This window comes from Protopterus annectens, chromosome 13.part0, assembly GCF_019279795.1.
Source record: "Protopterus annectens isolate FY-2018-M chromosome 13.part0, PAN1.0, whole genome shotgun sequence".
Lineage (NCBI taxonomy): Eukaryota > Metazoa > Chordata > Ceratodontiformes > Protopteridae > Protopterus > Protopterus annectens.
In genome coordinates, this window is record NC_056747.1 from 655,481,193 (window position 1) to 655,625,371 (window position 144,179).

The following is a 144,179-nucleotide window of genomic DNA, read 5'->3' on the forward strand; positions in this document are numbered from 1 at the left end:
GCTTAGCACCAGCTTGCACATGTGTTAAAAATAAGAGATTGCCCTGGATATCAAAAGAAACCATTAGACTTCAAAAACTAAGGGATAAAACCTAGTTTCAATACCAGAAAACAAAAGACAATAAAACTCTGTTAGCATAGCAGCAGCTCCGCAAAAAAATCAAACTAGACAAAAAACATATTTTACATGCAAAACAAATATAAAAACAATCCCAAAAAAGTTCTGGCAGGCAATTAACTCATTCCTCCACCCAGGTAAAGCCACAACCCCAGAACCAACAACCAAAGTGTGAGTATTCCCTCACAAATCAACACTTACTTTATAAACCCCATTCTCTCCTTAGTTACAGGGAACAATTTCACCCCACTGTCTCTTCCTCCTAATGTGGAAACCAACAACAGCTCTTTTGACCTCAAACCTGTCCCAACTAACATCATAAGAATGATGCTAACAAAATGAAACCTTCATTCTTAGCAGATGGACCAACTCCCCAATGAGTACCTCAAACTTTCAGCTGATGCTATAGCTCTGCCTATCTCCATTCTGGTAAATAGGTCTATAGCAGAACAATATGTCTCACAACTATGGAAAATATCAGCCCTTTACATTAAGGAGGAACATCATCAGAATTAAACAGTTACAGACCCATAGCAATCCTTTCCCCCTGTGTCAAAATTCTGGAAAAATGTATACATGCTCAATTACTACAATAACTGCTAATTCACACCCCCTTATCTCTCCCTCCCAACATGGTTTCAGACTGAAACACAGTACCACCACAGCCCTAATTAATTTCTCTAACACCATCAACCAACTCAGAAATTCAAACCAATAAGTAGCATCACTCTCCCTAGACATGACAAAAGTATTTTACATGGTCTCCCATCAGAAGCTCCTTAATACTCTTGCCTCACTTAACATATCAAGGACTTCCCTCTCCTGGTTCCTAAGCCATCTTTCTGAAAGACATTAAGCAGTACGATGAAAATCCAAACTCTCACCACTTCTGCCCGTCTCAGTCGGAGCCCCCCAAGGATCCATACTAGGGCCCCTTCTTTTCACCATCTTCTCTAATTATCTAGCCTCATCCACAACACATGCTAATGTAGTTCATACACTGATGATTCAACTTTAATTTACTCAGCAGATACCTTACCAGACCTCCAAATAGTAGCCCAACAAGCTTTCAATGATATTGAAACATCTAAGTAAATCACAACTAATCCTCAACCCCAAAAAGACACAGTTAATGCTATTGACCAGTAGCAAACAATCACCTACCACCCCTTCTTTCCCCATTCTCTCAGCAAACAACACAGTCATCCAACCGGTTGAGCATACATACGGTGTGACTATCAACAACAAACTCATATTTGACCAACACATAGCCATCACAGTTAAGAAAGTTCACATTAAACTTGGCTCACTGTACAAAAGCAAGCCATTCCTCACTGACAATACCAGACTAGCCATATCCAGAACCTTCCTCCTTTCAATGCTCCTTTATGCCCCCCCCCCCCCTTCAACTTAAAAAATCAGACTTAACCAAATTGGAAACTTGCTACAACAAAATAGCCCACTTCACAGCCAATCTTCCCCACCAAACCAACCATCATATTGTTCTACATAAATTAAATTGTCTCATGCTAACTAACCTTCTCCATCTCTACCAACTTAATTCATACACAATATCATCTTCCGTCCTGACAGTTGCCCATCCCTTGAGGAACTTGTTGTTCCTACTCGTGCCCATGAAGTCTAAGATCTGCAGACAGAAACTTGCTCACAGTAAACAAAGCTGACAGCACTTACGGTTTAGCTCTATTCTCAAATCAAACAGCCAAATTATGGAACTCTCTACCCCACACCCTCCAAAACACACCTGAATCTACCAATTTCAAACTATTATTATAACATCTTATTTATTTATTTGACATTTGTTAACCAGGTTAGTCCAAGTGGGTAGAGACTGTTTTTCAGCGTAAACCCAAGAAGAAAAGCTCCACAAAACAGTTGCATAAAATTGGAATTGATACAGGAAAACAAAATTATAACAATAACAAAGTATACAAAGAAGAAAATTCTTAAAGCATAAATCTAAAAACTGTAAAACCTTCTAAAATCTAAAAAGTGTAAAAACATCTATCCAAAAACTGACATTGCTCCTGTGCCAAACCTGACTGACAAGATATCTACAATTCTCTCACTATACTGTCCACTCCTTACCTCATTTTCTCCCTCTCCTCAGTGTTAACTACTGCTTATAAAAATATAAAGGAAATCTTATTTGTTCATAACTATTATTTAATATGAACACAGTACTAATTTTATTCCCACTGTGATCTTTACTGAAATGCTGGTGTCATTTTCTTTTTTGAACTTTTATCTACTAGAAAACAGTATTGAATACTTTGTTGTATAGACTAACTGGATGATGTGTATTCTGCATCTTACTATATGTATACTATTGTACTATCTAATTATTGTATTTTGCTTATATTTCTGTCAAACTTTTCTCCCTGGGGCTCTGCTGAAAATGGGCTTCTGGCCCAGTTGGACTTTCCCGGTAAACAAATGTAAATCAATAAATTAATTAAATAAATAATACCAGATCCTTAGTAGATGGGAAGGAGTAGGGGAGAGTCACTTAAATAAGCAGGACTGTTTAGTAGTATACTATAAGATGACCTGCAGTGGTACTGCCCTCTCTATATAAACTAGCAGCTCATCAAACAGAAGTATGAACAGTGGAGACTACAGAGAGTCTTTCCCTCAGAAGATTTTAAACTGGAGAGTTTGCTATATACAAGGCATGTATAACTATGCTTGCATGATTCACAAATGTGGGGCTTTTATACCAGGAGGATAAAAGACTTTTACACAGTTATGACCTCATACCAATCAGATAAGCATACAATAAGCCTTCCACCAGCAGTTCCTAACTCAGATAGGTTGAATCAGCCCTCTGCTCTCACCAGAGTGTAGAATAAAACCCTCTTAATGTAAAACAAACTGGTTTTGAGCTCAAGTGCAGTAACAAATGGTTTACAACAAAAGACAGAACTCCTGCAGTATCAGAAATCCTTGGTAACAAGTTCACAAACCCTGAGAAATGTTCCCAAATACAGAAAAATGTTTGCAAAAGCAGGAGAGGTTCTACAAACACAGAAAAACTTTGCAAAACTTAAGAAATATTTTGGCAAACTCAGAACAGCTTTTGCAGTATCAGAGGAGGTTAGGAAATATCAGAATGCTGTTAAAACGACCCAGGAGCAGTACAATAACAAACATATGGTGTTTCTTTTACAAGTGCAGGCTGAAAACAGTGATACATTCAATAAAATCAATACTTGCAGCACAGAACTGTTAAACAGCAACCTACAATGCCTAAAGGTTACCAAATATGAATAATTATGCTTTCACCTAATTTACAGTTTGCATAAGTAAGGACAAAATGTACCACAGGAAAATATAGAAAATAAGAGATGTAGCACTACTACCCCAAATGACAGACATTAATCCATGTTTGATATGCCAGCATATCTGAAAAGCAGCTTTGTAGTACCTAATCTGCTGGTGAAGGGGCTACCACACCAAAGACTACATATACTTCTTCCAACAGTGATGAACATAACATGCAATGCTATTAAAGGGGCTATCGTTCTGAGACTTTGACAGTCTCATAGGTATTTACTAGGTTATTGTTCTATAAGGATTTTTAGCAGGCTAGCCAGGCATTCCCCACCAAGTTTCTAGACTTAGTTTACTAGCATGGCCCCTGTATTTTACAGAAGTGTTGCATAACCCCAGGTGAGATAATCCTTTCAAATTGTGTGAAAGTCTTTTGTATGGTAAGTATGAATAACCATAACCCTGAATCAGGTATTCACATTTTCTCCTTGTCCATAAGAGGCAAGGTACCAAACCAAGGCTGAACTTACAGTTCCCTATCCACGCATCCAGGTTATACAGGATTAAAGTAAAAGATGTATTTCACATGTAGAGGAAGGAAGTTCTAGAGAAGTTGCATTCTGTTAGACATATCTATCCCTCCAGCATGATATATTTAAGTTGCAATAAAGATTGAGGTGTCTATTGCATGGGTGTTTCTGCCACTACTAGACTTACGGATGTGTAGAAGGTCTGAATGGACAGTTTCAGTACAGGGTCTTTATGTGATGCAGATATCTTCCCTTAGCAGTCTGTAGAATACTGAGAAGAGGGACATGGCTTTGAGGCAGTCAAAGTAGCTTTTGTGATTGAGTCCCTTGATTTTCTTGGTGAGAAAACATTGTTGTCACTCAAACCAAGTTAGGCGCTTGTACAGATACATGCTGAATGGGACACGATATTTAATGATTGGCCTAATGAGCAAATTGTAGAGTGGAATGATCACCTCTCTAAACTTGACTGCCATACATTTGCTATTAAAGAAAGACTTCCTAACAATAATCAACATCTGGTGGTCAAACAACAGCATTGTCTACATACGTTTCCAGCTCCCTCACTCATGGGTCAATTTTCAGGGGAGTATTGTTGATGTGATAGATGCAGGGGACATCTTGCTTGCTAAAGGATACAATTATGCATTTTTTGATGTTTAATTTTAGGTCAAGGTTGTTACAGCTATTTGTTTATGACAGGTCTTCCTGAAAAATCTTGGCGTCTTCAAAAGAGCTTATGATGTCACAGTATTTTGTCATCAGAAAACTCTGTCAGCCATAAGCCCTCAACATTTGCCTATATCTCTGAGAAGTAAATGCCAGAAAAAGTGTATCATGAGAACCAAGCACTGGGGTCTCTGGTTAATGACATGTCTTCTGGTGGAGGTAAATCCTTCCACTCCAATTTTTTTGTTTCTATTTCTGAGCCAGTTTGCTATCCAATGAGTTGCATAGGTATTTACATTTAACTAGGTGATTAACTATACCTGAAAGGGGGATGGTGTGGAATGCCTTTGTGAGGTATAGATATGTGATCTGAACATTTTTCCCTTATCCATTCCTTTGGTGACCTTCTTGAAGAAGTCAACCAGGATGAGTAGGCAGGATCTTGCCTTTGACAAAACTGAACAGGCTTGGGTCAATATTTTGTAGGTTACCTATGTCTTTGTTTATTAATTCCACAATGGTTCTTTTCATGGCCATACAGATGAGGCTAGTTAGGCTTATAGGTTTAGAGTTGACTGGATCAGCTGACACCCCACCTTTGTGAAGAGGGATGACTGTTGCAGTCCTCCATTCTTTGGTACAAACCCTGTTCGGACAATAATACTGAAAAGCCTCTGTGGGTCTTTTGAAAGGTTATGCTTCAGGCTGACCAATAAGAATCCTGGCATGTATTATGGCCCCACAAAAGCAGTGCTTTTGTCCCTGGATAGTCCATTGAGGACTTATTCCTGGGAGTCTTAAGAAAGAGGTGGACACTGATAAGAGGTCTGGGCAGGAGGGGAAAGGGGCGGTAAAGTTAGAGCTAAATTTACCTGCTAGTAGATTGGCTATGTCCTCAGGCTGCGTACATGTTACTCTTTACTATTAGCTCAGTCCAGTTTTGAACATTGTTTCTGAGATTTCTGACATAGTTAAAAAAGGCTTTCTGATTGCCTTTTGCCTAGAAGGCTATGTTTACCTCATACCTAGGTTTGGTTGATTTAATCAGGATCCAAAGCTCTCTGTTAACCTTAGCAAGAGCATTTTTGCCATTTACAGAAATGGACTTGGTTTTACATATAATGAGTTTTCTCCTTTTATTGTAGAGCCTGTTTATAATAGGGTTCTGCCACAAGCATTTAATTTTAAACTTGGCATTGTGTTTATTTTGGGAGGGGCAGATGCTTCTATGCAGCTGTTTACATATTCATAGAACTTGGCATCTAAGGATTCCACATTTGCAGCGGGGTCCTTGGTGGAAGGTAAAATTGAATTTTGCCAGGTCATCACTCAGCTGTAATAGAACAGCTGTGGCATAATCTCTGAATAGTGAATTATTGGATACTTTAAAAGGTGTTAAAGTGTTGCACAATATTATAAAAAATAATAAAGAAATTAAATTAAAAATGAAAAATATAACACAGTTTGAAGGTGGTTTTATAAATTCGTTACTCTGTATAGGGAAAGCATTTCTAATCAGCCTTGTAAAACCTAAATGAGTAAATCTGGCATATGTAGAAAAGATGCAATTTTGTGAAACCACAACAGCTGGACTTCTTAAGGAATGACAATCTGTGGAATCACCACAGAAAATTCTTGAACAATGTATGGGCACAGAAATGCAGGTAGTTCTCTGAAGGACTGAGCTCCCTGACTTTAAGAAAGCCTAAGTATGCAGAACTATTTGCAAAGTTGCCTTGCACATGCAATACTGCTCCAAACTTGCATTACAAGAGAATAAGATGTTGCAAAAATAATCTCTGAGATGACGAGAAACACTGTCATATCCACACCCTGTGCCAATAACACCTCCAAGCACTGAAAACATTTTCACAGTGATACTAGAAGTATATCAACACAGTCAGAAAAGCACATGGAGATCCTGCTGGGCAAAAGTCAAAGGGCTACTGGCATAAACTGGAATAAATGGTAAATGTATATACCATGTTAACCATAATGGAAGTCTCACTGATATGACTTTATCAGAGCAGGTCACATCACCAAGATTACTAGTTTCATTTCCTTGCAAGATTAAGTGAACACTGCTGCCTTACTATGGAGAGGGACAAGTCTATGCCTATAACAGTCACAGGCACATTAACTTAAATACATTAACCTTTTATAGGTTCATAGATTAATAGGTTTTTAGTTGGCTAATGACCACTACATCCCTTACAAGCCTAACCACACACTCCAAACCATTTGGCACCCAAGTATCATAAGGGGTTTATATTGCGGGTATGTTAGGGAGGTAACTAAGGATTTGTGGGGGGAGTTAGTTAGGATAATACTCTTTTTATTGACAGCTTCTGTCCATAAGGGACATGGGGATCAGACCATGGGTAAATTTATGATTTCCCATCCATTTGTCAAGGTTTTGTTTGAATAGGGTCAGGGTTAATCTCTGTTTAACATGGATGGGGGCCTATTCCATAGTGTGCAGATTTTGGGTACACATATCCGTCTCTCCAGCATGTTCTGTTTAGGTGAAATGCGAAATTCAGATCCCTGTTTGTTTTATGCATGTTGTCTGAGAAAGCCCTGTAAGCCAGGCAAAGATTCTCTTTCAGCAGTATGTAGGAAATCGAATACAGAGACAAAGCCTTTAGGCAATCAGTGTAGGGCAGGTTATTCATGCACTAATTTCTGCTGGTGAGAAACTTTTGTGGGTGTTCCAACTGTTGCAAGTATCTGGTTAGATTCTTGCCAAAGGGGGCATTATGTTCAATGATAGGACTGATAAGGACAGAATAGAGTAGTACTATAAGTAGTCCTAAAAACAGAGGTGGCTAACTCCACGGCACCCATATCAATGGAAAATAGATGCATGACTGCCGAATCATACACCAATGCACTGTACAAATACATACATAAATGCATGGAACTAGCCATACCGAACAGGAACAAGATGCTCTCCTCCAAAAAAGGAAGCCAATCTGGTGTTTCTCTGCCATTAATAAACTCTACAAGAGAAGGACAAAATTGTTGCAGAAAAAGGTGATGTCCCAAGACTGGAAAAACACCCTTATTAGCCTCAACAAAAAGTTAAGATCCCTCATCAAAACCTCTAAAGCCAGCTATGAAGGCAGAATTGCGGCAGACAATAAAAACAACCACAAAGCCTTCTATACTTATATCAAGAATCCCCACGGCAATACCCAGGTTTGCTCTGAGTTACTGCACAATGGTACCTCCTATACTGAGTCAACAGATATTGCCAACATACTGGCCAACCGATTCAGTGCCAACTTTACCCCCCCCCCTCCAAGGATCGATCAAAATACGGGAGGAATGCCAGGCACCTGGTATTACTGCAGCACAGGTTAAAGCTGCATTGTCTAAGGCCAAGAATACAGCTTCCACGGGACCCAAAAATATCCCTGGATGTGTTCTACATGAGCTACAAAGTGAACTGGCTTCACATCTGTGTGCCTGTTCAATCATAGCCTCACCTCAGGCTTTGTCCCTACCGAATAGCGCACTGCTACAGTCATCCCTCCCCATAAAGGGGGAGTGAATACAGGCCCTGGGAATTATTGCCCTATTAGCCTGACAATTCTGATATGCAAGGCTATGGAGCGCATCATCATGGACCTACTTAACAAGGATATAGGGAATCTCCAAACTCTAGATCCCAAGCAATTTGGTTTTGTGAAAGGTAGAATATGCCTGCTCAACCTGGTTGACTTCTTTGAGTCAGTCACTAGAGCTGTGGATGAGGGCAAGGCAGTTCATACAGCCTACCTTGATCTGGCCAAAGCCTTTGATACCATTCCCCACTCAGGGATTATTGATAAACTCACCAAACTAGACATCAACCCCCTAGATCACTAGGTGGGTTGCAAACTGGCTCACAGATAGAACCCAGAGTGTGAAAGTAGTGGACTGCTGGTCACACTGATAACCAGTCACAACTGGAGTCCCACAGGGATCAGTCCTGGGTCCTGTTCTGTTTGGCATCTACTTCTCAGAAATCCAGGCCAACATGGAGGGACTCTGGCTGACCAAGTTCGCAGATGACTGCAAACTGGGAGCCATTATTAACTCTCCAAGTGATGTAGACATCCTATACAAATGTCTCACTGAGACCAATGACTGGTGTCGAAATCATGGCCTTAAGCTTAATGCCAAAAAATGTGTTGTCATCCCCTTTGAGAAAAACTCAGTTCCCACTAATTACCACATCGATGGGAGTCCACTGAACACTGAAGGTGTTATAAAAGAGATCTGGGGACACAGGTTGACAGCAACCGCCACATTGCCACTGTGGTCAGAAAGTCCTTCTATGTGGCATACTTCATTACCAAGGGTTTTGTATCCAGGAAGAAAGAGGTCATCACCTCTCTCTACTCTTCTCTCATTAGGCCAATCATCAAGTATAATGCCCCATTTGGCATGTACCTCACGAGACACATGCAACAGCTGGAAAGGCCACAAAAGTACCTCACAAAGAGGATCCTAGGCCTTAAACACATGTCTTATATGGACAGACTCAAAAAACTTCAGCTATTCATTGTCTATCATCTACAAAGAGGTGATCTCTGCTTGACTTACAAAGCTATGTCTGACCCAGCTGTTAGAAGTGCTACATCTAAAGTAATCCCAATCCCTCTGCACCACATGCTCCAGAGACCTCAACCTCATTACCACAATCAACAAAACATGCTAGAGGGACAGGTTCATAACCCAGAGACTGCCCATGCTCTGGAATACACTACCCATACATGTCAAGCAGAGCACCTAACTGTCCCTCTTCAAGAGAAATCTTGATGAGTGGATGGGAAATAGAAAGTTCACCCCGAGGGATGTCAGGCAGCACGATGCCAGGGCACTTCTATGGGCTAGGCATGTAAAGGCTCCAGGGCCATTAGCCTAGTATACACCTAAGAACCTATAAACTATAACTTCCTTGGACCTGGATGCCATGCCCTTACATAAAAGCTGGGCAACATAGAAGGATTTTCTCACTGTCTTTGCTACATGTTAGTCAAAGGCCAGATTGCTGCCTACATATGTTCCCAGATCCTTTATTACTGGTTGACTCTTAGGGGTGTTTTATCAATGGAGTAATTAACTTGCATTGACAGTTTCCCAAAGGGCATTATAATGTATTTTGGCACTTAGTTTTAGGCCATGGTTTTGGCACCAGTCATTTTCCTGTGTTAAACTACATTTCAGAAAGTATCTAACTTTGTCTCAAAGGCTAGCAATTACTTTTTATCTCTATCATCTTAGATCTGCTGATCAAGGTATTTAACTTTGGGCACCCATCTTTAAATGTGACTGTGGGAAAAAGAGTCTTAAAGAAACCACTTTCAGTTCATGGGGTTTCTTCTCTGTCTTCCTTACAGTTGCTAAAGGTGAAATTGCTCAAGTGTCAGTAGTACATTGGGATATAAAAGATGAATGTTATAATGCTGTATGCTGTTTCAAATAGGATATCACTGTCAATGCAATATCCAAGTCTGTACTAGTAATGATTCACTTGTTTTTGGAGATTTCTCCCTTTTTGAGTTGGTGTGACTGTGGAGTTGCTATATATAAGTTTTAGGCAGGGAGAGACTTGCCCCCCCCCCCATTAGGTGCACCGCTGCAAAAAAATGACAAATTTTTTAGCTTTTCTGTATTCTGCTCATTTTTTTCATCTTTTCAGCTTATGATTTTTCAAGAAGTTGGCATTTTGTAGTAGTACCTTTTCTTCCAGTTCATTTTGGAAATTAAGCAAAACTAATACAATTTAAGTGAAATGTGAGAATATAAATTGCTGATTACTACAGGTTCAAAATATTTATGAATAATGAATGACATATAGAGAGGATATAAAAGGTTTACACACCCCTGTTGAAAGGTCAGTTTTTCGTGATATAAAAAACTGAGACCACTGTGATGCCCGTGCAATGGCCCAGTAATCAAAGACCCTCAATCCTCACCACTAGCAACAGTGAGGGACATGCTCATTGGGAAGAATAACAAGTACACACACAGTAAAGTACACAGTAAAGTACAATTTCCCTTAACAGCACACAGAGATCAGTCAGTCAGTCTGGGGCTGGTTTCTCCCTTTCACTCCAGATCCCCAAAAAAAGACTCCCCACTGGCACAGCTTTATGGTTCAGATCCCAACGAGTAGTCAAGCCAAAACCTCCAGTACCCTCTCTATCTGACCAGTACTTCATGTCCCTGCCCAAGTAGCTGACACACACACACACACACACACACACACTTTGAGATTTTATATACAAATGCATAGACACACCTGGAGAAGGCTGGCACAGGTTCTCCAGCAATGCCCCCTCCTGCCAGGCTATAAGGTAGTAATCACTGCCACCACCTACTCTTATCAGCTGCTAATCAGGCCCTTCCCATATGGTGACCATTTTCACTCTGTAATATTACTGTTATGCAAATTGTAAGTGTGACCTAGGGCTAAAGCTATTGGAGTGGCTTGGACAGTATCATCGAATACATGCAATGACTCTAAGAGCTTAAATTACCTTTACACAAAACAGCCACAGTTGGAAGGTTAAAACACAAGACAAATCTCATTACTGCAACACAATGACATTACAGAGTTCATAGATCACAGGAAACTTTTAAAATAATATTGTAGGGTAGTCTGACATAAGTATAAAAAAGAGCTAGTCCAATCTTACTATTTCTATAATCCCTAAGAGAAATACTAAAGTCTAAGATCCTACTTGCATAAAAAGCAAGCAAGTGCTAGTGAGTGATGTTCTTCAGACAAAAACCAAAATGCTCTATTCTCTCTCTGAGAAAGTTTTAAATTGATAACACTTTACTGCTGAGTCATTTCAAATTACATCATTCTTAACAGTTCTGATTTAGTTTTCCAGACTAACAGAAACTCAGAATTTACATTTCTTAGTAAGCTGCACCTGGCCATGAAGCCACAGCAATAAAATACATTATACATGTAAAATCTTAGTAATTATCTCTTACATCAAGACAACATAAAGAATTTCCTGGTCCAGACATCTTGTCTCCAAGCTTGAGATCAGTCATATGATGCTTTACTTATCTGCTTTCTTCCAGCAGAGTGCACTGTGGTTACATTTTTGAAGCTCAGTACAACATATAGTTTAACCATAACATATAGTTCCCTTCGCATTTGTAAACCAAGCTGTGGATTATATTAATATTTACAAATGACATAGAATTATCTACAAAATTCTATCTAGCTAGGCTGGCAGCCTTCACATATATCTCCCCCCTGGGAACTCAGGCTAGTTTTTCAAGTGACCCTTGAGAAACGTTGCTTGAGAAGGTTAGGTCTATCTGAGTATACCTTACCCCATTCCATGTCTTGAGAGCCCATCTGTGTTGGCATTGCTAATCCCACTGCAGTGCTGCACTGACATATCATATGCTTGCAACCTTAGGCTCCATCTTAGCAACTTGACACTTTGCTGGCTGGCTCAGTGTAACCATGTTAGGGGATTGTGATCTGTAACTTCAGAGAATTTTCTTCCATACAATTAAGGCTGAACTTTCTGCAGTGCCCACACTATGTCTAGACATTCCTTTTCTACAGCTGCATAGCATTCCTCCCTGAGTTTGAGCCTACAATGGAGATAAACCACTGGGTGCTCTTCTTCCTCTGAACAAATCTGGCTAAGTACAGCCCCACCCCATGGTTTGAAGCATCCATCTGCACAACAAATTATTTGCTGTAATCTGGACTAGCTAACACAGGGGCTCCTCACAAAGCTTTTTTAATCTTCTGGAATGCCTGCTCACATGTTGTGGTCCACACTACCTTATCTTGTCTGTTTTTCCTTGTCAGGACTATGAGGGGAGCAGCTATGGTACTATAACTGGGGACAAACTTTCTGTAGTACCCTGCTGTACCTAAGAATGTCCTCACCTGCTTTTTGGTAACAGGTGCAGGCCATGCCTGAATGGCTTCCACTTTGGCAAGTTCTGGTCTGATCTTACCACTCCCCACTCTATGTCCCAGGTAGGAGACATCTGCCATACCCACCTGACATTTGCTGGGCTTAATGTTCAACCCTGGCCTCTGTAGTCTGCCCAGCACCTCCCTGACATGTTGAAGGTGCTCTTGCCAGGAATGGCTGTAGATAGCAGTATTATTTGGGTAAGCAAGGGCAAAACCTCATGTGCCTGCTAGGATATGCTCTACCAACCTCTGGAAATTCATTGGGGCATTTTTCATCCCAAAGGGCATCTTTGTGAACTCATACATGACAAAAGGAGTCACAAAGTCTGACCTTTCTCTAGCACTGGCAGTCAGGGCCACCTGCCAGTAACCCTTGGTAAGATCGATGGTAGTAAGATACGTAGCCCCACCCAGCTGCTCTAGGGTTTCATCCGACCTAAGCATGGGGTAAGCATCTGACTCTGTGTGACTAATTTCCTGTAGTCTACACAGAACCTGGTGCTGCCATCCTTCTTTGGCACCAGCACCACTGGGGAGGCCCAGGGATTGTTGGACTCTTGAATTAACCCTAGTTCCAACATTTCCTATATCTCCTCCCTCAGAGTCTGTTTGACTCTCTCAGGCACCCTATAAGGGGCCTTCCTAATAGGCCATCAAGGTCCTGCATCCACTTGGTGGCGCACCAGTTGGGTGCACCCTGGTTTCCCAGTGAACATGTCCCCAAACTGTTGTAATATTGCTCAGATTTCTCAAACCTGGGTAGGAGATAGCTGCTGGGACATTGCTACCCCTTCCACTGAGATGTCAGTCAGACCCTCACTGAGGAGATCAGTCACGAGATCTCTCTCAGACTCCTCATACAATCCACTGCAAATACTCAGCACAAAGGCCTCCCTATCATGGTAAAGTTTAATCATGTTAACATGGTACAATCTGTGCCATTGCCTCCTGCCTATCAGTACTACCATGTAGTTAATGTCACTGACCTTCCTTACCACGTTGTAGAGTCCGTCCCAAGCTGCTTCCAGCTTCTTGTGTCTGGCAGGAATGAGAAATATTACCTGCTGCCCAACAGCATACTCTCTAGCTTGAGCATTCCTGTCATACCAGACCTTTCTCTGTTGTTGGGCTTCTGCCAGGTTCTCCTTGACCAAGCCCATGAGTTCCCTGAGACTTGTCGTGAGGTTTAGGACATATGTCACAACAGACTCCTTGTGAGATTCACACTCAACCTCCCACTAATCAAATTAAATCTAGCGGTCCTGTCACCCTATGTCCATACATCAAATAAAAGGGTGAAAAACCTGTGGATTCCTAGGGCACCTCTCTGTAAGCAAACAGCAGATGGGGCAAATATGTGTTCCAATCCCTCATAAACTGGTCTGCAAATGCTTGTAGCATGGACCTGCTTGTAGAGTTTAACCTCTCAACAAGACCATTAGTCTGGGGATGGTAGGGGGTAGTCTTTAGGTGCTTCACCCCACAGTACTTCCACAGACAAGCCAGCAGGTCTAACATGAAATTGGCACCTCTGTCAGTCAGTATTTCTTTTGGGAAACCTACCCTGCTGAAAATCTCTAACAAAGCATTTGCCCCCTTTTCTGTCTCAGTGGAGGACAAAGCCACTGCCTCAGAGTATATTGTAGCATAATCTACTACCACTAGGATATACATTTTCCTGTGGAACATGGGGTACTCAGAGGCCCCACAATATCCACAGCTTCCCTCTGAAATGGCTCCTTAATCACAGTCAAAGGCATTAAAGGAGCTTTCACCTGGTCTCCTGCCATGTCTACCTTTTGGCACTGCTCACAGGTCCTGCAGTACCCTGTTTTCATCTCTGGAAATTTCAGGTCAATAGACGTTCTGCATAACATGTCTCTTTGTACATTTTATGCCCATATGACCTGCAAAGGTAATATCATGGGCTATAGCTAGAAACGCCAGATGGTAGGCTTTGGGCACTACCAACTGCTGTAGTCTCTCAACTTTGGCCCTCCCTCAGGGGTCCACTTCTATACACTAACCCTTTTTTCCAGTATACAGATTCCCCCTTCCCATGAGAATCAGGCCCTTCACTAGCTACCTCTCTCAGGCCTTGTAATGTAGGGTCTGAGAGCTGAGCCTGTCTCACCTCTCTCTTTGTAACCCCTCCCAGCTCCACTTCCACAGGAAGTCTGGCATCCTCTGACAGCAGTGCCTCACTGTCAGCCTGGGTGCTACTACTCACCTCTACCCTTGCAGTCACTCTTTCGAAGGGAACATCAGTACCCACAAGCAGCTGTGGCTCACCTTCAGTCTCACTGCTACAGCGTAGTTCCCTTCCTGAAGTAACCACCTCACCAGTCCTGGATACAAGTATGCGATCTGTCTGGGTCTACCCCAGGCTACCAGACTCACATGCTTGTCTCCAAGCCTGATTGTGTGTAATTGCATGAGTACATGGTACTGCATTATCAAAATCATTCCCTATCAGGACATCTGCAGGGATATCCGCAAACACACCTACTTGCTGGCTTCCTTTTCCACTCTTTCAGTCAAGGTGAACCATAGCCAAAGGTACTTGGAATGGGGTCCCTCCTAAAGCACTGAATGCAGTAGACTGCCCAGGCAAGTAGCACTCCTCTGTAACCATTGCAGGCTTCACAATGGTTATGTCAGAGGCTGTGTCTCTCTTAGCAATGACCTCTTTGCTATTAACTATGATAGAATATAACCTCTGGTGGCAGTTTGGTAACCTGGTTGTCTCAAGGCAACCTACTATTGGCATTTTGTCTTTCCCACTTACTGGCTCCCTTACCTTTTGTTCCCCACATTTTTTCTGTGGACATCTATATGCCACATGGCCCCACTGGTTGCATTCAAAACATTTAACCCTAGGTCCTGGACATGTACCTGGACTAGTGGCTTCCCCTGCTACTGGCAGATTCTGTTGTGGCAGTCTGGGCTGCCCATTATGGGTTCCTTTAGACCCATGAGCAGCACTGGGTGTCCCTTTCTTGTGCAGTCATGTCCTGCTTGCTAGGTGTAGATCTCCCTTCTTCACCATCTCATCTGAAGTAGCACATTGTCTATCAGTTAACCAGATCCGTTTGTCCTGAGGCAAAGTACTAAGGGCTTGTTCCCTCACCAAAAGGTCTGCCAGCCCTTCAAAAGTTGTGACCTGACATCCACTCACCCACCTATGAAAATAAGTACTCAGTTCAGCAACTTACTCACACACACTCATCTGCCTTGTGTCTATGCTCATGAAACATTTTCCTGTAAGTTTCAGGTGTTAGCTTGTTATCTTACAAAATCTAGCAAACAATTATTTACAGCATTATAGTTAAAACAGTCAGCATCAGATAATTTGGAAACTACATTTACAGCTTTACCATGGAGTAAGGGGGTCAGGAACCGTACCCAGAGCCTTTGGTCAACATCATACTGTTTATATACCTTCTCAATCATATGAATGAAACTATCAACATTATCCCCCTCTGTAAACTGTGGAAGAAATTTACTGACCTTTTGTGCTTCTGGGGTCTGGTTACTCCCTTCCCCATTACCTCCATGACTCTGGCAAAGAGTCAGCATCTCATGTTCATGCTGCCTCTCCTTCTCCACAGCTTCCATTTCCAAACACCTGCTCTCCAGCTCAAGTCTCTTTAGCTCCAGATGTATTTTTAAGTCCAATGCAGAAAGGTTGAGCTGTCCATTTTCTGAGGGGTGTACATTTCCGTGGCCAGTCTGATCGTCCTCCTGATTGCTGTTTTCTGATGCAGCTGTGACCAAAGCTGCACTAATGTCTGCTTTAGTCAGGTTTCCATGCATCAGTCCTTTAGCCTGGTGCATCTTAGCCAACTGGCTCCTTTTCAGCTTACCGGACTCCTCTGCTGACATGCTTGGCTGCTTTCCCTGACTAACTAAGCTAATAAAAGAAATAAAACAATTGTGATTTGAACTCTGAATATTCACTGCATGGCTCATTTTGAGTACAAAAACACCTTCAGTGATCACTGTACACAAGATAGAGGAATTTACTATCCACACCACTACAAGCCAATTAATACGGGATATGGCTATCTGACCACTATAAAACAATTAATATTTGATGTGGATATCCCACACCACTGATAAACAATTAATATGTGGTCCCCATGCACTGGCCCAGTAATCAAGGAGCCTCAGTCCTCACCACTATCACCAGTGAGGGGCGTGTACATTGAGAGGATAACAAGTACACACACAGTAAAGTACAATTTCCCTTAAAAGCACACAGAGATCACAGTCTGGGGACGGTTTCTCCCTTTCTCTCCAGATCCCCAATAAGACTCCCCACTGGCAGAGCTATAGGGTCCAGATCTCAGCCTAGAGGTCAAGCTAAAACCTCCAGCACCCTCTCTGTGCAACCAGTGCTTTGTGTACCTGCCCAAGTAGCTGACACACACACTTTAAGATTTGATTTATATACAAACACACAGACATTCCTGGGAAAGTCTGGCACAGGTTCTCCAGTTGTGCCCCCTTTCAGTCCAGACTATAAGGTAGTACTGATTGCCACCAGCCACTAATATCAGCTACTATAAGGCCCTTCCCAAAGGGTGACCAATTCCACTGTGTAATATTACTGTTATCCAAATAGTAAGTGTGCCGAACAGCAAGACTTTTGGAGTAGATTGGACAGCATCACCAAATACATGCAATGTACTCTCAAAGCTTAAATTATCTCTACACAAAACAGCCACATTTGAATGGTTTAAAATATTTAATAATAAATAATACAAACACAAGACAAATCTCATCAGTTCAACACAATGCTAATCAAGAGTTCAGTGATCACAGGAAACTTTAAAACAACACTGTAGGATAGTCTGACATAAATATAGAAAACAGCTAGGCTAATCTGACTATATTTCTAGCTAACTCTAAGAGAAATACTAGTTCTAAATACTACTTACTGAGCAAAGCAAGTGTCTGGTGAGTTGTAGTCAGCTTTAGACAAAATCTAAAATGCCCCAAATCTTTCTCTCTGAGATGGTCTTAAATTGACATATGCATTACTGCTGAGTCATTTCACATTACATAATTTTTGACACCTCTGCTGGAGTTTCCCAGGCTCACAAAACTCAAAATTTAACATCTGTTTGTATACTTAGACATGCCAGGAAACCACAGCAATAAAGGACACTTTACATATAAAGCCTAGTAATTAACTCCTGTCCTAAGACAATAGAAATAATTTCTTATCCCAGACATCCTGTCTCCAAGCTTGAGATCAAACAGTCACAAAATACTTCACTTATCAGCTTCCTTCCAGCGGGGTGCACTGTGGTTACATTTTTGAAGCTCAGAACATACAAGACAGTTTTCTTTCATTTAGTTTTCTACCATTTGTAAAAACACGCCTGTGGATTATATTAATATTTACAATGACACAGAATTATCTAAAAAATTGTATCTGGCTGGACTGGCAGCCTTCACAGTTTCCACAAGATTGATGTTGTTATTGCTTGTGAAACATGGTTAAAGAACAATGACTGGAAACCAGTTATGTCAGGGTATAAATGTTTTTACTGTAACAAGCATTCTAACAAAAAATCAAGTGGAGGTGTTATGATAGGGAATAAAGATAATTATGAAACTTGTGATTATTACATGCTCAGTGATAACACCAATACTATACACTGTGTAACTTTGACAATAAAAACAACCCTGGAACATATAATAATTATTGGTGCATATAGACCACCTAAGTCAAGTGGAGATGACTTAGAGGAATTCATAAATTTCTTGCATGAAACACAGGAGGGAAGAATAATATTAACTGGAGACTTAAATTTACCAGAAACAGGCTGGAATAATATTGATTCAACAATGTTAGTAAGAAAATTATTCACAATGTATATTCAGGAATAACAATTGCTTCAGATTGTAAAAAAAAAAACTACCAGGGGATGGAACATACTAGTCATTGTGTTCTAAAGAAATCACTGTTACTTCAAGTCAAGTTTTACCACCATTGATGTGCAGTGATCATTGGGTTATAAAGGTTAATTTGTTGCAAGATAATTCTGCCAAACTGAAGTCTAAACCAATGCACAGAAGGTTAATTACAGATTATATGGAAGCAAAACAGTCACTATGTAAAACTAACTGGAATGAGGTGTTCAGTGGAAAGCTTTGAAAGAGAAATTGAGTACAAAAAATTAAAAGAAATGTTTAACATCAGGATCTAGGCATATAACATCAGGGGGATATATCCCCATATGAACAAGCTACCGGATTAAGATAAGAGACAAAAAACATAAGAAATGGAAGAGAGGTCAAACTACAACTTTGAAAACTGAAATAAACAACTTGGACAAACAGATTAGGTATAGTGTGAGACAAGATCAAGAAAAATTTGAAGAAAATGTATATAAAAATATTGAGCATAATAGGAAACCTTTTTTATAGATACATAAGATGCAGAAGGAGTAAAGGCACACAAATTGATAAACTGTGCAGATTCTAAAATGTATTCTCAGACACAACAGATTATAGATATATTTACAAAATTTTATGCAGAACAGTTTGGCTCCACAAAAGGGGTAATAATTTATCTTAGTGACATCCAGGTAACCTCAGATACCGAAATCAAATTAGATTATATTGAAAAAGAACTGCACAAACTGGATCCAAACAAACAAAGCACAAGGAGGAGACTAAATTAGTAACACTGACCTGAGAACACTTCAGCAAAAGCTTACAGCACCATTATAGCTAGTATTCACTATGTCATATAAATATGGAGAGATTCCTCATGACTGGAGACATGCACTTATTAAATCGGTCTTCAAGGGAAAGGGGAGTAGGACATACCTAGAGTCATATAGGCCCTTAAGTCTACTTTCATGTTGTGGAAAAATAATGGAGACAGTAATACTGGATAAGTTGTCAGAAATGGATAGGTTGGAACTTGAAACCATATATCAGCATGCATATGTTGAAAACAGATTTATTACCAGCTGTAACATGATGTTCTATAACAATATAATAACAGCTATTTATGAAAAAACTGTGATGTGATGTAATTTATATCGATTTAACTTCAGCTTTTGACAGGGTCATAGACAAAATACTGATCAATAAATTAGTACAACTAGGTATTGATGTACTCTTGATAAGATGGATAGCTGCACGGCTTACAAATAGAACATGGCAAGTACCATACAGCAACTAGACAGGTGAAATCCTTGGTTGCAGTCAGGGTGTCCCACAAGGCTCTGTCCTAGGCCCTTACTTGTTTAGGTTGTACCTTTCAGACCTAACTTCTTCATCTGAGGTGTTCTACTGTCTATATGCAGATGACCTGAAATTGGGTAAACTGATTACATGCGTTACAGATAAGGCACATCTGCAAAATAACTTGACCAAATTGACCATTTGGGCACAGGAGAATAATATACTGATAAATACATCAAAAACTAATCATATGAGATTTGGGAGACATAAACTGAAAGGTGAATATTTAATACAGCACACAGTGATTGAAACTGTAGACTCACTTAAGGACCTTCGTATATGGGTAGATTCAGCTATGAGTTTTTCTAATCATATCAACCAGTTGGTTAATGACAGTTATAGAACTATAGGTTGTATAGACAGATTTATAAAGTCTAGGAAATCAAAAATAATGACGTCATTGTTTGTTAGTTACATTAGGCCCAAACTTGAGTATGGAATAACAATATGGAAACCCTATAAGAAAATAAGCATGAGTAAACTGGAAAGAGTACAGTGGAAATATACCAAGAGCGTCCATGGATGTGAAAATTTAAGTTATTATGAAAGACTAATATATCTGAACTTGTAAAGTGTCTCTTACAGATATCCAAGAGGAAATCTTATTCAAGTGTATAGGGCATTTAGAGATAACTACCCCTGGGAATGTTTGGGGTTATCAAAAAGTACTAGAAAATCATCAGACAACCTATGCAGAAGATTCTATAGGAATGAGAAGTGTACTAATTGGTTCTCTGCCAGAGTACTTGATGCATGGAACAGACTACCAAATTACATTAAAGCAAGTACTAGTTTAGATATTTTTTTAAGAACAGCCTGGAGACTTATTATGGGAACAAGTGTTATGGTATATTGGCAAGCTAGAAGGGCATTAATGCCTGTGCTTGAAACATTTGTATGCATGTATGTATTAAGGTTCCAGACATAGTTGAAGAAAGCCTTCTGATTGTTCTTAGCCTGTGAGGCTATCCTGACCTCATAGCTGGCCTTGTTGGACTTAATTAGACCTCTTAGATTCCTGTTTAGTTGTATAAGTGAACACTTGTCTTTAAGGGAGCTGCTCTTCCTGATTTTGGCCATGAGTTTTCTACTTTTATTATATACTCTGTTTAGGTGAAGATTCTACCTGTGGGGTGTCTTTTTAGTATATGTTTTAGGTTTACTTCTGGTAGGTACAACAGCCTCTATACAGCCATTCACATGTATGTATATGGACTCTGTGAAATATTCTGCATATTTGTGGTCTTGGGTTAGAATTTTGACAAATTGTAACTTAACAGGGTGTAGTTTACCTTAGAATAGTTTCTAGCTGTTACTGGTTTAGCCATGTTTTCTGGGTTGATTTTTACTTCAAAGGGGAAAGCTTTGTGATCTAACCTCACTAGTGAGAACATGACCCCGGGGGCAGTGCTCTCCGATGTTAGTGAGTACCAGATCCAGTATGTTTGATCCTCTGGTTACAATGTGCACTATCTTTTCCAAGGTGTTTGTGTTAATAAAGTTCAGGAAGCATTGTCTATGGAGGAGTAGTTAAAGTTACCTATGAACAGGGTATTTGGTTAAATAGTGAGCACCTCTACTAAGTGTAGGTAAGAGTCATGAGACTCTAGGGGCATAGATGGTGACCTGCAAATAACCATTATATGGTGAGGGACCTTATCTATGGTGACTTCAATGTGGATGAGCTCCATGGTATTTTCCTGTTTAACCAACCTAGAAGTATGCTTGTTGCTAACTTACATCAAGACACTTCCACCTTTGACCCCAGTCTGTGATGTTGTTCATCTAAATGTGTGGAAAGCTATGTAGCCTTGCACTGCCAGAGTACTTTCTATGACTTTAAACAAAGTCTCGGTCGTGGCACAGATGTTTGCATTCTCTAGAGTGAGGATGGCTTGTAGAGTAGTTTTTTGTTTAGGCTTCTAGCATTGAGCAGTAACTCCTCAAGATTGCTTGGAGACTTTTTCAGTATGTTGGTAGTTTTGTCTTTTTTGGCATTGCCTAAAAAGGATCTAACGGTGGATAAAGTTTTAGCCAATATCTGAAAGCCTAGGAGGGTCAGCTGCAGCCCATCCTTGGCAAAGCAACATGGTCTGTTGACCATGTCCACCCATGCTGACAGATACTGAATCCCCCTAGAGTGACACCAGAAACTAAGCCAATTATTAAAATCAAGTATTTTATGTTCATATTGTGGCATTGTCCTTGGTGAGATAGAATGCTGCTCAGTGCAAGGCTCATAACTATCTGTGACATATATTCCAAGAGATCCATTATATCTGTTTTCATATAGTCCAGTGAGATATGTCTCAGTTTATTTATACCCACGTGGATTTTGTTAACATCAAATTGGTACTTGGGGTGTAGTGACTTGAGTGCGTGCTTGATATTGCAGATCCTGGCTCCAGAAAGGCAACTAACCATTATATCTTCCTTGTCTAACATGGTGAGTGGGCATCTGTGTGTCATACAATGGGTCACCAATGACAAGAGTATTAGGTAAAGTATATGCTTGCCTTATGGGACTTGCTCTTGGGGGACTGTTGGTTTTAAGTTTCTGTGAGATGCTTGATGTTGCTTTTGGTATGTGTTTTAGTGATTGCTGAGGAGCAGCATTGCCATTTGGTGGTTTTGGAAGGCTTTGACATTTGGGAAGGTTTGTTTAAATGCCTCAGAATAAGAAAATCTATGTGTGGTAAGTGATGTGTGTGAGGGATACAGTATAGGTATACCTGACAGCCTCATTTATATGAGAGATTTTTGCCACCAACAAAGTTGCGTATTTACATCTCTTGCACACTGTTCTTTAATGAATAACTGGATGTCTGAGAACATGAGACAACTGTTACATTGCTTTGGGATGCCCAAATCTAGCAAGCTGGCCACAGAGACATTTGCAAATTGAATATCCAAGTTGTCTAGTCCTGTAGTAGGGTGGACTGTTTAGAATTAATTACTGATTTTTAAAAGGAATCGCCTAGGGTAGGTTCTGGGGTTAAGGGCAAGATGTTATATAGTGCTAGGATATGATAATGCCATTCTATGTGCAAGGTAGCTGCTCTAAGCTTAAGTCTACACAATGCCACACCATTTAACAGGCTTCAGACCTAATCCTAATGTTATAGGAAAGTTTATTGTCTAAGTGATTATTACTATACAGAGCACTGCTAACTGCTGCTGCTCAGTCTGCAGCTCTGCACAAACGTGCCTGATTTATAGTGAGAAAAATAAAGACTGAAACTGACTCATGCCTTCTAGACAGTAAACAACCACACTTTGAGCTCCCTGGAGGTAAACACCTTCTGTCCCAAAATGGATGATCCGGGAATTTCTTAATACAAAAGCACGACAAAAGCAGCCCTTAAATGCAGATTAAACAAAAACAAACAACTACAAAATAACTAAGTCAGTAATGGTTACAGTTTAAAGCAAGTTCTTAGTTTGGATGGCTGTGGGTGCAGTTCAAACACTTGAAAACCATTGCAGATGTCTCTGTAAGTGAACACAGAGCCTTGCAAACTTGCCTGATTTAGCAGAGAAAAAAGCTTGAAAACTGACTCCTATGCCCTCTAGCCAATAAACAACAATACTTTGTGTTCCCTGGAGTGATTCCCAACTCAGAGAGACCAGATAAACACCTTCTGTCTCAAAATGGATGCTCCTGGAATTTCTTAATGTAAACATACAGCAAAAGCTACTCTCAAGTGCATAATAAACACAAACTACCAAATAACTAAGTCCCTAGATAATTCGCCCTTCTGCAAAGTTAACTGGAGGTAAGCAGAACTAGAAAAGCCAACAAACAAAGAAATGACTATTTTTGCACAAATTAAAAAATACTTTAAAATTGCTCAAAAACAGTAGTGATTCCTGTACAAAAGCAAGTACAAGTGCAGTAAATCAAGAAAATAGCCGAATCTTTACTTAAATGGCTCTGGATGCAGTTGAAACACTTGAAAAGTGTTGCAGAGTTTACTGTAAATGAACTACATTTCAGAAAGTATCTAACTTTGTCTCAAAGGCTAGCAACTACTTTTTATCTCTACCATCTTAGAACTGCTGATCAAGATCATTTAACCTTGGGAACCCATCTTTAAATATGACTGTGGGAAAAAGAGTCTTAAAGAAACCACTTTCAGTTCATGGAGTTTCTTCTCTGTCTTCCTTACAGTTGCTAAAGGTGAAATTGCTCAAGTGTCAGTAGCACATTGGGATATAAAAGATGCATGTTATAATCAAGGGCGGCTCATGCTATCGGTCTGCAGTTCTGCAGCCCTCCCACATAGAAATAAAAGAAATAAATAACGTGAAACATAAACTTTAAAAATAAAAATCTTTCTTTTTTAACGAGTACCGGAACTGCCGCTCATGCGCGGACACACTCAGACTGCCCCGCAGATGCCCAGGAATCTGTGCGAACTCTGACTGCCTGAGTCAGCAGTCCAGATGCAGAGAAGGTATTTCTTGCCCTGCAGATGCCCAAGATGCTGTGTGGTACATGACCGCACAGAACAGAGGAGCTCCAGTCTGCTTGAGCCGCAGACAGGACAAATCAGGAGAGAGGTAAGCAGGGATGTGAGCGCAGGACCAATCAGGAGTGAGGTAAGTTGAGTTCTAAGCTCTTGCAGGAAAGCGTTAAGTCAAGCGCGGGTTTGCTGCTTCGAGACAATGGAGTTGTACTTGGTTTACTGCTTCTGGACCCATTTACAGGTAATGGAGTGTGTGTGTGTGTGTGTGTGTGTGTGTGTGTGTGTGTGTGTGTGTGTGTGTGTGTGTGTGTGTGTGTGTGTGTGTGTAAAATGCCCTTGTTAACACATAGTGGTGGGTAGAAATACTCAGGCTTGAACCTTGTACCTTGGATGCAGGTGGCAAGGACCTGAATTCCCTACCCACCACTATTTGTAAAAAAAAATTGCAGATTTTTGCCTCATATTTGCTCTGTTCCTCATAAAATCTGTGTTTTTTGTATCTTCATATTTCCTTGCAAAGGTTTGTTTGTAGTGCAGTGGTGCACTGGTAGCATTGTTGCCTGACAGCTACATGAACTCTGGTTTGATTCTTGGCTGGGGTGCCTTCTGTGTGGAGTCTGCATGTCCTCCCATCCCTTGCAAAGATGTGTCTGGAGTGTTTCTTCCTGCTCTGCTGAAATTTGGCTTTGTTTTGTTCCAAGTCAGACTAGTTTCCTGGTTAACAAATGTTTAAAAATAACAGGCATTTGAATTTCAGACTTCATATTCTTCAGAAAGTACATGGTAAAACAAAACATTTTATTCTAGCAATTGTCTAAGTTTATAACATGGATATTTGAAATTTGCCCATATTTTTGGGACTGTATTCCCCCATTATTGGCCTCGTCCAGGTATTTTGTGCTATGGTGAGAACTGAACTCACTGAATATGTTTGGCAGCTGTATTCCCACATTATTGGCTTTTTTCAGGTGTTTTTTGCTAAGAGGTTGACAGCTATGGTGAAAACTGAATTCACTAAATAGTAGCCATTTATATTTGTCTTCCTCTGTTTCAGCTGATGTGACATAGTGGTATGTTTCTCTGACTGTTTTGCACAGGGTCCCCTGAGTTCAATTCGTGGCAGTGAAATGTATGATGGTAACACAGCATTTTATTCTAGCAACTTTCCAACATTATACAAGCAATGCTTAAAATGTGTCCCTGGTTTTTGGCCTTTTGTCCCCCCCCCCCAATAAATGTTGGCTTTTTCCAGATATCTTGTGCTGCAAAGTTCAGAGATACAGCTGAGTGTCGAGTAGATTTTACAAGGAGCTGAGAGCTGCAGGGGAACAAAAGTTTAGTGCTGCTTATGCTAAGTCTGCTTGCATTGTTAATAGCACAACAGGTAGTGTACTTCCTTTTGATGCAGAAGGCTGTGGGTTCTACTCCCACAGTAGGTAGATGCATTGCTGATACTGTACTGTGTTGTAAAGGGGGTGGATGCTGCAGTCCTTTTTGGCAAAGATACCTAGTAGCTATGAACTGGTTATCAGTTTGCTATCCATTCCCTATTACGGTATTACTAGCTTATCATTTCTTTAATGCATGCAACATAGGCAATTTATTCTTCAAGGGCAACAGGCACTTTATTTGTAGAGGAAACAATGACATATAAAGTTGTTTGCTAGCAGCAACCTCTTTATTTGTTACAGATTTCTTTAATGTGGATTTTACTGCTTCAGAGGTTGTGCATATTTACTGATACTGGTGGACTATAGAAGGTTGAGTAGACGTTTTATGATGGAAATGTTCTGAACTGGGCAGTTTTGTCATTGGTACATGCATTTTGTTTCATTGTTTACTGGAAAAATGTTCAAAACAATACATTTTAAATGCCCTCTAACAACTGTACTGTATTGTACAAGGAATATAATGTGATACAGTCACGAAGGTGTATCAAAGAGCAGAGCATGTGTATGTTTCATGTTCAAGGGGCCTATGATTTTGAAAACAGCCCAGAGTTAATCTTTATCTGCACTGACAAAATGTATTTTCTTTGAATGTGGGTTTCAATGGTGTTTCAATGCATGTGAGTTTCAAGGGCAGAAAAGTTTTAATGCTAAGTCTATTTCCATTGTGAGACTACATTGCTTTGTTTAACAGATATATATTACGGTTTGTGCAGTAAAATGCAAAATAAAACTTTCAAATGAAATCTAAATCATCACAGAAATAAAGCAGTATGCACATTACAGTGTTTATGGTAAATGGGGCCAAATAAAACACAGGGCACTGCACCGATACAATGAAGGCTGTCTTTTGGCACTCAAGGATCTGCACGGTCCAAAAAAATCAAAATCCAAGGGTAGTCTGATAAAAAACTATTTTAGTAGAAAAACATGCCACAAATGGCTACTAAAACATAAAAATAAACTGTGTATAATACATAATACATAAACGTTCACTGATTGAGCGCTTTCATCTCCATCCGGAGACTTCTTCAGAATCAATATACCAACATGAAAATCAGTCTTTATACATTATTTCAAACAAAATCATTGGCTGGCAATAACTTACTTAATTGATAATTATGATTTAAAGGTCAAGTATATAAAAAAGGAAGAAACAGTAAAACCAGTGGGTTGAAATACAGAGATTTAAAACAAGTTATTTGAAGCAACATTTTTCTGAATTGTCTTTTAAATTAAGGCATAAGTTCTCAAACCAAATATAAATATGAACCCTAAAAGGCAGTACATATGATCATTCATATTCATAAATAAATATATAATGAATATATAAATATATAAAAAATATAAATGAATATATAATGAATATATAAATATATAAAAAATATAAATAAATATATATAAATACACACACATATATATATATATATATATATATATATATATATATATATATATATAAATATAAATAAAAACTATCCAAATAGTAAAAAATATTGTATAGTGTATATGTATAAAATACGAATATGATGCAAAATAAGGTGTCTTCAAACTGAAAATTAATGCATGAAATAAATACTGAATAAAAAATGTTTATATATTTCTTACAAACATTAATTCATGGGAATATAAAAATACTCATTGAGACCACATTTCTATTACCCCGGCATTAAAACTCCTTGCAGCTGACCCAAAGAGGCATGGGAACAATAGTATTTACAAATAATTTGGTAATAATATGAGTATTTTTATATTCCCATGAATTAATGTATGTAAGAAATATATAAAAATGTTTTATTCAGTATTTATTTCATGCATTAATTTTCAATTTGAAGACACCTTATTTTGCATCATATTCGTATTTTATACATATACACTATACAATATTTTATACTATTTGGATAGTTTTTATTTATATTTATATATATATATATATATATATATATATATATATATATATATATATATATATATATATATATATAGGTATTTATATATATATTTATATTTTTTATATATTTATATATTCATTATATATTTATTTATGAAAGTGAATGATCATATGTACTGCCTTTTAGGGTTTATATTTATATTTGGTTTGAGAACTTATGCCTTAATTTAAAAGACAGTTCAGAAAAATGTTGCTTCAAATAACTTGTTTTAAATTTCTGTATTTCAACCCACTGGTTTTACTGTTTCTTCCTTTTTTGTATACTTGACCTTTAAATCATAATTATCAATTAAGTAATTTATTGCCAGCCAATGATTTTGTTTGAAATAATGTATAAAGACTGATTTTCATGTTGGTATATTGATTCTGAAGAAGTCTCCGGATGGAGATGAAAGCGCTCAATCAGTGAACGTTTATGTATTATGTATTATACACAGTTTATTTTTATGTTTTAGTAGCCATTTGTAGCATGTTTTTCTATTAAAATAGTTTTTTATCAGACTACCCTTGGACTTTGATTTTTTGGACTGTGCAGGTCCTTGAGTGCCAAAAGACAGCCTTCATTGTATCGGAGCAGTGCCCTGTGTTTTATTTGGTTTTATTTGTCTTGTTTCTGGTTACCAAATGGGGCAAAATAACCAAGGAATGGGACGTTGGAATGGCTGCAGGGGGAAGGCTCCATTCGACCATGATTTTGTGAGGGGGGGGTAGCAAACTCAGACAGCCCGGTTGAACTATACCTCTCAGTTGTCCATATTTTTGCAGAATGAATAGATATTTGCTTCTTATTTTTGGTTTGTTCCTCATAAAATCTGTGGTTTTCTAGCAAATCATTTAGGAATGAAGTTACTTAATGACAGACATTGAGTTTCAGACGTCATAACCTTCAGAAAAATGCATGCTAATGCGAGACCTGTTATTCTATCAACTGTCTTAAGTTTATACAAGAGCAATTTTTAGTAGTGTTTGTATGTTCCTCCAATATATTTGGCCTTGTCCAGATTTCCTGCATTAAGAGGTTGAGAGGTACGTGCAAATTGCTTTGTAGAATTAGGAATATCCAAACCTCTCAATTGACCCCAATTTTGGCTCAAAATGTTGCTCTCCCCTAATAATCCCTCCTCAAAATGGCAATTTTGAAAGAAAATGTGGAGGGTTTACAATTATATATAACTGTAATGATCAGAGTTGTAGATTACTTTTATTTCAGAAATGCATGTAGATGCTCTTATTTTGTTAGCTGCTCAAGTTAACAGTGTTAATATTAAAAAGGTGACCCTTTTTTGACAGGTTCCCAGCTGTATTGTGTGGCAACTTTATATTTTTGCATCACATTTTTGGTCTGTTTTTCATAAAATTGGGGTTTTCTGGCAAATTAGTGGCAAGTCATTAAAGACTGAAGTTAGACAATATTCAGATTTCATACCCTTCAGAAAATTTGTACTAATGCAAGATCTACTACTGTTCTATTATCTAAGTTAATAAGAGCAATATTTAAAAAATGTCCTTATTTTTGGGCCTGTGTCCCACTTCTAGTTCTATGTATGGCTTTGTCCAGATTTCTTGCTCTGAAGTTGAGAGGTATGAGTGTCAGAGCCATCACTGTCAGCCAGAGACATTTCAAATTATGACATACTTGTTGCACCCCACTCCCCATTGTAATGGCTCTGGATGTGTCCAAGGAAGGCAAGGAGCAGTTATGCAGTGTAAGTGTGCAGAGTATTCCCCCATCCAAGGTAGACCACAAGTACGACCGTGGCTTTTCATCTGTCCTTGATTTTGCAGAATGTTCTAGTTTTCTGTCAGATTTTTATACTGTTGATTTATGCTTCTTATTATTCAGGAAATGCATGCTGTCACAGTGACCTGTTGCTCTGTTTAAGTAGCAATGGTTTAATGAACATCAGGTAAGCTTGTCAGAGATTGTAAGATGCAAGTAAGCTTTAATAAGCATACTGTTAAGGAATTACCAGCATTGAAAGCCTTTTTGTTGTTGCCATGCAGAGAATATTTACATAACTAGATAATGTATAAGCCTTGGGTATTGAAATGCTTATAACAGTATTTGTAACAAAAGGACAGGATTACAGTATTTTCAGAAGCTCATTACATTTATTGGAGGCTTGCAGTCATCTTTTGTTGGAGACTTGCAGTCATCTTTGCAGGCTTACCCGTAAACTAAACAGAATGCCAATCTATCATGTGTGGTCCATAACTTGTGCAGGAATCCTTTAAGCAATTTATCTTGAGCTTGTTTCTTGCTTGCTGTTCATTTCTTACTTTGATCATGTCTTCCCCATGAAACAAGTAGATAGTTGTGTCAGGCAGCAGATCTTTTTTGGATAAGAAACATTTTAACAAGTGGGGGTATCACAGAGATTGCTACTTTCAGCATGTTACTTGGTAATTTTATAAAGCTGAATATAAATTATAATTAGAACTGCAGTGCAAGGAGTAGTGGTTTGAGTTGAGTGCTGCTTGTTTTTTTTATAGTTGATTTTGACTGGCATTCCAGTAATGTATTTAAAAAGTAATTTATTTTTTCATGCCTCACAACCTGTTTCCATCTGGATATTAAGTAAGTTGTCATGTAGCCAATGCATTGAAATATTTTTTTCTTCTACACTTCATTTTGTCTTGATTGGACTCTCGTAATGACTGTTTGGCACCCAGGGCAGCGTATTTAATTAAAGTTCCAGTTGTTGTGGTTTTGAGCATAGCTCCACCCCTTTCTAGTTGACCACACCCCTTCCCGTTGGTCACACCCATTCAGCTGTCTCCTGCAGCCCTCCTTTAATTTGAAGTCACCAGCCGCCACTGGTTATAATGCTGTATGCTGTTTCAAATAGGATATAATTGTCAATGCGATATCCAAATCTGTACTAGTAATGATTCACTTGTTTTGGGAGATTTCTCCCTTTTTGAATTGGTGTGACTGTGGAGTTACTATATATAAGTTTTAGGTAGGGAGAGACTTGCCCCCCACATTAGGTGGGTCACTGTAAAAAAATGACTAAATACATTTTTTAGCTTTTCTGTATTCTGGTCTTTATTTTTTTTCATCTTTTCAGCTTATGATTTTTCAGGAAGTTGGCATTTTGCAGTAGTACTTTCTCTTTCTGCTCATTTTAGAAATTAAGCAAAAATAATACAATTTAAGTCAAAGGTAAGAATATAAATTGCAGATTACTACAGATTCAAAATATTTATGAATAATGAATGACATGTACTGAGGATACAAGTTTACACACCTCTGTTAAAATGCCAGGTTTTTGTGATATAAAAAAATGAGACCGATGTGACGCCCATGCACTGGCCCAATAAGCAAAGAGCCTCAATCCTCACCACTAGCACCATTGAGGGACATGCTCATTGGGAAGGATAACAAGTACACACACAGTTAAGTACACAGTAAACAGCACACAGAGATCAGTCAGTCTGGGGCTGGTTTCTCCATTTCTCTCCAGATCCCCAATAAGACTCCCCATTGGCACAGCTATAAGGTTCAGATCCCAGCCAAGTAGTCAAGCCAAAACCTCCAGTACCCTCTCTGTCTGACCAGTGCTTCATGTCCCTGCCCAAGTAGCTGACACACACACACACACACACACACACACACACACACACACACACACACACACACACACACACTGAGATTTAGTTTATATACAAACACACATACACTCCTGGGGAAGGCTGGCAAAGGTTCTCCAGCTATGCCCCTTCCTGCCAGGCTATAAGGTAGTAATCACTCCCACCAGCTACTCTTATCAGCTACTAAGGCCCTTCCCAAAGGGTGACCAATTTCACTGTGTAATATTACTGTTATGCAAATAGTAAGTGTGACCCAGGGCTAAAGCTATTGGAGTGGCTTAGACAGTATCACCGAATACATGCAATGTACTCTAAGAGCTTAAATTACCTTTACACAAAACAGCCACAGTTGAAAGGTTTAAAAATATTTAAAAATAAATAATAAAAACACAAGACAAATCTTATTACTTCAACACAATGACATTACAGAGTTCATAGATCACAGGAAACTTTTAAAATAATATTGTAGGATAGCCTGACATAAGTATAGAAAACAGCTAGACTAATCTTACTATTTCTATCATCCCTAAGAGAAATACTGAAGTCTAAGACCCTACTTACATACAGAGAAAGCAAGTGCTGGTGAGTCATGTTCTTCAGACAAAATCCAAAATGCTCTATTCTCTGTCTGAGAAAATCTTAAACTGTTAACACAGTACTGCTGAGTCATTTCAGATTACATCATTCTTAACAGTTCTGATTTAGTTTCCCAGGCTAACAGAAACTCAGAATTTACATTTCTTAGTAAGCTGCACCTGACCTTGAAGCCACAACAATAAAAGACAATATACATGTAAAACCTTAGCAATTATCTCATAAATCAAGACAACAGAAATAATTTCCTGGCCCAAACATCCTGTCTCCGAGCTTGAGATCAAACAGTGATACAATGCTTGACTTATCAGCTTTCTTCCAGCAGAGTGCACTGTGGTTACATTTCTGAAGCTCAGTACAACATATAATTTAATCATAACATATACATTTCTTTACATTTGTAAACCAAGCCTGTGGATTATATTAATATTTACAAATGACATAGAATTATCTACAAAATTCTATCTAGCTAGGCTGGCAGCCTTAACATATATTTCCCCCCTGAGAACTCAAGCTAGTTTTCCAAGTGACCCTTGAGAAATGTTGCTTGAGAGGGTTAGGTCTACCTGAATATACATTAAACCCATTTCATGTCTTCAGAGCCCATCTGCATTGGCATTGCTAATCCAACTGCAGTGCTGCACTGACATATATGCTTGCAACCCTAGGCTCCATCTTAGCAACTTGGTATTTTGCTGGCTGGCTCAGTGCAACCATGTTAGGGGATTGTGATCTGTAACTTCAGTGAATTTTCTTCCATACAAATAAGGCTGAACTTTCTGCAATGCCCACACTATGGCTAGAAATTCCTTTTCTGCAGCTGCATAGCATTCCTCCCTGGGTTTGAGCCTACAATGGAGATAAACCACTGGGTGCTCTTCTCCCTCTGAAGAAATCTGGCTAAGTACAGCCCCCACCCTATGGTTCGAAGCATCCATCTGCACAACAAATTATTCGCTGTAATTTGGACTGGCTAACACAGGGGGTCCTCCCAAAGCTTCTTTAATCTTCTGGAATGCCTGCTCACATGTTGTGGTACACACTCCCTTATCTGGCCTATTTTTCCTTGTCAGGAGTGTGAGGGGAGCAGCTATGGTATTATAACTGGGGACGAACATTCTGTAGTACCCTGCTGTCCCTAAGAATGTTCTCACCTGTTTTTTGGTAGTAGGTGCAGGCCATGCCTGAATGGCTTCCACTTTGGCAAGTTCTGGCCTGATCTTACCACTCCCCACTCTATGTCCCAGGTAAGAGACCTCTGCCATACCCACCTGACATTTGCTGGGCTTAATGGTCAACCTGCTCTCTGTAGTCTGCCCAGCTCCTCCCTGACATGTTGAAGGTGCTCTTGCCAGGAATGACTGTAGATGGCAATATCATTTAGGTAAGCAAGGGCAAACCCTCATGCTCCTGCTAGGATATGATCTACCAGCCTCTGCAAAGCTTCTGGGGCATTTTTCATCCCAAAGGGCATCTTTGTGAACTCATAAATGCCAAAGGGAGTCACAAAGGCTGACCTCTCTCTAGCACTGGGTGTCAAAGCCACCTGTCAGTAATCCTTGATAAGGATTTTGTGTGACTAATTTCCTGTAGTCTACACAGAATCTGGTGCTGCCATCCTTGTTTGGCGCAAGCACCACTGGGGAGGCCCAGGGACTAATGGACTCTTGAATTACCCCTAGTTCCAACATTTCTTGTATCTCCTCCTTCAGAGTCTGTTTGATTCTCTCAGGCACCCTAAAGGGGCCTGCCTAATAGGCCTTTGGGGTCCTGCATTCACTTGGTGCTGCACCAGGTGGGTGCACCCTGGTTTCCCAGTGAATATGTACCCAAACTCATGTAACATTGCTTGAATTTCTCGAACATGGTTAGGAGATAGCTGCTGGGACATTGCTACCCCCTTCCACTGAGGTGTCAGTCAAAGCCTCACTAAGGAGATCTGTCACCAGATCTCCCTCAGACTCCTCATGCAGTCCAATGCAAATACTCAGCACAAGGGCCTCCCTATCATGGTAAGGTTTCATCATGTTAACACGGTACAATCTGTGCCCCTGCCTCCTGCCTAGCAGTACTACCATGTAGTTAACATCACTGACCTTCCTTACCACCTTGGAGGGTCCCTCCCAAGCTGCTTGCAGCTTGTTGTGTCTGACAGGAATGAGAAACATAACCTGTTGCCCTACAGCATACTCTCTAGCTCGAGCAGTCGTGTCATACCAGACCTTTCTCTGTTGTTGGGCTTCTGCCGGGTTCTCCTGGGCCAAGCCCATGAGTTCCCTGAGCCTTGTCCTGAGATTTAGGACATATCCCACAACAGACTCCTTGTAAGATTCACACTCACCCTCCCACTCATCTCAAATTAAATCTAGGGGACCCCTCACCCTATGTCCATACATCAACTCAAAGGGTGAAAAACCTGTGGATTCCTAGGGCACCTCTCTGTAAGCAAACAGCAGATGGGGCAAATATTTGTTCCAATCCCTCCTAAACTGGTCTGCAAATGCTTGTAGCATGGACTTGATTGTAGAGTTTAACGTCTCAACAAGACCATTAGTCTGGGGATGGTAGGGGGTTGACTTTAGGTGATTCACCCCAGAGTACTTACACAGACATGCCAGCAGGTCTGACATGAAATTGGCACCTCTGTCAGTCAGTATTTCTTTTGGGAAACCTACAATGCTGAAAATCTCTAACAAAGCATTTGCCACCTTTTCTGCCTCAGTGGAGGACAAAGCCACTGCCTCAGGATATCTTGTAGCATAATCTACTACCACTAGAATATACTTTTTCCCTGTGGAACATGGGGTACTCATAGGCCACACAATATCCATAGCTTCCCTCTGAAATGGCTCCTCAACCACAGGCAAAGGCAACAAAGGAGCTTTCACCTTGTCTCCTGCCTTGTCTACCTTTTGGCACCGCTCACAGGTCCTGCAGTACCCTGTTACATCTCTGGAAATTCCAGGCCAATAGAAGTTCTGCATAACACGTCTCTTTGTATGTTTTATGCCATATGACCAGCAAAGGTAATATAATGGGCGATGGCTAGAAGTGCCAGATGGCAGCCTATGGGGGGTTCCTATTACGTTGTCAAACTATAAAACTTCGAACACTACAAGATCAAACTTGTATGTTCGAAGGTTTATAATTTCAAACAACGGAAAAAAAAAAACAATAAACAGAAACTAACTCTTGTAAGCAGGGGGGCAAGCCCCCCGGCAACCCCCCCACACCCCCCGCTCTTTAAATATACCAATGCCGAGATCGCACTACAGTGCGGTAAAGGGAAATATTTCCTTTTCTTTCTTTTTTTTTTTTTTTACTTAATCGAAGTTCTGAAACTTCGAACATAACGTTTCGACCTTATGGTGTTCTGAGTTTCAGAACTTTGATAATGTAATATGAACCTGCCTCTGGGCACTACCAACTGTTGTAGTCTCTCACCTTCTAGCCCTCCCTCAGGGATCCACTTCTATACACTAACCCTTTGTTTCAGTATACAGGATTCCCCTTTCCCATGATAATCAGGTGCCTCACTAGCTACCTCTCTCAGGCCTTGTAATATAGGGTCTGAGAGCTGAGCCTGTCTCAGCTCTCTCTTTGTAACCCCTCCCAGCTCCCCTTCCACAGGAAGTCTGGTATCTTCTGACAGCGGTGCTTTGCTGTCAGCCTGGGTGCTACTACTCACCTCTACCCTTGCAGTCACTCTTTTGAAGGGAACATCAGTACCCACAAGCAGCTGTGGCTCACCTTCAGTCTCACTGCTACAGCGTAGTTCCCTTCCTGACTGCAGTAGACTGGCCAGGCAAGTAGTGTTCCTCTGTGACCATTGCAGGCTTCACAATGGTTATGTCAGAGGCTGTGTCTCTCTTAGCAATGGCCTCTTTGCCATTCACTATGATAGGATATAACCTCTGGTGGTAGTTTGGTACCTTGGTTGTCTCAAGACAACCTACTATTGGCATTTTGTCTTTCCCACATACTGGCTCCCTCCCGTTTTGTTCCCCACCTTGTCTCTGTGGACATCTATATGCCACATGGCCCCACTGGTTGCATTCAAAACATTTAACCCTAGGTCCTGGATGTGTACCTGAACTAGTGGCTTCCCCTGCTACTGCCAGATTCTATTGTGACAGTCTGGGCTGCCCATCATGGGTTCTTTTAGACCTATGAGCAGCACTGGGTGTCCCTTTCCTGTACAGTGATGTTCTGCTTGCTAGGTATAGGTCGCCCTTCTTCTCCAACTCATCTGAAGTAGCTATCAGCTAACCAGATCCTTTTGTCCTGAGGCAAAGTGCTAAGGACTTGTTCCCTCACCAAAAGGTCTGGCAGCCCTTCAAAAGTGGTGACCTGACATCCACTCACCCACCTATGAAAATAAGTGCTCATTCAGCAACATACTCACACACACTCACCTGCCTTGCGTCTCTGTTCACAAAACTTTTTCCTCTAAGTTTCAGGTGTTATCCTGTTAGCTTAAAGAATTCTAGCAAACAATTATTTACAGCATTATAGCTAAAAAAGTCAATGTCAAATAATTTGGAAAGTACATTTACAGCTTTACCATGGAGTAAGGGGGTCAGGAACTTTACCCAGAGCCTTTGGTCAACATCACACCGTTTACATACCCTCTCAATCATGTTAATGAAACTATCAAAATTATCCCCCTCTGTAAACTGTGGAAGAAATTTACTGACCTTTTGTGCTTCTGGGGGTCGGGTTACTCCCTTCCTCATTACCTCAATGACTCTGGTAAAGAGTCAGCATCTCCTTTTCATGCTGCTTCTGCCTCACCTTCTCCACAGCTTTCATTTCCAAATGCCTGGCCTTCAACCCAAGTCTCTTTAGCTCCAGATTGATTTTTAAGTCCTCTGCAGAAAGTTGGAGCTGTCCATTCTCTGAGTGTTGTACATCTCCATGGCCAGTCTGATCATCCTCCTGATTGCTGTTTTCTGATGCAGCTTTGACCAAAGCTGCACTTATGTTTGCCTTAGTCAGGCTTCCATGCATCAGTCCTTTAGCCTGGCATATCTCAGCCAACTGGCTCCTTGTCAGCTTGCCATACTCTTCTGCTGACATGCTTGCCTGCTCTCCCTGACTAACTAAGCTAATAAAAGCAGTAAAACAATTGTGATCAGAACTCTGAATATTCACTGCATGGCTGATTTTGAGTACAAAAACACCTTCAGTGATCCCTGTACACAAGCTACAGGAATTCATTATGCACACCACTATGAGCCAATTAGTATGTGATGTGGCTAACTCACCACTATCAAACAATTAATATTTCATGTGGATATCTCACCACTGCCAAACAATATGTGATGCCCATGCACTGGCCCAGTAATCAAGGAGCCTCAATCCTCACCACTATCACCAGTGAGGGGTGTGCACATTGAGAAGGATAACAAGTACACACACAGTACAATTTCTCTTAAGAGCACACAGAGATCACAGTTAGTCTGGGGTTGGTTTCTCTCTTTTTCTCCAGATCCCCAATAAGACTCCCCCACTGCATAGCCGAGAAGTCAAGCCAAAACCTCCAGTACCCTTCTCTGTCCAACCAGTGCTTCATATCCCTGCCCAAGTAGCTGACATACACACTTTGAGATTTGGTTTATATACAAACACACAGACACTCCTGGGGAAGGCTGGCACAGGTTCTCCAGCTATACTCCCTCCTGCCAGGCTATAAGGTAGCAGTCACTGCCACCAACTACTCTTATCAGCTACTAATAAGGCCCTTCCCAAAGAGTGACCAATTACACTGCATAATATTACTGTTATCCAAAAAGTAAGTGTGACCCAGGACTAAAGCTATTGGAGTGGCTTAGACAGTATCACCGAATACATGCAATATACTCTAACAGCTTAAATTACCTTTACACAAAACAGCCACAGTTGAAAGTTTTAAAAATATTTAATAATAAATAATAAAAACACAAGACAAATCATATTACTTCAACACAATGACATTACAGAGTTCAGACATCACAGGAAACATTTAAAATAATATTGGAGGATAGTCTGACATACACATAGAAAACAGCTAGACTAATCTTACTATTTATATCTATCCCTAAGAGAAATACTATAGTCCAAGATAATACTTACATACAGAGCAAGCAAGTGCTGGTGAGTGATGTTCTTCAGACAAAATCCAAAATGCTCTATTCTCTGTCTGAGAAAGTCTTAAACTGATAACACAGTACTGCTGAGTCATTTCAGACTACACCATTCTTAACAGTTCTGGTTTAGTTTCCCAGACTAACAGAAACTCAGAATTTACATTTTTAGTAGGAAGCCACAGCAATAAAAGACATTATACATGTAAAACCTTAGTAATTATCTCTTAAATCAAGACAATAGAAAGAATTTTCTGGCCTAGACATCCTGTCTCCGAGCTTGAGATCAGTCATACAATGCTTGACTTATCAGCTTTCTTCCAGCAGAGTGTACTGTTGTTACATTTTTGAAGCTCAGTACAACATCTAGTTTAATCATAACACATAGTTTTCTTTACATCTGTAAACCAAGCCTGTGGATTATATTAATATTTACAAATGACAGAATTATCTACAAAATTCTATCTAGCTAGGCTGGCAGACTTCATAAACACAATAAATCATTTCAAAACTTTTCCCACCTTTAACGTGAACTTATAACCTGTACAATTCAATTGAAAAAACAACAAATCTGTTAGGGGAAAAATATAAAAAATAAAAAATGTACAATAAGTTATTTGCGTGTTGACACCCTTAAACTAATTCTTTGTTGAAGCACCTTTTGATTTTATTACAGCATTTAGTCTTCTTGGATATGAGTATACCAGCATGGCACATCTTGACTTGGCAATACTTGCCCACTCTTCCTTGCAAAAGCATTCCAAATCTGTCAGATTGTGCAGGCATCTCTTGTGCACAGCCCTCTTCAGGTCACCCCAAGGATTTTCTACTGGATTTAGGTCTGGGTTCTGGCTGCGCCATTCCAAAATTTTAATTTTCTTCTGACGAAGCCATTTTTTTTTTATATGGATGTATGCTGGGGGTCATTGTCATGTTGAAAGGTGAAATTCCTCTTCATCTTCAGCTTTCTAGCAGAAGCCTGAAGGCTTTAGGCCAAATGTGACTGGTATTTAGAACGGTTCCTAATTCCTTCCACCTTGACTAAAGCCCCAGTTCCAGCTGAAGAAAATAAACCCCAAAGCATTATACTGCCACCACCATGCTTTACCATACGGATGGTGTTCTTTGGGTGATGCAAAATATTGTTTTTGTGCCAAACGTACCTTTTGGAATTTTGACCACAAAGTTCAATCTTGGTCTCATCAGACCAGAACGCATTTTCCCACATGCTTTTAGGAGACTTGATGCATTGTTTTGCAAATTTCAGCCGGGCCTTGATGTTTTTCTGTGTAAGAAAAGGCTTCTGTCATGAACTGTACCCCATAGCCCAGACATATGGAGAATACGGGAGATTGTTGTCACATGTAGTACACAACCAGTACTTGCCAGAAATTCCTGCATCTCCATCAGTGTTGCTGTAGGTCTCTTGACAGCCTCCCTTACCAGTTTTTGTCTCGTCTTTTCATCAATTTTGGGGGGACGTCCAGTTCTTTGCAACGTCACTATTGTCCCATATTTTCTTCACTTTTTGATGACTGCCTACACTGTGTTCCATGATATATCCAATGCTGTGGAAATGTTTTTGTACCCTTCTCCTAACTGATACCTTTCAACAAAGAGATCCCTTTGATGCTTTGTAAGCTCTCTGTGAACCATAGCTTTTGCTGTAACAGGCAACTGAGCAAATGTCAGGAAAATCCTACTAGGACAGCTGAACGTTATTTGGGGTTAACCCGAGTCTCTTTAGTTGATGGCGGGTGTGAACCCAAGAAGACTGAATGCTGTAATTAAGGTGCTTCAACAAAGTATTAGTTTAAGAGCATGCACACTTATGCAACCAGCTTATTGTATGTTTTTTATATTTTATCCCCGAACAAATTTGTTTTTCAATTCAAATGTACAGGTTATAGGTCACATTAAAGGTGGGAAAAGTTTTGAAATTATTTTTTGTGGTCTCATTTTATTATATCACAAATACCCGGCATTTTAATAGGGGTGTGTAAACTTTTTATATCCACTGTATGTAACAAAGAGCATTACCATCACCCTTACCTAATTTACTTATTTTATTTATTTATTTATAGTTTGTCAGGATAGTCCATTGGGTCATGGGGAGCCAGTTTTCAATGGAGTCCTGGGGAGAAAAGCTCCATAAAATTACAAATTACAGATTTAACATAAGAGTAAGTTAGAGAAATGTAATGTGCACAAATGAAGCAAAATTAAACAAAGAGAAAAACACATATTAGTAGAGTACACATATTAGTACAATGCAATAACAGTAAAATTTACAGTCAAAGTTTTTAACAGTTTAACATATTAGCATAATGCAATAACAGAAAGAGTCAAAATTTTTTAACAGTTATGCTAATTCGTGCAGTTAATTTCTAGGCTACTGAATTGTACCATTCTAGGAGTTATGCTAATTCTTAGAGTTTATTGGGGGTACAAAACAATGGGAGGCTATTGTGAATTATAGCTTATAGAGAGTAGCTATAGTGTAGGGTGATTATGTGGGTTGGAAGCAAGAGTATTCCCATAGTGAAGTTAGATGTGTGTGAAGTAAGGTTTTGAATGAAGAGTGGGTACTGGTGGTGTGGATGAGAGGTGGGAGGGAATTCCAATGGCGTGCTAGAGAGAAGGACATTAGATGTTTGCCTGGTGGATGGGCAGGTTTATGCAGTTCAATTAGATTTTGGGAATTAGATCTCAAAAGTCTATTTGGTTGGTGCCTTGTAAAGGTGGTGGCAAGAGAGGGACGGGGGGGGGGGGTGAAAATAAGTTTGTGTGCTTGGACAAGTTGAATATAGATGACGTAATTGGACAGCTCAAACAATTCAGTTGGTGTAGGGCAGTGCAGTGATGGGATGTGGATATATGGCCAGTTGCAAATTGTATTTTATTACAGCAAGAAGAGAGTTTAGTCTTGAGGGAGGATTGCAGGTTAGTAAGGATAGAGGCACCATATAGGAGGGATGGGATAAGGTAAGTGTTGGTGAGGGTGAGCCTAGTGGAGGGAGAGATGTAACTGTTGTGTCGGTAAAGCATGCCTATTTTTTGTCTGTTTTTTTTTTATATTAATTTATAGATGATTATCAAACTTTAGCTGGTCATCAATCAGGACTCCTAGTAGTTTAGCTTTGGAGACTATTTCGAGAGGAGTATTACTCTGACTGGTGACTGAGAATGAGGTTTTATCTAGGGTGGTGGTTTTGGAAGCAGTAAATATCATGAGTTTAGTTTTAGTAGCATTGAGTGCTAGATGGTTGTCCATCATCCATTGTTCAGTGGAGGAGAAGGCATCTTGGGTTAATTTAACTAGGGTGGGTATAGAAGAGGCAGAGCAGATCATTGTTGAATCATTGGCATATTGGACAAGGTTGGCATTTGGGATGGCTTGGTAGAAATCCTTTATGAATATATTGAATAGAAGGGGGCCTAAAATTGAACCCTGGGAGACACCTGTGGAAGTATTGAGAAAAGGGGAGGTGGCTTTTTTCCATCTGACTGCTTGTTGCCTGTTTGAGAGGTAACTGGTAATCCAGTTAATAGAGGAGTGGGATAGATTTAATTTGGAGAGTTTAGTGAAAAGAAGGTTATGAGAGAGAGCATTGAATGCCTTAGAAAGGTCAAGGAGGAGAGTGGACACGATGTGGCCAGTGTCACGGGCCTTATTAACTGTTTCTAGGAAGGAGAGGAGAGCTGTGGTAGTGCTGTAGGTCTGAAATCATGTTGAGTAGGGGTTAAAAGTTGGTTGTTTATGAGGTAAGGTAGAAGTTGTTGATGGATGCATTTTTCGAGAAGTTTAGAAATGGGGGATAAGACAGCGATAAGTCAACAGTTTGTGATATTATTGTTATTACCACCTTTATGGAGTGGAATAATAAAGGCCTTTTTCCAGCACTGGGGAACTTGACATTCAGCAGTAGATTGATTTATAAGAAAACAGATGGGAAGAGCTATGCCTTCTGCGGCAACTTTTAAGAAATATAAGGGTATATCATCAGGGGCATTGGAGCCAGGTTTCAATGTTAGTAGAAGTTTTTTATGGTGGCTGTAGGGATGGGGTTGAAGGAGGAGGTTGGGAGCAGGAGATGCTAGGGGAGTGAGGGATAGGTGGAAATAAGGGTGGGGAAGCCGAATGAGAAGTGAAGGATGATGTAGTTTACTTATGGAATCGATAAAAAAAGTATTAAATTGGGTGGCTAAGTCCAAGTCAGAAGCTTCTGGATCAGGGCAGGGGTTTTCTTTTTTGCCAGAGTTGAGAAGGGAGGAGATTCCATACCAGACTTTTTTGGGGTTAGTGTTATGGTTGGTTTGGAGTGGAGAGAAGTAGGCTTTGCGGTCTGAGATAATAAGTTTTTTTATTTTGTTACTAAGTGTTTTAAATTCATTAAGGGTGGTCATAATTTTATTTTTGGAGTAGAGTTTCCAGGCTTTATCCCAGAATCACATAGCTAGTAAGGTATTTTTTGGTTTGCCAAGGTACAGGATTGCTTCTTATGCATTTTGTTTTCAGAGGGGCAAAGGAGTCAAGCAAGTTGAGGAAAGTTGAGTTAAAGTAGGTAACAGCATTTTCTAAGGGAAGGTTTTTTAGTGGGTTCCAGTTCATTTTTTAGTGCATTTGAGAATGTGCTAGGATTAAAGTTTTTTAGACAGCGAGTGAAGGTGTAGGTATGAATTAGTTGTACAGAGGAGGGAAGACAGTGGGGAAGTGGTCACCTAATGGGTCGGGCAGAGTGTCATTATCAGAAATGTAATGTGGATGAGAGGCTAGAATCCAGTCCAGGGTGCTTCCAGTAAGTAATTTTCTTTCATATTTGCTAATATCTACTTCTAAAAAATAAATTAATTTATTTTATTTAAAACTACATACTTAAGTCATTCTTAATATCATGCATTTATCACATTCTGATTTCCAAATATTGATGCATACAATTACCAGATACTGGCTAAGTATGTTGTTTAATCTTCCATATATTTTAATGTTAAAGTTTCATGTTTTTTATTTAATAAAAAAGGGCACGTGTCATATGGCCCAAGCCACGGCTGAAAGGAGCCTTAGGACCAGCTCACTTACCCAGTTAACAAAAAACAAATATATTCACACCGGTCAGAGGAAAAACTAAGGGATGGGATGATTTTATGCCATTAGCAGAAACTAATACTCCTAAATACTAATGCCTGCCAATCATAAAAGGAGTCTGGTTTAAGGCGCTAAGAAAAAAAATGTTGGTGGCCAAATCACATGGCATAATAGGGCCAAAATATGAATATACAAAATATTTATCAGTAAGTAAAAATCACACCCTAGCTGCTGCTGACTTGTATGGCATGTAGTGCAATGATGTTTATCTGTTGCTCCATTTGTTTGCACAACTCCATGTTATGAGACACAGCACACATAAATATCTGGTTCCATATATCTAGATTATACTGTAATGCCCCTCCTTAAGCATCCCTTAAGTAGTTGCAATATACCCTCTACTGTGCTTTATGTTTCTATATTGGCTGCACTCTAACCCATTTCCTGCATGGTCTGAGTGATTATATAGGAGGTCCTCAACAAGGATTCTAGAGCATAGCCAGCATTGCCTGTAATATGCAATAAACAACATATTATATGTGGCTTGCAACCAGCATGCATGGAACATAGGCTGCCTTTCTTACCTGCATGTACACTTACCACCCAGCTGACCGCTAGGAAATGGGTTATTTTATAGAAGACCAACATGGTGTTAATGCTCTCCTCTGCTGTTTAAGGGAACATGTTGTAGGAATGCATTTAGGATTCACATGGCTAATACCTGCAACATCTGTAATGTGTCCCCAGTAGGTAGTATTCTTGCAGCTAAGATGGTTAACATTACACATACCTTTGTGTCTACTAAAATGAGTATACCACACATAATCTTCATTTCAACTTGTAAGCGACACAGTTTAACTATGCCCCTTGCAGCATCAATGTCCATTCAGAAGCATTCTACAATATTTTGGTCTGTGAGGTGATGTCAGTAACATCTCCACTGATGCAAATGGCCACAATGGATTAGTTAGCACAGTGGTTTAATGCTCCTGCTTTCTCTCTAAAGATTCCAAGGTTTGAAATCTTTTGGATGTGGAGGAGTGGCATAGTGATTAAGGTGTATAACTCACAAGCACGATGTACAAGGTTTGATTCTCATCTTTGTTCAATATCTAGTTATTGGCTAGATGTGTAATAGTCTTTAGACTTATTGCCTAGTATTTACATAAGAACAATGCTCAACATTTCAAGCACTGGCCCAAAACAGGAGCTTCCAATACCTGCTACTGTTGTGCTACTGTTGCAGCTATTCCTAGCATTACTTCTATCATGTACATTATGAAACTTGGCATTCAAAATGTGCAAATCCTGCTGTGCAGTACTGATTCTTTATATATTTCAGAATCTGTTGGATATTATAGCAATAACCCATGGCTGGCTATGGGTAATGCTAGATTCACCTGTGGTTGGCATGGTTTGGTTACGTGGGCAAAGCCTGCGTGACCAAACAAAGCCAACCATGGGTAAATCCAGCATTACCCACTCCAAGCCGTGGATTATTGCTATTATACAATGACATTATTTAAGAAAAAAGTTACTTACTTTTCTTAAATAATGTCCTTGTATAAGGGTGGTTTGCTGCTCTTACACATTTTTCACTGGTATCCTGAGGCTTTCTTGATATACTGTGTATGCATATGGGACTTTCATTCCCAAGCTTATGCAATACATCAGTGCTGTGTAAAGGAAGCAATGGAGAAAAGAAGATCTCCATTGCTTTTTTGTTTGTTTTTAATTAAAAAAATGAAACGGAGAGACTTTCAATGTATGGGAGAGAAGGAATACAGAAAATATAAGGATAATCAGGTACATTTCTCTAGTTTTGTATAATGTACTTGCTTATCTTTGTATTTTTTTCTGTCCCAACTGTCTCATTCTTTTAAAGTCCCCCATTTTTAAAACTTTATTAAAAAAAAAAAAAAATGGAAAAGTGGAGTTTCCATAGCATGTAAAACTTTAAAAACAATAATCCACCAACCAAATCAGACAACCAACTCCAGACAGGAAGTCGAACATGGCGATAATACAAAAAAACATCATGGAGGAACAGTTCTAATATTTATTTAAGCCCGCAAGCTTACAATAAACTTTTCATCCAATAGACTTCATCAGATGATGTTTTTTATATTATCAACAGGTTCGGCTTCCTGTCTGAAGTTGGTTGTCTGCTTCTGTTGGTGGATTATTGTTTTTAAAGCTTAAAGTGTACTTTTTTCTTTTTCTACCTTTCGTCTTGTGTATTCTCTTACTTGTTTTGGTTTCTGTAGCATATATTAATAGAAAAAGGTTCGGGTGACTGGACATTTTTCATTGGTATATGCTTGATTTACAACGGGCACGCTGGTTGGGTTGACCAATCAGAGTGCTCATTTTTGAATGTTAATGGCCAGTCACTGTATAATCTGGTTTCCTTCATTTGCATATTCCATATGGCTCACTATCTGGGGGGGGGGGGCTCCTCGTTTACATGTCACTTATGCAAGCAATAATGCCCAACAGGGGGTGTGTGTGTGTGTGTGTGTGTGTGTGTGTGTGTGTGTGTGTGTGTTAGTTACTGTGGAAATAATGCATGCTCTAGTCTGTACTGAGACCCAGTGCCACAGACAGAAGGCCTCTATACTCCTGGAATGGTGTTATTTCCACCCTGGAGGGCATTATTGTACTTAGAGAATAGGCTATCTGCAAAATTGTTTTGTATTTGTTTTTTGTTTATACATTTAAATTTTATGTACATATTTGTATACATTTCTGATGTAAAATAGCTCCTCTGTCTAATGAATTAAACATGCCTTAGTATATTTATTTTTTCAGGAAGTATTTTACATCAGAAATATAAGATATGTCTAGACAGGTCTACTGCTTTTCATCAAATGCACATTTAAGTGAATGTCAGATAATAGACACCATTTCAGTGAAAAGTCAGTATTCCAAAGCATCACTTTTCCGAACTCCAGAACAGCAAAACAAAAACCAGCTACAAATAAACTACAAAACAACACACACTCATAATAACTTTTGCAGTGGGGCTAGCCCCCCTGCATCCCCTCACACCCCGTGCAAATTAAATATACCAACTCCGAGATCACATTACAGTGACAACAAGGGTTGACTTCCTGATCCTTACTGTAGTATGATCTCCTCTAAAAAAACTCATTCAGGCTTTCGCTAAACCGACTTTTGGAAAAGTGATCCTTCGGTATAATAAGTTTTTGCTGAAATGGTATTGGTTATCTGATGTTCGCTTAAGCATAAATTCAATGAAAAGCAGTAGACCCGTCTAGACACACACAAACATTCAGAATCACAAACATATAGACTCACACAAATAAAAAAACACACACATTCAAAAACAAACATACACATATACACACACACACACACTTACACATCAATTATTAGCAACTTTTCTGTGTATGAACACCACTTCAGAAGTTTCATTTCACAACTGAATGTTTAAAAATAAATAAATTTACTGCAAGCCATTAATACTCTTCACCAGCATTCATCCATTCACTTCTATGAGAGTAGTCACAGTACAGGTAAGTATAATGGACATGTGTGGGTGTGGTTGTGTGTGTGGACATGTGCTTCTGTCTGTCTGTCGGGACATGAATGCATCAGGATGGATGTATATGTGTCTATCTATCTGGTTATTGCATTAAAGGAAGAAGGTATGTAATGCCAACTCTGTATGTATATATGTGCGTGCGTCTGTGTATATGTATGCACATCTGTGTACTGGAGTGTGTGGACAGGAGTATAGATGATTGTTTCTTTAACTGAAAATGAGTACATGGGGCTTGTTTGTGAATGCTTCAATGTGTGTGTGTATGTACATGTCTGCATGGATGTCTCCATGTGTGTATGCGTGTGTGTGTGTGTGTGTGTGTGTGTGTGTGTGTGTGTGTGTGTGTATGTGTGTGTGTGTGTGTGTGTGTGTGTGAGTAGAGCTTTACAGTGATGAGTTAGAGGGGTTGCATTTATGGCAGTTTTGCTATAGCAGCTTTCTATTTTTTTTTTCTTGTGAAGTCTGTGAGTTAGTTAGAATTGAGGCCCAAATATAACAGTGAGGGCAAGAGGTAGGTTTTGGCCAGGGTCATTTTGGTAGGTGCTGTGAGGAAGTTTTTATTCCTGTATAGCATGCCTAGTTTTTGGGGGTTTTTTATACTGTTTAGTATGTGTAGGTCAAACTTGAGATTACTGACAATTGTGACACCTAATAATTTGGTATGCTGAACCAATTCAATTTCAGTATTGTTGGCTGAAAAGATCTTGAAGTTTGTTTTGTTGGAGATGTGGGGCTTGTGGGTGAAGAGAAGGAGCTTTGTTTTGTTTTTGTTTTGGTTCAGTAGGAGTAAAACACTGGAGAGCCATGTTTCTATGGAAGAGAAACCATGTTATGTTATATGCTGTACATGAGTTAATGTGTTTGATACACAAATGATAGTGGAGTCATCTGCATATATGATTAGAGTGCCTTCACAGGAGGATGTATGTAATTTATTGTTGAAGACATTAAATAGTAATAGGCCAAGGAAGGTGGGGGTGATGTGATATGAGGAGATAAAGCCGTGCCATTTTACTGCTTGCTGCCTGTCAGGTAGCTAGAAAACCACTGAAGTGAGGAGTAGGACAGACTAATGCCGGAATGTTCTTTAAGGAGTTTGGGGTGAGATACCATGTCAAATGCTTTTGACAAATCTAGAAATACTGCAGATACTAGTTTGCCAGTGTCATGAAAGATAAGGCTGTTGAGGTACTGTGTGATGGTATAAAGCCATGTTAAGTGTAGGAAAGTAGGTTATTGGGTGTAAGATCGTGGAGAAGTTGTAAGTACACTCATTTCTCTAGAATCTTAGTCTAGGGGGACAAGATTGCAATAGGATGAAAGTTGTGATGTCAGTGGAGTTGCCTCCCTTATGTAAAGGGATAATGTGGGTGATCTTTTTCATAGATTAGGAACTTGAGATTCAGCTATAGATCTATTAAGATCCTAACAGGGAATGCTATTGCCTCTGTGGCAAGCTTTACGTATTCTGGTGGGAAGTTTTCTGCTGAGATTGAGCAAGGTTTCAGTTTTTTAGTATTTTTATTTTATTTGAGATAAAGGAATGGCCAGAAAAGTAAACTGGGGATGGTATGGTTTTGGGTGAGGGGTTGGTTGCGTGTATGTGTAATGCGTGGGGTATGTACAGATTAGCATTGGGGGTATTGGTATAAGTAGTGAGTTGGGGTGGATGAGGTGGGTTTACTTTTAGGTTAGATATGGACTCTATAAAAGTACGTGTTGAATTTGGTGGCTGTTTGAAGAGGTAGAATATTGGGGTATGGACTGGAATTATTATTTTTTTCCTGGGTTGAGTAGTGACATTACAGAAGATCGTCATTTCTTAGAGCTGTTTTTGTGGTTATCTTGAATATAAGAGCAGTACAATTTTTTGTCATGCAATATTGGTCTTTTTGTTTGATTGTGGAGTTGTCTGTATAACGGAAGATTTAGGTCATTTTTATTCTTTAGCCAGGCAGTCCATGCTTTGTCCCTGCCTTTCATTAGACTTTTACATGCTTTGGTGAGACATAGGGCATGATTATTTTTTATTATTTTTATTTGCTGAGGGGCTAGGGAGTTAAGAATGCTTAGGAAGGTGCTGTTAAAATGTTCAACTGCATCATTAAGGGGAAGTCTTTTTAGGATGTAGTAGTCTATATCTTTTAGAGATTCATTAAATACCTCTTTGCTGAATTTTTGTAGGTTGCATATAGTTTTGACCTTGTGTTGCTTTGTGAGTTGAATGATAGTCCTGTGAGTATAGGCTGGTAGGTGGTCACTTATGGAGTCAGGGAGTGTGCCTGAGGATGTAAAGTTAGAAGGGTTGAAGACTAGTCTCCAGTCCAGGGTGGAGTGTTGATGTTATTTTTGCTATATCTGGTAGGAATATTTATAAGTTGAGTAAAGCCAACAAGGTTTATACCGTTTATTGGGTGGTGTGAGGTTAGTGTGTGCCAGTGTTAACAACCCCTAGGATAACGGTTTTGTTTGGTATTGTTTTAGATATCCAGGATAGAATATTTTCTAGAATGGGAATGTTTTGCCCAGGAGGAATGTATAAAACAACTATGCAGATGTTCTCAGATGAGTTAAGTTTTAGAAATGTTACAAGGATTTTAGCTGTGCAGAATTTGGGAATATTTGAGGATGTAGAAACTATCAAGTTTTTGGGGAAAATCAGGGCTATTCCACCACCTTTTTATGTGCTCTGTCTATCTGATAATGTTGTAAACAGGGGGAAGAATTTCAGTATCTTTTATTTCTGATTTTAGCCAAGTTTCTGTAATAGCAAGAATGTCTGTGTTAGCGTATTTTAACCAGGCAAGAAAAAGTGTCAGTTTATTGCACATGCTCCTGATATTAAGAGGGATCAGTTTTAGTTTTTGTCTGTGTAGTAGGAAAGGGACCTGGGCTGGGGTGAATGTCCCTGCAGATGTTTAAGGCCATGAAAGTACATCTAGTTGTTTTAGAGTTTTAAGTTATTTGTGTATTTGTACTAATTTTAGGTTGTAGTGGTTAGTGTTGAGGACTTTAGAGTGAGAACAGTAGATTGGTATAGAGATCAGTGTTGGGGTTATTTGGGAGAAGCTTGAGATGGAGGGATTGCATGATGATGATGAGGTAATAGTTGGGGTATGATTTTGTAGTGATGTTGCTGGAGGGGTAGTTAGAGTAGAAAAGAGTAGAAGGAAGAGAAATGAAAGGCATGAGTGAAACAGCAGGATTGGTGTAGATTGAGACAACTTAAATGGAAGTAGAGGGTGAATTAGGTTTGTTAGACGTGAAGCAGTTATAGGGGTAGAGTATAAGTGAAAATACTGTGAAACAGTAGTGTAGAAAAAAAAGTGGGTGTAGTTAGAGTAATATGGGTTAGGTGTGGGAGGAGGATGTTGTGTAGTAGACTGAATGGAGTGTAGTTGGAAATGAAGGGAGTTTGCAGGAGGTGGAGCTAAAGGAAGCACAAGTTTATAAATGTGTAGCTCCCATTGTATTCCATTGTAGAAGTAATAGACTGTAGTTTTTCATTACACCACAAGGTGGATCTCTTTTCAGGAATATAAAAGGCAATTTCGAAAGCGAAAGAGGAGATCGAGATACTAGCTGAAGGGTCTATATTATATTCTTGAAAGCAGACAATGTCGAATCTAACATTGTCGACACGAGAATATTGAACGCTCAGAATCTCGAGCATGTAAACGGAAATCTCCTTAAGGCGAGATTTCCATTTACTGCAATGTAGTGCGGTCTCAAAGTTGGTATATTTAAGTAGCAGGGGTGTAGGGGTACTTTTTTCTTTTTTTGTCTTTTTATAAGGTCGATGTTTGAAGATATCGACCATATGGTGTCAACTATATGTTGTTTGATATTTTCAAACGTCGATCTTATAATATAGACCCTAGCGGAAGGAGGGAAGACAAACAGGGAGCTGAAGGGAAAAAGGGCCTTGCAGCATGACTGGATTTTCTTTTCTAATTCTTTGGGACATGGAAGTGGAGTAGCAGATTGTGTCTGCCTTTTGCTGAAATCCTGGATGATGGTATTTTATGGAATCAGGAGAGAAGTCTGAAACCAGTAGTTCCACACCTGCATATGATTCAGCAAGAAAAGGAGTCCTTTGGGCCTAGTATAGAGAAGCCATAGATGATTACCAGAGTTCTGACAGGTGATTTTTCTACTTTTCTCATCAGAGGAACCACGGTTTCTGGTCACTAGGATATTCTCAACGGAGTGGTGAGAGACTATGGTTGTCATGTTATATTTTTATAAGATTGTGGACCCCCCCCCCAAATGCTTTGTGGATTACAAATAACTGGGATCCATAGGAGCTCCAACTTGGGCCCCATCATGCCGGCAGCAAGACTGTAAGTAGTCACTGGCCAGTGAACAGGGTATAGTAGTGTGTTTCATAGTTGGTTTGTTTAGAATTGATCAAGGGGGTTGAGGGTGTTAGTACTGCTCAATGACATTGCATTTTCTCATATTTGTACTGTTGCATTATAAATCTTCATTGTTTAATGACATTGCATTTTTGCTCATGTTAGGACTGCTGCTTTCAAGAATTTTGCTGCTCAATGACATTGCATTTTCTCATATCTGTATTGTTGTATTATGACTCTTTTATTGCTTAATGACATTGCATTTTTCCCCATGTGTGTATTGCTCCATTATAAAGCTTTACTGCTCATTAATATTGCCTTCTATGTGCATGTTTGAATGTCAAGACCTTTTTCTGTTGAGTTCTGGGGAAGAGGGTGAATATATGTTTTCATTGCATGCATATCTCACTTTGCCTTATTGCTAACTGGTGCACTGTTGAAATAATTTGTTTGTGGTTGTGCTATTGCCTTTTAAATTAGATGTGCCACCTAGAATAAAATATGTCATTCTTGCCACCTTGGTGTGTCACCAGAGTCAGGTAGGAAGAAACCCATATCTACTTCAACTACAGCTGTGGCTGTGCTACATTTGGGGGCTCATCCGGGATTGCCTGTACTGCCTTGGTCTCCACCCTATTCCCCTGTATGTGTGGAAAGCAAATTCAGCAGAAACATGAACCCAGAAATAGCTGCTAAGTGGTGCAAACAGCACAAATTGCTTAGTTCTGGTGCTGCCAGGGGTCACATAGACTGAGATGCAAATACAGCAAGTCACAGGATCCTTACCAGTTGTAGGGCATAGATTTTTATTAGACAGCAGTATGGATCCTACCCAGCAGAACACATTGGCCTTATTAGAATGGAAAAGTCCTTTAGTGTATGAGTGTACAAATTTCAGGTGAGAGTGCATTCCGTGTGGTAATCCCTGAGAAGTGTACTACCTCAGCAACTGAGAAAATACCTGTGGAAGCTATCCAAGTAGGTCAGAACCCTACACCAGAAGCTGCAGCTTCACTGTCCATAAATACTATAGGACCTGAAGTTTTGAATGCTTTGGGAAGTACTGTAGAAAAATGTTTAAAGCCTACACAGCCATTCACTGGGTTTGGCTACCGCAAATTGTGTTTCTTTTCTGGCAAACAACCTGCATCTCAGGGAGAGGAAGATTTTGAATCCTGGATGGATCAGGCTTCACAAGCCCTAGAGGAGTGGGATATCTCAGAATCTCAGAAGAAACACTGGATAGCTGAAAGTCTAAAGGGATTAGCTGTGGATACCATACGTAACCTAAGGATAGGTAAAGCAAGACTGCATGCCCAAGGACTATTTAGGAGTACTGCAGGATGTGTTTGGAAGGACCGAGAGGGTTGCTGGCCTACTGTATCAGTTTGAACATACATACCAAGAAGTTGGTGAGAAACTGATTACATTAAGCAATTAGATAAAATACTCTACCAGATCATCCTAAAGAAGGGGGTGGATCCGAAAGTGGCTGACCAAGTACAGATCGGACAAATTTTCCAGGGAGCTCAAGCTATGGACCCCATTCTGTGGAAAATGAGGATGAGAAATAGGGAAAAGACTAACTTATTCTCAGTTGGTTAAAGTGGTGAGGGAAGAGGAAGCCCTGTTGGAAGCCAAATCTCAGTGTTCAACAGCAACTAAAACAGTGAGTGAACACCAGCAGGAGCCTCTAGCCAAGCTCACTACTAAAACAGGAGTTGTGGCCCAGAGTGTCCGCAATGTAGAGGTGTCACAGTTGCAGATGCAGGTGTCTTCCCTGACCGACACCATAGCTCAAGTCACCAAGACAGTTGCAGAATTGCAGAAAGACGTGGTAACTTTAGCTGAAGGGAGGAATACATCAGCAAGAACCTCCACGAAAGGACTCAGGGAAGAACAGACTCAGCCAATGTTCAGAGTTCCTACTGGATTTTGTTTTCGCTGTGGGGACACAGAGCATATAAAGTGACAGTGTCCTAATGCAGAGAACTTGAAAAAAGTGAATGAACTATTATTGGCTAGTGCAATGCAGGGAAACTTCAAAGGGCCTCAGTGAAGGAGCCAGCTGAGTGCCCAGTTACAAAGAGCTCCATAAAATCTAACATCAAGAGACAGCATCCTGGATCTCCTTTCCACACAAACCCTTATAATAGGGGAGACAAACTACCTACTATGCACACTTCTAGCTCATCTGAGGTGAACAACCAAATTGGAAAGCCATCTCAGCCAACATCTCAGCATTTGAAACTGCAAAGCATTACTAAGCAAGAGTCTTATCCATTAAAATAGTGAGGTCAACCGGTGGTACCTCAACCACATGCTGACTGCTGTACAGCTGAACAGCACTGGAAACAGAAACTACCCAATGGCCTACTGGGACTGTCCCCTGTCGTGTCAGTAAAAATAGAATGAGTGTATAGTAAAGCACTGTTGGATACTGGTGCACAAATCACCATTCTGTACAGAGACTTCTACCAAAAATACTTAAAGCATTTGCCACTTGAAAAATTAGAAGATTTGAAGATCTGGGGGCTAAGTGACATGAAGTTCTCTTATGATGGTTATGTCTCACTCAAGTTAGAATTTTCCACTTCAGTTGTTGGGTCAACAGAAATTTTGAAACATGCCCCAGGCCAAAAGGAAAGGATTCAGCATCTATTTTAGTGGGGACAAATACTGACCTCGTCAGAAGAATGCTAATGCCTCAGTTGCCCCAGGAACACCCAACACTACATCCTATCCTGAGACCAGTTTTCTGTGCCCTTCAAAGGGAGAAGGATAGTAAGAAAGATGAAATTGGTCATGTGTGGACCCTGTCTGGGAAAGGGCATATAATTCATCCTGGTCAGGTCACCTGCTTGAGAGCCAAAGTGAGTATGTGTGGACAAACAGTTTCCTCTCATCTCATGATGGAAATGGATCCACAGAGTGACTTGCCACCGGGGCTGGAACTAGTCCCAGAAGTTTGGCCTACAGACCAGTTAAAGCACCCTTATGATACTTTGCCTGTGGGGTTAAAGAATAAAGGAAATACTCCCATTGTTCTGTGTTCACAAATGCATTTGGGAAATGTTTATGCTGCCACTTCCTCACCTGCTTCTGTGTTGACAAGGAATGAGAGCAGGGCCAACAAGTTGAAGCTGGAAGATATTGATATAGGAGGTGGTCTCTTGCCCCCTGAGTGGCTAACCAGAGTTAAAGAGCTACTAATGAAAAAAATTTGTTTTTCATAGGTTCATAGATTAGTACTAGGCTAACTGCCCTTTTTAGGTCATTTGAAGTCTAGCCAGTTACCCCATGTGAGAATCAAAGCCTGCACCTTGTGTCTTTAAGGTAAACACCTTAACCATTATGTCATCCTCCCACCCCGTAACTAGATGTGGGCTGTGCAAAAAGTGCAGAACACCGAATAAGAGTAAAACAGGACTGGCCTTTCAGGGAATGTTCCAGAAGAGTAGCTCCAGGAGACCTGGAGGACTTAAGAAAACATTTGGAAGAACTAAAAACCGCAGGGATAATTCGAGAGTCAAGAAATCCATATGCCTCTCCCATTGTCAGGAAAAAGAATGGGTCAGTTTGCATGTGTGTTGACTATCGTACTCTGAATCAGCGAACCATTCCAGACCAGCACACAACTCCCCAGATTGAAGATGCTCTAAATTGCCTGGTGGGCAGTTAAGTGGTTCAGTGTGTTAGACATAAGGAGTGGATACTATCAAATCCCTATGTACCCAGAAGATAAAGAGAAGACTGCCTTCATCACCCCTTTGGGATTTTTTGAGTTTGATCGCCTACCTCAAGGTTTATCAAATGCAACGGCAACTTTCCAGAGAATCATGGAAAGAACAGCTGGGGACATGCATCTCCTGGACGTCTTAGTCTACCTGGATGACATCATTGTCTCTGGAATGACCCTAGAGGAGCATGAAGAAAGACTGGTGAAGGTATTGGACAGGACTGAAAAGGAAGGCCTGAAGTTGTCATTGGACAAATGCAAGTTCTTCCAACCTTCAGTGACCTATGTGGGACATGTTGTGTCTGCAAATGGAATATCCACAGATCCCAGCAAAGTCAAAGCAGTGACATCTTCGCCCAGACCCAAAACTATCACAGAGCTGCAGTCTTTCCTGGGATTCTGCAGTTACTATAGAATGTTTGTGGAAGGATTTTCAAAGATAGCAAGACCCCTCAACCATTTGCTCCGAAATGATGAGAAAGCAGATGAAACAGATGAAGATATCCTTGTGAAAAAACCTAAGGGACCGAGAGGGTCTAAAGAACTCATCAAGAGTCGTTGGGCTCTTGAGTGCGAAGAATCATTTAACAGGTTAAGTATTGCCTCACACATGCACCTGTGCTGGTATATGCTAACTCAACAAAGCCATACACTTTACATGTGGCTTAGGAGGAGTCCTTTACCAGGAGTATAACAAGAAGCTGAGACCTGTGGCTTTTATCAATCTGAGCTTATCCCCCAAAGAAAGAAACTACCCTGCACACAAGTTGGAATTCCTTGCCTTAAAGTGGGCGGTAGTGGACAAGCTGCATGACTATCTCTATGAGGCTGAATTTGAAGTGCAGACTGACAACAATCCTCTGACATACATCCAGACCACTGCAAAGCTAGATGCTACTGGACACAGATGGATGGCAGCTCTATGCAACTATAATTTCAGTTTGAAATATCGCCCAGGACATGAAAATGGAGATGCTGATGGTCTGTCCAGAAGACCTCAGGGAGAGTTACACCCCGACGATGAATGGGTGGAAATTAAAGTGCCAGGGGTGAGTGCTATGTGTCAGATTGCAACCTGCTATCAACACACTGAATGTTGGGCCCAGAAGTTGAGTCTGTCTGCAGCAAGCATACCCCAAGCTTACTGTAATCTGGTCACTTTACAGGCTTCATCGCTACCAGCTTTGAGTAACACTGACCTCAGGAGGGATCAAAGAAAAGACCCCTTAGGTCAGCTGGTGGTAGCTGCTTTAGAGAAGAAACAAGTTAATATGCTTTGCATGGATATTCATCCTCTGGCAAGACTTTTGGCCAAAGAATGGGACAGACTCCATATACAAAATGGACTAGTGCATAGGAGATCTCCAAGTGCACTCCGGTCATTGCATGATGAACATGGTCATCTTGGTTGACAGAACTATGGGTCTGGTATGAGACAGGTTCTACTGGCCATGCATGAAGCAAGATGTTGAGGATTATTGTTGTACTTGTCTTCATTGCATTCAGAGAAAGACTCTGCCAATAAGAGCTGCCTCATTGGGTCAAATGGAAAGTAGTGGACCCATGGAACTGGTCTGTATAGATTTTCTGTACATTGAACCAGATGAAGGCAGGATCAGTAATGTGCTGGTCATCACAGACCAGATACGCTCAAGCATTTCCCACTTGTGATCAGAAAGCTATTACAGTGACAAAACTACTAGTGGAGAAGTTCTTTGTACACTATGTCCTGCCAAAAGGATACACTCTGATCAAGGACGTGATTTTGAGAGCAAGCTTGTCCATGAACTACTCGCTCTGTTGGGAGCCTAAAAAAGATGCACCACTCCTTATCATCCTCAAGGGTATCCTCAACCTAAGCATTTCAACAGAACTTTTAGACATGTTGGGGACACTATCTGCTGAGAAGAAGAGTCAATGGAGAAGACATGTAGCCACAGTGATGCATGCTTACAACAGTACTAAAAATGATGCTACAGGATTCTTGCCTTACTTCCTAATGTTTGGAAGAGAAGCCTGTCTTCCCGTTGACGTCACCTTTGGAGTCACAGCTGATGATACACCAGTGCAATCTCATGGCAGTTATGTGGAGAGACTCGAGAAGAATTTCAGACAGGCTTATGAGCTTGCTGAAAAATCAGCAGGACAAAGACATCAGCAAAACAAGGCTCACTATGACAAAAAAGAAAAGATGCATGATTTGCAGCCAGGGGACAGAGTTCTTTTGAGAAATTTGGGACTACAAGGAAAGCATAAACTAGCTGACCACTGGGGATCTGAGATTTACATAATTTGTTCTGAGCTACCTAATATCCCTGTCTACCAAGTTTGCCCTGAGGGGGAAAGAAGGACCCATTAAAACCTGGCACCACAAGAACTTAATGTCTTTGGCAAAATCAGTGGGACTAATGAATCCAGAATCCAGAACCCAGAATGGCTCAGCAGAAGCCTAACTCAAGGCAATCCAGAAGGCTAAGGCAGAGAGGAACTATCCTCTCCAATGTTCAAGATCCTATGCTTCCTCCTGCTGAAGGAGAGGAGGACAGTGATGATGACTGGGGTTTCAGTGGGCTTTTTTATGAGAATGCTCAAGACCCCATGGGCTGTAATCTCAATGTAAATGCACCGGAATTTGTTCCTTGTCATTTTGAGCAGCCCAGACCTAACAATAGGCTAAGCAATGTTTCTGTGCCTCTTATAGAACCTGATACTGACGGAGGTCCTGCTATGCAAACTTCAGAAAATAGTGCTGAGAACAGTGATACTGTTATGGAAAAAGAAAGTGAAGTTATACAAGAGGAGATATTAGAAGTAGACAATATGCCTACTGAAGAACTGGACACTGAATGTGATGTGAATGACAAACCTTCCGAACAAAATTCCTTAGCTGTCTTTTCCTTACCAAAACTGCAGAGACTGAATCAGCCCCCACAGAGATTTACATATAACAGTTTGGGACGTAGTGCACAGGAACCTGTGACCACAGCTCATCGGAGAGTCAGCGTCCATAATCCCTATGCCTCCTACTCCAGTGGTGACACCCCTTCCCATGTTACGCATAAGGCTGATTACCCTTGGTGGAATGTACGTTTTGAATGCAAAAATATTGTTCAGTTGATGGTGCATTAGTGCATGTAAATATTTTGCTGCTAATCTACCTTTGACTTGGGGGGACCCAAGATTTTCAAGTGGGGGGAGAGTGTAGCTCCCACTGTATTTCATTGTAGAAGTAATAGACTGTAGTGTTTCATTACACCACAAAGTGGAGCTCTTTTCAGGAATATAAAAGGCAATTTTGAAAGTGAAAGAGTAGATTGAGATACTAGCTGAAGGAGGAAAGACTAAAACAGGGAGCTGAAGGGAAAAAGGGCCTTACAACATGACTGGATTTTCTTTTCTAATACTTTGGGACAGGGAAGTGGAGTAGCAGATTGTGTCTGTCTTTTGCTGAAATCCTGGATGATGGTATTTTGTGGAATCAGGTGAAAAGTCTGAAACCAGCAGTTCCATGCCTGCATATGATTCAGCAAGAAAAGGAGTTCCTTTGGGCCTAATCCAGAGAAGCCATAGATGATTACCAGAGTTCTGGCAGGTGATTTTTCTACTTTTCTCATCAGAGGAACCATGGTGCCTGGTCACTAGGATATTCTCGATGGAGTGGTGAGAGGCTCTGACAATCATTTTATATTTTTGTAAGATTGTGGACTCCCCCCCCCCCCAAATGCTTTGTGGATTACAAATAACTGGGATCCATATGAGCTCCAACTTGGGCCCCATCATACCGGCAGCAAGACTGTAAGTAGTCACTGGCCAGTGAACAGGGTATAGTAGAGTGTTTCATAGTTGGTTTGTTTAGAATTGATCAAGGGGGTTGAGGGTGTTAGTATTGCTCAATGACATTGTTGTATTATAACTCTTTTATTGCTTAATGACATTGCATTTTCCCCGTGTGTGTATTGCTGCATTATAAAGCTTTACTGCTCATTAATTTTGCCTTCTTTGTGCATGTTTGAATATCAAGACCTTTTTCTGTTGAATTCTGGGGAAGAGGGTGAATATATGTTTTCATTGCATGCATATCTCACTTTGCCTTATTGCTAACTGGTGCACTGTTGAAATAATTTGTTTGTGGTTGTGCTATTGTCTTTTAAACTAGATGTGTCACCTAGGGTAAAATCTGTCATTCTTGCCACCTTGGTGTGTTGGGCCTATAGGGGTGTCACCAGAATCAGGTAGGAAGGAACCTATATCTACTTCAGCTACATCTGTGGGTACGCTACAAAGGAAGAGTGATAGGTTGTACTAGTATCTTCTCTGGAATGTAATGACTAGAGGGATATTCAAGGTTGGAGTATAAAGATGTAGTCAAAATAAGAAAATGAGGGTTTATTTGGAAAAAGAAGAATAATACAATATGGAATAGATAGCTACTATTAGAGAGGATGTGATTATAAATGTATATTGTGTGAAGCAGTATGGAAGGGAGAAAGATAGTTAGGAATAGAGCTAAAACTTAAAAAGAGATAAGGAAGTAGAAAACAAGAAACAGAAGTGTATATATAGAAGTAGTAAGGTGATTTGGGGAATGCTTTGGAAAAAGAGTCACAAGTGAAATGTGAATGTAGGAAGTATAATATTAGAGTAAGAGGGGTCGGGTGGGAATTGGGGGTAGGGGAGGGGAGCAAAGATAAGCTAAGCATAGCAGGCATCCTACCCTCAAGTCAATTTATAGGTCAATTTATAACTGAAAGCAATCACTTTATAGCCAGAACAAAGCAATTAACAAAGAGATGCAAGTAAAACAGGTTTTCTGTCATTTCCTGAGACTAAGTACCTGGAATATGCAGTATAGTGAACTGGACAAGCAAAAGGAGACAGTAACCAACTTGGTAAGGGGTCCTGCTATTTCACAGAGCAGGCATGTATGTAACTGATTAAAGTTAATACACAGCAAGGTTCTTCATGATAAATATGCTCACATGAAACAATGACAAAAGTCTCAGAAAACTTGCAGGTGTAGGGCTTTGTGACAGAATTCCTGCAATATCGGGTTAGATATAGTGACCGCAGTCTATAAAACAATGACAAAAGTTTTAGTAAACTTGTAGATGTATTTTTTTAAATATTTATGGATTATTTTTTATTCTGCTCTGTGGTACATATATGGCTGGGGTGGGTTATTAATTTTTAGATATTTGTGTTTTCCTTCAGATTCTGCACTTAGTGGTATAAACAGAATAGCAACAGCAGTATCTATGACTTTAGTGCTGTTTATTGGATAGACTTATTCCTGTGAGTAATGTTAACTTTACAACAGCCATGCTGATTGCTTTGCCCAATCAGTGTACATTTTTCTGATTATAAATTAGTTTTTGTTGTGCAATAGTGTAGACCAGCTTGTGCAAAGCTGCTGTGTCCACTTTTAAATTCTTAATTATTAAGTAAAAGAAGGTGGCTGCCTGACAAATGTAACTTACACATCTGATTCCATACAGCTCCTGGGGACAATGCAGTGACCTTTCTACACCTCCAGTCTTTTTACTGTTCTCTATTCTTGTACAGTATAACTCTTGTCCTTGGTCATCTTCAGCAGCAGTTCGACTCTTATGATCCATTTGAAGAAAGTAATGTCTGGCTTTCGTCATTTTTTGATGAACCTGGACTTTTCTTCCTTCGTGTACAGAGCACGCTTCTTATACCTTCTGAATTATTTCTTTGAAATGTTTTCTACAAAAACTGTTGAGTCCCGTAAGAGAATTCAACACAGAATCTATCAACAGCACACTGAACACCTCAATCTCGTCAAACAGCACACCCATTGAACCAGAAGGTAACAGCTTAAAAAGTATATATTCAAGGGATAAGATGCCCTGCAACCCTCCACACTCCCTATTCTTATGTATGCAAACTTCATAATCACATGTACAAATTTATAAAACACACAACTGAACATGACCCTCTGTCATCTCTCAAAGCATGGTGAAGGGTGCATCCGTGTGTATCACTATGGAGTCACCTATGACTAGCATTCTGGATTGTATGGAAGTTTGCCTTATGAGCTTTTGAAATGAGCCAGTGTGACACTTAGATGTATGTTTCATAATAGGTGCTACCTGCAACGTATGTTTTTGAGCTAGCAGAAGACACTTGTTTCTTAGGTTACATTTAGGAGGCTTTTGTGGTTTAGGTAGGTTACTTTTAAGAGCTTCAGCGTATGTAGGTCTATGTATTTGGTCTGAGCTGTGTATGTGTTGTGTTGTGCTGCATTGCATTGCATTGTGTTGTGTGGTACTGACAGCCTGCTTACTTGCTGTGGCTTTGTGAGAGCTTTGCTTCCAATAACACTGTATAAAATACAGTTGTATAAGAACATAACAGTAACAGTAAATATATGACTTTTCACTGTTGCAGTATGACTTTTCACTGTTGCAGTATTCTTTACTGAAGGAATATCCTACTGAGGATAGAAATATGTAAAGCCAGCAAACTATAGCCTTACATCCTCCCAGGTGCTGTACATCAGACATAAGGTACATAAGAAATCTACAGATGCCTAATTGTCAGAACTGAATAACCACAAGAGAACTAGAGCAGCTCAAGAGGAAAAAAAAGGGCATGTGCATTCAGAAAGGAGATGAAGAATGATCCCTTGGCAACAGGGTAAGAAAAACAGAAGCCAAGAATGGGAAGCAGGGATGGATGGAATATTGCAACAATGAAAAATAGGACATCTACTATTAAGGTAAGTTCTTACACAACAAGTACTATGTCCTTCCTTATTGTTGTTGCAGTATTCCTAACTGAAGGGAGAGTACAAAAGATACTGTATAAGATTGGAGGGGAAGCAGCAGAAGAACTTTCCAAAAACCATGAAGGACGGTTCCGGCAAAAACAGCTCTGGCCCTAGACACTTCATCCAACTTGTAGCATTCTGTAAAAGTATGCACAGAAGACCAGGTAGCAGCTTCCAAAATTTATTTAGCATCCAGACCCTTGAAAAAGGTGCCAAAAGAGGCTACTGGCCCTTGTAGAATGAGCATAAGCTGAAAAAGAAACCCGTTTGCCACAAAAATAACAAAAAGAAATGGCCTTGGAAATCCAAAATGAGATGGTTAGCTTAGAAAGAGTCAAGCCCAATTTCTTGGTATATAAAAGAAGCAAAAAGATTTCCTAACATCTTTAGAGTTATCCAATAATAAATGAGCTGTCTATGCATATCTAAAGCATGTAGAATCCTCTCACCAAAATTCTAAGATGAAGGGAAAAATGATGGAAGGTGAAAGGGCTGATTAAGAACAAGTCATTGACCACCTTGGGCATAAAAGATGGATTGGTGTGAAGAGAAATTCTAACTCCGTGGAAAACCAAAACAAGAGGGAACTGCCATGAGGGCCTGGAGTTAGGAGACTCTTGGCAAAAGTAAGAGCCACCAACAAACAACCTTACAAGTACAGAATTGCAAGGTAGAACAAGCTTCAGGTTCAAAAGGAAGCTGTCAAAATTTCCAGAACAAAATTAAAGTCCCAGGAAGATGAAACGGGTTTTCTCAGTGGTTTAATAACTTGTTCAACTTTAAACCTAGAGGAAAGAGGTGGATCCAAGGGAACACAAATGGCTATGAAAGGTCATAAGCACAAAAGCCTGACAAATAGCATACTGAGTACAATTATGATCTGCACCTAGGCAGAAAAGGCATTTGTTGTGTCTATCTTTATAGGGAATCTGCCTCCCACACTCAGATTTTCCCTTCCTGGATAACATGTAAGATGGTAAACCAACATAAAGAAAGAAAGAAGGAAAACTCCCCAAGTAGGGTAACTGCTAGAGGCTCAGTAACTGGAACAACGTAACAAATTATTTAACTGACCAAATTCAAAAAGCATTCAGACTGGTGGCAAATATGTTGTAAGGATTAGGCTTCCTTATATCACGTATGTACTTTGTGTCCTGGACATATGTCGGACATACAATGCCTGGAAGGGCCTAAGGCTTTGGTATGCTGGCCAGACATATGGCTATCCTTGGAAGGATATCCCTTCAGTAAGGGATACTGCAATAGTAATAAGGAAGGACATATACATCTCTCACACACTGTGTTTGCTGGTAATGTTTATTTATATGAGACTATTGCTGCATTGTCTCAGGATGCCCATTTCACTAGGTTGGCTACAGATATGACTGGAAAGTGCAAATCCATTGTTCTAGGTACTTGCCAATGTGGGTTGAAGGGGGTGCTGTACCTTATTTGCCTCTGCCTCCTCTCATACCTCACTGTAACCTAATATGACACCTAATCCTCCTTTCTCTCCAGCCTCCAACTCTTCATTCTACTTCTTCTATTTATTCCTGATTTCCTACTTCTGCATTAAAGCCCCACTTATCCTTATATTACTTTCATATGATACCTATATGAATTGCCAAAGCTTCTACTGTTAAATCTCCTTTCTATGAACAAATGTATTTGTAAATACTGACTAAGGTCTTTCTTAATTTTTTTTCTTTTCTTTTAAAATTCCTATTGTATATTGAAATTTTACTACTATGTTCTTCAGCTGTATTACTGTATCACTCAATTGCCTGTGATTTGTTTACATTGTATGTCTTTTATGGAACTTTTCTCCCCAGGACTCCATTGAAAATGGGGTCTTCCTTGCCCAATGGACCATCCTGGTAAACAAACTGTAAAATAAATAAATAAATAAAAATTTGTTTAGAGTTGAAGGTTTGCTTTAGTGGTAGAACATAAGTAAGGAATATGGGGAGTATTTAACATGAAAAAGTATGAAGGTCAGGTAGTGGTGGAAATGTTTGCAAAGCAGTGGCATGTTCCCATTGAGATGTACAGTATACATAAAAGAAATAATAGTTTTAGGATATCAGTGGAATGAATTTCCAGAAGGAGGACACGCCATAATTTGGCTTCAGACAGAAAATACATTTTCCCTACTGACCAACTTCTACACATGAAATGTTTGTCAGTTCTAAGAGATGAACAAAGTCTATTGTAATACAAAGAGGTTGGTAGCATTAATAAATAAACAGAGGTTTAGGTTAGTATAGTGGTGTTCATTTGTTGCAGAAAGAAGTGCGTTATAAAGTTGGGACTGTGTAGCTTTTGAAGTTTGCTACAGTTGATGGCTGATAACAGACCATTTATGGGTAGTCAATTTCTTAGCTGCAGTAACACCATCTCGAAGGCAATACATGCCATACTGTCTAGAATTGATATGGCATGCTTGAATTTCCTGGATCAGTTTGCTTTGGAGATAAAACAGTGTACTTTCTAAGTTTATTCCCGACTGTCTGTATCCTGATATTGTTTAAATGTCCTTTTGTAGAATTGCACAAGTGCCATTTCCATAAGACTTATGTTAGACTCTCTACTGTACCAGAGATCATTAGTTTCTTTTCTAAAAAGTTTATCTGTGGTTTCTTTGCCATAATCCAATACAGAGCTAGAACAAGATCATTGTTAAGCAAGCAATAATGCCCAATAGGTTGTGTATTACTAGGTAAACAATGCCCACCCAGGGGTGTTGTGAGCACAGTGCCACAGGTGCTGGGCTTCTACAGTCCTGGAAGGATATTATTTCTGAAATAACACACCCTGGAGGGTATTACTGCACTCAGAGAATGGCTGTTAAACTGATTTCTATATTTTATTACTACATACTTGTTTTATATGTTTGATATAAAATAGTTCCCCAGCCTAATATTTCAGACTTGCTGTAGTGTACACAAGGCTGTTGTTGGAGGAAGTATTTTAAATCCAAAATACAAATTATGTAAGAATTTAATGTCTACAGACACACACACAAACACACTCAGCAGTTACAGCCATTTTGATGAGTCAACAGACTTCAGATGTCTCATTGTATGCAAGTGAATGGAAAAAAAAAAAAAAAAAAAAACGGAATGCAAGGTATTGCAACTGTTTCCACTCATGCTTCATCACTGTACTGCAGCATAGTGCTGCCCTATCCCTCATAGAATGATTGATTTACTGGTAAATCACTGACTATTAGAGTCAGTAAATAATGACAGACATTAGGGTTTCATATTTCTTACTGCTAAGGCAATGCATGCTGATGGACTGCCTGTTGTAGTCGAAAGACATTATTTTGTGCCATCTGTTTCTCTAATGCACACAGATACATATGCATGCATACACACAGACATGCACACATGCATGTTTCTTTCTTCCTTTTAATTTTACTGCCGCTAAACAGTAAAGCACTGTTTAGCAAGCATAGAAATGGTGGAAGTTTGCTTTTTATTTTCTGTTGGAGCTTCATAAAGTCATGGACTTATTTTTGACCAGGCACTACATGTACATTAATGCCCTGCTGAAGGACATTTGCTCTCCACTCAGGTGAAAATACACATGCTGCCCATTCTCTATGCATTTCTAATGATGTTAAACATTGGCTCCTTTTCATATTTAACTTTTCCAAAGTCTTTTGGGCTTATAATACTATGACGGGACTGGTCCCCATTCCTAAGTCAAGGTACAAATAAAGTTAATGAAATTATTGTAGTTTCAGTCTTTGATGTTAGCCAAAAGTGCTCTTCTCGGCATCTGCGCTATGCCCAGAATTTACTCCTCCTGTAATTTATTTGGATTTATATGTGTTGCTACCATATCTAGGTATGACTGTAAATTCTTTTTTTTATTACATCTGTTGTTTCTACTACTACTATTACAACTGTCTGGGTATCTTTCTACTACATTGCTCTCATTTCTGCAAATCCTGCTATTTAATGATTTTGTGTTTCTCTGTGTACAAGACAATGTAATCAATGAGTATAGCAATTCCACTGCTCAATGCTACTTTTGTCTCTTTTTCATGGACTACTACGTTTTTTTTTTCCACATCTACTTTCTGAACTGTTAGCAATGAGTTATCCCATAAGATATCACTGATTCCTCATTCTCTATAATGCTTCATTATTCATGTTTCCAATGTTTCTCAGCAAATTCTTTATTATACTGTTTACACAATCCCCAATGCAACAGCCTTGTCACATTATGCCTTTCAGTATATAGGCCCTCTGCCATTAGCGTATCACACCTAGCAACGTGCAACTGTTTCCAGTTCTGTTTTACAGAACCTGCATTTGTCTGTTTCTCCCACATGTTCAATAGACTTTGTAAAAACCAATGTGTACATAGTCCACTATCCTGTGCCGCCAATATTAAACTGTCATCTCTTGGTTTAAATGTACCTTTCCTTTACCATTCCAGTGTCAGATCCTGATCGACATGATGTTGTTCCAGGAGTTTTCTATACTTGCAACTATATTTATTCCCTTTCCACATTTCTTACCTTTTCATCTGTTCCTTCTTATATTCTTTCTTTTGTTTTTTGGCACATTCACTTGATGCCTGATTTTTGTGTACTTCTAGTTTGGTTTACATTCCCATTTAATACTGATATGCTTCTGCTAAATTAAGCAAGAAAGTCATCTTAAACTTTCACTATGTACAACTGCAGATCTATACATGTAATGGATTTTGAGGAGGCCCACATCTCCTTCAGAACGAGGAATATATAATCTTGGTATGCACTGATTTTTTTATATCATTTGATAAGCATGAAGCATTGTCCCTGTTTTCCTGTCCAACTGATCTAATGCCTTTAGGGGCCAGTCCCAAAACTAAGTAAGAACAGGAAGAGCAAATTGGTTTATAGATTGAACTGTATTCACAGATGTCAGGGTTGTTTTCAGTATTACTTTTAGTCTTTTAAAATATTCTTTATTGTGTTTTGTTTGCATGTTCATGTTTTGTCAGTCTTTCATCAGTTCCCAGATATTTATACAATTGCCCCTCCTTAAGTTCCTTATATCACATTCCTTCCTAGACTGATATTTTCTTAGTGCTGTAGCTTTCCTGCTTTAAGTGGTGCTTTTGCACACTTATCATGACCAAATGACATTCTTATAGCATCTTAGAAAGTTTTGACCACTTACAGTAATGCTTTCAGCTCATCTGACATACACAGAGTTTTAAATCAGCCACAAAAAGAAGAAAAGTCTTTACACTTTGTTGTTTCCTGGGAGCCAAATTGTAACCATGCCCTTATATGTTAAGTAGACAGCTTAATGGGTTAAGGGCAAGTCAAAAGAGCAGTGGTAACAAAGAGTCACCCTGGAATATCCCCCTTTGAATTTTTATCCCTGGTATAATAATTTGTCCTTTATCATGGCTTAGCTGCAAAGTGGTTTGCCACTGTTTCATGGCCATTGTACTGTAATTGATAGATGCAAAGTATATGTTATATATCTGTAAATACTCCTTTATCCAAGAATGTGAAATGCTTTTTTTAATCTATCCATGCCATACTTAGATTCTTCCCCATTTTACAATTCTCCATTATTACTTTAACAACAAATGATCTTTTGTTCCATTTGACTTTCTATTCTTACCCTTTTGTTCTATTGGCATGACTGAGCTTTCTTCTAAATGACTATAAACTCTGTAGACATCAATTCCAGTATATAGTTTATACATCGCTGGAAGGCAAGTAATTGGTCTACAGTTTTAGAATAGCTTGCAGGTTCACTCTTGAGGAAGAGTACAATTTTTTGTGTTGGGATGCACATTAAAGTAGCTCTAAATCAGGGCTAAATCTTCATGTAATGATGTTAATACTTTTACCCAGAAGGTAGGTACTGCATCTGGACCTTGGGGTTCCCAATTAATGAGCTTTTCTTAACTTTGTTTCAATTTCTCTGTCCATTATAGGTTCATAGGTAGGTACTAGGCTATCGGCCCTAGGGCCTATACAAGCCCAGCCAAAAAGGTACCCTGGCTTTTCCCAGCCAAGAAAATTATTTTCCTGTACCACTGTCGAGCAGAGCCACAGAAGTGATCCCCGGGGGGAATTTCCTATTTCCCATCCAATCATCAAGATTTTTCTTGAAAAGTACTAATGAGGAGCTTTGTTTGATATAGATAGGTAGTCTGTTCCAGAGTATGTGAAGTCTCTGGGACAGGACTCTATCCCTCCGGCATGTTCTGTTATTGTGGTGACAAGGTTTAGGTCCCTAGAGCATGTAGCTTGGAGGGATTGGGACTTCTTTAAGTGGAGCATGTCCAACAGCTCTGGGTTTGACATAGCTTTGTATGTTAGGCAGAGATCACCTCTGAGTAGGCGATATGCGACGGAGTAAAGCTGGAGTTTTTTGAGACTGTCTGCGTAGGGCTTTTTTGAGACAGTCTGCATAGGGCCATCCCATTTTATATCCTGTACATTTGAACTTCTGTTTCTTTTACTTTTGCCATCCATTCAGCATCTTTATTATGCTCCACAGGGTCTTCATAAATATTTCTCCAAAATGTGTCAATTTCTTCTTTTTTTTTTTTGTAGTATTTCTACTCCTTTTTCTTTCTTTGCCAATTCTGTATAAAACTTTTTTGGATCATCAATGTTTTGAGGATTATTTACTGTCATTTTTTTTCCAAGTCCTGATATCAGTGCCCATACCCGTACTGGAAATGTGTGCACCCAGTTGTCTTTTTTATTTTTATTCTGTTTCTGTCCATGATATATGCTATATAAAATACAGTCTATATATCAGTATCCTGAGATTTTGTAAAAAAAAAAAAAAAAAAAAAACAGGGACCACCTCATAAAAGTACTCACCAAGTCTTAAGAATTAATTCCAACAATACTACTCTCCTTATCTTGCTGATTTTATCATCTGTCCATTCAGACCCCAATCAGCTCTCCAGTCAGACCTCCTAATGTAAAAAGTAATCTTAATATGTCTGTCCATCTCTATTTCTTAATTTCTCCAAAACATTTGGGTTTCCAATACCATGATGGGAATGGACCCCATTCCTAAGTCAAAGTATAATTAAAGTTCATGCAATTAATATTGTTTCAGTCATTGATATTATCCAAAAGCGCTCTTTGCAGCACCTGCAATGTGCCCACAACTGATTCCTTCTGCAATTCATACTGAGTAACATGCATCGATAACATATCTAAATACAACTGTAAATTCTTTTTTATGAGACCCATTGCCACTACTGCTATCGGAACTGTCTTTGTATCCTTCTTCCAAACTGCCCTCATTTATGTCTGCAAATCCTGATATTTTATGACTTGCTGTCTCTCTGTATGTATGATACTGTAATAACTGGGTGTAGCAACTTAAATGATCAATGCTACATTTGTCTTCTTTTCATGGACTACTATATCTGGTTTTATCACATCTATTTTTTGAACTGTCGGTAATGGATGATCTCATGTGATATAAACTTCAGCATTTTCTATAATGCTTTGTGGCTAATGTTTCCAATGCTTCTGAGATACTTCAATATTGTAATATTTGAGGAAGTCCCAATGCAACAGTCTTGCCACAATATTATGCCTTCCAGTATACAGACCTTCTACCATTAATGTATCACACCCAACAGCAAGATGTGCAACTGTTTCCAGTTCTGTTTTACAAAATCTGCATTTCTCTGTTTCTCTGATATGCTCAATGGACTTTGTAAACCAAAGAGTGTGTGTAGTCCACTATCCTGGGCCGCCAATATTAACCTTTTGTCTTTTGGTTTAAATTCACCTCCCTTTAACCATTTCTACGTTAGATCCTGATCAACATGAGGTTCTTCCAGGACTTTTCTGTACTTGCAACTGTATTTATGCATTTTCCACATTTCTTGCCTTCTCATCTGACCTTTCACCTTATATTCTTTCTTTTGTTTTTTGGCACATTCAGTTGCTGACTGATTTTTATCTACTTCTGGTTTAATTTCCATTCCTGCTTGACACCGATATGCTTCTGCTAAACTAAGCAGGGAAGTCATCTTAGACTCGTTCTCCTCATGTTTTAAGACTTTCACTATATTTGCATTTGGTGAGGTCAGCAGATATGTATCCAGTCCTATGACTGCAGTTCTATACATGTAATCAATTTCGAGAAGGCCCATACCTCCTTCATAATGAGGAATATATCATCTTGGTATACACTGAGTTTTATAAATCATTTGAGAAGCATGAAGCATTTTTCTTATTTTCCTATCCAACTGATACAACACCTTTTGGGTCCAGTCAATCACTCCAAAACTATAAGTTTGGGGAAGAAGTACAAATAGGTTTATGCCTTGGACTTTGCTTCTAGATGTCAGGGCTGTTTCCAGTATTAATTTTAGTCTTCTAAAATATTCTTTAATAGGTTTTATTCGCATTTGTTCATGTTTTATTGTCAATCTTCATTGATTCCCGAAACCGTATACACTTCCTCTTGCTCAAGTTCTTTTTATATCACATTCCTGTCCTGGACTTATATTTTCTTGGTTCTGCAGCTTTCCTGCTTTAAAGGTTGCTATTGTACATTTATTTAGACCAAATGACATTCTTATATTATCTGAGAAAGTTTTACCCTCCTTGCAATTGTGGTTTGAGCGCCTCATCTGAAGAACTATATAGTTTTAAATTATTCACAAAAAGAAGATGAGAAGTGTTTACACGCTGGTGGTTAAAATGGAGCCTTGTAGGAATAATGTGATAGCTAGTGCTGGGGAGTGAGTAAAAAAAGTTGTTTAATTTAACTTACATTAATTTCTTTGTCAGATAAATGAAGAATACGTTTTCAAGGTCTGCTAACAGCAGCAGGTGATGTGGTTTTAGATTTAAAATCTTCTGAGATGGTATATTTGCTTAACATAACAAGGCAATGTCTAACTTCATTTTCCTTGAAAACCTATGCTTAGAAGGTATGACTGATTAAATACATGAACTTGTAACCTATTGCTAAAATTATACTTAAATAACACAGAAAGGTGGGACAGATAAGTGGAAGAGCTAGGTTAGGGTGAGAGGGACAACTGCCCTAGGTGCAAAGTGTTGGGGGTAAGCCAGTGTTGCACTTATGTTCAAAACTGAAATATGAACATTGTAGCACTCCATGTATGGTCTAAACTGTAGCAACTGCTTTCTAGAGTTTAAGATTAAAAAAAAAAGAAAAAGCTCTCTTTTTCTATCTAAAACCAGAGAACTACAGTACTCAAACAGGTTATAAACTGTAGCAACTGTTTGCTACATTTGTAACAAGTGGTTTGCTACAGTTCAAAAGATATTTTTTTTTAACTAAAACATAAGTACCATAGCGCTCCATGCAAGCATGGTATAAACTTTTGCAAGACCAAGCTTTGGTTAACTGGTGCTCTAGACAAAATGTCTCCACAGCTCCCCCCCCCCAACACCACCCTGTGCCCCCATCCTGGTCTACCTACACCATCCAGATTACTGGAAAAGCACCCCTGCTAGAGCAGTGCCATAGGTGGTCGCCTAGTTGGCCTATGCCTAAGGCCAGTTATGAACTGTAGCAACTGTTAGCTAAAGTTTAAAAGGAAAAATAGAGGAATAGAAGAAGGGTTGGGGACAGGGCAAAGAAACAGGACCTCAATGGCTAGGGCAAGATGGAGGGAGAAGGGTATACCAGTAAAAGGAATGGCCTTTTTTCTTCTGAGGTGGGGCGTGTCAGTCTAACTGTAATAACTGTGACTGGCTAATTTTAATGAAGTAGTGAAGTGTTTTTTTGTTTTTGTGCTGAGGGGGTGGGGTGCTAGTTTGTAGTATTGGCACAGGGTGCTGGTTAAATCAGCTATGATTCTGGAATAGAAATTATTACTCAGTTACTTTCAGAAGTCAGTAAATAGTACATCTATTACGTTTTCTCTTATCCATGCTTAGAAAGATATGATCTGTAACTGAGAATAGGGCATCCCATCAAAATGTACTGGGCTCGGGACATTATTTGAACAGTTCTGAGCAATTAGTTTGATTAGTGAAAGATTTAAATAATATAGAAAGAAGAGGAAAAACAGAAAAATGTATAAAATTTCCTCTTTAGAGACAGTGGCAATATGAGCCAGAATAACTGTAAGACGGGCTGGGAAAATGCATGTACTTAATGAGAGTTACTTGTTATTCGTTAGTTTGAAGATGAGGTTAATGAGTAAGGCATTAGACAGACTCTACTGACAACAGGTTAGTTTTTTGCAAGGTAACACAGTGATACTCACAATTATGGTTCAAATGTATAAATCTTAGTATCTTGGTCTGTCATTCTCTACAGTTTGAAACAATGGTTACTTGTAGTGGAACAGTGCAAGAAAGAAATGTCCATGGGAAACCACTTCTAATGTGTAACAGTAAGTTTTGCAGTTTGTTCATAGGTGTGTACTAGGCTAATGACCACAAGGTCCTTTTTAAGCCTAGCCATCCATCCCAAATCTCTGACAAGTTCTGGTACCCTTGATAAGTGCAAGCAGTGACTTGGGAGATAACCCATTTACAAGTTAGGGCCTGGGAGATGAAACATTTACAGGCTGCCTGTGTCCATTAGAAACATAAATGCCAAACCAGAGATTAATTTCTCGTTCCCCATCCAATTGTGCAAGTTGAACTTGAACTGGATTAGGGAGGAACTCTGCTTCACATGGATGGGGAGCCTGTTCCATAGATGGAGTAGTCTCTGGGATACATATCTATCTCTCCAGCAGATCCTATTTATATCACAGGCAAGGCTTAAATCTTTAGAAAGGGGCAAATCAGGTGCTGTTTGTTTTGTAGATATGCATGAGGTCCATCAGGGTGGGGTCTGACAATGCTTTACATGCCAGGCATAGATCTCCCCTCAACTGTCAGTAGAAGACAGAATGCAGGGATAAGGCCTTGAGACTGTCTGCATGGGGCATGTTACTTACACTCTGTATTACTTTGGTAAGAAACTTCTGGGAGCATTCCAATTGTTGGATGTGCCTGATTAGGTACATACCAACGGGGGTATGATGAATGCCATATAAAGTGAAACAGTGACCTCCTTGGACCTAGATGCCATACCTTTGCTTATAAGTTCCACAACACAGAATAATTTCCTAGACACATGATGGTCAAAGGCTAGATTAGTGTGTATGTATGTGTATATGTGTATGTATATGTGTATATATATGTGTATATGTGTATGTATATGTGTATCTGTGTATGTATATGTGTATATATGTATATGTGTGTATGTGTATATGTGTATGTATATGTGTATATATGTATATGTGTGTATGTGTATGTATGTGTATGTATATGTTGATATGTGTATGTGTATATGTATGTATGTGTATGTATATGTGTATATATATATGTGTATATGTGTATGTGTATGTATATGTGTATATGTGTATATATGTATATGTGTGTATGTGTATGTGTATGTTGATATGTGTATATGTATATGTATATGTATGTGTATATGTATGTATATGTGTATATGTGTGCGTGTCTGTGTTTGTGTTGTGTGTATGTGTATGTGTGTGTCCAAGTCCTCAACTACTGAGTCAACTCTTGTGTGATTGTTGTCAATATAATAGTTACAAGTGGTGGATGACTTCCCAAAGTATACTTTTATGCATTTCTTGGCATTTAGTTTTAGTCCATGGCTCTGACGTCATTTATTTGTCTGTGCCAGCTCTTCCTGGAGAACATTTCTGTTGGTGGAGAATTATATGACTACTCCTAATTGTCTGCAAATTTAGTTAGACAGAGGCCCTTGACACAGACCTTGACTTCAGGAAATTAAATGCCAAAAAGGAGTGATCCCAGGACCAGTTCCTGAGGGACTCTGCTTGTGAATGGCCTCTTTGTAGACTTGGATTCCCCAGATCTAACCTCCTGGGTCCGGTCTGCGAGCCAGCTGGCTATCCACCAGGTAATATATGGGTTTATACCCAACCTGTTGAGTTTGTCTACAATGCCTCAGTGGGATATTGTGTCAAATACCTTGGCCAGGTCAAGGTAGGCAGTGTGAACTGTTTTGCATTTATCCATTGCTTTGGTGACATTCTCAAAGAAGTTCACCAGGTTGAGTAGGCATGGCCTGTCCTTCACAAAACCAAATTGGGTTGAGTCCAGTGTCTGGAGATTTCCTATGCCATTATTGATAATTTTGATTATAACTCTTTCCATGGCTTTGCATATGAAACTAGTGAGAATTGTGGGGGTCTAATTTCCAGGGTTTGTAGATGGCTCACCTATGTGCAGAGAGGTGGCTGTTGTTGCTTTCCATTCATGAGGCACAAAGCCTGTTTGGAGGTTACAGTAAAACAGCAATTCCAGATGGCATGATAGGTCATGTTTATGCTATTTAGACAGAATCCTGGGATGCTATCTGGGCCCACTGGTGCAGTGATAGTAGGGGGAGTTATACATGATGGTATTTCCTGAGAAGATGTTGAGGGGGAGAGAAGTGTAAAGTTAGAGCTGAATTTGTTGGCCAGTAGGTTTGCTATATCTTTTGGCTCAGTATATGTGGCTCCATTAACAAGGAGTTCTGCACACAATTGTGTATTGCCTTAGAGGTTGCAGACATAGCTAAAGAATGTCTTGTGGTTGTCCTTGGCCTGGGAAGCCAAGCTTACTTCAAATTTGGCTTTGGTAGGCTTTATTTGTCCTCTAAGTTGTTTGTTTAGTTTGATAAGAGTGCTTTTATCCTTCTGAGTGCTACACCTCCTAATTTTCTGCCATGATTTTCTTCCTACTGTTATACAGCCTATTGATGTTGTGATTCCACCATTGTGGCTTTTTTTTTTTTTTTTTTTTTAATCAGTTCTATACTTCTTCCTGGTGGGTATAGCTGCCTCTGTGCAGCTATTAATATGATGGCATCAGGTTTCTGTGAACAGTTCAGTGTATGCAGCAGTATTCTCAGTTTTTATGGGGCTTGAAATGTTGCCACATAATAGTAAGAAGTTAGCTTTAGAGTAGTTCCTGAACATTCCAGGGTTAGTTGGGGTTCCAGGTATTGTTTTTACTTCAAAACAAACCATTATGTGGTCTGACTTTAATGCAGAAGACATTACACTAGGGGTGTGCAGCACTATCCCATAATCTCATATTAGTGAGAACCAAATTCAGTATGTTCACACCCCTGGTCAGTGTATTGACAGACTGGTCCAGGGAGTTTGTGTTTACAAAATTCTGGATTCTTTGGGTCTGCAAGTTTGGGGTCATATATGATTCCCAGTTAATAGTGGTATAATTAAACTCGCCAATGAATTTGGTATTGGGTTGGATGGTGAGGGTTTCTGATAAGTTTAAATACATGTTATGGGTTTCCTGGGTCATAGAGGGGGACCTGTAGCTTGCAAGGAAGTGGTATGGGATTTTGCCTATGGTGATTTGAATATTGAGAAGCTCAAGTACATTGTCCTGTTTGACCAGCCTTGAGGTATATTTATTTTTGATATAAACCAAGACACCTCCACTTTTAGTCCCTGTCTGTGTAGTAGCTGGTCTAAGTGTGTGGAAGATGTTATTGCTTTGCACTGCTGGTGCCCCCTCCATGGCTTTAAACCATGTCTCAGTAACTGCACAGATGTCAACATTCTGTAGGGTGAGGAGAGCTTTTAGGGAGTGGATATTCTTGTTTAGACTCCTAGCAGTGAGCAGTAACACCTTTAGATTTTCTTGGTTTTGATTTATATCAAAAGTACTTTCATTTTGGTATTGCCTAAAAAAGGCACTGTGGGGAAGGACAATGTTTTAGCTAATATTTAAAAGCATACAGGGGAGAGGCAGAGACCATCTCCTTCCATGCTGACAAATATTGTGCTCCCTTAGAGAATGACACCAAAAACTAAGCCTGTTATTAAGGCAGTCATCTTCTGTTTGTATTGTGGCATCATCCTTGGAGAAGGTATTCTCTCAATGCTAGGCTTATGCCAGACTGGGGCACACATTCTGAGAGCTTCATGATGTCTCTCTTCATATAGTCTAGGGAGGTATATCTGAGTTCATGCACACCTGCATGTATTATGACAGAGTCATACTGGTACTTGTGGTCCAACGACCTGAGTGTGTGCATAATGTGGCGGATTCTGGCCCTTGATAAGTAAATGACTATGACTTTCTCCTTATTCATCCTGGTGAGAGGGACATCAGCATGTCTCACAATGGAGTCTCCAATAGCCAGAATGTTGGATTGTGTGGTCACTTGTGTGATGGTGCCTACTCCAGGCCAGCCTCAATCCTCACCACTGACATCACTGAAGATTGGCCACCAGGAGCAAAAAGGGATACACACAGTATTTTCAAGAAAAATTTCCCTTAAGAGCACACAGGGAGCACACTCCAGACCTGGTGCTGGACTCTGTTTCTCTCTCCAGGCCCCAAACAAGACTTCACACTAACTACTTTGGAGCTCTGTGTCCCTGTTTCAAGTAGCTGACACACACACTTGGATATTTGATTTTCACACACACACACACACACACACACACACACACACACACACACACACACACACACACACACACACACACACACACACACAGACACACACACACACCTGTGAATGGCTGGCACAGATTTACCAGCTGTTCCCCTTTGGCCCAGACTATAAGGTAATTAAGCTGCCACCAGTCAACTTCTCTAAGGCTCTTAAAAGGGTATCCAATTATACTGAGTAAAATTAATACTAATACAAATGGTAGAGTTTGACCAATGCAGAAAGGCTTTTAGAAGTGGCCACAGTGTCACTAAAATAAGCATAAGTACTCTTAAGATGTTAAAAGTACTCTCTAAAAGACCAGCAACAATGAAAGGTATATAAATATTTAATAATAAATAATAAAATAAAAGACATGGGAATACTGAATATCTAGTTACAATAAACACCATAGTTTTAAATCACAGAAGATATAAAAAAATAACACAGTTGGATAGATTCACACAGATGCAGAAAAACAATACTTAACTAATCTCACTATATTTTCCTGACTGTCTAAAGAACTGCTGTTCCCTAGTTAAGTTACTTACTGCAGCAAGGCAAGATGATGAGTGTTGAGTTGCTTACTACAGCAAGGCAAAAAGAGGAGTGAGGTTATGTGAGATATGTGAGATATCGGAGAGAGATCTTTCCTGTCAGGCTCCAAAAAAACAAAGTGCTTCTGCAAGAGTTCCATCATATGTCTCACTAATATCTAAAGAATCATTTCAGTGCTGGTTATAGAATGGCATCACATCTAGTCACCTGACTCTATTACAATATACACCCAAAGCTTTGCTAAGATCTGTTGCAGCATCTGAAAACTATAAAATGATTTGAAAAACGTCCACACTTCCAGGTTAGCAATTAGTTCAGCCCCTAAGGACAACACAGTAAGATTCATAGTCTTGGTTTTCCCAGACATTTTTGTCTCTGGCTGCAATCAGACCTACAAGATAAACTCGTTATGGCCTAAACCAGCCCATTTAATTTTCAACCTATTTTTCAAAATTAGTAGGACTGAGACTAACCTCTTCCCTTTCAGAATTCTCTGCTAAAAAACATATACATTTAATCAGTTATAATAATACTGTCTGACATACATGTATATCTCTTTTCTCTCCAGCAGGACCCACTGTTAATGCATATTTAACACATACAACTTCACAAATACATTTTAACACAAGCATCTGTACAAATCAGTGTGACAGTCAAATGACATAAAATTCTTCACAAAACTTCAGCTAGCTATGCTGGGCTATGTTACAAATTAACTGCCCTACTCTCCATGGCACAGATGGCACTACCTCATATCAGCACAGCTTGCCTTATGGGTGCAGAAGTACAGACTGCTTTGTATGTGGGTGTATGTTGTTGATGTGAGCACTGTTTTCCACTAGTGCATTTGGGACTGCTAAGGGTAATTCTTATGCATGCTTTATCTAGGAGGTCTTTGGGGTTTAGGTGCATTTAAGTGCCTCAGCATATGTGAGTCTATGTACCTAAATTTGAACTGTGTGTGATGGGTGCAGCATGTGTACTACTGACAACCTGACTGACATTAGGAGGCTTTTATATGAGAGCTTTGCCTCCAGTGACATTGTGTAAATACATAGCCACATACTATATCAGTTTGTTTGAGAATTAGCTGGCCATCAGTAAACATGAGGCAATTTCTACATTGCCTCAAAATGCCCATATCTACCAAGGTGGTAACAGAGTTAGTGGGAACATTCATATCCATAGCAGCAGGCTGTTTTATATTGAGTAAATGGTTTCAATGAGAATATAAAATAAAGTCAGGAGTATATGGTTTGCAACTCTAGAAACAGTGCTTGTCACTGCAACCTAGTTGTGATGTGTGCAACTAGGTAATGGTGAAATTTCAAATGTGCTTTTACTGGAAAAATGTCAACTCAAGGTGTCTGCATCTATACAGGGCACTGAAACAATTGAGGAGAAACTAATAAGTACACTGCGATGATTTATAGATGGTGTTTAGGGAGATATTCTAAAGTTAGGTTAGACAGCAGCTGATCAAGCAGTACTTACTGAAAAAAAGAATTAGCTTTAAGAATGATGCAAACAAGGGATTCAACTGATTGCCTGCTGCCTGGGTACTACGTGTGCTGATCACACTGCTGGGATCCAATGTTCTTTTGCATCTTCTCTTACCAGAAGTAAAACAATAGCACCAATCCCAAGATGAGAAGCAGGCCACAAGCTCTTTGATGATCAACAGTCTAGTCCCAAATGACGCATGATCTGTAGGCTCATTGCAGCTTTTTCCTGGTAGATGTCCTGAATAGCAACCAGACTAGTCAGAAAGGTCCAAACACACACTAACTGCACAACAGAAACAGTCAGGAATCAATGCTGTCTGCTTCTTGTCTCACCAGGAGCAAAATTAGTACAAATTTCAAGCTGGCACCTATGAAGCAGTTATCAGGCTTTCTGGTGATCAGCAGTCTCCAGAAGATAATGTCCCTATGTGCCTTCTCCCACCAGGAGCAAAACAAGAGCACTAATCCCAAGATGACTACTGAGAAGCACAATGTGGGCCTTGGTCGCCTTGGACTAGATGTTGCAGATTCTAAAGGTAAGATGCAAAAATGGATTCATATCCTAAGAGCTGCAGTATACACTAAGCAGTTAGCTATAAAAGAGGGGGTAACTTAAGCTTTAGCTATCCAAGAGGACAGCCACTCATTTTAAAACAGAAATATAGATTGGAAGGGGTGGGCACTTTGTATTCTGGTTCTATGGAATACAGTGGGATAGCAAACAAAATTAAATAGCTGAAGGAGTTTTACAAAATGATAATTTTTTGCTTACTCACAATAGCCAATGCAAGAGGAGAGGGAATAAAATATGTGATCAAATGAACATAAGGGGTAGGCAGCTAGAAACACAATTGAGTTTAAAAACACAACAGTGGGAGGGTAGGAGAAAATTTAAATTTATGTGTGACTCACAAGAGACACAGCTTTGATCTCTTTCCTAGTTTAAATGTGCAATTAAAAGCAGAATACCAATAAAGCACAGTATAACAAAAATATACCCTTATATACAAAATAGAAGAAGACAATGAAGCAATTCAAAATACAGGAAAGTGGGGGGGTCATGGGCAATATGTCAGAGTGAGAGCAGCACTTCACTGATGCTCTGCCTGAGAATTTGTGTTTCTGACAGGATTTCCTTAATTGACTGCGGTGGTGGTGCTGCAGTAGCGTTGTCGCCTCACAGTAAGACGTCCTGTTTGATTCTCAGCTAGAGCATCTTCTGTGTGGAGACATGCTTGAATGGGTGTACCTTCATTGAAGGTTGTGTGTCAGGGCCGGCAAATCAGCATGTAAAAATCTACTGCCAGTCATTAGCGGACCAGAGTTCCACTGTGGCAACCCCTAACCGGGAAAAGCCGAAAGACATAACAGGATTTCCTTAATTATACTTAAAAAAAACATAGAGGATTTTTTTCACAAGTGTTCTTGTCACCTTTGTGGATTATCTACTAAAACAAAATCCAAATTTCTACTGATTTTTCCTCACAATTTACCTGTCAGAACTTCTACAGCTATATACAGATTGCTGCAGTCATGACTCATCAGTTCAAGACAGCTCTATGAAAAAAGAACTTCAAACCATAATTGCCAGTATACAAACCCTTTTGACAAAAATTGACAACTTGGAAAACATTATGGAAAATATGAAAAAGAAAGTAAGAGACAGATTGAAGACTTGAAAGAAATAATTACAAAACACTCAGTGTAAATAGCAAACATAGAGGAATCAGTAAATGAAATAGATGGAAGACAAATGGAAAATGACAATAAAATCAATTTCCTTCTGAAACAAAACTACTCATTAATAGAAAAAATAGAAGACTTAGAATCAAGATCAAGAAGAAATAATGTTGGAATCTATGGAGTCCCTGAGAAGATGGAAGGAAACAATATGATCCTCTTCTTAAATGAATGGTTACCCAAGATACTAAGTTTGCCTGAAGTCCTTTCCTTCAGAATTGAGAGGGCTCACAAATGACTATCAAATTCATCCACTTCAAAAAATCCAACTTCAGTGAGATCTATTATTGTTAAATTATTATCCACACAAGATAAAGACTTAGTATTGAGAACAGCATGGTTGAGGAACCCTATCCAAGTTAATGGAAGGAATATTAGATTTGATAATGACTACACATCTACAATAACAAAAAGGAAAGCCTGTATTCCTCTTATCAAATACTTAAAATAAGCAATATAAAAGCCCAGAGTCTTTTCCCAGGCAGAATAAAGAATGCCCTTTCAGATGGACAAAAAAAATTTAATAACCTCGAAGAAGCAACAGATTTTGTCAAAAGAAACAACTTACTAGACAAAGTAGAAGAAAAGGACCTTTCTTTACTAAGCCTGAAAAGACGAGCTACTAATGGCAAAACATCAACAAAAAGCTTAAAGGAAAATAAATCATATAATCTTCATTTTTATTATTTCTAAGTGGACAAAATCCTTTTAAAATAAAAGAATATAAACAAACAAACCACAATGTAAAATGTTAAAATATACTTATATAAACATATATATACCCATCTCATACAGTCTTTCTTTTCTGTCTCTCTGTCACTCATATTTCATGGTCTCATTTCTTTTCTCTCTCTCCTTCTCCCTTTCAAATGTAATAGTACAAAAGTACATAAAACTATAGAAATAGCTGGGATACATCAGAGTTGTTATGTTTGTGGTTGTGGTTATAAGTGTAAACATGCTCCAACATAGATAGGAAGAAAAATGTTTTTTTTTGTGTGTGTGTGTGTTTGGAAATAACTGCCACTTTTGAAATGAAAGTGATGGTCCTTAGATATGAAATTAGAGTGGATGAATGAACTAATTGTGGATGTCAATTATCTGCAGAGTGAGGTGTGGGGTAACAATTGCATACTGACTGTTGGAACCTCTTTGGTTAGCAAGGCTGATATATAAAGGATTGCAAATAAATAACAGTTTATAATGTATATTAGTCTCATGATATGACTTTGTGTCTTGTGAAAGATACACATTATATGTATTAGATAGACTTTGGCAGATTTGATGGGTTTACCCTTGAATTAAGTATGTTTTTTCTTTGTTCGCACTGTTTCCCGGCTCTCTGACTCACAAGCATATTAAAACGAAGCATTAGACTTGTTAAATTTAAATTTACTAGCCTCAATATGCTTGTTGGCACCAGAAATGACTAAATCTTCACTAGAACTAATGCTCAAGCTCCAGTATAGTTTTTTTTTTCATTCCTCACAGCCATTACAGGAATGTAGCAATGCAAATGTGCGAGCTGGATGACCTATGAACTCACGTCGCACATTAATGAGCGTCTGTGATTAAGAAAATGGTGAAAAATGGCCATTGCAGCATTCCATGAAGATTTCAAGACTTTAAAAAGCACACTAAACTGTGAGTTTAAAAAAATATATGCAGAATGAAGTTGTAATATAAATAATTGATCCTCGACTCCTGCTAACTTGCATCTTTGTTCAATTTTATGGTGATGAAGTATTCATTAAAAAAAAAGGCAGGGTTTTTTTTTTGTTAAAGGTGGTCAAGTTTACAGTTGGTAGATAAAAGAAACTATATGTGTTGCAAATATGGGTAAAAATAAAGTTTAACAACTGGACCTTACTAAGGATTGTTTATGACAGTTTTTTTTATGGTACTAGTATCCATCGATTCCTCAGTGGCAATTACTTTTCAGTATAAATATATTCCTTTCAAACTAGTGATACTAATTATTGTCAGATTTTTTTTTTTTTTTGTGTGTGTGTGTGTGTGTGTGTGTGTGTGTGTGTGTGTGTGTGTGTGTGTGTGACAGCTGATCACACAGCTATTTATCTCATTGAAAGATAATACCTCTGGATGTACAATTTTTACAGTTTTTATCAGTCATTTCTGTTATATAATTATACAGCCAGATGATTGACAGGAAAACAATCTCTGATTTGCAAATAAGAAATGCACCTGTTAATTCTGAAAAGGAAGCTGTATATTAAATATATAAAGGATCACCCTTTTATCCATACAAAATTAATTAATATTAAACTTAAAACAAGCAATGCATAAAATAATAGTAGTGAGCCAACGGTTGTTTATTATAACTTGAGATATATACATAGAGATATGTCATATATATATATATATATATATATATATATATATATATATATATATATATATAGTCACAGGGTTTAAATATGTAGCTATTAGACCAAGCAGCAAAGAAAAGAAATTAATGACTATAGCTAGTATATAGCTAAGAGCACTTCATTACCAGATTTTATATATATATATATATATATATATATATATATATATATATATATATATATATATATAGTCACAGGGTTTAAATATGTAGCTATTAGACCAAGAAGAAAATAAATTAATGACTATAGCTAGTATATAGCTAAGAGCACTTCATTACCATATTTGCTTTAACAAAATTTAGTTTTGAGGGGGGAGGGAAAGAGGTTGGGAGGGGGAGGGGGGAGGAGGAATGATCTTTACAGGATATACATAAGATAAATAAATTACATGGTAACACAATACTTTAATTAGATACATTAATGTTGTTCATGGAATTTTTAAACAAATCACTCTAGTGGCTGTTCACAAACTAACTGTGGTAGTGTGGGTGAGTCAAGGGAACAGAGAGAAGTGACAGAACTAAGATAAAAAAACAATTACAAATATGCATACGAGACATATATTCTTTACTATATCCTACATTAAAGTAACCTTTAACCGCAGATATAGATAGCCACTCTACATTCACAAAATATAGTACATTTAGGAAAGAAACTTCAGTGTAAATAAAGGTTCTGTTTCTCACATGATGTTTTTGCATATCTGAAATAAAAATTTATAATTTAAAGAACTCAGTCTAATTACTATAGAGAGCTTCTTGAAATGTTGCGAATAACTAGTTTATTTCAAATATTATCTATACACAACTATATGCAATATTATATATTTATAACCACATGTAAATAAAGAATGTGATACTTAATATAGTAAATATCATCAAAGAGATATTGAATCACATTGAACTGTATAATCCAATAAGTATAGGCAGAAGCATTTGGATGTTTACCAACTAGTGGTTGGGATTTTGAGGATGGTGGTTTTGATGACATGTTCATCAATCCAGGAATCTAATATTCCATGTTGGGAGATGTATATAGTTTTAAGCATTTTATTAGTTTTATTTAGTTCTAAATACCTGCCCATGACAAAATTTAAGAGATATATCTGTACAGAGCAAAATGTTCTCTTATAAATGGGCATCTTTAAATATTAAAAGTCTCAATAATCCCATAAAAAGAGGAAGCCTAATATTTAAGAACTAACAAAATAGATATTGCTTTTCTACAAGAAACTCATATCATAAAGAAATATTTAGATAAAATGTCTTTTAATGGCTATACTGTACTTGTGGAATCTCATTTTTAGACCAAGAGAAGAGGCACAATATTATGGAGAAAAGCATTACCAGTAGCTAAAATTGTAGATAGATATTCAGACAAGAATGGCATGTTATGCTTAGTAGTCTTAGAAATAAATAAAAGATATATAACATTAGCCAATACATATTGGATACCAGGTATTGGTGCAAAAACAGCTAATAAATATCTGTAATTGGTATATATTAAATCCAAAGGAGAACTTATATATGCAGTTGACTTCAATTGTAGTCTTTCTTATAAATGGCACCACTAAAAATGACAAATGCAGAATGTCTGACCCAGCAAAAAAATTAAACAACTTCATTAATTCATCAAATCTTAGAGATTTATATGAAATTAAAAAAACAGAGTTATTAAAGTACACACACTATTCATATAGATACGGAACACAAACAACTATTGATAAAGTACTAGTCACTTATAATTTAATTTCTAAACTTCACAAAGTTTTAATCAGCTTTTGTCCATTGTCTGACCACAATGCCCTTTTTCTCAAAGTTAACTTCACATCAAAAGATTTGATAGCTTGACAAAGATTACCAGCATATATTATTAAACTTAATGGGTTTACAGAATGGCTTTTGAATGGGACTAAACCATTTCTTACCATTAATGATAACAATGAAGTTTCTAAAACCATTGTATGGGATACATTAATAATTTACCTATATGGTAAAATCAAAAACTGGTATTTAAACAAAAGGAAAGAATGGGACGATTAATTAATAAAAATACAATAAAAAATTGATACACTAAAAAATAATTTAAATACCAAAGACATAATCATAAATCTTTAACTAAAACAATTAAATACAAAGTATATAGAAATATTAAATTAGAAAGTAGCAATAACTCTAAAAAGACTAAAATTACAGTCTTAGTTAATTCCAAAAACATGCATAGGTTAGCAGTTAAATAAAAAAAAATAAAAAATACTAATTACATAAAAGAAATTATAGATAACTCCAGAAATAAATCTAAATATGTTACAGATTTAAGAGAATTTTAGAAATATTTAGAGTACATCATGAAACAGTAAATAATACTAACTTAGATATTAGCAACAATGTTCAACAATGTTCAAAAAGATGAATGAATTCTTGAAAGAAAGCATCAATAAAAAGGTAACAAATGAACAAAATGCCAAATTACTTAAACCAATATCATTAAAAGAACTAGAGGAAAGTATAAAATACCTTAGAAATAATAAAACTCCACTAATAGATGGAATTATAGGAGAAATCTATTAACTATTTCCAGATGATGCTTTAAAGATACTGGTAGCAGCTTTTGAAGAATTCAGAAAGAATGAAATAATATTTCCCTCATGGAAATATGCTATTATATCACCCATCTTAAAACATGACAAAAATCCTAAATTAGTAACTTCTTATCATTCTATCTCACTATTAAATGTTGATTACAAAATTTTCACTTCAATTCTTGTAAAAAGATTAAATCAATCCATGCCAAAACTAATAGAAGATGACCAAGCAGGCTTAATTTTAAACAGGAAAGTTCAAGATAATGTCATCAGACTTTTATCTCTAATAAACTTTGCAAATAAGAGAAATAAATAGTTGTCAATTATAAGTCTAGACTTGGACAAAGCTTTTTATTCTATAACTTGGTCATATTTATTTAAAGTCTTAGAAACATTTATTTTTTCCCCTGATTTTATAAAATTATTAAATAATGTATGAGAATTTGATATCTTACATTACAATTGGAGCTTTTTTATCAGGACAAATTTAAATATTAAAATGAACTAAACAAGGTTGCCCATTGCCACCTTTATTATTTGCCTCATCAGTAGAACCATTAGTCAACTACATAAGAACTAACACCAATATGGTCAGTTTTTTGATTAATTCAAACATCAAACTATAGTTCTAAAATACAATTCTTTGCGGATGACATTTTGTTAACCATTGGAAATATAGATTTGTCAACAAATCATATTATTAGATCTCAAAAACATTTTGAAGAAATTTTAGATCTAAAATTCAACAACAAAACAAATTATATTACTAAATAAAAAAAAGTATGGTTCTGGAAGACCATAATAATTTTAATTTGAAAAATGATAATATTAAATATTTAGGGATATGCATAAAATCAAATTGGAAAGACACTATACAAACAAATTATAAAAACCTTGTAATAGGGGTCAAAGAATATCTAAACAAATGGAATAAAATGTTTTTTTTTTACTACAGAAGAAAAATTATCTTTAATAAAAATGGTTATTTTACCAGAAATACTATTCTTATTTCAAACCATAATTGCCTGTCCTCCAAAAAAAATAATAAAACAGCTCAACTCTCTCCTAATTAAGTTCTGGTTTCCACAAAAAAACAAGAATAAGATATGATTGGCAGAATAGAGATTGGGAAAAGGGTGGAATTGCATTCCCTAATTTAGAACTTTATGCTGAATCAGCTACAGTTAGTATAATGAGTCAGTGGCTAAATTATAAATACACATCCAGTTGGAAGAACTTGCATAAAACTATTTTGTTTACTAATATTGATGAATCAATGAATAACTTTTTTTTTTACAGAAAACAAGATGTTTCTAGTTGTAAAAAATATAGTTTATAAAGAAAACAAAAATGAAATATTTTCTCCTTGCATTAACTATATACTAAATAATTTTAAAAAGACAATGAGCAGAAATTATATGACAAGAAATCTTTTATTCTTAATGTTCCCAATAGCACATACAAAGAAATGTCTAGACTCATTCAATATGAAGAAAATACTAAAGATGAAAGAAAATGGCCTAATATTTTGGCATCAGTTCCTTGGTATTAACAATATATACGAAGCAAACAGTCTCATAGCCAGCTATAATAAAAACCAAGATAATTGGTTAAACATTCAAACCTTTAGGTATTATCTAGTAAATTAATTTAAGATAAATCAAGTGACTAACATCTCTACACAACTAAAGATAATGTCTCTTTTTTGTGAAATAAGCAATAAATAACAGTGAGGGATTTTCAATATCTAAAATATACAAAATACTAAGATCAGATTTACAAATTTCAGAACATTCTTTATGAAATTACATAGAAGAACGAAATAAATCTACTTTTTCTGAAAATGAAAGAAGATTAATGCTCAAATCAGCTAATCACACATCTCCCATGTGGAAGATTTTCACATGGAAATTTATTCACAGGAGTTATTTTACCCCACATAAAACAGCATTATTATCAGGAGATAGTAGTCATAAATGGTGGAGGTGTGATGAAACATGATGTGCTGAGTGGGCACATATGCTCCTTGAGTGTAAAATTCTCATTCCCGTTTGGCAGGAGTTTAAGAACTTCACAAGGGCATTGTGGTCAAACAAACGCAAAATCTCAGACTCATTATTACTATTTAATGCACCAATACCAGTTCATATTCCGAAGACACAAGTGCATCTTTTCTGGTCACTGCTTGTAATTGCAAGAAAAATCATTACATCAAACTGGAAGAGTAAAAACATTCTCACTTTCTTTGAATTTATTTTATTGGCCAAAACTGTATGAGATAGAGAACTGTTAACTTTAGCTTCAAGAATGATTAAAATAACTCATAAAAAATTATCTTGCATGAAGCTTAAAAAATTATTAGACAAAATGTAATTAAACTAATGAAAGTATATACTTGTTATGGGCATTGTATATAGTTGGCGTTTTTCGTTAAACTGTTTAAATGATGTGTAGAAATTTTGTTTTTGCATTTTGTGAAAATTAATTAAAATATGTTTCAAAATACAGGAAAGCAAAAACAAACCAACCTTTCCCTCACAGCAATCTATGGCAGAGTCTGAGAGCTTTTCCAGTAAAGCCTAAAAGCTTTACTTTTATCAAGATTGCATCACCCCAGATGGGATATGAACCCAGAACCCCTAGTTCAGGAGACCAACTTTTGTGCTAATTGCATTTCAATGTTTTAAGTTTCTCCAAGTTTTTTGAGTTTCTAATACCATGATGGGAATGGACCCCATTCCTAAGTCAAAGTACGATAGAAGTTCATGAAATTGGTATTGTTTCGATCTTTGATGTCAGACAGTAGTGCTCTTTGCAGCACCCGCAATGTGCCCACTAACAGTTTAAGTTATGAGATTTGCTGTATGGAGTCTCAGACCTCCAGTCTTAAGGGGTATATGCCCCAATAAAAACATAATATGTTAGCATGTTTTTCCCAGCATTATGTCTTTCATTTGAAGCTCAAAAGGGAAAGATTAAAATAATGATTCTATGTACCTACATCTATATTCATAGGTTCATAGGTGTGTACTAGGCTAATGGCCCTGGGGCCTTTACAAGCCTAGCCATACGATTACGCTGGCATCGTGAGACCAGACCTTAGTTCCCAGTGCCTCATGGCAGTCTCTGGGTTATGAATCTGTACGTTCTGTTGATTGTGGTAATGAGGTTGAGGTCTCTGGAGTGTGTGGTGTGGAGTGATTGGGATTCCTTTAGATGTAGCATTTCTAACAGAGCTGGGTCACACATGGCTTTGTATGTCAAGCAGAGATTGCCTCTAAGTAGGCGATATGAGACAGAGAATAGTTGGTGTTTTTTGAGTCTGTCCATATAGGACAAGTGTTTAAGGCCTAGGATCCTCTTTGTGAGGTACTTTTGTGGCTCTCCAGTTGTTGCAGGTGTCTAGTGAGGTGCATGCCAAATGGGGCATGTACTCAATGATCAGATGGAAAAATAGAGGGAGACAATGACCTCTTTCTTCCTGGATACAAAACCCTTAAGTAATGAGATGTGCCACATAGGACTTTCTGACCACAGTGGCAATGTGGTGATCAAAAGAGAGGTTGCTGTCAACCTGTGCTCTCAAATCTCTTATAACACTTTCTGTGTTCAGTGGATTTCCATCAAAGTGGTAATTCATGGGAACCAGGTTTTTCCCAAAGGGAATGACGACACATTTTTGGCATCGAGCTTAAGGCCATGGTTCTGACACCAGTCACTGGTCTCAGTGAGGCCATTCTGTAGGATGTCAACATCACCTGGGGAGTTAATAACTCCCAACTTGCAATTGTCTTTGAACTTTGTCAGCCAGAGTCCCTTCATGTTGGCCTGGACTTCAGAGAAGTAGACCAAACAGGAGAAGACCCAGGACCAAACCCTGTGAGAGACTCCATTTGTGACTAGTCAGCAGTCTGACTTGGAGTCAGCTACTTTCACACTGTGGGTTCCATCTGTGAGCTAATTTGCAACCCACCCAGTGATATAAGGGTTGATGACTAGCTTAGTGAGTTTTTCTATGATTCCTGAATGTGGAATGGTATCAAAGGCCTTGGCCAGATCAAGGTAGGCTGTATGAACCACCTTGCCTTAATCCACAGCTCTGGTGACTGACTCAAAGAAGTCAACCAAGTTGAGCAGGCATGATCTACCCTTCACAAAACCAAACTGTGTGGGATCCATAGTTTGGAGATTCTCTATATCCTTGTTTATTAGGTCCAGGATGATGCATTCCATAGCTTTGCAAATCAGACTCGTCAGGATAATGGGGTGATGGCTCCCAGGATCTGTAGTTGCTCCTCATTTGTGGAGAGGGATGATTGTAGCAGTGCACCATTCAGTAGGGACAAAGCCTGAGGGGAGGCTGTGATTGAACAGGGCACAGAGGTGAGGTGCCAGTTCACTCCGTAATTCATGTAGAACACAGCCAAGAATATTGTCAGGTCCTGTAGAAGCTGTATTTTTGGCCTTGGACAGTGCTCTTTTAACCTGTGCAGCAGTAATACTGGGTGCCTGGCAATCTACTGGTATTGTGATTGGTCCTTTGGGGGGAGGGGTAAAGTTGGTACTGAATCTGTCGGCCAGTATATTGGCAATATCTGTTGGTTCGGTATAGGAGGCACCATTGTGCAGTAGCTCAGATAAAATCTGGATATTGCCATGGAGATTCTTTACACAACTATAGAAGGCTTTGTGGTTGTCTTTACTATCTGCTGCAATTTGGTTTTCATAGCTAGCTTTAGAGGACTTGATGAGGAATCTCAACTTTTTGCTGAGGCTGATAAGGGAGTTTTTGCAGTCTTGGGACTTTACCTTATTCTGCATCAGTTTCCTCCTTCTGTTGTAGAGTTTGTTTATGGCAGGGGACCACCAGATTGGCTTCCTTTTTTTGGAGGAGAGCTTCTTGGTTCTATTGGATATGGCGAGATCCATGCATTTTTGTATATGTTCGTACAGTGCATTGGTGTATGATTCGAAAGTCATGCAACTAATCTCCATTTGCATTGGTGCCGTGAAGTTACCCAACTCTGTTTCTAGGAGCCCAAAGTTAGCTTTGGAGAAGTTTTTCATGGTGGTTACCTTTGCGGAGGGATGTGGATTTCCAAGGTGATTAGTTTGTGGTCGGATCTAACCAGGGAGGAGCTGACTATTGGTGTAGAGCAACAGTCACCCATGTTAGTAATGACCAAGTCAAGGATGTTGCTACCTCTAGTGGGGGTAAGAACGAGCTGGTCTATGGCATTGGAATTAATGAATTCCACAAGACATTGGGCAAGTGTATTGGTACATGAATAGTGTTCCTAGTTAATGGAGTGGTAGTGAAGTAACCCAGTATGAAAGTGTTAAGTTGGACCCTAATATTCTCCAGGGTACTTAGGAACGTGGAGTGTGAGTCTTGGGACATGGTTGGGGACCTATAGCAGGCTATGACCTGAATCGCTGTCTTACCCAATGTTAGCTGCACCTGAAGTATCTCTGATGTGTTATGTTGGGCTACCAGTCTGGAGGTGTTTGCATCCTTTATGAATATAAAAACACCACCACCTTTGGAGCTTCGGTCCAAGTTCTGGGGACAAAAGGTGTGGAATGAGTTATAGCCTGGTAGTGCAGGGGTGCTTTCTGCTGCCTTGAACCAGGTCTCTGTTACGGCACAAATGTTGATGTTCTCCTTTTTAAGGAGTGCTTCGAGTGAGTGCATTTTGAGATTTAGACTTCTAGCATTGAGCAGCATGACCCTCAGAGTGCATTTGTTTGTAGCTGTTATGGTGGTAATTTGGTCTTTGGAACACCACCTAAAAAAGGAACTCTAGGGGTGGAAAGAGCCTTGGCCAGTATCCGGAAGCCCAGGGGAGACAGATGCAGGCCATCTCTGGCAAAGCACCAAGGTTTGTCAACCATGTCATCCCAGACAGACAGATACTGGATCCCCTTAGAATGACACCAGAAAAACTTAGCCAATTGTTGAAATCAATCATTTTCTGCTTCTACTGTGGTATCATTCTTGGTAATGGTAGGAAGCTGCTCAGGGCTAGGGTCATACCCCCCTGGGCTACATAATCTGAGAGCTCCTCCACGTCTCTTTTCATGTAGTCCAGGAAGGTACATCTTAGGTCATTCACACCTACAAGTACAATGATGGAGTCATATTTGTACCTGTTGTTGAGGAACCTGAGTGCTTGCGTTATGTGGCGGATCCTGTCAACTGACAGGCAGTTGATGGTTACTTTCTTCTTATTCAGCCTAGTGAGTGGGACATCAGTATGCCTCACTATTGAGTCACCTATGACTAGTGTGTTGGCATCCTGTTTTGCCTTGGGGGCTTTGGTTGAGTGGCACACTGTTTAGGAGAGTTATGCTTCTCGTAATTAGTGTTGTGTTGTGGTGGTCAAGTGGGTTTCTGTCTTGGAGGTCTCTGCTGTTTGGGTAGATTTTTATTGAGAGCCTCCAAGAAGGTGGGTGTATGGTTTGTGTTTTTATGTGAAGGCAGTGCTGGTGTGTGTTCTGGAGGGCTAGGTGTTCCATGCGGTGTGGTGCAACTGTTGACCCTCTCCTCTTGACCAGCTAATCCAGTCTTGGCTGGAGAGTGCGTGGCTTCCAGTTTGGCTATAGAAGTGCATCTCTCACAAGTCTGAGTGTTGGGAGGTAAGAGGAGAGGGTTGTCGGTGTACATGAGGCAGTTGCTACATTTCCTCGGGATGCCCAAGTTCACCAGGATAATAGGAGAAAGTGCCTAGAGGGATGGGCATTAATAATAAGTACTGGAGCTGTTTCCTTGTAGAATGTTTAATGCTGTCAGCACTTTTGTGTGCTACAATAATTACTACAAGAAGTCTGGTAAACTGCTAGACTAATACGCTAGTAAAAGTGCAGGAGAGGAGAAAAATAGCAGATCTAAGGGAAAAATTGAAGAGCAGACTTTGGCACCACTCAGAAGCTTACAAACAGTCCTGGATACAGCAAGTCTGTATCTGGACTAGACTAGTTACAGGAAGGGCGGGAAACAAGTGCAAACGTGGGCTTTCAAACCAGAAAATTGAAAGAAATGGAATAACTGCCCAAACAACCAATAAACAACAATTTCTGGCCAGAAACCACTCCTGTTGTGGTAGACAGGCTACTTAATGCTTACCACACCCACTGATAAGCTAGAAGGCTTCCCTCCAATACAGAAAGGCTTGGTGGGCTCAGAAGCTTACATACAGTCCTGGATACATCAAATCTGTATCTGGACTAGACTAGTTACAGGAAAGGTGGGAAACAAGCGCAAATGCAGGCTTTTAAACCAGAAAGTTGAATGTGATGGAAAAACTGCCCAAACAGCCAATAAACTATAATATCTGGGCCAGAAACCACTCCTCCTGTGGTATATAGACTACCTAGTGATTACCACTCCCACTGATAAGCTAGAAGGCTTCCCTCCAACACACAGAAAGACCTGGGGGGCTCAGAAGCTTACAAACAGTCTTGGATACAGCAAATCCATATCTGGACTAGACTAGTTACAGGAGAAGCGAGAAACAAGCGCAAACTCAGGCATTTAAACCAGAAAAGTTGAAAGAGATGGAAAAACTGCCCAAATGGCCAGTAACTACAATTTCTGGGCCAGAAACCACTCCTCTTGTGGCACATAGGCTACTTAGTGCTTACCACTTCCACTGATAAGCTAGAAGGCTTCCCTCCAACACAGAAAGGCTTAGGGAGCTCAGAAGCTTACAAACAGTCCTGGATAAAGAGAATTGGTATCTGGACTAGACTAGTTATAGGAAAGGTGAGAAACAAGTGCAAATGCAGACTTTTAAATCAGAAAGTTAAAAGAGATGGAAAAAAATGCCAAAATGGCCAATAAACTACAATTTCTGGGCCAGAAACCACTCCCACTCCTTTAGTGATAGATAGGGTATCTAGTGCCTACCACTCCCACTGATAAGCTAGAAGGCTAGACTAGTTACAGGAAAGGAAGGAAGCAAGCTTAGTTTTTTTTTGTTTTTTACAAACAGCACTAAAAACAATTCAAGTGCAGTGCAAGCTAGCACACTTGAGTGTATAGCAATATTAGAGCATATACAGTTTAAGTAAATGCAATTTATTCAAACTGTATTCTGAACTGAATTCATTTATTGTTTTATTCAACTCTGAACAGTTAAAAAGTGCCAAAAAATAAACTTATCAGCTGAGAAGCACACTCAGAACACAAGGAGATTTTAGCAATTTTTTTTTTTTAGTAAAGTGGAAAGAGAGAAAGCAGGAACAGAAGATAATTCAAGGTTAAGAACCTAAGTGGGTTGGCTTTCTCAAATGTTCTCTCTGTATTAGGTAGAATGAGTTAATGACACTACAGCTACTAGCTCTAGCCACTAAATGAAAGTTTTAAACCAGTAAAGGAGCAAGGAGACTCTAGAGAATGCTTTTAACTGCAAACAGATCAGTTATATGATACCTGACTAGAACACAGAAACCTCAAAGAAATGCATAGATAGAGCACTCACAATCAGAAAATACAACTCTTAGTATGAAAAAGCAGTTTACAGTTAAGTAATTTAGTAAAAATGCAATTAGAGTAATGGAATAGTATCTAGCAATGAAAAATACAGTTTAAACAGTATAAAATAGTATACAAATGCAATGAAATAGTAAGAAAACCTTTATAACAGTGCAAATGTAGTAGATTAGCTATATAGCGCAATTGCAAGCATTAAAGAAGTGCAATTCAATGAAATAAATGTAAGAAATAACTTATTCTGCTCTTAGAATCTTAAGGAATTTCTGCTTTGTCCCATCACCATTCCACAGCCTTTATCAGGCTTACAACCTACTGACATCTGAAAACCATGAATGCCACAATCTTATATTGATATTTTATGTTGCCATTGTTGTTTCTGAGCACCGTAACTGAAATGCCTAACTATATTGTAAGTGCTAATTTATTACAAAGTTTTGTTAGTTAATGGGTATTTCACCTGAATTACTGTTTTCAGTTACTCATAGCAGCGTTTAGCACTAGATTTCTGGGTTGCTGATATTCTGCTGTGTTGATTCATTAAATGGATGCTTTCAAAGAAAACTACGTCACTCATGGTTTTAAATAATCCACGCATATCCACAGAGCAAAAATAGTTTCTGTTATCCATCAATATAGGTAGTGTTTTTGAAATCCACCGTTTTCTTAAGAGGCTTATTTTAAGGTTACAAAACATAAGATTCTTTTTTGAATCTGAGGTAACTCATCTGGCTATGTCTTTGAGTATGAAATGTGTTACAGAGTAAACTGTTCTGACAATGGCTATAAGATACCGATCAAAACTAATTTATAGGTCAAGATTTAGAAATGCAAAACACACTGTATATCCTGTTTCGAGAAGGATTCCCAGTGCATTATTAAGGAACAATTCAAAGACTGCTGTACCACAACAGTTGTAAGGTGGCTCTGGTATGTACCACTAATATTGCTGGAGAAAGCTGCATGAAAAACAGCAATCCATGGGCACAGCTAATGCAAATCAGCCATGTGCATTTCCCCAGAGCCTTTCACGGACAACAGGCTAGTGCAGTAGACTGATTCAAAGACTATTGTACTGCTTGCTGAATTTCTTGACATCCATGTCTCAAGTGCATAATATGATTACAGTCAGAGACCCAAACATAATACTTTATACTATACTCATACCCACATATACTTAAATATTTGGGGCAGTATCTACGTAGTAGCAGTATGCAACATCACTTTTCAGGATTACTCATCACACAGGTCAGCAATGTCTGCTAAACTACATGGGCTTGTCAGTAGGTGCTTTTTTGCCAGTTATTAATATGCAATTGCGATATATTAACATTTTTGTTAATAACTTGACAAAGATATTTATAAGGTACACCATGACATCAAATGAAAGTCATCATTGATACCTTCTACCTTCCACCACTCTGCAGATATTATGCTTGTTTAGCAATAAAATATATATTTATGCATAAACAGAATCTTTTTGTAAATATTGTATGCAGTGTTCACTTAGAAGCACCGTAGAACACTATTTCATATGCCGAGTCAGCATACAGGTCAGAAATTTTTCAAGTGGGAAGCAGCATGGGGTTTTGTTATACCAGATCATTATACTAAATCATTATACAATCTTCTTCTTTCAGCTTTTTCCTGGTTAGGGGTCACCACAGCAGATCACCTGTCTGCTCATGATTGACAGTGGAGTTTTACGATGCCAAGTTGCCAGCCCGGCACCCAACCTTCCACAGAAGGCACGCACTCATGCCTAGGGCCAATTTAGAGTGTCCAATCCACCTACATCATGTTTTGGGACGTGAGAAGAAACTGGAGCACCCAGAGGAAACCCACGTGACCACAGGGAGAGCATGCAGACTCCTATTTTGGATTCTTCAGTGTAAAATATATGGGTCTGCTTCATAAGAACAGAAAACCACATTACTGAAGACAAGAAGGCTGAGACAAGATCTTCTAAACTTCATTTTAACAAATGACCACATAGTCAAAATGTTTCCAATAGTAAGTAACCAATTGGCCAACAAGGGGAAATTTGCTCTTTTCCCCACTATAGTGTGAACCTGTAGTTGGTATATTTAGTTGGGGGTGCATACCTCTCAACCTTTTACAGCAAGAAATCTGGACAACACATTAAAAAAAAGTAGGACAAAGGACTAAAAATAGGGAAAATTTTTAAATATTGCTCTTATAAACTTGATAGGATAACAGATTTTGCATTATCGTGAATTTTCTGAAGGACATGAAATCAAACTCAAATATATGTCATTTTCTAACTTCAGTCTTTAATGATTTGCCACTAATTTGCCAGAAAACCACAATTTTATGAGAAACAGACAAGAAATATGAAGCAAAAATCTGGACATTCTGTGAAAATCTGTACAGTTGAGAGGTATGGGGGGATAGAGGCATAGCCCCCAACATTGGGGAGTGCGGGGTTGTGGACTCCCACCTGGGTGGGTTGGAGATGGTGCGGTGTATTGTCCGTCAGTTGTTGGCCCAGTGGGTACTTACCATTGGAAATGTTTCAGCTATGTGGTTGTTCAATAAAATGAAGTTTCAGAAATCTCGTCTTGGCCTTCTCGTCTTCGCAAATGTGGCCTTTTGTTCTTATGAAATAGACACATATAGATAGATATATGTGTGTGTGTGTATATATATATATATATATATATATATATATATATATATATATATATATATATATATATATACACATATAAAAATCACTTCACTGTATGATGTTCTTTCTAATAACTTGATTTCTGACCAGTTCTAAATTCTATGATTTTGTGTTTGATTAACTGACAAGAATCGCTTCTATGCATTCTGAATTACTTTCACAATCTCTGTGCTATGCCTCCCATGCCGTTCATATTTTGTCATGGTTGAAGATTCACCAGGATCAGTTCAACTGTCTTGTAAACAAATACATAGATAAAAAGCAACAACAGCTTTGTGCTGACAAACAGAACAGTGACACATCTCACAGCAACAGAAAAAAACATTATGCTTTCTTTAGAGGACTATGCCATGTGCAACCATGTACTCCTCACAAACTTAAAATAATTTCCATTGCACTTATATAACTATTACTCTAGAGTGCTAATGAGGAGCTTTGTTTGATATAGATAGGTAGTTTATTCCAGAGTATGAGAAGTCTCTGGGACAGGAATCTTATCCCTCCGGCATGTTCTGTTTATTGTGGTGACAAGGTTTAGGTCTCTAGAGCATGTAGCTCAGAGGGATTGGGATTTCTTTTAGTGGAGCATGTCCCAACAGCTCTGGGTTTGACATAGCTTTGTATCTTAGGCAGAGATCACCTCTGAGTACTATACAATAAAAATGTAGAATAGGGACCCAAACCTTGTCACCACAATAAACAGAACATACTGCTGGGATAGATTCATGTCCCATACTCTGGAACAAACTACTTATCTATATCAAACAAAGCTTCTCATTAGCACTCTTCAAGAAAAATCTTGATGATTGGATGGGAGATAGGAAATTCACCCCGGGGATCACTTCTGTAGCTCTGCTTGACAGGGGCACAGGAAAATAATTTTCTTGGGTGGCAAAAGCCAGGGTACCATTTGGCTAGGCTTATATAGCCCTACAGCCAAGAGCCTAGTACCTACCTATGAACATCTCAAATAAATAACAATGAATAGACATGTATTCGATATTTGACAAGAACCGGTCAGCATACAGGTCAGAAATGTTGTAGCTGGGAAGTAGCATGGGGTTTGTTCACTATACAATAAAAATGTAGAATATTATATAAAAGTGTTCTATGTATATACTTCAATGTAATTATTGTAAACATATATACTCTTCAGTCAGTGGTTGGCCATGGTGATCAGGGGTCCTCAGAACAGGGGGTCACTGCTCTGCTAAAAGTATTCCATTTTTAATCATTCAAGAACTGGTCACCATAATATGCATCAACCAGCTTTTTCAGACTGGTGCAGTCCACTACACTTAAACCATGGTCTTCAACACTCATATTGTTCTGTCATCAGACCTACTCCAAACTAACTGCAGTTGCCACTCATCTTAAATAATCAACAAGTATTTCACCTATCAGTCCCAAATCAGTGATCGAAGAGTAATGATCTGCTTAGTTTTACTCACCAAAATGTACAGAATTCTGGAAGTTATCCACCAAATCCAACTTCAGACAATATTTCCAGTAGAATATTTCAGACATCAACTCATGACAAGTATTTTTCAATTTCCCTTCTCTGCTTGTTTCTTTACGTTCTTCACTTGCTCTGTTTACCACTGCACTTATGATCTCCTCTGACTGTATCTGTTTATATAAAAATGTTATTACCTGCACTCACAATGTCAGTACCCACACCTCGACTTCCAATGCACATAAGTCTATCCCTGTTCTCTACTATAACATTCCTGAAATGTATATATTCAGGCTCTTTAAGTTCTTCTTTTACAGTCAGAGGCTTACTTTTCTCTCATGGATATGGAATGCTTCAGAAAAATCTAGAGACTTAATGGAGATAGCTATTAAGGTAATGCATTTGACCAACTTGTTAAGGAGGAAAGTAAAAGTAGAAAGGTAGACAGGATGATTTTTTTTCAGAGCTTAGAAAAGTTGTCTTCTCCTAGATGAGGTATAGTGCAAATCACTGGGTAAGTAGCCCTAGAGGGATGAACTCATTACCCTATTTTAAGATGTCTGAAGTAACCAGTGTAAATGGGTAGGACTAATGAACTGTATGCTGTTTGGCATTAGTAATCCCACTGTCAGAGCAAAAAGCAAGTGCCAATGGGAGATCAGGATGAATCTACTAAAAAGGTGGTTGCTCTAAAAGTTTAGAGATGCTCAGGTCTTTATTACATACTGCCTGCATTTACCATGCTCTTCACTAACTTTAAAAGGTTACATATGTAGCAGTTTACCTCTATGAAACCGTTCAAAAGGGTGCTGAAAGGTAGTGATTGGTGGAGGTAGTTTAAAAAATGAAACCTGCATACTGTACTTGTTGATATATATATTATTATTTATATACAATGCTTATAACTTGTGTGGTATTTAGAGCGCTAGCACTGCAATTAACAGGTTGAGCAGTGCCACACAGTTTCAGGCTGTTGACATTATGTATGAACACCTGGATCTGAATCTTTCAGGGAGGATAGGAAGCATCTATGGTATATAAAAAGTGTTATTTGCAACATTTAGAAAGGCACTAAAGTTTAACTAATAGGGAAGATAAAGGAAAGGCTGTACATTCTGGTCACAAGGCCAGAAGATGCATACTCGGTGACAAACAAAAATTAGCAGTGTGAAAAGTGCCGAGGTGGGTTAGCCATTCGTAAAGAAATATGATAACTCTTTCAGCTTTTATTTTCATTAGCAGTGGCGGATTTAGGCATTGGCGCAGGGGCGTGCATTGGCCCCTTTATAAACTTTTTTTAACTCAGATGCATCTTCCCTAAGAATCACCAAACGCGTCTAATACTTGGAGATGCGATTGGAGGTTGTAGTCAGATGGTATTTTTGTTTATAACGATCCTCCAACTGCATTTCTCAGTTGTAATTTAGGCGCCCTGGTAAGAGACCTGTCAAGCATCACTGAGTAAAATCCTATTGCCAGAAGGCAATCTAAAATAAAAATACCAAAAATGACCCTGAAACAGGTCTTCAAGTGTAAGGGAGTGATCTGCATTGAGGTAATTTCCTAAGTCTTTTATTTTATTGAATTATCAATTCAATGCACCAAAGAAGCAGTACTTTTCTCCTGGCAGAGTATGTGCAGTTCTCTGTATTCTGACTGTGGATAGTGATTTTAGTTCTCCCCTTAAGCACTGTTAATAAATATGCCATTCACTCTTCTAATTGTTATTCATTTTGCGTTTTCCTATTTCTGGATATAAAAATAACAAAGTTTAAACGCATATTGTTTATGTCATGTTTTAATCGGGATACTATCTGTTTTTACTGCAAATGAAATTCCCTCCAGTTCAGGCTACTCATTACTCCTTGCATTAACTTAGTGCGTGATAACCATTTTTTGCCTCATGGTGGCCTTATTGTGTGGTTTTCTGCAATCCGCCACATTTGATACTGATGTCACAGGAGTCAGGACCCACTAACTGTGTACACATCCACGGAACCGAAGAAATATAACCGTTTTTTTTTTTTTTTTTTTTTTTTTTTTTTTACAGGTTTGTAAACAGAGGTTCTACTGCACAACCTGAGTTTACAAACCCATAAAAAACATTTATATTTCTTTGCTTCCCAGCACTGCACGCCCCTCTGGTTGGAATTTTATTGCAAATGAAGAGAGGACTGTGTCCTCTTGAGAAGCGAAGAAATGTTATAAGATTCTTGTAAAGCAGTGCTACTTAGTGTAGACTTTTGCCGTTGGAAATTCTTTGTGTGTGTGTGATGCCCAGCTGATCACATACAAGAGGCAGTGCCCTGTACTAATAATTAAAAGCGATGTCTTAATTCTACTCTTCTGTGGGTGGTTGCTGACCTTTAAATTAGTCACATGCATTAGTAAGAGGTAAGAAGATGTCCTACAAATTTTCTCCGATGCAAGATGCACCCTCAGAGTGTTTAATTACACATGGCATACGAAGATGGAAAGAGAGATAGCTTAGCATCTCAGTGTGACCATCTTTGTTATGAGACTGCAAGGATATGCTTCACCTGGTTAAAGATTAAAATAAAGTCTGGAAAATAAATGGTTATCTCCAGCAAGTCTCCTTTACTAAGAATTTATATGCAATTTTGTTTTGTAAGAACTTTTACTTTTGTACCTTTATGTATGTATGTATTTCATTTACTAAAGTCTGCTCACATTATTTTTTGAGATAGCATTTTCTTTATTATTAATAATGACATACCCGAGCGAACCCTTGGTCATTTCAGTGGTTTCATTTAAAGCTTTGTTATCCACTGCAAGAATATGATACACATGGGTCTAGCTTTGTTAAACATTTCTTTACCCGCACAATTTGATTGGTTGTTAAACTACTGTTAATGTTAATATGCTGTGATTCATTTATCTTACATATATCGACTGCATCATATTCTGAATTTTCATTTATAGACTAGGAATCATGTTTATTCTTTAAAAATTATGATATAATACTAAAAGAGTTTCTGTAGGCCCACTCAGCTATATTAAGAACTTTTTAATAGTTTTATACCACTGAGAGATTTTTAAATAAGAGTGCTGCACAACCTGAGTTTACAAACCCGTAAAAAACAAAGTTATATTTCTTTGCTTCCCAGCACTGCACATCCTCTGGCTGGAATTCTAATGCAAATGAAGAGAGGACTGTGTCCTTTTGAGAAGCGAAGAAATGTTATAGGATTCTTGTAAGGCAGTGCTCCTTAGTGTAGACTTTTGCTGTTTGGCTCAAAAATTCAAATATAGAGTTAATTGTTCATTATGATAAAAACACTTAAAAAAAACTTGGTCTTGTGTGAGGGTAAGGTTAATTTCATAAGTCTTGTGTTTCCAGAGTTATCCTTGTTACCTAGCTGTGTTTCACTCTCAGGTAAATAACTGGTTATGACTGATTATAGTATAATTTTATGTGTTAATCATGGTTGCTTCCTCATAAGCAGGAAATATTTTGAATAGTGCTGTGACAAGTAGCAAAAATGAACCTGAAAATGTTAATGTAGTAAATTGCACACAGAGAAATAGTTCTAATAGGCAAGATATCTAATGATTTATTTTAATGCATGAACATGATTGGAATTAATTTTATTGGAGGGCATGTTTGCAGGTGAGTTTAATTACTCTAATCAGTGTTTTAATATACTAACTGTTTTGTCAAGGCTGTATATTATATATTATGTTATATATGCATTCTTTATATTTATGGCATACTTTTTATGCTTACCAAAATTTGTTTAGTTCAACATGCAGGTAACCTGATGTTACACCTTTATTTATGCAGTTTCCTTAAAGGAACACACTATTCAAATCCATTGCTTGCTACTTCATTAAATTCTGTGCATCATGTGGTACATATCATTATGGCTCAGAATTCCATCCCATGATTGAGTGGCCAAAGTAAATGTATTTTGTGTCAGCCAGGTTTTCTGGAATCTTTACTCCTGTCTAGATGATGAGGTCATTTCATTTGAAATATTCCAAATGATGAAACAACAGTGAGTAACTACAGTGTGAAGGAAACTGACTGGGGTAACATTCTTCATGTTTGTTTACACTAAATGTGAAGCTGGACTTGCAGTGTCCTAATTTAAAGTCGTCAACAAAACCTACTAAAATAATAAATTTTCATTGCTACATATACACTGTAGGAAACCCAGTCTATATTTAATATGATTAGCAAAATCTAATATGTTTACCACCTTATTGGTTTTACATAATTTTAATCTAAGTTTTATTTATTAGATAAGAAAGATCGAAGGGGGGAATAAAATGAAAGCTTTTTACCACAGAGTAAATTTACATGTAGAATGTTTTGTTCAGAATAATTTATTTCCCCTATTTCAAAGTCAGAAAATGTGAAATGCATAATGCAGCATCTCATTGTTTTTCAGGAGAGGGGTGATTACCCTCCATTAATGCTTAATGTGCACAGTGTACAGTTTTTCACTTTGTTAAATGTCAGGTACTCTGATGTAATAGATTGCATTTGTGTACCATCCTTTTCTGTTTCTACTGAATGTGAGCATTAATGTACTGTACTTTGTAAGCATATTCTTCGTAATACTGCATGTGAAAATTTAAACTTACAGGGTCACTGTAATAGTAAATCATAACATTTATTTACCCACCTTAATTTTGGATTGAACCACCTTTTTAACCCACAAGAAGGTTGAAATGTTCTAGTAGTGTCTCTTCCCTGTGAGGACCCATGTCCTTGAAGGTAGCAATGCTGAAGGTGTAAGACTCCCATGTAAACATACACATTGTTCATTGCTCTCTCCTGTTCTTCTCTGTGTCTGACTTACTAATGTTTTCTCAGTTTATCCCTGAGGAAAATTAGTGCATAGTGGCTAACATTGTCTATCCTGCACAATTATTTCAGTGGAGTACCATTTGCAGAGTTATAATTTTATAAAAAATGCAACTACATTTAGATATAATCAGAAGTGATTGTCTTCTCTTTTAGAGTTAATATAAATGCTTGTTTTGCTGTGGCTACATTATTAAATTGAATGCTATGAGAATTGCCTTAGATTTAATAAAGACATTAGACTTGAGGCATTTAAAAGCTTTGTCTTAATACCTTACCTCTACTTCATATTCTAGTAAGAAACCCTCCACTAACTCTGCAGAAGAACAAAAACAGCTTTAAATGCTGAGTAATACTGCACACTTAAAAATTAGACACTTTCTTCTTACCAGCATCTAGTCCTCACAAATATAGGAAAATAAGGAGAAGGCTGACTGAGAATGTATTATTATTGGGTACATCTTCTCCTCTTCCAGCTAAATATGCTGTTATCTCAAGAGAAACTTCGACTAACACTGCAAACATAACCCCCTACTTTTGATTGTACATGCTTTGATAGGGAATAACTTTCTTAAAGAGCATATAAAATGTATGTTGCCTCCACGGATATTTACTTGTCTTTACAGTCCAGCTGTTTAGTAACCATCAGGGTTGTCATTGTTGATCAGAGACCCTCCCCCTTAACATATCTGTCTTTGTGATGACTTCTTCTAGTACAGTATTTGTTTTATTCTGGATCAATTGACTACAAGTCTGTCAGACCCTAGTCTGTTTACACGTCTACTCTTTTCTTTTGCCTTCCTTGCTGGATTACTTCCCACCCCACCACACCCTCACAGATTACCTTTTCAGCACAATTATTCAGGCCTCCGCAAATCCTTGAGCAGGGATGTCAGGCCACAATCACAAACTGAGTGCCAGTGTGTGAGCCTGTGCTGTGTTGATTCAGGCATACACTGTATATCTGAAGCTCAAGTCTCACACACACACACACGCTTCTTGTAGATAGCTTTCATGTTCTATACACCTCCAGTCACCATTAGTGGCTATTACAGTGGCATGTAATGCCCACTATTCGAATGTGAATTAGCTTCTGGATAATTGATTAACTCACACCCAAGCCATTCATCTCACTTTTGGGTCTAAAAATCATACACAGGTTACAGGTGGCACTGATGGACATTCTCTGTTCCTCTGGGATGGTCTGTACAAGCTCTTTTTGTTGCTGACACCTTTGGATATGACTGTTGTGCTAAAGTTATGACCTGATTTTCTACAAATATTCTGTTTGACGTTAACAGATATTGAGTATAGCAGCTAATGGATGACCCCTTGTCTGCCTATTTCTACTACTGTATCCACAGCAGAATTGCTTACAGCTGAATGTAAGTTGATGTTTTTACACACATCAGAGCTTCTTAAAGTCATCTTTTCATAACCACCAAACCTAGTGTCCAACTTTCCTACTTCATCTCGCTAGTCAGCTAACCAGACTGTGCCCCCCCTTTGCAAATTTCTGGATCCGCCACTGATTAGGGCTGGGCTGAAGAGCTTTTCACCTAACTGCAATTTAGGCTACTTAATACTGTAAGTGAAATTGCGAAGGAATGGATATCATTGTCCAGTGTCATTTAGGAAGAACAGAAAAGCAGCAAAGATACAAGTCAGACGGGGGATGCTTTATGTATCATTTCAGTGTCCAAAGGGGTTTTGTTTACAGAATGAATATATTCTCAAAAATGCAACAAAAAGTACTGTGATACAAAAATGTTTATCCAATAGTCACAACATCATACCTACTGGCAACACAAGTAAATTACTAACACAGTTTTTGAGGTCAATGGCTTTAAGACACGTTTCACACTGACTTCTGACTCTCTTTCATTATCTGCATGTTATTTTAATTTCTCCAGTTCATCTTTCCAATTATTTTGTTGCTCTGCAGATTTTACTGTTTCTTCTAGCAGATATATTAAAACTATATGTGCTTTATACCTCATAACAGCTGCTGCTGTACTGGAGATACAGAAGGCAATAGAAGTAAGAGCTTCAGCACTGAGATGCTTGCACATGCAAGAAAAATAAACAATTTGTCTTTCCTTAACTCAGCATAACTTGTCCTCGTTATAAATACTCTCTCTTGTTAAGATGGTCTTATTTTAACATTTCACTGCAAATATCTTCATACTTTCAGTAATTAAATATATTTCAAGTCTCACAGTCAAAGGGACAGAGGCCTCCTGACAGAATTTGCATAAATATTTTAACAGAAAAGAGCTTTGTGTGTACAGATATGAGAGAGTACTCTTTCTTCCTCACTTTCTAGGGCTGCACACCCATGCAACTCTTGTGTATACCTAACATTGGACTATAGCTCCTTTTCTATAAAGATTATATATCGCATATCGCATGTCGCATATCGTCTACTCAGAGGCGATCTCTGCTTAACATACAAGGCCATGTCAAACCCAGAGCTGTTGGACATGCTACACTTAAAGAAATCCCAATCCCTCAGAGCTACACGCTCCAGGGATCTAAACCTTGTCATCACAATAAACAAAACATGCTGGAGGGATAGGTTCCTGACCCAGAGACTCCCCAGACTCTGGAATAGATTGCCCATACATGTCAAGCAGAGTGCCTCTTTGGACCTCTTCAAGAGGAACCTTGACGTTTGGATGGGAGAAAGGAAATTCACCCCAGGGATCACGTCAGTCGCCCTGCTAGACAGGGGTCCAGGAAAGTAAATAATGTGGGAAGAAATAGCCAGGGAATTGTTATGGCTAGGCTTGTATAGGCCCTAGGGCTGATAGCCTAGTACCAACCTATGAACCAAGCATATTCTGTTCAGTGTACAGTTTCTCATTGAATTTGGTTGTATCCAGTCATACAACTACATTGAGTTTACTTGTTAAAATATATATTGTTGCACCTATTATAATTAGCTCCTCTTTGCATGTCTTGTCTCTTCAATTCTTTGTTTTTCAGGAACTTTTTATTAAATAAAATTTTAAAGTACAAAATCCAGCAAACAATCAAAACATGAATTACATGAAGAGAAGAAAAAAAAACAATTTACAAAGAAGAAAACTATGTACAATATTTGCAAGACATGTCATAAAATAACTTGCAAGCCTTCTGTTTTTCATAGGTTTAATTTAGAGTTGTCTGTATAACTAACAGCTGTATTTACTTCCTCAATAAATGCTGTATAACCAAAGTAACTTGAATTATAAAAAAAAAGTGAGTCTCTCTCACGCTTTCTCTCTATGTCAAAAGCACACATGCATACATATGTATGCATGTATATGTGATCATGCACATGATGCATTCAGTAAAAATGAATATGGCAGGGTCATGAGCATAAACTTTTAATTAAATAATTTTGTAAAATATTAACTGCAGAAGACCAATTATTACAGCTGAAATATATACACAACTTTATAAAACTACATAACTATATGAAACTAAAAACTATTCTAGCTGCAGGAATATGTTGTATAGAAATGTAGTAAGGCTGTTCTTCAGATAAATGCAGTTTAGGTATGCAAACTAGGTTATATTACTTTAAAAGCCCTTCTGATGTGCAGATGTTTTATTTCTGTTTGAGAATTAAGCTGTCACTTGCGTTTTCACACATTTCAGCACCACTGAACAGGACGATCTTAAGTATTGCTTTCACATTTCCCATCACTTGAAATGTTAACTTTTCACCACATTGGTTTAATCACATCTTTAATAAGTAAGTATTTAATTGCTCAACTTCTTTTGGACGGTGTTTATTTGAGGTTTTAAAAAAGCCAGTCTTTTGTCATAGTATCTAACATGTTTTTGTTTCTTTTATGAGTAATGCAAGGGGCTATATGCCAGTACTTAACTAAGAACCATATTATTTTTGCTCACGTTTTCTCTTCCAGTAAACATACATTTCTGACTAAATACTCAAAGCTTACCCCACAGTTAGCAACACTGAAGAACAGATTAGTGAGAACAATCATGTACAGCTATAATGTACTAATCAAAAGGATTAATTTAGAGATGTTATAAAACGTTTCAGTATGCAGTGACTGTACTAGGAATTCTCACTTGTAACTTGTAGCTCACACTTCACTGTGCAAGCTGTCGATCAGACAGGATATATTAACAAGACTAACTGATAAACTTTACCACAATTCTTAAATGCATTAAAGAAACATACAAAGCATGCAATAATGTTACCATCGGCCAGGTGCACTGATCATTTCTTCCACATCTGCTCTTTTCACAGATTTTAGAAACCTTACTATTTACCAGTAGTGATGATAGTGGTATTGTCACTAACAAAGAATCCATCAAGTTCTACATATGATATACACTTGACTGGCACACCACACACACAATGATGTATAAGATGGCATCTTATTTCATTGTAATTAGTGGGATATCAACAACCTTGAAAAAAAATGAATCTGAATTTCAATGCATCCCTGCCTTAGGAGTACAAGACATGTTCATCTAATTAATTGCAATAGCAAATACTCAACGTAAACACATACATGTGGGGAGCTGCTGCTACGGTACCCACTAGGTGCAATTTAATAATCACAGCATATTAGAGCATTCATAGACATAAAGGGACTCTACAAAAATAAAAATGTCAGGTTTTAAATAACACTTTTCTGCAACTTAGTCTAGATTAGGCTATAGCCAAAACTTTAATGGAAGGTAAGCATATTTGCCAACTCAAAAAAAATCAACAGAAAAGGAAAAAAGTATTTCCTTTTAACAAAGCTACAGAATTGTTGGGGGCAATATGACTAGCCAACATAGACATCAGTTTGTACTGGGTGTAAAACTTGGAATCTATTCATACAGATTTTAAAAAAGGAAGTCAAAAGCAAACTTCTTTTGTGGATAGTTTTGATGATGGCCATCATTTTCCTGCTTAGAAACAAACTGAACACCTCCTTTGTTTTACATAAGATTTGCACTTGAGGCACCACCCTAAAACAGTACAGACACATCTGTTGGGGACTATTGGTGCAGTGGGCAGGGTATCTTTTCATAATCCGTTAACTGTATAAATCTATTCATTTGTGGGAATTGCAGATGAGGTGAGCACAGCAAGAAATATTCTAGAGCAATTTATTTTTGAGCAAACTTTTATTATTTCACTACTTTTTTCCTGAAAAAAAAACAGTCAATCCACATTGTTGGACACCAGACTTGTTGAAAATGTGTTAATACACAAAAGTAATGAATACAGGACCTCACGAAAGAGGTACTTGGGACCTTGCACCTTACAAGAAAGCTGATTCAGTGCTTTTGAAGTGCATGGGGTGTGTTTGGAAGGATGTTTATTTGTTTGCTGTTTGTTACACTACTATTAAAATTAGAACTCCAGTACACAGTGGTCTGGTGAAATCATCATATTTTGTGGTGAATATCTAGCATATACTAAAATGCAGAGTAGATACTTAAAGGATTGCCTCATAACCTTGTATAGGATTTTACATAAAGTTTTCGTATCACACATCTCCTGGAAGTTGTGTTTTTCAGCTTTTTTGCTAAGGTTTTGTTGCTTCATTTTTTTTCTCCATATTGGATCTTAATTATTTCATTAATAATCATCAAACGGATCTAATTTCTGACATATATCAGGGTATGTTTTATTCCTTTGCTATTAGCACAGTGAAAAACAAGGGTAAAACAGACTCCAGACCCTCTAAGAAGCATGGTTGCAGTAACTTTATAAAGGCAGTAAATGGCTATAATCTTCCTTACCCTCCAAACTCATTCTGGTGACATTTTATCATGTCAGAAATAATTGTCAGAAATTTATCTGAAAAATCTCAGAAATGGGGTAAAAATTCAGGTTTTCCCACCTAGTACCTTGTTAAATAGCCATGTTCTATGCTTCCAATCAAACACTGTCAGAAATACATTCCTATCCCTTTGATGTCTTGGCCTTGAAGTCAGTGTTAGTTCACCCAGATATTACTGCTACATTATCATATGAATTTTCTTATGAGCCCTCGTTTTCTAACCTGCTGCTTTAATAGGAGATGAGTTAATTAGTTATACATGCAATAACATTGCATTTACTTTCATGGCTATATGCAGTACTAGATCTTAGTAACAAAACAAGACTCCCTAAACTGCAATATAAATAAATACACTGGGTAAAAAAAAAAATCCACTAAAACTGCGTAGAGAGAAAAACCTCCATAAATGACAGTGGTTCGTCTCTTTACTCAGTTTTAGTGGGTTTTGTTTGCAGTACTAGACCTTGTTTAGACAGATCTCCTAAGTGTGACCAAAAGAGATCCAAGTCCAGTGACTACTGGAGATTATAACTGCTAATGTTAAGTACTTGCTAACATTTTTCCTCACATGAAGTTCAGCATGTATTGCTAGTCTGCAGCTACATATGCTATGCTTTATTGTAATGATATACATATCTTAATAGTTCTGTAGATATACCACGAGTATATTAAGAGTTTTGTTTTGGGTTATCTGATTATAGTAAAGCTGATTATGTTTAAAGCTGTAATGAATTGTGCAATTTATTTGTTTGATTTGTACTGTGGTCTGAGGAAAGCTAGAATTTGCTGTGATGGCCTATCCACAACTTTGCACATTTATTGTGTGGCTTTCTAAATAGCAGGACTAAAAAAAACAGTCCCTCAAAATGAAATGAGGCAGATACTTTGCTATATAACATACATATAATGGTATATATATTAACCAAAAAGATGCCATGGGTGTAACATCCAAGTAACTGAAATACTGGAATTCAAAAATATATAAAATGGCAAAACATTAGGTAATCCAAATCATCTATTACTTCCACCCTGGTTGTAAAGTGCACTCTGTGAGCCATTTGCTATCCCAGAGAATCTTTATACTGACCTATGATTTCAGAAGGGCATACATTCCAGACTTATTACAGCATCTTGCCTGAACAAATTTCAAGTTTGATATGCTGTTAGTTGAACAATGTTACAGAAGAGCTTTAAGAGCAACCAACCATTCAGCAATGCAGACTGAACTGACTTCAGACAACATTAAGTCAGAGTAGCACAGCTTGTGCTGTACATGGCTTCAGTTGTGTGATATTGCATTGCATACAAAAGGCGGTCATTTTCCCTGTACTTTTGCAGCACAGCAACTGTCTTAACTCTTGCCTGTCAAAATTTGATCATCTGGTCTGTTTGTGAGGTCCTTCTACAAAGATTAAAGATGTCATATATATCATTGGGGGATTTAAATCAGTTCAATTCATGGCTTTTGGTTACCTTCCTTCCATATTAACAAATTTTGTCATACACTATGCCTTGTAGCTAAAGGTCAAGCATTTTGTTGTTGAGACTTCTTGCATTAATCAAGGCTACCTTAATGTGATCCTGTTTTGGATTTTATAATGTTAGATATGCTGGGATGTCCATCAGCTGGACTGTACCTAAAAAGGCATTATAGAGTTAGTAAAGGCTTTATCCAGTATGCAGAAGCCTTAGAGTGAGAAGTAGAGACAATTTTTAACAGAGTAAGTAGGACTTTCAAGCACAGCATTCCTTGCTGACACATACTGGATCCCCCTGGAATGTTATCAACTATCCAGCCAATTATTGGAGCCAATTATCTTTTTGTTGCACTAAGTCATCATTCTTGGAGAAGGAAGGATTCAGCTCAGGACCAAAGTCGTGCCTGCATTTGTGATATGTATGGAGACTTCAGACATGTTTCTCTGCATATCCCTCCAGATTTTGTGTGCCATGTCATTCACGCCCACATGAACCACTACCATGTCATGGTCATATTTGCTATATGAAAGGACCTTAAGGATACTTGAGGTATCAGAAATCCTGACACTTGAAAGACAACTCTCCTTCACTCTGTCTTTGTCCAGCCAAGTGATAGTAGAATTCATGGGTCTATATCATAACTTCGAATTGCGGAACATCAAACGCTCAAATGGGTGAATTTTCACATCATCGAAGTTCCTGGATTTATTTCACACTACAGTGAAGATCGGGATCTTTGCCTTTTCCTCACTGTACTGCGACCTCGGAGTAGGAATATATATTTAGTGGCAGGTGTGGGGGGCGCAGCCCCCCACAATACAGTATTTTATTATGTGAACATTCGCTCATTTGAGTGTTCAGTGTTCTGTGATTCGATTATGTGATATAGACACAAATTCATGTGTCTGACTATAGAGTCACCAATCACTAAAATTACTTTATTTGTAGAGTGGCTCTGTGTACTGGATCTGGGATGATTTAAATCCAAGTCTTTGAGGACCTAGGAGGTTTTCACAAGGACTTTTTTAAAGTCTCAAGACATATTAATGAGGTTGGTGTATAGTGCTGTGGAAGTGTGCGCTGCTCATATTCTATATGCTTTTGTGATAGTTAGGCCTACATGAAAATTAAAATGCTTGCATTTTTCAAAAGCAGAACGTCTTGCACTAAGTAAAAGTGCTTTACCTGAAAGCATCAGGCAGTTGCTAAAATCACTAAGAATACCAAGTGCTATGACAACTCAAAAACAAACATAAGCTCGGATAAATGGTCAAAACAATCAAAAACCATGAACCATACATGAAAAGAATGTTGACCACATGTCTTCCAGCAGAAGTGACTGAGTGCTTTCATCTCACTTTTATTAGAGACGTCTTCAGAATACAAACACACAATGATGTACAAACCTTTAAATAGCCATATAAACCATGTGACCTATTTCAAGTGACAAAGAAATCATGTGACTAAACACTTTACATACCAAATAAAATATACAAAAACAGATAAAAAAAACGTACAAAACAAAAAGTGTTTTTATAGTTTGGCAGCCCTCATTTTTATAATACAGTTAATAGAAATGTCATTTAAACCTGAAGATACCCCAGAATATAATCTCAATTACTGCAACGATTCCCTGTATTCAGTCATATTTTCCCAGTTTTCAATTTGTACTTGATAAGGAACTTGCTCCAATATGAAAAATATGATCTTTTTGAAACTGGTACATTACTGTGCACATTTGCTAGGGGCATTAGATGAATCTTTGTTTTTTGTACTCTGTTCTCATAAATCCTTTGTCTAAGGTGGCATTCTGCCTTCCGCACATAAAAACTATTATAGGATATAAAAGAGGTAATATAAACCACCCCTTTCGTTCCACAATTATAGTGTCCCACATAACCAATGATCCTTTTGTATCCTGATAGAGATACATTAGTTGTGTCACTGATAAATCTACATTTGCTGAAAACAGCCACACACAGTCATTTTTCCAACACTACCCAAGTAGAAGATGGACTTATTATAATTACTTTCAAACTTGTCTTTAAGATTACTCTTCCTTTTATACACAGATAAAGGATTGCCCAAAACATGTTTGGGAGAACCAATCTTGATGTTTAGGTCTCGTTTGTGATATATTATATTTTTCACATGCCTGTCATTCTTGTCAAAAGGTAAAATCATAGCAGTTTCAAAGCTGTCACTCTCATCCTGAACATTTGTTTATCTAATTGAATCAGATTATTTCAAAATAGGTGGAAAGTTACTATTCCTCCCAACAGGAAATTTCAGTTGCCAAACTGTGGATTATGAGCTTGTGGTATTCTCTGTCCAAAAACACTGAAAACAGAACATCCATTTCTTTCATGACCTTCTCATCATCTAAAATTAGTCTAGAAAGTGTAATAGATTAACCTTTGACCAAATCCTTCTTTTGTCATATATGGTTTTAACTGATAAAATGTAAAAAAAAAAACTGTTAGAATTTGTAGGCTTTCTATATACATTAGATTCAAATTGCCCTATAGTTACATTTTTTTGGAAATGTTGACATCTAAAAAAATCATGGTTAATTTATCATATTGAAAAGTAAATTTGAAAAAGTCAATTGTAGCATTCAAATAAGTAAAACATTTGTTTAGTTCATCCTTATCCCCATCGCACAATAAAACTATCATCCAAATATCATAAATATAATTATATTTGGGGAATAAATGGACCAATCAAGGACAAAAAGTTTCTCTCAGTACCAAATAACTATGGTTGAATATACTTATGCATACTTTACACCCATGGCCACACCTCATTGGTGAAAATATTCGCCTTCAAAAACATAAAATTGTTATTTAAAACAATTTCCATTGCATCATGAAGCAAACAAATCTCTGCATTGTCAAAACTTGTATTCATCACAGTGGCTTAATGAAACCAAGTAAGACCAATGTCATGTTCATACCTCTCAACTGTGCAGATTTTCACAGAACGTCCAGATTTTTGTTTCAAATGTTTGGTCTGTTTCTCATGAAATTGTGATTTTCTGGCAAACTGTTGGTAAATCATTGAGGGTTGAAGTCAGAAAATGATAGACATTTGAATTTCAGGCTTCATAACCTTCAGAAAATTCATGCTATTATAAAACCGGTTATTCTGTCAACTCTCTAAGTTTGTAAGATGAATATTTAAAAAGTGTCCCTATTTCCTTGGTCTTTGTACCCCATGATTTACAGCTTTGTCCAGATTTTTTTGTTCTAAGAGGTTGAGAGGTATGGTCATGTTGGATATTGGAAAAAAGATCTTACATATCAGCTGTCACCATTAGGGTATGTTCATGAATGTTTATACCTGTCACTTACTTCTTCTTTCTGCTGCTCCCGTTAGGGGTCACCACAGTGGATCATCAGTTTCCATTTCTTCCTATCCTCTGCATCTTGCTCTGTCACACCAACTACCTGCATGTCCTCTCTCAGCACAAACATAAACCTTATCTTAGGTCTTCCTCTTTACCTGGCAGCTTCATCCTTAGCATCTTTTTCCCAATATAATCTGCATCCGTCCTCAACACATGTCCATACCAACGTAACCTGCCTCTCTGGCTTTGTCTCCAAACCTTCCAACCTGGGCTGACCCTCTAATATACTTATTCCTAATCATGTCCACCCTCGTCACACCCAGTGCAAATCTTAACATCTTTAACTCTGCCACGTCCAGCTCTGACTCCTGCTTTTTTTGTCAATGCCACTGTCTCCAACCCATATAACATAGCTGGTCTCACTACCCTCTTGTAGACCTTCCCTTTCACTCTCACTGGTACTCGTCTGTCACAAATCACTCCTGACACTCTTCTCCACCCTCTCCATCCTGCCTGTACTCTCCTTCACCTCTCTTCCACACTCACCATTACTCTGAACTGTTGATCCCAAGTACTTAAAACTCATCCACCTTCACCACCTCTACTCCCTGCATCCTCACCATTTCTCTATCCTCCCTCTCATTCACACAAATATATTCTGTCTTAGTCCTGCTGACCTTCATTCCTCTTCTCTCTAGAGCATATCTCCACGTCACTAGGGTCTCCCCCACCTGTTCCCTACTCTCACTACAGATCACAATGTCATCTGCAAACATCATAGTCCACGGGGACACCTGTATGATCTCGTCTGTTAACCTGTCCATCAGCATTGCAAATAAGAAAGGACTCAGAGCTGATCCTTGATGTAATCCCACCTCCACCTTAAACGCATCTGTTACTCCAACTGCAGACCTCACCACTGTCACACTACCCTCATACATATCCTGTACCACTCTTACATACTTCTCTGACAATCCCGACTTCCTCATACAATACCACAACTCCTCTCTAGGCACCCTGTCATATGCTTTCTCTAAGTCCACAAAGACACAATGCAACTCCTTCTGACCTTCTCTGTACTTCATCAACACTCTCAGAGCAAACATCGCATCTGTAGTGCTCTTTCCTGGCATGAAACCATACTGCTGATAACTAATCATCACCTCCCTTCTTAACCTAGCTTCCACTACTCTTTCCCATAACTTCATACTGTGACTAATCAATTTAATCCCTCTGTAGTTACTACAGCTCTGCACATCACCCTTATTCTTAAAAAAAAATCGGTATCAAAACACTTTCTCCATTCCTCAGGCATCCTCTCACTTTCCAAGATTTCATTAAGCAATCTTGTTAAAAACCCCATTGCCATTTCACCTAAACACCTCGATGCTTCCACAGTTTATGTCATCTGGACCAACAGCCTTTCCATTCTTCATCCTTTTCATAGCTGTCCTTACTTCCTGCTTGCTAATCCGTTGCACTTCCTGATTCACTATCACCACATCATCCAACCTTCTCTCTCATTCTCTTCATTCATCAGCCCCTCAAAGTACTCTTTCCATCTGCTCAACACACTCTCCTCACATGTGAGTATGTTTCCCTCATTATCCTTTATCACCCTTACCTGCTACACATCTTTACTAGCTTGATCCCTCTGTCAAGCCAATCGGTACAGGTCCTTTGCTCCCTCCTTAGTGTCCAGCCTTGCTCCCTCCTTAGTGTCCAGCCTTTCATACAACTCTTCATACGCCTTATCCTTGGCTTTTGCCACCTCTCTCTTTGCCATGCACCTCATCTCCTTATACTCCTGTCTACTTTCTTCATCTCTCTGACAATCCCACTTCTTCTTCGCCAGCCTCTTTCTCTGTATACTCTTCTGTACTTCCTCATTCCACCACCAGGTCTCCTTGTCCTCCTTCCTCTTTCCAGATGTCACAACAAGCACCTTCCTAGCCATCTCCCTTACTAGCTCTGCTGTAGTTACCCAGCTATTCGGTAACTCTTCACTGCCCTGTCTTAACTCTTCCCTGAACGCCACCTCACAATTACCCTTTTTCAATTTCCACCATTTGATCCTTGGTGCTGCCCTCACACTCCTCCTCCTCTTCTTAATCACCAATGTCATCCTACAAACCACTATCATATGCTGCCTAACTACACTTTCCCCAGCCACCACTTTACAGTCTCCAATCTCCTTCAGACTTGCCCTTCTACATAAGATATAATCCACCTGTGTGCATCTTCCTCCACTCTTGTATGTCACCCTGTGCTCCTCTCTCTTGTTAAAATACATATTCACCACAGCCATGTCCATCCTTTTCGCAAAATCCACTACCATCTGACCTTCTGTATTCCTTTGCTTAACACCATACCTACCCATCACTTCCTCATCCACTCTGTTCCCTTCACCAACATGCCCATTGAAATCCACTCCAATCACCACTGTCTCACCCTTGGGTACAGTCATCAACACTTCATCCAACTCACTCCAAATTTTTTTTCTTTCTCATCCATCGCACACCCAACTTGTGGAGCATATGCACTAACAGCATTCATCATTACACCATCAATTTCCAGCTTCATAAACATCACTCTATCCTACACTTAAACATCACTCTATCCTACATTCTTTTTACCTCCAAAACACTCTTAGCATACTGTTCCTTCAGGATAACCCCTATGCCATTTCTCCTCCCATCCACACCATGATAAAACAATTTGAACCCACCTCCGATACACCTAGCCTTGCTCCCCTTCCATCTAGTCTCTTGCACACACAATATACCAACCTTCCTTCTGTCCATCATATCAGCTAGCTCTCTCCCTATACCAGTCATACTGCCAACATTCAAAGTTCCAACCCTCACTACCACAGTCCTAGCCTTTTACCTGCCTTCAGGCATGCCTTCCCCCTCTTCTCCTCCTTTGGCCAACAGTAGCCCAATTTCAGCCAGCACCCTGTTGGCCAACAGTACTGGTGGTGGTGGTTGTTGTTAACCCGGGCCTCAACCGATCCGGTATGTATATCTGTACTGTTGTCCGCATGTAGGATTTGGCAAAATTTTACACTGGATGACCTTCTTGACGCAACCCTCCAAATTTATCCAGGCCTGGGACCGGCACAAAAAAATGCACTGGTCTGTGCATCCCCAGTGGCTCGGTTAATGTTTATACCTGTCAAACATTCTAAACATGCCATGAATTGTTAAAAAGGTTAGCTTTATATTAATCCACATGGCTATTCCTTCAGTTTTAGAACCACACGAAGAAACAATTAGCCTCTATGACGGGCCAAACAATTCCTTGTGAATTTTTGGAATACCAAATATTGCCAGAGTTGTAGGAAATTTAACCATAAGAAACTCATATAAAATTTTTAAAATAAAACCCTCAGTCAGTAAGTTTACAAGCCATATATCAATCCTTAGATATGCAATGCTTATGAAGTTTAGATGCGAGATCATATGATACAGCACTGAGTACATCAGATACTTTAAAATCATAAGTATTGTGATCAACTACAACAAACCCCACACAAACCCACTTTCTCCAGTTTCATGATCTCAATATTTCTGTTAAAACATATAGAATCTAGTAGTCATCACATTTCAGGTTAAAACTGAAGCGCTTGCTATGACTGTAGAAGTCCTTAGTGTCCTCTTCACAGAACTTCTCAAAATTAGCATGCACAGGTCTGGGTGGGAGGGGAGGTTAAAACACTTCTATGTTTAACCACATAATTTGAAAAAAAATCATTACTTACAGTTCAGCGCATTCACTGTAAGTTATGTTTACATACAAAACATTTGAGTGCAGTTAGTAGTCCTGACATTCTAGTTTGCATCACTGAAAAACAAATGTCCAGCATGAGAATGTCAGTTTTAAAATTGCTATGAATTTACCTTTTGACAAGAATGACAGTCATTTGAAAAACATAATATGTCATAATTGGGACCTAACCATCAAGAATGGGCTTCCCAAACAATTTTGGGTAATGAGCCTTTGCGTATAAAAGAAACAGAAATCATAAAGACAAGCTTGAAATTAATAAGTCTGCCACCTACTCAGGTCATGTTAGAAAAATGACTAAACGTTGGTTGTTGCAGCCAGTGCAGATTTATCAATGACATAACTAATATATCTGTACCAGGATACAAAATGGCCACGGATTATGTGGGACATTATAATTGTTGAAAAAAGTGGTAGTTTATATCATGTCTTGTATATCCTGCTATAGTTTTTATGTGGGGAAGACAGAACGCCCACTCAGACCAAGGATTTATGAGCACAATTAGAGTATAAAAAAACAAAGATTTAACTAATGTCCTTCACAAACATGTACAACAATGCACCAGTTTCAGAAAGTTCATGTTTTTTGTATTGGAACAGGTCTCTTAACCAGTATAAGTTGGAAACTGGGAAAATATTATTGAATGCAGAGAGATGTTATGATCACTGAGATTAAATTCCAGGATATCTCTGGATCTAAATGATGACATCTGTAATAACTGCATTTTAAAAATAAGGACTGCCAAACTATAAAAACACTGTGTTTGGTACATGTTTTATGTGTTTCTGTATATTTTATAGCACCTTTTTAACGTTAATCATTAGTCATGTGATTTCTTAGTCGTGTCACTTAGATTGTATGGTTTAAATGTGAGACAACAGTATTCAATTTCGCTGGAAGGCATTTGGTCAGCCTTCTTTTCATTTATACCAATTACTATGAGGCTGGCAACAGAAGGAAGACAAGCAGCTTGACCCTCCTTTTAGTACAGGGATTTGGAGAATTAGTTTGAATACACGTATTACTATATTCAGTTAAATGAGATTGATTTTGGAGTTTATTGTGGAGGAAATAAGTAGTTGTGCTGTGTAACTACTGAATGTGCACTAAGAAGAGCAAATACTAACTGTTAAATGCAATGAAGAGCAACTATGAGCTAATTTTGCTATAGTAGAACAGCTAAAAGCTACTATGCAGACCAGCTGTACACAGTGTGACTTGTTGCAAAACAACAGACAGCTGTCTGTACTACAGATATTGCTAATCATGATAATCAAAATGGATTTGGTGTGGTTAGGTGGTAAAGGGAAAAAATATGGCTCAAGATACCATTGTCTATACAGTGCATGATTAAACGTGGCTGCGCAATAAGCAGCATGACAAATGGAGGCAAATTATAACAAAAAAGCTGAAAAAAATCAAAATGAATACACTAATCAAGGTTTAGCAATCAAAGGCCTATAAATGATCAGGTCCTTTATCTACACTCACTACAGTAAAACCAGTAGCAAGTCTCAGGTAGATTACTAATAATCACCAAAAAAAGTGCATAGCTATTAAAGTAATCTCAGTAAGGACACAAAATGTATTTATCCTAGGTCTTGTTGATGTGGTATTTTAGTTAAATGAGCTTTAAGCAGTGCAAATGTATGCAATTTATAACATCAATTACATGGAAATGTATTAGGTTACAGAAAACAATCATTTTCAGCAAACAGATTACAAGAAAGAATATGTCTAGCTACATCTAATTATTTTCTTCTAAATTTTACTTATAAAGGATTACTTCCATAACTAATCTGTCTGGAAATTCAGAACATTAATAGGCAATGATAAAAACGCAATTATACAATGACCCCCCCCATTAATATTCCAAATCGTGAATGCTGATTGGTCAGCGTGCACGTTGTAAATCACAGTTATAGTAATGGAAAAAGGTTCGGTCGCCTAGACTTTTTCCATTAGTATAACTCTTTTTTTTTTTTTTACAGCAACGGTGAACGCAAGATCTCAGTTGCTTTTTACAACCTGTCTCGCTATGTTAAACGAGTTTAACATAGCGAGACAGCTTTAAAAAAAGTAACGGAGCATCTCCGTTGCTTTTTTTAAAGCTGTCTCACTATGTTAAACCCATTTAACATAGCGAGACACTTTAAAAAGCAACGGAGATCTTGCTTTCTCTGTTGCTTTTGCCCACCGCTCTGATGTACTGCGTAAGCATATGCATGCACAGTACATCAGAACTGCCGCAGAATACCAGACAGCTGTGGAAGGGCAGCAAGGAGGCATTATACAATGTCATTATTTAAGAAAAGTAATTACTTTGTTTCTTAAATAATGTCATTGTATAATAGCAATAACCCACTTCTGGGTGTGGGTAATGCTGGATTTACCCACGGTTGTCTTTGTTTGGCCACTCGGGCTCCGCCCTCATGACCAAACCACACCAACTGTGGGTAAATCCAGCATTACCCACACCCAGGTGTGGGTTATTGCTATAATATCTCTATATCACCAGAACTAGGGTAGTTTGATCTTCTCCTCTCTTCATTCTTTCTCAGCTATGTAGTTTATATCTTTTCATACCGACTACAAATGCAACTGAGCAAAGTTTTACATCTGCATACTAATGAGCTTATTTACTTACTACTGGTTACCTATACTTTTAACAGAATTTATAATTACTCATTTACAGTCCTTTATCTTTCTGATCTAGGAACAGCCACAAATCTTGCAATCAAAGAGCAGAAGAATTACAATCCCTAGTTCACAAGTCTGATTTGCTTTTCACATGATGTGTATAATTACTATAGCTCCCAGAAGAAGGAAGTTAAAATTTCAGTTATTTTGTAGCAAAAGGTCATAGATTCCTACATCTTTCCATGCCATTTACATATTTTTAGTTTACATGCTGCAGGTTTTAGAAAGCCTGAAGTGCAGCTCACAGATATGTTACATTCTGACTAGGGAAACACTGGTGTATTCATTTTTAGACATCTTCTCCTTTCATGCCGACTTCAAGCAAGTCTTCTTGAGAAATGCTCAGAAATGATGCTTGAGACAGGAGTGTTCTCCAATTGTTATATTACCCTGTTCATTTTATTTGTAGACCATCTGCATTGACATTAGCAGTACCACTCCTGTGTTGGATAGTCATGTTACAGGACTGCAGTGCAAAACTACATCTTAGAAACTTTCCATTTTCTCTGCTTAGCCACTTCAAGTGGCTGTGACCTTCAGCCACAGTCAACTTTTTGTCATACAATGTTGAAACGTTTGTAACACCTAAACTATGCCCAAACACTCATTTTATTTTATATTTATTTTATTTTACATTTGTTGACCGGGTTAGTCTGCCTGAGCCTAGTGGCCCATTTTTAGCAGAGACCCGAGGAGAAAAGCTCCACAGTGAGATACAATTTAATTACATAAGAGATAAGGTTAAATGCAAAAAAATATGAAATATTCAGTACTAACTTAGAATGCGAGTATAGTTTTACAACAGTAGTTGAGAAGAAGGCTGTGGCAAGCGTCAAGTGTTAAACCAATGGGTGAAATACATAGATAGCTCAATACCAATGTTACATACAAAGTTTGTGGACAAGTTTGGCTAGTATAAATACGGGAGAGAATAGGGGGAGAGTGAAGATGAGAGATGAATAAAGGAGGTTTGAGAGAATGGAGATAAGATTTTAGGTTGCTGAAGGAAAGGTTCTTGTGAGATAGTGCAGGAAAAGGGGGCAAGTGAAGAAATTATGCAGGGAGAGAATGTAGGTGGGGGGAGGGGTAGTAGTTTTTGATGCTTGGGAGAGTAATTTAGGGTGGATGTGTGCAGTGGCAAGACCAGCTATTTTTTAGGTATTCTCTAGTGGCTGTTCTGAATTGATTGGGGTGTTTAAGGGATCTAATTTCAAAGGGAAGTTTGTTCCAGGATAAGGCAGGGTTATAACTGTAGAGGTTGCAACCAGTTTTGGTCTTGGGTTTGTGTATTTGCAGCAGGTCTTGGCCAGAGCTACGCAGAGGCCTGGTTGGAGAGTATTTAGAGATTACAGGAGTAAGACTGGGACAGAAAGAGTGCTGGTATAGGATTGAGTGAATTATATGAGGTTGAGAGAGGATGAGCTGGTAGGGTAATTCTAGCAGTCTAGTTGTTTTAAGGAAAGAGTGGTGAGATTTATATGTACGGCTTGCAGCAAATCTAGCCACCTTATTGTAGGTTGATTTGAGTTTGGTTAGGAGTGAGGAGTTCAGATTTGTAAGAATGTGACAGCTATACAATAGAGTAGGAAGAAGGTATGCATGTGAGAGTTATTTTTGCCTTACTAGTTAAGTACTTTTTATTGTGGTAAAGGAGCCCCAGTTTTAGGTGTGTCTTTTTTATACAATTAGACACATTACTATGGCTGTGCAGGAACAGTTACAATTATTTGTACAACCAGGGAATTGTTACGGCTAGGCTTGTATAGGCCCTAGGGCCGATAGCCTAGTACCAACCTATGAACCTATAAACTTTACCGAAGCACTCCTTTTTTATAGCTGCCTAGAATTCTTCCTTGGGTTGAAGTCAACAGCTAAGATACACTATGATGTGTTCTTCTTCCTCTAATGAAACCTAGCTAAGTACAGCCCTCACCTCATGGTTTAAGGCATCTACCTGAACAATGACATCTTGACAGTAGTCAGGACTAGTTAGCACAGGGATCCACTCAAAACCACTTTAAGCATTCAGAATGCCTGTTCACTGGCTGGAGTTTAGACATCCTTATCTAGTCATTATTTGTGGGACTATCTTTCATATTACAACTAGAGACAAACTGTCCCTAGTAATGTTTTCACCTGCTGCTAAGGAGAAATGATAGGCCATGCCGGAATATCTTCACACTGGCAGACTCTGGATGAATTTTACTACCACCCACTCTATGATACAAACAAGGCACTCTTGTCATTCCTACTTGAAACTTGATGACCTTACTAGTTAACCCTACCCTTCTCAATCTGTTCAACTTCTCCATAGGAAGTTGAATGTGTTCTTGCCAGGGCCAGCTATAGACTGCACTATCATCCAGTTAAGCAAGAACATAGTCCCATCTCCTGCTAGAATGTGGTTGGTCAACCCCTGGAAGTTTTCTGGGGCATTATTTCATCCCAAAGGACATCTTGGTGTACTCATATAATCAAACAGGTTCAGAAAAGTTCATATTACACCTCCCTGCATGTTTTCAGGTATATGCCAGTAGCTCTTGGTTAGAGCAATGGTAGTCAGATATTTCGCTTCACCCAACTGCTCCAGTGCATCATCTATTCTGAGCATAGGGGTAAGCATCTGACTCTGTATGACTATTCAGTTTCCTATAGTCTGTTGCTGGCATCTTTCATTGATATCAGTACCACTGGTAAAGCCAACAGACTGAGGCTTTCCTGAACTTCCTCCACATACAACAGCATCTGCAGTTCCTTTCTTAGAGTTTGCTTAACTCATTCAGGCACACTGTAAAGGACCTGTCTGGTGAGTTGAGTGGTATTTGTGTTCACATGATGCTCCACCAGGTGAGTACAGTCTGGTTTACTACTAAACATGTCTCCTAAAACCAGATCTCCTGAACATGGACAGAAGATAGTTGCTATGAAAATGGCAACCTCATCCACTGAGATGTCAGACCTAACTTCACTGAGAAGGTATACCACAGATTCCCTCCAATTCTTACTGTACCCCACTGCAGATACTGAGTACAAGTGTCTCTTTCTGTCATGGTAGAGCTTTGTCATGTTAATACAGTAAGATGTGTGCTTCTGCCTCCTGCCTGGCAAATCCATCAAGTACGTAACATCACTTGCTTTTCTCAAAATGGTGAAAGAATTCTCCAGTTCTTCATGCAGTGTATAATGTCTAACAGGAATAAGCACCATAATTTTCTGCCCAATACACAATATGCTTTGCCCTAGCAGTCCAGACATACCAGACCTTTTGCTGCTATTGTTTTTGTGCTACATTCTCATATGGCATCCCCATAAGCTCCATAAGTATGATCCTGATGTTTAAGATATATTTCACAATGGATTCCTACTGGGAATGAAAGTCTCCCTCCCACTTGAGTGGCTCCATTCATCCTGTGACCATACAAGACCTCAAAGATTAAATATTCCGTGGATTCCTGGGCATCTTTTTGTCTGCTAAGTGAAGATAGGGCAGGTAGCAGACCAATCTCTTATGAACTGATCAGCAAATGCTGACAACATGGTCTTTAGTGCAGAGTTAAACTTCTCCATAAGACCATTGGTCTATGGATGGTAGGGAAGATTCTTTAAATGTTGTATTCCATAGCATCACCGCAAACAGACCAGCAGGTCTGACTTAAAATTGGCAACTCTGTCTGTCGGTATTTCTCTTGGGAAAACTACCCTGCTAAAAATGTCAAGTAGAGAATTTACCACCTTCTGTGCCTCCAGAGGACAGGGCCGCCATCTCAGGTTATCTAGTAGCCTACAACCACCACCAGGAAATACCTCTTAACTGGGAAAACCTCTTACCTCTGTATCTTGGGGTAATATGAGGTTTCACAATGTCCACGCCTACTTACTGAAACAGTTCTTCAGTAAAAGCAAAGAGATCAAAGCATTATCTCCTGCCTTGCCTACCCTTTGGCATTGTTTGCATGTCTTGCAGTATCCCTTCTCATCTTTCCTAATACCCATACAACAGAAATTCTGCATTAGCCTTCTTTGTGTACATGATTTACCCATATGGCCTGAAAATTGAATATCATTGGCTATGTCCAGAAGTACCTGTTAACAGACTCTTTGTACTACCAGTTGATGTATCATTTCTCCAGTTAAACCTCTTTCATGAGTCCACTTTCTGGACAAGAACCATTTGTCTCAGTATCTGGACCTCCTGCACCAGAGGATCAGGACTCTCCTTAACTACATCCCTTAAGTTCTATAAAGTAGGGTCTAAAAACTGATCCTATCACATTGCTTTCTTTGAGACTCTCCTCAGCTACCCCTCCAAAGGAAGTCTGGTATCTTCTGACAATGTTTTCTGAAATTCAGGTTTGCTACAACTATTTAACTCAACCCATGAAGTAATCCCTTCCAAAAGAAGTACGGCATCTTTCAAAAGTTGTGAGTCAAATTCAGGTTCACTGCTTCTAACTGTTCCACAAAACTGCCAAATTGCCAGCCTTCTTTGGACATGTGAAAACTGGCTTGGTCAGCCTTTGCTGTCTCTACCACATACTTTGATCCTTGCCTGTCTGCGTGAAACCACATGAGCATAATGGCATTATATTACCAAAATCATTTGGTGTACAAAAAAATTAAATGCTAAAATGTGCAACACTGTCACATTTGGCAAGCAGCTCTTAGCTCCAACTTAAATATAGAAAACATGCCACTACAAAATTAGAAAGTAGTGAGTCCTGGATACTTGGAGGATAGCTCCCTCATGTGAGGCCATCATGTTTCAATGGCAATCAGGAAATCCTTTTACATTGCACAGTTCATAACAAAAGGTATTTCTTCTAGATTAAAAGAAGTCCTCTCTTCCTTGTACTCCACACTAATTAGACCCATCACTGAGCGCAGCACCCCATTTTGGGATGCACTTTACTAAGCATATCAAACCATTGGAAAATCCCAGTAGTTCTTAACTAAAAATTTCATAGGCTTAAATGATCAGAGTTACCAAAAGAGACAGGAGACTGTAGTTCTATATTCAGCTTGTATAGACTTCTATGAGGCAATGTGTCCCTTTTTATAGGACTTTGAGGGATTCAACAGTCCTACTATCACTATGTCCAGAGACCTAAATCTACACCAACAAATAAATAAAACAAGGTGGGGTGCTAAATTTGTCATACAGCACCATGTCTATGAAGCAAACATCCTCTACAACCAAAGCAGTGTCTGCCTTTAAAAAGGAACTGGGCAACTAGATGAGTATTCATAAACTTACCTCTGGAATGACTGGACTGTACCGCCTTGAAAAGAGTGGCAAGACCTAAGGGTGGGTACTGGCAAGGCAGACATGGCCTCAGAGCTCAGCTGCCTTGTATCTCCTATGATCCTATTTACTATTACAGTGTCTACTAGGATATCATCAGAAACTGACAACTGCTTGTTCCTTTGTCCTCCTTCCTATTCCAAATAAACTCTGGTGAGTGGTACCTGAAAAGGTGTCCCTCCCACGGCCTTAACTGGAATGAACTAGCCATAGAAGTGTTGTTCAAAAGTCCTGCAGACTTATAAATAACTATGTCTGATGCTGTAGACCTCTTTACCAAAATCACAGTGTTACCCCTGCTACCTGCTTCTTATGTTTCTTCTCCACCTTATCTCAGTACATGCCTCTTTTAGCTACACTGAAAATATTAACTCCAAGACTAAGGCATGTACTAGAACTGCGGGCTTTCCCCATTGCCATTGAAATCTTAATGTATTAAGCTGCCTCATGATCCTCTTTATACACGTGTAGTACTGAGTACCCCTTCTTGTGCAGTTATGAATTGCTCAGTAGACATATGTCCCCCCCTTTTTCCCCCCCATCTCTTCAGAAGTGTTAAACTCCTAGTCTGCCAATCAGATTCTCAAGTCCTCAGGCAGGGCACTGCTTGCTCCCTCACCAAAATGTCTGCTCACCTTTCAAATGTAGTGACATGACATTCATTCACCACCTCATGAAAGTAAGTGCTTATCTTTACAATACAATCACTCACATTATCTCCTACTTTTTTCTACACTCTCTGAATTTGCTTCCATATTCTTTAGGAGTCAGAGTAAAACATTCAAATCGGCATAGTTAAAAACAAACACCGCTGAGCAAAACAATGGAGGATTGCAGTCTCATTTAAATCACAAGTAGCTCCTAAATCCAATAGCCAATGATGTAAATAATCCAAGTGCAGGCGAGGTATGTAAAAAGCAGGTTTATTAATAAAAAGAGGTGAGCGCTTTTGCATGAGCTTCTTCAGACCTATACAACTAAACTGTCTGTAAACATCAGTTTAAAAAGCCAAAATGGCGCCAAAATCCTGTCCATTATTTAAAGGTACATGGCTCATTAAAAATATCATGTAAAAAAGTCATATATAAAATTCCTATACACCATCATAAAACAGTACGGCATTTCAAAACAAAGCCATTCATATTCATATCCATTATTGGAATAAATGAATCAAAAGTATGTGTGACAGATGGGAGCAAAAAATTTTTTAATAACATAACTATCAAAACATTGACAGAGCATCTATGCATATAAAGGTTCAAAAAGACCCTACTGGCCACAAAGTAAAAACTCTTCATAGCCTCTTAACATCTTTTGGACAATAACCTTCTTGATTTCAGCAAAGGTCGCAGGAACCCTTCCACTGAGACCTGGGGTGATATCTGCCCTAAACTTAATAATCCAATGGATTTCCCTGGTCTCTGTATAATTGTTAATGTCCCTCTCCTGTATGTCCTTGAGATCTGTTCCAAGATCCTGAACTTAAAACGATGCTCTTGACCTTTGTCATTAGTATGTTTGGATAGTGCATTATGTGTAGTACCTCTCCTTGTGTGGTATACATGCTCACGAATCCTATCCCTCAGTGTCCTATTGGTCTTGCCTACATAGTAGGCTGGACAGACTGTGCAGCAGGCTAGGTAAACTACATCTCTGGACATAATGCCCCTCGTCCTGATGTAGTAAATACCCAAACCATATGAATATCGGAAGACAGGGTCGGTTTCTATATATGAACAAAAATTGCATTTGTCACATGTGGTCATGTAGGGACCCAACAAAGCAGGTGGATCATTATGGACCCTTGGGTAGCAGAGCAAACTCTTTAAGTTCTTTTATTCCGTAAACGAATCTAGGTCGAGTACCTGTAAGGCTCTTAATAGTTGGGTCAACTGATAAAACGTGCCAATGCTTAGAGAAAATATCTTTAAGTGTACCTACATCCCTGGTGTAAAAATGGAAATGCAATTCCATTGTCCATATTTGAACCGCCTCTTGGCTATCCAAGCCATCACTGGCCTCTCCCGCGTATATTTCAACAGCACCATCTGAGAAATATGGTTTCGCTCTGTCTATCCTCAGATCTGCAATGCCCGCCATCCCTCTGGAGATATCTAAGTGGTCATAGCCACGTTCCCTCAATTTGCTGCTAAGGTCTCCTAATTCACTTGCCAGATGACTGTCTAGGGGTGTATATCTAGACATCCGCATTGATTGTCCCTTCACTATGTTCTTGTATACATAGCCAGAATGCATGCTCGAACGATGCAGCAGTGTATTCCTATAGCAGGTCTTGTGATAGACACCCGTGTTGACAATCCCACAGGGTAATTTATCAACAAAGACATCTAAAAAAGGAATAGTGGTCTTCGACCAATCCATAGTAAACTTCAGAAAGGTGACAGACATGTTGATCTGTGTAAAAAAGGACTCTAATTGTATTGTAGAGCCACTCCACACAAGGAAGAGATCATCCACAAAACGCCTATAGAATGGTACTGACTCCTGAAACAAACTATTCTGAAACAAGAAGCTATGTTCCCACTCTGCCATCACCAAGTTGGCGTAGCTATTGGCACACAGATCAACATGTCTGTCACCTTTCTGAAGTTTACTATGGATTGGTCCATAACCCTTATCTTAGCTATCTCCTCATTAAAAGAGTCACTGAGCCTTACGCTACAGGAAACATTAGACAGATGAACGAATTCAGATACAAACTCATAGGTCTGTATACCTTAAGCTCCTGGGTAACACTTCCCCTTTCTTCTGATTGCTTATTCTTTTTCCTACTCAACATATATCAACTTATAGCATTTCCTTACAGAAACCACTGAAGCAATTAAGCAGAGTTTCACATTATCGTGCTAATAAGTTTGCTTTCCTTTTCTTGGTTAGCTATCACCATACAAAGTTTTCTATGGGTCTTATCCTAGGAATAGACACAGATTTTCTAATCACAGAAAAGAATAATTACACTTTCTGTTTCATTTAATTGTTATACATTTCATATTTTAAGCATACTTGCTGTTATTTCCCAGCAAGAGAATTAGTTACAAACCTTACATTCTTTTTTGTATTGCACAGAAAAAGGTTACAGGGTCTTAAAATCTTTTTTCATGACACTGAAAACATGCACTGCAGAGTCAATTACATATTTTAGTTTACCTACTACAGAATTTATAAGGCTTAAGTGCAGCTCTCAAATCTGTTACATTCTAACTTAATGGCAACTTTATTTTCATAGATCACTCAGTAATCCATACTATTCCCAATAACTACTGTGTTACTTATTCATTTATTTATTTTTGCCTTGCTAGTCAGTATAGGTCAAAGATTGCCTTTACCCCTTCTATGACCAGCCTCTTTGTATTTGGTACTTTGAGACAGTGTAACTGCTGTCTCATGCTTACTGATACCCTGCTATTGTAATTAATCAGTGACAATCAGAGAGAGATAAGGGAGTTCATTCAAACCAAAAACTAATCTCTCACCACTGTCCTCATTCAGTAAACAGTGCAATCACACTGCACAACTGCACAGCATAATATCATCACCTCTAACTCATACTGAGGTGGTTAAACAATTTCTACCCAAGCATTCTAATTTTCATCAGAGGTACAGGCAAGCACAGGAGGACTGTGGCTGACCAAGTTTGCAGACGACTGCAAACTAGGGGCTATAATTGACTCTGCGGCTGACACAGACATCCTCCAAAAGGATCTCACTGAGACGAATACCTGGTGTCAAAATCATGGCCTGAAGCTTAATGCCAAAAAGTGCATAGTCATCCCCTTTTGAAAAAACATATTACCCACAAACTACCACATAGGTGGTAGTCCCCTAAATACGGAAGTCGTAATAAGGGATCTGGGGATCCAAGTAGATAGTAATCTCTCCTTTGATAATCACATTGCCAAAGTGGTTAGAAAATCCTTCTATGTGGCCCACCTAATCACAAAAGGGTTCGCATCCAGATCAAAAGAGGTCATTGTGCCCCTCTACTCATCACTCATCAGACCCATCATAGAGTACAACGCCCCATTTGGGATGTACCTTACAAGACACCTGCAACAGCTGGAAAGACCACAGAAGTACCTCACCGAGAGGATCACTGGCCTCAAACAGATGCCCTATGCAGCTCAACTGAAGAAACTCAAGCTGTACTCGGCTGCATACCGCCTACTCAGAGGTGATCTCTGCCTGACATACAAGGCCATGTCCAACCCAGAATTGATGGACATGCTCCACCTAAAGAAAACCTTATCCCCTCGCGCCACATACTCTAGGGATCCAAACCTCACCACAACAATAAATAGAACTTGCTGGAGGGATAGATTGCTGTACCAGAGACTTCCCATGCTTTGGAATAAGATGCCAAGCTACATTAGGCAGAGCTCCTCGCTAACACTCTTCAAGTGATACCTTGATGAGTGGATGGGAAACTGAAAGTTTACCCCAAGGATCACTTCAGTGGCTCTGCTGGACAGAGGCACAGGGAACTAATCGAAAGGGCGGCAAAAGCCAACACATTCTGGCTAGGCTTTTAAATGTCTTCGGGCAGATAGCCTAGTACCTACCTATGAACCTGTGAACTCACTAAGAAAACTCAGCATCCAGGTTATACTAACCCCCCCACCACACACACACACACACACACACACACACACACACACACACACACACACACACACACACACAAAATCCAGCATGCCTTTCACACACTCCATTACACAATAATGTTTTAGTTATAGAGGTCATAGTTAGACGCACAGATACCACACTCACCAGGCTAGACAAAAATAATGTGATGAAATGTTCTGCCTTGAGCAAGTCAGGATCTATGATGAAATATGGGCCATGAGTTCTCCTTCCCAGTAAATACAAATGCAGACAGACTGTAGCTCATGTGGAGGGTAAATCATCTTAGATACTGTACCCAGAGGGGCAGGGAGAAAGGCATGATAGAGCAGCCAGGAAGACAGTTTAACGCCTGGTTAACAGTTGATGTCAGTCTAGGGTGATCCAGCATGTATCAGCATGGAAGGAGATACTCAACGGGTCTTCTTGTTTCACCAGGGATGACTAGCTCATCTTCCCAATATGGCTTTCTCATATTGACTGAAGTTTCTGCTGTCTCCATAGTGCCATCTTAGGAAGAGTCCAAAACAGTCAATTCTAATGCAAATTATAACAAGGTGGCTTTACTCAGTGCTAGAACTAGCCTAGAAGTCTAAAAAAAGATACCCAACCTTATGGCACTCCTAACACTCAAGCAGATCATAGCTTTGTAATTACGGAGATTTGGTTCAACTGCAATGACAATACTCCTTCTCTAGCAGGGTTCAGTACCTATCATGCATTCAGACCCACTGTAACTGTAGCAGAGCATCTGCATTTATCAGGGACCCCATCACATCCCTCCTACTACCTAGAACATGAAGATGTCTAGGTTACTTAGGTGACTTTAATGACCAAACATCAATTGGCAGACCTATACCACCAAAAATATGTCTAATGCTTCTTAGACTCCACTAATACTGTCTCTCATGAACAAACTGTTTTTAATACCTTTATTAAATTATCCATTAAGGCATAGTCAAAATACATTAATAAAACATGTCAAACCATATTAACATGTTTCTAGTTGCATATCATATGTTCTTTTTTATAACTATCATCAGTCCACAATCACACATATTGCTTAATTCATTTCCTGCCTTCCCTTAAACTTCACTCCTCCTCCTGAACATTATCTTGTATGAATTGCTCCCACAATTTCCATGTGTTTCTATGTAATTTTCTCATTCACTTTTATAAAGATCCCACTTCCAGTTCATTAATTTCTGTTACAATATGTGTTACTTCAAGTAATGTTGGTTTAAACTTTGATTTCCACTTTCTAGTAATTGCTTTTTTGGGCAGCCTCCATAATTAAACTTAACAAGGCCTTACAATGTCTAGGCAATTCAGATCAAGTTTCCCAGCTAAAAATAATTATTTCTGTATTTACAAATACAACTTAAAAAAATAAATAAATAAAAATAAAATAATAAAATACCACCAAGACCACCAATCCAATAAGTAACAGACTTTAATGAAACACTTAGTGCCTCAGCTTACACAGCCTTCCAAGAGTAAAAATACTACAAAATATTGTTATGCTTATATACAGCATATTGCAAAAAACAATTAATCAATTAAAGTATACAATTCAAATCACATACTTCCAATTACATTCTTTGTTGAGTCCCTGAGGCTCCAAAGTACCATACTTTAAAATCAGCAGAGTTTCTTTTTTTAAGAGTTTGTTTTTTAAAGACACACATTCACCTATGCCAACTTGCAATTTTTCCAAGACACAACCCCTAAGAGAATCAGGGTTAGAGTTGTGTGCTGTCAAAAAATGACTCCCAAGGGGACTCTCTAATTTTTTATTTTTTATGTCCCTAATATGTTCCTGCAACCGGATGCTAAAACTCCTGTAAGTTTCCCCTATGTAAAACTTCTTACATCCACATTTCAACACATACACTAACCCCTCCGTATTACAACTGTATTTATTCCTAGCTGTAAACTTGATGCCATTAATATAGGGAAAAGAGCTTACTACATATTGACAGATGGAACAACCATCACATGGAACAGTGCCTTTATTTATGCTTAAGCTCTGACTGACATTAACATCTGGTAAACAAAATTGGTTATGTACCACAATGTCAGACACATTCCTAGCTCTTTTATATGCAATACTCACAAAATGAGGTAGTATAGAGTTCAAAATGTTATCCCTTAGGAGCATAGGCCACAAGCTATGTGTTTTTTAACTATTTCCACAGTTATAATATTATAAGTTGTCACTAAGAAAACTTTCTTCAGCTTTCCATTGTTCACAGCTGCATTGGTCGACTGATTTCCACCAATACAAGCATTATATTTTCCACTAGCACAAACATAATGAGAACCTCCCTGAGAGTTAACAGAATGCCTCATGTCTATAATTTTTTGTTTAGCTTCCCTGTCCAGCTGGACATCATAACCTCTTCTAATAAACATTTTTCCTCCTTCAGCTATTGCTAAATCAAAGCTCATATCAAAGCTACATAGCCTATGAATTCGCAAGAATTCATTATAGGGTAGTACCTTGACCAAATGTTTAGGGTGAGAACTATTCCCATATAAAAGTATAGTTTTATGTTCAAATTTCCTATGGAGACTAGTAATAAATTCATCTAGGCTTATATCCAAAAAATTCACTTGTAGGCCAAGCTGCATACCATCAAAGCTTAAGCCCATAGTATTAGCTAAGTCATTAACAAACCCAAGGGCCTCTGTCTGGCTTCCTTGACATAAAATAAGATCATCAATAAATATAAAATATAAAATAACCTTAGAGCTGAAAAAATCATGTCTGTAAATAAAATCATCTTCAAGTTTAGCTATGACTAAATTGGCATACATAGGGGCGAAAGCCATCCCCCATAGCAGTGCCCTGCAACTGCTGGAAAATGACTCCATTGAACATAAAAAAATAGTTTCTTAAACAAAACATAACTAAATCTATCATAAAATGAGACACAGGAGAGTCCCCCCAGAAAATGGAGCAAGGCCTGTGTCCCTATTTCATGATTAATATTAGTATATAGACGTTTGACATCCAAACGGAGCCAAAACAGGTCCATATTCCAAACCTTACCCTTTATTTTGTTCAAAAAGTCCTGGCTGCCCCTGATATAGGAGGCTGTACTCATAACATATTTCTTAAAATGTTTATTTAACAACACACTTATATTCTTCAAAAAATATCTCTGTGCAGATACTATAGGTCGACCACTAGGGTTAGTTAAACCTATGTGTGTTTTAGGTAAGCAGTAAAAAACTGCCATAGAGCAGTTTTCCACTCCAAACTTCTTTTCCACATCCTTAGAGGTGAAATACTCCAGCCTTAGGCCTTTGTCTAACTAATGGTACTGTTTAATAGCTTCAAAGTAATTAGAAACATAATATTTTCTATAAATTTCCGCATTATTCAAATGTTTATAACACATCTATAAGTATTGTGTTAAGTGCATGATTACTATCTGGTTGCCCTTGTCAGATGGTTAAACCACCCTTCTTCTATCATTGCCAAATTCCAACTGGGCTAGCCATTGCAACTTAGTTAAATTAAAGCATATGTTAGACTTATTCTATATACAGGACCAGTACATTTTTTCAACCTCAAAATTAAGAGTAGCAAAAAATCCTTGCAAGGTGTTATTTAGAAAGGGTGGAATGAAAGATCTTTTAACAGAGATAGCATCAGTATTCAGTTGGCAATAGGCATTAAAATCATTCTTAAACAAATCTTCCCGAGATGACATGCATGAATAAAAAGAATCCTCATCACTACTTTCATAACAGTCATTAAACACAACCCCTCCCTCTTGTTTAAAGTAGTACATTAAATGCAGTTTTCTACTAAAAGAAAAGATTTCACTTTTAAGTACATGTAATCTCGGCAAGGCAGTTGGTATAAATTTGAGACCAAGACATAATACAGACATAACCACATCAGAAATGTCATGTTTGGACAAATTTAACATGTAAATGATCACAAACTACATTAGTACCAACGTTTTTTCTTGTTGTACTGTCCCTTCTTGTTATAGTTCTTTTGCTGGCCCCATTCACTGCAGCCCTGTTTTCTGTTGTTAAAGTCTGTTCTAACAGAACTGGAACTCCTAAAACAGGTCTGCATGTCTTGTGGATTTTGTGCTTTAGGCAAAGCTGGAAACTGTTCCACACTCCCCTGAGCTACAGCACTCAAATCTCCCTCTTCAGAAGCAGCAAAAGAAACTGAGGAAGCAGCATAAACATTTTTACCCCCCCAACATCATTACTGCCATTATTACTTCTGTTCTAGATGAAAAAGATCGGTTATTTTTTCTTTTAAAAAAAAATGCTTTATCAAGACTATAATCTTTAATGTCTCTGTTAATTTTATGGCTTTTACGCTCTACTAGTAATTATTCAAAGTCCACAAGTCTGACATTAATTTCTTCCAGCATACTAGTCGATTTAACAGATGTTAAAAGTGTATCAAGTTCAACACTCACCATTCTGATTTCTTCTTTAAGCCTTTGCTTCTTTAACTTATCCCTCTCAGTTAGGATGCGTATCCATTCAGTGGAGCACTGGTGAGCTGCCTGTACCCATCTTTTTCGAAAGGCCATATCCTCAGCATTCCCCTCCTCAAAGGGGGGGGGGGGGTTGTAGGTGCTTTATATGCTGGCAGACCTCTTGGGGTAATATTCAGCTGTACATACCGCTGAAGGCAAATATATTAATATGTGTACTAACCTCCTTCTACAACAGATTCTCCTGCTTCTCCCGCAAATTTACAGCCTCTGCCAATAAAGCAGCCACAGTAGAGGAGCCCAAAGTTTGAAAAGGGTTCACAAAATGACGTTCTTGTTCCCCCATAAAATGCTCCCAAACAGTAGCCATGGATGGACCCTGAACAGTCACTTCAAGAGTAGCTGAATTACCAGTCCCAGGCACATTAAAAGTACCAACTGCTTCTAAATTTATAGAGCCTCTCTCATTTAGTTGTAAAACAAACTGATGAATAGTCATTTGACTGCCATCAATAGTATCATCCCTAAAGGGACATGGCACATTATTTGCAGGATCAGTGGCCATACAAATAGCAAAAACAACTTAAAAAACAAAAAATAAAATAATAAAATACTACCAAAACCACGATCCAAAAAGTAAGAGAATTTAATGAAACACTTAGCACCAGACATTAACATCTGGTAAACAAAATTGGTTATGTACCAGAATGTCAGACACATTCCTAGCTCTTTTATATGCAATACTCACAAAATCAGGTAGTATAGAGTTCAAAATTGTATCCCTTATAAGCATAGGCCACAAGCTACATGTTTTTTTTAACTATTTCCTCAGTTACAACATTAAGTTGTCACTAAGAAAACTTTCTTCTGCTCTCCTTATCAAGTTTCCCAGCTCAAAAGAATTATTTCTGTATTTATACCCATTTACTCACCCAGTATTTCTGATTGAATACTTTGTAGGAAATTTTTAAACTCTGCCAACTCATTATACTCCCAAAACGTGCTCCCAGTTACCTCTTTCTTCCAAATCACACCTCCAACATTTACTATCTTCCTTCTTTGCAATCTGCCTGAGGTATAGAAATAATATGCAAACACTTTCAAGCAAAATCCTAAATCTTCTGGACTTCATTGCATATTTGGGAGCCATACATATGTCCTCCCATGGTTCTCTTGTAAATTGCTTATTCAATCTCTCTTACCAATTTTTTTAACCTCCTCTGATTAGTTCTTATAATTGTTGTGCAATATCTTATATGCCCTACTAATTATCCCTTTTTGAAAACCACCTTCTGTCCTAGACTCGACTAAAAACACTACCAGAGCAGGTATTTCTCTTATGATTCACCTAACCCTTTCTCTTTGCCTATGCTCCTATATCAATTCCCTGGTAGGGAAGGCAGTCTCTACCCTGCAGTCCAAATGTTTACTTGGCCTCATCCCATTCTATTACTTTTCCCTCTCTTCTTTTTTGTTCCCAATATCTTGGTTTGTTTGGCAGTTATCTCCAGTAAATTCCAGTCCCATCTTGCCTATACTCTGTACCCCTACTTACAGTCATCCCCATTGGCAATATCTCCTTTCTGTATTCTTGTGTTGGCTTAGTTCTTAGGATACTTTCTTCTATTTTATGAAAATAATAAAAGCCATACAGAAAATTATAAAGATCTACATCCAAAATTCTAATATCTCCTTAATTCTTGAATTTCTCCTTGCTTCATTATCATCCCTTTCCACACTGAACTACAACATTCTGCCTGTCATATGTATATGAGCCCTACTTTGGTAGCTCTAAAATATCTCCTCAAATCTGGTGATCCTAAATCACCTTGTTCTAGTGAGGATCAACTTTTCCCACTTGATTCTTGCTTTCTTCCCCTCCCAAATAAATTCCTTAAACTCTTTATTAATTAATGTCTACAACTTCTTGTCTGCTTGATAAAAATATCCCTGAAGTGTATATAAAACTAAGGGAGCTAAAAACATTTTTACTGCTTGTATTTTACTATCCATAAAAAGAGCTTCCAGTTTCTCAGTTTTCATATTATCTTTTGTTTAGCCTCTTGCCACATATCCTTAGCTACCATAACAGAAGCCTTTTTAAGCCACACTCCTAAGTAATTCACCTTATCGTGTCCCCATAAATGGGTATTGCTGAACCAATTCATGTACGTGTACATAATTTAGAGGTATAACCTTTGTTTTATCTTCATTAATTTTAAATCCCAAAAAGGCTATAAACTGTCTGAATATTCCACCACACTGAGATGTCCTGTTCTAGATTTATCTGGTACAAAATAATATCATTTGCAAATTTGTTGATTGCCATATCAATTATATCCTTGAATTTCTGAGTCCTTTTTTTTTTTTTGCCAATGATTCTAAATATAAAGCAAACAAGAAAGGAGAATGAGGAGTCCCCACTTTAATTCTTACCTATATCAGGGAATGAAAGTCCATGAAAGTGCTTCCTTTGCAGTACACATAAAATCCAGTTTACTATGGAAAATCCTCTCTCTGCATCAAGACACAGCAACAACAGTAGTATTTTCTTACATTCTGCTTAACTTTGGGTCATCATTATTATATTAAATGTCAAATGTTCGCCCCCATTCCAAAAATATACATTGATCCTTATCTTTCAATTTTAGCAACACCTTTCCCATTCTTTTAGCTAATATACATAAACACTTTATAATCTTGACTTAAAATTTAAATGGATCTATATAAAGCTGGGTTTGATGGGTATTTACTGTCTTCAGGTACTATAGTCATTGCAATTTTCTTCCAAGATGTTGGTGCTTTTCTTTCTTTTAAAATACTGTCAATCAAATCCTTCCACATCTTCATCATTTTATTCACTCCTAACTTCCAGACTTCCACAGGAATACCATCTGTTTCTGGAGACTTTCCTGCAGATTGATTATGCACCACTGTTTTGATCTCCTCTCCTCCTGTCTTAAGTGTTAATCATAGCACCTCATCTGCCACTAACCTTGGCATAATTAAGTCTTCCATAAATATTTCCATTTTTTGCTCTTTCTTGATTTCCACATTTTCTGGCAGGAACTGGGCAAGGGTGTCCTCTTTCTCCTTTGGCAATGGCTCTAAATGTAATGCAAATAACAAAGAAAATAAGGGACTCAGAAATTCAAGGTTATAAAGGTATGGCAATCAAGAAAAACTGGCTTTATTTGCAGATGACATTATTTTGTACATGATAAAACCAGAAAAGGACATCTCAGTGATGTGGAACATTCTGAGACTATTTCAAGTCTTGTCAGGATATTAAATTAATGAAGATAAAACAAAGACTATAGCTATAAACTATGTACCCACAAATTGGTTCAGCAATGCCCATATTTATGGGAACACACTAAAATGAAGTAATTAAGAGTATGAGTTAAAAAGATTATGTTATGGCAGCTAAGAATATGTGGGAAAAGGCTAAACAAAAGACAATACAAAACTGAGAAACTGGAAGCTCTCATATGGATATGGATAACAAGATATAGGCGGTAAAAATGTTTCTAGTCCCTTTAGTTTCATATACAGGTCAGGCATATTTTTTTAATAAACCAGAGGAGAATATGTGGACAGTAATTAATAAAGAGTTGAAAATTTTCACCTGGGAGGAGAAGAGGGCAAGGGTCAAGTGGAACAAGTTGATCCTTCCAATAGAACAAGGTGGTTTAGGATAACCTAACCTGAAGGGATATTTTACAGCTATGCCATTAAGGCGTATATATGTAACACAAGCAGAAATCTATAATTCAAAGTGGAATAGGATGATGATGAAACAGGAAGGAAATTCCAATAAGTAAGGAGAAAATGGAATTTTGGATGCAGATCCTTAAGGTGAACAACAGCCAAACAGGATATTATATTCATAAAGTAGCAGAAAGTATTCTAAAAACTAAAATGCCAAATGAGAATGGAGAAGGAGATTCTGCCAACAGGGATGACTGCAATTAGGGATACAGAGAATAGGTAAGCGGGGCTAGATTTTACTGGAGAAAATTTGCAAAGGAATCAAGGTATTGACAGAAGATAATTAGAAATGGAATCATAATAGAATGGGAAGATGCCAAGAAGACATTTGGACTGCTAGCTAGAAACTGCCTTCCCTTTCACGGATTGTTAAGAGTATAAGCTAAGAGAAAGGGATATGGGAATCTAAGTGAAAGGCCTGCTCTGGTAGTATTTTTAGTTGACTCTAAAGCAGAAGCTGCTGTTAAAAAAGGGATAATTAGTACAGCATATAAAATATTGCACAATAACACTTGGAATCAATAAAATGAGGCTAGAAAAGATTGGGAAGAGAGCTTGGATAAGCAATTCACAAGGAAATAATGGGAGGACATATGTATGCCTCTTAAATATACAACAAAGTCTAGAATATTTAGGATTTTTGCTTGGAAGTGTTTGTATACATATTTTTATACTCCAAGTAGACTCCAAAAATGTTTTCCTCAGGTAGATGGCAAATGTTGGAGGCATGATGGGGAAGAAAGAGGTAACTGGGAACATGTTTTTGGGAGTGTAATGAGTTGGCAGACTTTAAAAATTCCCTATAGAGTAGTATGTCAGAAATATTGGGTAAGCAAATGAGTATAACTGAGGAATGTTTTTTTTTTTTTGAGCTGGGATACAGGATCTGAATTGACTAGACATAGTAAGACCTTGTTAAGTTTAATTATAGTGGCTGCCAAAAAAGCAATTTATAGAAAATGGAAATCAAAGGCTAAACCACCCATACTTGAAATAATGAATATTGTAACAGAGATAAAAGAACTGTAAGTGGCATCTTTACAAAAGGGTAGGATCAAATTATATAGAAATAAATGGAAATTGTGGGACTGATAAATGCAGAATAATGTTTTAGAGGAAGATAGATTTAAGGAAAGATAAAAACTGAGCGATTTATGTAATGTTGGCTTGGTGATAATTGTATAAAAGAATATATGTGATATATAATGTTTGTAACTGTAAACATGTAACTTTTTTTGTTTTATTTTATATAAATGTATGCCTGCCCATGTCTTAAATTATAATTTAATAAAGGTGTTAAAAATCTAACCATATTGCATTAGAAGTGCTAAATACTATAAAAGATAACAAAAAAATGGAAGGGGAATGTTTAGAAAAGGGAAGGCTAAATTACATAGAAATAAATGGACTTTCTGGGAACAATACATGCAGACTAATGTTGAGGAAGAGGAGGAGTGAGGTTTAAGAGAAGGCAGGAATTGAGTGACTTATGTAATGCTGGACTAAAAGACAGTTGTTATAACGAAAGAAAATATGCAACATATAAAGTGAGAAAATTGAAAACAATGATAATATTCTTAGTCTTCTTTTCTATTAATATATGTGTGCCTCTGTCTTAAGTGATATTTTAATAAAAGTGTTAAAAAATCCTGAAATATCTCTCATACATCTACAGGATGCCTGATTATTTTTCTTCTCATAGGCTCCCTAAGTTGGTAATAACCCTTTCTACTTTCTGTTGCCTTAGTTATTGTACTACATGTTTTTTGTGATCTGGAGTTTTATCAAAAAATAGTTGCTTAACAGCAATTTTTCTAAACTCATGCATATTATCCAGATGTTCCCTTATTTTCTCTTTATCACTCTGCAGTTGCATCTCTTCTTGTTCTGTGGGATTCCCCTTATTCTGCAATACTTTAACCTTTGTCAGCCCTCTCAATAATTTGTATTACTTCTTAAGCATATCCCTTTCTCTTTTACTTCTACCTTATTTCTTAAATGCCATTTTCATTTTATCCCATTCACTTGCTATAACTTCCAAAGAAACTTCTATCTTCCCTAATAACTCAAATAATTTCTACTACCCATTCCTTAAATTCCTCTTTTTTAATAGGTAGGTGGAAAAGCATCAGTGTCTCATTTTTACTTCATTAATCTGCATTTTTATCCTACCTCTTATTTTTGCATGATCTGAAATAGTTAATAGATGCATGACAAAGCTTTCAATTAAATACACATATTTCTGTGAAATATTATTTCTATCTAGTCTAGCCCCGTTGTTGTACTTTAGGGAATAATATGTAAATTCTCTGTGAGTTCCTACCACTGATTTTACATCTGTCATACCAAATATTTTCATCAATGTCTTCAGAAATCTGCTCTCTTTTATTATATTTTCCCTTCTACGTCCCCTAGATGCATCCTCACTGTTGCAAATCAAGTTCAAATCCCCACCTATAAGTAATAGTCCCTGCTGAACGCTGATTATTTCTCCCAAAATTTTCTTAACTGTCATAATAGCAGTTTTTGGTGGAATGTAAACACATGGAAAGATAATTATTTTCCCTTGCCAATAGCTCCTTAGTACCACAAATCAACATTATCATCTTTTTTCTCTTCTATCACTATTGGAGCTCCTGTAGCAATTCATATAATTACACTCCTTTTCCTTTGTTCCTGATATTCTGCTGAATATCCATCCTGAAATCCTTTCTTTATTAAATTCACATGCTTATTTCTTTCAAATTGTGTCTCCTGCAGCATTGCTATTTGCACTTTTCCTTTTTGTCTATACCTATAAGGCTATTTATGTTTGAAGATAATATGGCTTGCATAGCCATTATGATAAGAAGTTATTGTTCCAACCAGTTGTACATGACAGATTTATTTTGAATGTGTACTTCCAACGTTTGTGTCACGTGCACACATTGTTCAGCAGGTTGATCTTTTAAACAGTTGCTTCTTGCCATTACCATTTGAACTTATGTCATAGTTCTAAATACTTTTTATTTTAATTAAAACCCTCAAAGAAAAAAATAACTACATTTTCAGAACACCCCCATAACACATAGTCAAATAAAGACACAAAACTATATGCATTCAAAAAATTACACGTAAACCTCCAGATAGGAAAAATTGCCCCAAATCAACAGCAGTACCCACAGATATTATCTAACCTAAGATTAAGGTTATCCATGCTAAAGAGCATGTTACAGCCTGTGCTCCCACTTACACTGATTGGAGTATGTTCTTTTATTACCTCTATTCCTCACTCAGATGCGAAAAACATTTGTATGCTTCAGAAAACATTACTTGTTAGCCTTAAGAAAAAGTGCATTGGCTATTTTTATACAAAACTAAATTATGCACTATTCTGTTAAATGCATTACAGTATTAAGGCTGCTAGGGGAGTTATTGTCTCTTATTCACTTCCATCAATTTCAACCTTTATTTTTCACTGAACTACTTGCTCTTGTACCTTTAAATTTTGCAATCCCTCCAGCAAAGAGTACTCAGACCTCTCAAGATTAACTGCTTGCACCTGTATACAGCTTAAATCTGTGGAAACATACTCAGCAAAGAGAGAAAAAAAAAACTCTACAGAAGCATGAAGGAATCTGTTCAGGTGAAATTGGCAAAGAAAAGAATTTACAACTACCTTCAGTTGCAGAATTCTTGACTCCCGCTGAAGATTTGCTAATGGAAAAAGCAAGCTAACATTCTTGCATATGCAAAAATCACAGCACTTGCCCTGGCCTTCATTTTGTTGTTTTTTTCAAATCTGTTTGCTTACAAAAAGACACCTGCTTGCAAATTAAACCAAAGGTATTAATCCAGATATTTAACGTTGCAAAAATGAGAGAAAACTTCTCAACTCTACATAAAATGTAACCTGTGCACCTTTACACCCCACCCCCACCCCAGCAGCCCAAGATCACAGCATATTAAATTTAACTTACTTTAGTCTAGCCTTTCTTCTTTTGTTACATTTTAAAGCTTACATTTCTAACATCTAAAAAGTACTAATTTACTTTATCACATACAACAAACAATCACTAAAAACAACCCCACCCCAACATATACAATACCAGACAACATACTGCAAAAAAACTGCCTTACTACATAACAAGCAGCTTATATCATGAAATGTTTTATACAAATGCTATTAACTCATTCCCTCCAGTAGAGCTCTTTTGAGGAACAAAATTACCTTTTTCTTTTAGTGTCCTTCTAAACATTAATGACAAAAAAGTAGAGTATATGCTTTATAGTCCATCCACAGGTTTAACAATGTCAGCAAAAGTCCAATTTTTCTCGGGCACTTTTTTTTTTTTTTGCAAAGCCATATTTCATAAATGTAGTTTAGCTTTATAATCTCATATCAGTTTCTTTCTTTCCAGCAGGTCTTCTTCCTGTTCATTTCCATCTCCCAACACCAGACTCTGGTACAAAGTCCAAGGTACTCGTGATTCTGATATTTAAATCGTATATTTTTTCCAACTTTCAAGGATTTTCCTTTGGAACATTGGAAAAGGTTTCATTGACAATGTATCTCTATCAGCTTTATTGTCAGAAAAATGAAAAATAGAGTCCCTTTCTGTTTAGTGGCTTTTTGTTGGATAAAACTTTTATATTTTCTCATTAACCTGTTCTGCATAAAAAATGCATTTGATCCTCCGGGAATAAATATTCTGAAGACAGTAGGATTCAGCAGCTTGAATCGCACACCTGCCACTTAACATTCCCTGATTGCTGGGATAAATCGGATTCTCTTCTACTTGGTGTATAATGAATAATCATTTCCCACAAACACTGCTATCTCCAATATTAATACTTTTCTCTTCTGCTACAGTTTTTTTAGAATCTTTCTGCTGTTATGATCGCTTTTTTACTAATACAGGTCTTGGCTGCTTTCTCATGGTCAGGTTCGGAGCACACACAATGTACCTTTCAGTTAAATCTGGTATGGAATACTAGTCTATTTGCTTATTTGTGTTTCCATAAAATAAATACAGTTTGTTTCTTCCAGTTTCTGTGGTACAGCAGAAAATCTCAGGTTTTCTCTGTGCAACTCTTGTCTTCTAATTCTACCAAGTTTTCAAACAGCTCTTCTTGAGAATCTTCATACTCAGCCAGCGTTGTTTCATTTCAGCCTCTGATTTTTACAGGTTTAGCTGTTCACCTGAATAGCAAGTTAAAACTTCTATTTTTCCAGCATTTTATTTGAGTTGATATACTCCTTCAGTGTTTCATTTATGTTAATCACTTCTCTAAATATCTGGAAGCTATCCCTTGTACCAGAGATGAAGCTTGAGCTGTGTTTTGCTGAACAACTGAAGGATTCTTCCCAATCAGTATTTTCTCTTTATCTTTACTAGTTGATTGTATTTCAGGTTCTCTAAATTCCTTCTTTGTTGGCATTTTGGCAGTGTACTTACTAGCCAGTAATGGAATTTTAGTCAAGCTGGCAGAATTACTAGCTCTTATTTCTCATTTTTTCCACACTTGGAGAACTGAAGTTAAGCTGTTCATCAGTGTGCAGCCATCTTGGAAGTTTCATAAGCAAACTGTTAAATGTCCCACCAGAGGTCCCAAGTATCCTTCATATTGTCCTCATGAACACAGCTCCATCTTGCACCATACTCTGTGTCTCCCCCTTCCTGGTGAAATTTGACCATAAATCCATTATCTTCTCCTTTAAAACTGATGGTATCCTGACTGCAAATACCTCTGTTTTTAGAGATTTCTCAAAAACATATTTGTGAAATCTTATAGAACATTCCATCCATTTATAACACCCATTTCCCACGTTTGCACATGAGGTTGGAGGTGTCACATCAGCAGTTACCATCATCTAGAGCCAATGTTCACATCACCAGGTGGCAACTTATAAATAACCTAAACAAATTCCAAAGCGACCCTTTACATGTTGTCACCATCATCTAGGCTGCCAGCTACACATCTCTGGTTTCTAATTACAAATAAATGATTGCATTACAAAGTATTTTTATCTATTCCAAATATAGAGGGGTAATTTAAGAACAAACTTTATGGTGGAATACTTAGATCAATAAACAATTTTACAGAAGAAAGAAAATTATTTCACACTATAAAGCTCTACCTTCCCTCCTCAGAAATGTATTGGAACAAACTAGCAAAATAAATAAATGTACCATTAAAAGTATAAAACTGAGTATGACTTCAGGGAGTCCTCATTCAATAATGGTAACTATAAATACTTTTTTCAAACATTTCAATGAGTTAACTAGTAGCACTTAGCTATGCTTTGCATTTATCTACAATAATACTAGACACTAAACCAAGAAAGGTGAAAAACACAGCAAACAATTCCAACATGCCTGCCGAAGAATTCTTCAGCAGGCATGTTGGAATTATTTGCTACAATAATACTAGTCAGATCCCAAGAAATTAGCCAATAACTTAACAGATAAATTTAAGTCCAATATTACTGTGTTCCCCAACTCAGATATTTCCCCATCTTAAATACCCAATGAAAAATTACCATATACCAGGCTCTACTGGCCCTATCCAAAACTAAAAACAC